At 39.9% G+C, this 107,031-nt stretch overlaps 1 protein-coding gene, 1 non-coding gene and 1 pseudogene across 2 annotated transcripts; 1 reads left to right on the top strand and 2 right to left on the bottom strand.

Moving 5' to 3' along the window:
* Positions 1-11,683: 11,683 nt before the first annotated feature.
* On the bottom strand, positions 11,684-77,161 carry NPEPPS (aminopeptidase puromycin sensitive). The gene is made up of 23 exons (XM_037149896.2): positions 76,741-77,161; positions 65,730-65,814; positions 54,221-54,298; positions 45,614-45,735; positions 43,352-43,459; positions 41,780-41,980; positions 41,224-41,320; positions 41,077-41,110; positions 40,124-40,238; positions 37,866-38,030; positions 36,691-36,795; positions 36,038-36,098; positions 33,865-33,974; positions 31,595-31,658; positions 29,107-29,246; positions 27,064-27,198; positions 25,563-25,782; positions 22,505-22,647; positions 22,023-22,079; positions 16,745-16,852; positions 15,843-15,998; positions 15,529-15,576; positions 11,684-13,245 (listed from the first exon to the last, which is right to left on the bottom strand). The coding sequence occupies exons 1-23, from the start codon at positions 76,993-76,995 to the stop codon at positions 13,093-13,095; spliced, it is 2,760 nt and encodes a 919-aa protein (XP_037005791.1). The 5' UTR covers positions 76,996-77,161; the 3' UTR covers positions 11,684-13,092.
* LOC119052671 (U6 spliceosomal RNA) lies at positions 24,432-24,538 on the top strand. The gene has a single exon (XR_005083172.1). It is a non-coding gene; the product is annotated as a U6 spliceosomal RNA (small nuclear RNA).
* A 10,078-nt stretch (positions 77,162-87,239) lies between the features above and the next one.
* On the bottom strand, positions 87,240-92,198 carry LOC119052603 (40S ribosomal protein S8-like; annotated as a pseudogene).
* Positions 92,199-107,031: the final 14,833 nt, after the last annotated feature.

Raw genomic sequence — 107,031 nt, 5'->3', positions numbered from 1 at the left:
TCCACCTTGCAGACCACATTCCAACCAGCAGGGACCCTGCTCCAGCTATTGGGGGTTTCTTTTGGTTAAACGGGTATTGAGTTAATTAAATCCAACTGGTAAATTAATACATTAAGAAATTAATTGTGAAATTAAAATCTCAGTAAGAAAAATGGGTCTGCCCTGGCTGGTGTGGCTCAGTGGATTGAGCTCCGGCCTATGAACTGAAAGGCTGCCAGTTTGATTCCCAGTCAGGGCACATGCCTGGGTTGCAGGCCAGGTCCCAGCTGCGGGCGTGCAAGACGCAGCTGATCATGTATCTCTCGCTCACTGATGTTCCTCTCTCTTCCCCCGTCTCTTCTCCTCTTTCTTAAGTAAATAAATAAAATCTTAGATTTTTATTTTTAAAAAGGGAAATGGGTCTAAGCAAAAGTCTGTGGATGAAAATACACACACACACTTTTCTTTTATATACTAAACACCTGTAAGATTGTCTGAAGCTTTAAACTTGGTAATTCACTTGAGAATTTTGATTTACCCAAACTACGTATCATAGTCTCTACCCAACCTTCATCCCCTTAGGGGGAAGTTGAGTTGTGTATATTCGTGTCCAGCATATGGTAGATTGACACTGGACACATTCTACTTTAAGCTTTATTTTTCTAGTTTTCTTTATATTTTTTTTTCACTTTGCTGTGATCAGTTCAAGGGCAGGTTCTTGTTCTTTCCTCTGTAAGTTCTGGCACCTAACACAGTCCTTGGCTTTTTTTTTTTTTAATTTAAGATTTATCGAGTCACCACAGAAACCACAGTTTGAGATGATGACCACACCTGTTATTTGCAGAGCATTAGGTTACTCACGCGACGCTGTCACGTGGGTCCGTCCCACACGGAGACTGGTGTTTGTGTTGTCTCTCCCGAGCTCCATTTCGCCAAAAAGGACCTGAGTTCCTACGAGCCCCTGTCCAAGGTCATGCAAGTCAGCGCTGGAGCCTCTAGTGGTATTCAGGTCTTCTTGCACCCAATAATGCATTTTTATTTTTAATCGAGGTTTTAAAAATGACCATTTCAACCATTTTTGAGTGTATAGTTCTACCGAACTTTGTTAGGTATATTCGCATTATTGGGCAGTAGATCTCCAAAACGTTTTTTACTTTTGTTTTTTAGAGAGAGGGGTAGGGAGGGAGAAAGAGAGAAAAACATCAATGTGCGGGAGATATGTCAATTGGTTGCCTCTCATATGCCCCCTACTGAGGAACCTGGGCTGCAACCCAGGCCTGACCGGGAATTGAACCAGTGACCCTTTCAGTTTGCAGGATGATGCCCAACCCACTGAGTCACACCGGTCAGGGCTAAGATAATTCTTTTTAATTACAGTTTACATACAATATTATATTAGTTTCAGGTGTACCATCCAGTAACTAGAAACCCATTTAACTTAAGAAATAATCACCCCAGCCCTGGCTGGTGTAGCTCAGTGGATTGAGCACGGGCCTGCAAACCAGACAATCACAGTTCGATTCCCAGTCAGGGCACATTCCTAGGTTGCAGGCCAGTTCTCTGCAGGCCAATTCCCAGCAGGGGACACATGAAAGGCAATCATACATTGATGTTTCTCTTGCTCTCTCCTTCCCTTCCCCTCTAAAGATAAATAATAAAAAAAAGATCACCCCGATAAATCCGGTACCCATCTGGTACTGTACGTAGTCATTACCATATTACTGACTATTCCAGAACTTTTTCATCCTGCAAAACTGAAAACTCCATTAATCAACAACTCCCAACTTTTCCCTCATCCCAGCCTCTGGCAACCATCATTCAACTCTCTTTATGAATTTTGAGTAGTCTAGGTACCTTATTTAAATGAAATTACAGTGTGTCTTTCTGTGATTGGCTTATTTCACTTGGCATAATGTTCTCAAAGTTCATTCATGTTGTAGCATGTGTCAGAATTTCCTTCCTTTATTTTTTTTTAATCCTCACCTGCGGACATTTTTTCATTGCTTTTTTAGAGAGAGAGGGAGGGAGAGGTAGAAACATCGACGTGAGACAGAAGCATTGGTTGCTTGCTCCCTGCATGCTCTCAGACCGGGGATGGAACCCCCAACTTCGGTGTGTGCCCTGACTGGGAGTCACGTCCACAACCTTTTGCTCCCAGGATGATGCACCAACCAACTGAGCCATCCTGTCCAGGGCCTTTCCTGTTGGAGGCCGAATAATAGTCCATTGTATGTATGCACTTCATTCTGTTTAGCCATTCACTTGCCTATGGACACTTGGGTTGCTTCCACCTTTGGGCTGTTGTGAATAATGCTACTGTGAGCAGGATCTTCAAGATCCTGCCTTCAGTTCTTTTGCATATATATCTACAAGTGGGATTTTAATTCTCCATCTAATTCTAAAAATGATGTGAGGCCGCTGTTCCAGCACCTTCATAAGTATTTTAAAAAATGTTCTGAATCTTGAATGGATGAGTGAGTGAATGAATGGACGAAGAGGCCAGGAGGGAACAGAGCAGACAGTGGACAGGAGTGACCTAACAGAAGTCTTTGATGGGATAAACCTTTTTACCTTTACCCTCGGGAGGTGATCACAAATAAACTCGAGATCCATTAGAGATGGAATGGAGTGACCAACTACACAACGGTGTCCAAGACATTTCCAAAGTTACATTCAGAGAGAGTGAGCCCTGTACGTGTGAAAAGGTCACAGAGGAGGGCTATAGTATTCGTAAGACTTGGTGTGCATGGGGCAGAGGTACAAATTCCCATATTCTGGGCTGGTCATGGGAACTCCGTAAGGGCGCAATCCAGGCAGAGTGGAGACTGTGGCATAATATGCTGGTCATAAGCCATTATTCACCATCAGACATTTTTATGCCAGATTCAATTTTCCAAGAAAAGTTGGAAATCTGGATTTCTATGTGAAATATCTTGATTTTTAAAAGCTGGATTTAAATTTTCAAAAAGATTTAAAAAGCATCATATAAGTCCAAGAAAAAAATGCAAGTTTACAACATTTGGTGTGCAGCAGTGTGGAGGAATTACATCTGGTTTGTCTGACCCGAGTTAAAAAGGATGCAATCAAATGCTTACACCTGCCAAAGCTGTGCCCTTCTGTACTTGGGTAACGTTTAATGTGTTGCAGGCGGAGAGGAAGTGGCCCGAAATGAACCATTAAGCTGTCCATGGTAGTACATCAGTGCCGGTCGGATTGGAGAAGTAAACCCCAGGGTTTTCATCCATTGGTGAGCTTTGGCTGGGCCTACTTTACAGAATCATTGTAAGATTCAATTGTTGCGGATTTGCAAAGCTGTTGAATTTTTCCTAAAATGTAACACAGATGCTAACCAGGATGATTATTTTGCCATGAACAGTTCAGAGGAGTGTCATGTTTTTGGAATGATGGCAGCTTCTGCAAAAGCTGACGTCAGAGAGATGCTGAGCCCAAGCTCTAGCTGGAAGAAAGCAAAAGGGGAAAGAAATGTTTTAGCGGTTCTGTTCTGGGGGGTTTGAGACGGAGGCAGAGTACTGAGCTTCCCCGGAAGTGGTGTTGGAGTCAGCCTGGGGACGATAGGCGGGGACGTAGATGGAGCGAAGCTGCTCCGCACCACTGGGCTCGCCCCTGGGCTTCATGATCCTCACGCTGGAAGTTTCGACTGAAATAAACTTCTGACCTTTCCATCGGCTCCCTTGAGTAAGCCAGGTTTTTATAGACTGTTTCACATCCCCACTTAGGAGATTTGAACTATATTACTCCTATTACTTAAGAAGGCAGCATAGCTTATAATTACAGTTAGTATTGCAATATGAGTAGAGTTCCTAGAATGCTTTATGACTTACAAAGCCTTTCACTTGCATTCTTCTCATTTTGTTTCCCGGAAACCCCGTGAGATAGCGGTTATCCTCGCTTCACAGGTGAGGGAAATGATGGCCTCCCATTACCCTTCACCTGATGGTTAGACTCTGACGCGGCCTGAGTCCCTCCCCAGTCTGGCCCTCGCCTCACCACTTCAGATCCCTTTTTTACCACTTTCCCAAGGCCTGTCTACGTTCCTGCTACTCTGGCTCTTGAGTCCTGAAATAGGCCAGGTTCTTTCCAGCCACAGGTCCATCGCACATATTGTTTCTTCTGCCTAGACCACTTTTCCATCTCCACGTTGGCCAGCAACTACTCATTTTTCAGGTCTCCATTTAACATCATTTCTTCATGGGAGCCTTTCCTGCACATTCAGACTACATTGGACTCCCTAACAATGTCTTCACATACCACCCTGCACGTCCCATTCCAAAGAGTCATCACGCTGAAAATGCCTTACTCAGTATTTCTTATTCCTGCTAGACTGTGAGCTGCGCAAGGCAGAGACCAGATCTGCCTGCTGGCACCACAGCTTCACTGCCTAATTCGGTAACCTGTTGCCCCGCAAGCTTTTGCAACCATTGTCTGCTGTCTGGCTGCCGTTGAACTAATATCCACGGAACGAATGCGTCAGAATCTGGCCCTCCTGTCCCGTGCTTAGGGGCTTTTCAGACAAGATTCCCCCAATAATTTAATAACCAAGTTCTTTGGTGAACAAAATGCACGCCTCCCACACCAAACAGCAGATTGTGGAGTCGGAGTGCAGTTTCACCGGTTTTTATATGGTAATGACGGAAAAAGGCCGGTGTTCTCACCTCTGCTGTTCTCTGTGGGGCTCGCCTCACCATCAGAGCCTTTGCCCAGCACCTATCTGGGGTGCTCACGGGTGGATCACAGACGACAGGAACATCTAAAGCTGTCCAGACTATTCCTATCTCAGATCTTTCCTTGGTTTGGTGCATGCTTGCGTCATGTACCAGTGGCTGGTACATTGATTTTTTTGGAAGCAGTGATAGTCAGTCACCAAACTAATGGTGCAGGCACAGGAGTGGGGGTAACACAGTTGCTCAGGCTTGCGCGGCAGGTAAGCAGGGCCCAAGGGAGGGACTGGTGGCCTCATTTCAACAAGCGCAGCAAGCCCAAGTCCCTGCAGCTTGCAATCTGTGAAAAGGGCACTTTTTTTTTTCCAAGCTAGCTACATCTCTCCTCACCAAAGCCTTTATGAAATCCATCACCATAGAACTTCCTAAATCCAGTTAACAAAATGTGTAGCTAAACACCCGAGCAGCACTGTATAGGGTTGTAAATGTCCCAAATATAGTGCAGTTCACATCTCCGCGAGGAAAGAACATTGAGCGAATGCATTACACGAACCACTTCAGCTGAGCCAGGAGCTTAAAGCTACATTCCTCACATGCGTGCACCCACAAATGGGCATTGAACATCAGGCGCTGACCAGTCAGGCTAGAAAACTTTCATGAACCAATTATTCTATATATTTTGTAAGATCTTTATTTGTTTATTTTTAGAGAGAGGGGAAAGGAGGGAGAAAGACAGGGAGAGAAACAGGATGTGTGAGAGAAACAGCTGGTTGCCTCTCCTGAGCTCCCAACAAGGGACCTGGCCCATAACCCAGGCATGTGCCCCTACCAGGAACTGAACCGGCAACCTCCCAGTCTGCAGTCTGGCTGGTGTTCAATCCACTGAGCCACGCCAGCCAGGGACTTTAGATTTTACTTATTTAGTTTTAGACAGGGGGAAAGGAGGAAGAAAGAGGGTAAGAGAAGCCAATGTGTGGTTGCCTCTTGCACGCCCCCCGCTGGGGACCCAGCCCTCAACACAGGCATGTGCCCTGACTGGGAATCAAACTAGCGACCCTTTGGTTCTCAGGCCAGCACTCAATCCACTGAGCCACACCAGCTGGGGTGAGGGCTATTTTTTTAATTTTTCATTTACTTATTTTTAGAGAGAGGGCAAGAGAGGGAAACATCAATGTGTGAGAGACATCAATCAGTGACCTTTCAGTGTGCAGGCCAGGGCTCGTGAACCAATGATTCTGAACGAGAAGTCCTTCTCGGGGTACACGCTTGCCAGCTCTTACTTTGTTCTCCAACCATCTGTGGGGATTAGCTTCATGACAGAGCATGACATCAGGGTCTCGGATCTGAGCCCGGCTCATTTAGCTTCCTGTGGCAAAGACTGAATGTGTGGGGCTGGTTACAAAGGGGAAGGAACAATGAGGGCGCAGCCCACCCCCATTACTAAAACCAATCGAGTTAGATTTTAACAACGTGGCTGGAAGAATATGCTCCAAACTTAACTGCCAATCATGACTGTCTTTGGGAGGGAGGTGGCTTGATAAGAAGAGACAGTTACTTCCTATTTTTTCCCTTCAGTATTTGGAAAATGAATGTGTATTACATTGGTGAACAGAAATAAAATTTGAAGTGGATTGGGATTAGGGATACAGTGTTTTTAGAGGAACAGAGAATTACAGTGAGGTTGGTAAAGAAATCCGGTAACTATATTCTACTACACACAACAAATACACTTGCATTTGCTGTGTGTGGAACGGGGCGGGCAGTCCAGCAGAGCTTGAGTGACGGACAGTCTGTGTCTGTGCTGCCCAGTGTAGGAGCCACTAGCCGTCTGTGGCTACTGAGTACTGAAATGTGGCTAGTCCAACTAAGGAACTTAATTTTTAAATTTAATTTAAACTTAAATAGCTGCCTATGGCTATTTTATCCATATCGTGTTTGGACACACAGGTCTAAAAGCTTTCATTTGCTGGGAATAAGAAGAGCGCCAGCAGGGACAGGGAGAGAAGACTCGATTTGGAAGCCAAGATATTTACGTAAGTCGTGTACTGTTGGTAGTACGTGACTTACCCAGCAGAGACTGATCCAGGAGAGATAGTCTACGTACTCTCTTACTGTTTTAAGAATGAAGGGCGAGGAGACACTTGTTTACACTTGTAAAGGCCATGGCATTAATTCCATCTTCAACACCCCTTCTACATTCTCCTCACTTTCAAGTGCTTCACTGATAGAAGAGGGAACTGACCTATTTGAAAAGCAATAATCTCATTCATCTAAAAACTTTAAATGTTTTGTACTTCTTGTAAACTGTTTCTCTCCCCTCCATATCTTGTATTCAATGTTCTTGTTTTGAGACTTCTCCTGTCAACCCATCAACCATTCCGTGTATGATTTTCTTCTCAACTTTTTAAGAATGTCTGTAAGATTCGTGTATATAATACAAGCCCACTAATACATTAGACCGGGTTGAAACTGCAGTGTAATGTAATGTAAGTGCACGATGTGCCACCTTGATGAGAGAGGCTGGAGTGAGTTGTGGGTCGGGGTGTGAGGAAAGGCAGAGTTCTCGAGAGAACCGCGCTGGTACGGTCAGCTGAACTCCAGCAGGCCTTTTTCTTCGTTCCAGTTGTCATCTTAACTGGTGTAGAACGTCTGCTGTCGGCTGCTGGCAACTTTCCCGAGAAAGCACAGATTATGATAGTAAGCTATGTTCCTTCTGTTGCTAATTTCACCCCAATGTTGGAAGCAGAAGTTCACTAGTAAAAGCTAAAGCTGCCAGACACCAGCAATAGAATCACAGAAGCAATCAGAGCCCTTGACAAATGGCAGTGACAACCCAACCAACTTTTCTCCCTCCAGCACTGCCATCCATCACGCTTGCCATCAAATGTATTGGCAGCACAGCTGGTCTCTGATTTGGTTTCCCAGGGAAAGCAGTTGTTTGCCCTTGCATTTGAATCCAAACACCCTGACCTGCTTGCAGGGTTGGTACAAGAAGGTGTAGTCCATCCTGGTTGGGTATTCTGCACTGCCACAAAGATAGTTTTATAAACAAAACAAAAACAGTTCCGAGATGCTAAAACTATATCAGATATGTTGTTACTCAGTCAAAAATGGTGCTGTAAGTATAGATTCAGCACTATAAACATATTGCCAAAAGTTTGTTTTTCTGACTTGCTGAGAAAAAACATCATTAACCCTGAAAATGTGGCTCCAAGTCTTTCTGATAACATTCTAGGACCTTTCTGCAGAATACAATAGAAAGGATTTATTTAAAGCTATAGAACTCATTTTACAACCCTCAAATTGCAGTGCAGACCCGTACCTAGAAATTGTCAGTTAAGAATTTACCCAACACTAGGACTTCCGGCCAAGATGGAGGTGTAGGTAGAAACACTGTACCTCCTCGCACAATCAAATTTAAGGACAACAAAGATTTAGAAACAAAAACACAAGAAAAAACAACAAAACTGAACTGTACAGAAGTCCAACAATGAACCATTCACCCAGACTGGTAAGAGGGGCAGAGTCAGCAGCTGGAGGGGAGGGGTCTGGGCAGGAAAAGGCGGTGGTTAGTGACCTGGGTGGGCGCAGGGATGAAATGAGCAAGCCCAGTGAGGCTCGCAAGGCGGCTGGCTGACCACAGACACACATTTGTGCACAGATAAACCAGGCAAAAAACAGGCAGTAAGAGACCACGCAACCCAGGGCCCCAGCAATGGGAAAGCCTAAAAGCACCAATGGGAAAAACTTTCAGGGGTTGAGGTGCTGGGAGAGGCTCCCAGACTCACAGGAGGGTTTTTTTGAGAGACCACAGGGGCCTAGAATGTACACAAGCCCATTCACCGGGGAACCAGCACTAGAAGGGCCCAATTTGCTTGTGGGAAGTGGCAGAGGGACAGAAATCCGAGAGTGAGCAGAACAAACTCCATTGCTCCCTCTCTGATCCCACCCCAGTCACAACCCAGTGACTGGGTTGACTCACCCTGGTGAACACCTAAGCCTCTGCCCCTCCTACATAACAGGCGCAACCTGACCAAAACATCATGGCTCAAGCAGAAAAATAGCTCAATGTCCCAGAGCCAATAAGCGACAAATAGATAGCTAACCTGTCAGATGCACAGTTCAAAACACTGGTGACCAGGATGCTCACAGAATTGGTTGATTTTAGTCACAAATTAGATGAAAAAATGAAGGCTACACTAAGTGAAATGAAGCAAAATACAGAGGAAACCAACAGTGATTGAAACAAAACTGAGACTAAAATCAATCAAGTGGACCAGAAAGAAGAAAGAAATGAACAAACAGAAAAGAATGAAGAAACAAGAATTCAGAAAATGAGGAGAGGCTTAGGAACCTCCAGGACATCTTTAAACATTCCAACATCCGAATTATAGGGGTACCAGAAGGAGAAGAGGAAGAAGAGCAATAAGTGGAAAACTTATTTGAAAAAATAATAAAGGAGAACTTCCCCAATCTGGCAAAGGCAATAGACTTCCAGGAAAGCCAGGAAGCTCAGAGAGTCCCAAAGAAGTTGGACCCAAGGAGGAACACACCAAGGCACATCATAATTACATTAACCAAGATTAAATGGAGAGAATTTTAGAAGCAGCAAGAATAAGGGGACAGTCCCCTACAAAGGAGTTCAGCTGATTCAGACTGTCAGCCGATTTCTCAAAAGAGACCTTACAGGTAAGAAGGGACTGGAAAGAAGTATTCCAAGTCATGAAATCCAAATACCTACATCCAAGATTGCTCTATCTAGAGCAAAGCTTTCATTTAGAATGGAAGGGCAGATAAAGTGCTTCTCAGATAAGGTCAAGTTCAAGGAGTTCATCATCACCAAGCCCTTATTCTATGAAATGTTAAAGGGACTTATCTAAGAAAAAGAAGATAAAAAATATGAACAGTGAAAGAACAGTAAACTCACAGTTATTAACAACCACACCTAAAACAAAAGCAAACTAAGAGAACAGCTAGATCAGGAGCAGAACCATAGAAATGGAGATCACATGGAGGGTTAGCAACAGGGAAGTGGGAGGAGGAAAAGAGGGCAGAAGGTACAGAGAATAAGCAGCATAGACAGTAGGTAGAAAACAGACAGGGGGGAGGGCAAGAATAGTACGGGAAATGTAGAAGATAAAGAACTTGAGACACATGGACATGAACTAAAGCAGGGGAATGGGGAGGAGGGGGTGTGCAGGGTGAAGGTGAATGAAGGGGGGGGGAATGGGACAACTGTAATGGCATAATCAATAAAATATATTTTAAAAAACAAATAAAAATAATTCACCCAACACTGCCCACTGTTCCCAAAGGGCTTTACTGCTTTATCAAAAAATATAAAATTCCCTACAGTAATTATCATATCAACACATTCATCTTTTTAACATTCTGATTTCCACTAAAACTTTAAACCAAGAAATATTAGGGAAAAGGCAAGTCATTAAGTATGTTTAAAGCTATTGCCTGGGTAGAGTCTGACTGTACAGTCTTCTAACTGTGGAGTCATGACACTTAGCTGGGAGAACAGATTTTGGACGCTGTCAAGCTTGGGTTAACCACTGGTTCTGAATGTTATTTGAAGTATTAACTGTTTTACCTGATTTTTCTGAGCCTGCTTTTTCATCTGTAAAAGAAGTATGTTAGCTATGATAGGGAGCTATCCAGGAGACAAACAATACATGAAAACATCTGACACAAAAAAGGTTGGATTAAGACCTTTAAACATCAGGACTATGGTGCCCAAATCAGGCAAGATATTAGCAGAAAACAGAGAACACACTCAAACTGGGTTACTTGAGGAAGGTTTAATAAAGGGACTATTTACAAAGACATGAGCAGAGTTCAGGGAAACCAACCAGGATTGATGGAATATTCAGAGCTAGTGAAGGAGTTATCCTTTCTGTCCCTAGATTTGAAGGGGCAAAGAGGAGGAGCTAGAAGCTAGGGAGGGCTGTGTAGTAGGAGTCATGGTCTTTGGTAGAGAGACACGGATAACCCACGTGACCTGGCAACGAGGAAGGCGGGGGAATAAATTCCCTGACCATCCTTTTCTATGCCTTTTGAGCTTGAGGATGTTACTATGGTAACTGGATCAACACAACCTGAAGTGACAGGGCAAAAGAGCTTGTTAATGCCATCCACCTGGGTCAGCAGAGGACGTAAGTAGTTCTGAAGGGAGAATGGAAGATATTCAGCACAACCTCTCCCCCAACATAATTCAAACCGCTGAATTGTTACACACAAAACTTGCATGTATGCTGAAGCTAAAATATTTTATTCTTAGAGAGGAATGGGGAGTGAGGGAGAGAAACACCAATGTATGGATGCCTCTCTTGCACCACCGCCCCCGCCCCACTGCCTGGAACCTGGCCCTAAGCCCAGGAATGTACCCTGACTGGGAATCAAACTGGCGACCCTTTGATTCACAGGCCAGCACTGTCTGGCACTCAATCCACTGAGCCACACCAGCCGGGGCTAAAGTTATTTTATTAAAGCAGAATTCTCCTCAGTCTTGTGCATCTGCTTTGCAGGTGCCTTAAACATATGCCTAGACAGCCTAGCAGGGGTGTCCAACCTTTTGACGTCTCTGGGCCACACTGGAAGAGTTGTCTTAGGCCACACATTAAATATGCTGAGGCACATAATCACAAAAAAAATCTCATAATGCTTTAAGTAAATTTACGATTTTGTGTTGGGCCGCATTCACAGCCGTCCTGAGCTGCATGCACAGGGACACCCCTGAACAGGAAAGCCCTGAGCTCAGCACTGAGCAGGAGGAAGCCTCGGTGGTCTCGACTCCTGAATGCCTGCTCTAAGCAGCTCTAAGACTTCTGAGAACGAATTTAGAAGGAACATTAGGGTTTTTCTACTTAGGTTCTATTCATTAGGAATTTTGGAACTGGATTTTCGTTGACCCAAATATTCTATGGTAGTAAAACTTATAATCCTACTGAATGATAGCAAAGTTTTCAGTTTCTTATCAAAGAGATAAAAGAATGAGGACATCGATTTCACATTGACATTTTTATTAAAGCCAACTGTTTTTTTTAATTATTATTTTTTAAAACAATAGCACAAAAATGTTTCAAGGAAGCAGTCTCACAATCTGATGACCTTCTGAAATAGTTAAGCCACACCAAATATGAATTCCTGTTAATAACACAAAAATATTTTTAAAAGAAAAATAAAAGGAAAAGGGAAAAAAGAAAAGAAAGGAAAAAGCACAGGGACAGAGAAAGGAATGAGATTTAGAGTTAGAACTCACTGGGTTAGGTAGGTGAGGCTTGTTAGTAGGATACACTGTTGAAGCAAAGAGTGGCACACCACTGGCTAGAGTCTTTGTCGCTGCCTTTCACCAGTCACCACTAATATATGTAGGCCCTGTAGCGGTGGCCACTGACTTCTTACATGCCCCAAATGAACCAGAAGAAGCCAGTGTAGATACTGTCATAAAGAGGTTTCACAGTTGGCCTAAGACAACTAAGACCATTTTCAGCAGAATAACCTCCTTCAGAAAGTTCTGGCTGAAAACCTTTTTATTTCTATTGTCTCACTTATATGCCTTTCAGGGTTTTTAAAAGTCATTTAAAAGGAAAGAAAAAACGTATATCAGTTTCTCTTATTTAATGTGGCTATAAAAGATGTTTCCTTATTATTTCTTATCTAAGAAGGACACCGGGGATGGGTGCTGGGGGTGGAACTAAGGGGAGGAAAAAACCTGGACCAGGATAGGTCATTTTTTTTTTCTTTTTGGTTTTCTTTTCTTTTCTTTTTTTTTTTTTTGGCCAAGGGGTCACACAGAAGGGAAGGCAAAGAGGAAAACTACAATCCTTGGTCTGGATTGAGTTATGCAGGAAAATGTCTTCCTGATCAGTCCCCATGCCAAAAAAAAAAAAAAAAAAAAAACCCACTTGGAATTATGCACAAATTCTGCCTATGTTATACCAGCTATCAGCCTTTCATGTTTAACCATTCCCTGCAAAGGACGCTACCCTGGGCTTGTAGGCTGCTTGCAGAACCCACTTCACAAAAATCCTCTTCACCCAGAAGCCTCTAGTTTCCTTTCCATAGGTTATAAAAACAGAACATCTGTCATTAACAGGAGAGTGTTAAATACTTTTAACCACTGACAAGGCTTCAGGAAGTTTCACAGTTTCATTATGCTCTATTTTTATTACTATCATATTTACATTTTTATTTTTTATTATTATGTTCTTTTTTTTTTTTTTTTTTTTTGCTGAATTGCTGACTTTCCTTTTTCAATAGATTTTAATTCTGGAGTGTGAGCAGGAACCAGTTAACTACATTCATTGTCCAACCCCCACTGGTTTGAAAGAAGACTCCAAATTCTTGGTATATGAATCAGCTGTTCGGTAGCTCCACCTTATCCCTGCAGTGAAGCAGCAGAACCGCAGCACGCCATGCTCAGGGCTCACGCTGTGGGTGGCGAGGCCTTTCGCTGAAGGAGGTACTGGTGGATGCTCTCAGCATCTCGCTTTAGCCAAGCAGCATTTAGCAGGACATTTTCACAACACTGCTGGATGGTACGCTCAGCTGAAGGAGCTGGGTGACTCTCGAAGAAAGCCTGGTATAAAACAATTCAGACTGTAGGATCATTACTAGCGACGACAGTAAGAGGTTAGTATCACAGGTCATGAAAAAACACCTCTGACAATTTAGTACTGCGACTCCCAGATGAAAAGAAAAGCCGCAGGTCCTTGACCTGCCTATAGGAATTCTCCCCTAAGTATTATATGCTTAAAACCTAATCGAAAGTTAACAGGAGAGACAAAACTTACAACCTTCTTTTAGTCTCATCGACCAGTGGTTAATCTAGGCTTTGGAATAAGGCTTGGGGCTTGAATCTAGGCTCGAACACATACTAGCCTATGACTTTAAATTAACTGTTTTCTCTGTCTGTTTTCTCACCTATGAGGAAATATTTAGTCCGGAAGATTGAAGAGTCAACCCATATAAACCATCAGTGTAATACTTGGCCCAGAGAACTTAGGACTCAACATGTTTTGGCTGCTTCAAATAAAGGTTTGTAAGGGATGAAGAAACCAAGGAGCTTACACTGCCACTACACCCTAGTAATTTCATACTCCACTGACTCACATTTTTCATGTAACTGCCTCTGATTTTATTATAATTTATTACTGATTCAAGATTGAATTCATTTTCTAATGACATCTACCTGGTTTCATAGAAAACAAAGCCAACTCTTAAATACCAGCCAGCAAAAGGATGGGGTCTTTCCTTTGAACTAGCAGTTACTAAAAGAGAGAATGACTAATTCATCACATTAAGTCTGGACCTTTTAAAAATCCATAACCTGCCCTGGCTGGTGTAGCTCAGTGGATTGAGCACGGGCCTGTGAAGCAAAGGGTCACTGGTTCGATTCCCAGTCAGGGCACATGCCTGGGTTGCAGGCCGGGTCCCCAGTAGGGGACACATGAGAGGCAACTGCACATTGACATTTCTCTTTCACTCTTTCTCCTTCCCTTCCCCTCTCTCTAAAAATAAGTAAATAAAATTAAAAAAAATAAAATGAAATAAAAATTCATAACCTTATTTACATAGGTGATAAAGGCTCCTGCTCTGAGGCTCCTTATCATGATTGGCTTTTTAGGGCCCAAGTTACTTCTGTAACACCACCGCCATTTACACAAGAGAAACCTGGGAATTATCCTTGACTTTCCCCCCAGCTGCCAGACACGTTTACAACACAGAGAAGCCACTCAGTAAATACTTGTTGAATTAAAGATTAACAAAATCAGGCCCCTAAATCTCGTTCATTATTTCACCTCTTCCAAGCTACTGTATCATTCTTGCTTGGAGGGTCAGCTTCCCCACACCTTTTCCCCCTTTCAAACTATTCTCCACACTGCAGCCTGGCCAAAATGTTTATAATACAAATCAGATCAAGTCACTCCTCTGTTTATAAGTCTTCAAGGCCTTTTCATTCTCTGGAAAAGTTTCATACGACCTACGAAGTCCTCCATGGTCTGGCTTCTATTTACCTGTCTTACCAGCCTCAGCTTGGCCACTGCCCTCTCCTCCAAACCCATCATATGCGTCTCCCCTTTGGAGCACTTGTCTTTACAAATAAGCTGTTCCATAACAGTGCACAACACTGAATAAGGCAAAGATCAAGTCTTTCACTGTTTTCTTAAGATCTGAAATCTTAAAATCTTATTCCGGCTCAGACAGTGAACCAGGTATGGAATTTCCAAATCCGCACCTGATAACCACCTTGTCTTAGGAAAGGTGAAGGTGAAAATGACACTTTATATAAATACTTCACAATTAAATGCAAGGGGAGGCTTAAAGTTAAGATTTTCCTAACTTTGATTGTAGATTTCTCCCCCACATGCTGAACTTTATCACTACACTGATTATTAACCTTTTAAAGGTTAAGAGGGAGAATTCCTACATAGTCACATAGGTTATTAGAAAGGGAAAAAGAACTAATACCAAGGACCTGCTCTGTTCCAGCCCCACTACACTACTTAATCTAAATAACAATCTTATCACCCCATTTTTCAGATAAGAGATAAACTCATAGGGGTTAAAACACTTTAAGAAAAATAGCCAATGCAGAGCACAGCTTTACACCCAGGTCAACTGATTCCAAGTTTCCACATTCTTTGAACCATATTTCAACTCTCTCAGAGATGATTTCAACTCTAAATTCTTCAGGCATTAAAGAATCAACCTAAGCTGTCTTTCTCTAAGCCAAGGGGAAAAAAAAAGAGAGAGAGAGGGACACACTAAAGTACATTACCCCAACATGCTATGATTATAGGTTGGTTAGTGGTTTTGTTTACTAGATTGAAAAGTGAAACGTTAACAGTACTTTCCTTACCTTAACCTCTCCAGCCATTTTATCAACTGCAAATCCCTCAACTGATAGCTGAAAAAACAATGGTTTAAACAGTAAGTGCAACTGAAAGAGGCTTGAAGCAAACTTCATTTACCCTAAAAACGAATTATTCTATTCTCTCCTAACTTCAGTTTGTTCTAGAGGGTGCAGGATGGGTGATGAAGAAGTACTTTAATTAGGCCACTAAGGAAACTCTGAAAGAGCAATGACCATAATCTATGGGTCTAGTGAAGCATGAATGTCTCTCAATAACATCCATGATAAGCAAGCTACTCAAAATAAAAATCTTCACATACCTTTATTAGTCTGGATATTAAGAAACCTCCCTGGTATCGATTATAAAGTTCTTCCCAGTTGTCCTTTATGAATTTCCAAGCAGCCTTCCTTCCATGCTTGCTGCCTCCAGCCACTCCACCAATTACTGATACAGTGTCCTGTGGACGTACCTCTTCCTAAAAATAGAAAGAGAACTAAAAGTCTCTGCATCCAAAACATCTTCTGGTGCCACAAAGGGCAAATGTTGTTGGGGTGCCCTGTTTTAGGAATAACTGGCACCAGAAGCTTCCCACAAAGGGGACATTTAAACCAAAGGTCGGCCAAAATGAGAATAAGGCATTGAGATAGCTACAGACAGGCTGTTCAACAGACACTTGCTTGGGCTTCTTCTACAGGGTAAGAAAGGGAAGAGGCAGAAAGCAGGCACAGGGATAAGTCAGCTTTCCAGCTTCTTTCCTCTTGCAGCTATTCTGACTCTCATCACTAGAGGAAGACAGAGGTCAGTAACGAAAGCTCGTTCCAGTTTTCCTAGACCACCAGTTTTCAACTGATGTGCTACAAGAATTTTTAAAACATGAAATATCTGACTATTTAGTCAGGCGTACTGGCTTCTTTTCCCTTAGACTTATTCTGTCAAATAAAAAAAATGACAACAGTCAACACAATAATTGCCATTCGTGTGAATGAATCAAAATTATACCTTTTTCTTCCCAGATTGGCAAAAAATTTATTTTTGGTGTCCCACAGTAGTTTAGTAACTAGTTTACGTGTGCCGCGAGATGAACGAGGCTGAAAATCACTGTCCTAGACCGAGGGGAAGCCTTACTCTATGGTTAAGGCAAATCAGGGAGATGCTCAAAGACACTGGCCATGGATCAGTGGGTAGCAATTCCCTCTGAAAGCAGTTTACACTGTAACTTACTGAAAGTGCAAACGTGAGGACTTTTTGAATCAATTCAGGTGAAGGAGTGGCCCCAAGGACTCTTTCAATTCTGTTTTTCTCTTCCTGCATATCTGCTTGTTTATGAAGCTATGGTGAAAAAACAAAGACAGAGGGTTAACTCTCCCCCGGAGGGTATGCACATGCTTATATGAGCTTCGTCCCCAATGCGATGAAACTTTCACTCCACATTCTCATTGACTAAGACTGCAGGGTATGAAACAAACATAAGAATACTTTTCAAGATGTTTGGACACTAAGTCCCTCATATGTCATTTTAGTAAGTCACTACATTTAAGTGCTTTCTATATGAATGGCTTGTCCTCAGTCTACATCAAGTACAGCTTGTATCGAGATCTTCATGGTCAAATTCTTTACATCACTGGTGTCTGACTAATGTTCTGTATTATATGAATAAACTTATTACTAATCCACTCATGGTCATCAGTATATTTTACAATAGTGAAAACACATAAAATGAATTATTGAAAATAACATTTTAAGAATGTTTGATGACATAAATGTGTTCTTGATACAGTAACTGGAAAAAGGAGAGAGACAAAGCAAAATGATTCTAAATTTTTAAAAATTTAATGTTAAGGGGAGAAATCTCTGAAAACACACCAAAATGTTAACATTAATTAATAATGGTTTCTGATCAGTGACATCATGCATCATTACAGTTTTTATTGTTTTAAATATTTTATTTATTTTTAGAGAGAGGGCAAGGGAGGGAGTAAGAAAAGGGGAGAAACACTGATTGGTTGCCTCCTGTACATGTGTCGACCAGGGACCAGACCTGCAACCCAGGCATGTGCCCTAACTGGGAATTGAACCAGAACCTTTCGCTTTGCAGGGTGATGCCCAAACAACTGAGCCACATGGGTGAGAGCTTTCATTACATGCTAAAACTGCAGTTAGCCGCCCTGGCTGGTGTAGCTCAGTGGACTGAGTGTGGGCCTGTGAACCAGACGCTCACTGTTCGATTCCCAGTCAGGGCACATGCCTGGGTTGCAGGCCAGTTCCCAGCAGGGGATGCATGAGAGGCAACCATACATTGATATTTTTCTCCCTCTCTCCTTCCCTTCCCCTCTAAAGATAAATAAATAAAATATAAAAAAAAAACTGCAGTTAGCAGCACATGCTGAATGAAGAAGAAAACAGAGAAGCAAAAAGAAAAAAACTCAAGTTGCTATTGTATGTATGTATCAAATCAAAAATAGATCACATTATAAGTGCTATTTTTGTGACCTGATATTTTAAAATTAGAGGTAAGTTTTATTTTCTTCCTTCTAGTTTCCTAGTCTTTAAGTCATTCATAGTTAATACACAATATCTTTTTTCATATCAGAAAGACATTACATATTTTTAAAAATTGGAACCATAAATGTGTACAAGATGCCTCTCCAAGACAATTTACAGCCTCCCCCAATCGTTTCCGCCCTCAGAAGGTTTAGCACTGACCAGGGTCTGGAGACCCCATCACAGCAACTAGCTGCCTCCTCCTTTCCTCTGGACTCTTCTGAGCAGCAGTGTGGTAAAGTCGGTAGGAGTCTGGACACCTGGGTTCTATCTAACTAGCTGTGTGATCTTGACTAAGTCCTTAACCTTTCCTGGTCTCAGTTTCCTCATCTGTAAAATGAGTGGGGTAGACAGATGATTTCTAGAGTCCTTTTGAGGTCTAGTATTCTAGGTATGAAAATGCTTTCAGGAAGCATTTTTTTTCCTCCAAAGAGAACCTGTTACACTAGTCCACTAGATGGCACCATAACACCCATTTCAAATGTACTTTGAATTAAAGTTATTTTTTTATCCTGCCTCATTTCTCCTAAATTATGAACAAAAACAATCCTCCTCATCTCTCATCAATTGTTTGTATGAACTCTGATTTTGTTTTCATGAGAGCTCTTTCCATAGTACAACTGAATTATTGTGAGCTCCCTTGTGTTACCCAGATGCAAATTCTCGTCAAATACACATACATACGAGTATAAATTCTTAAAAGAATGCCATGACATGAAAATGTCGAGGTATCTGTCATGAAAATTTCAGAACCTACTTTGTCTCATACTCTTTATGAAATAGTCAAAACCCACAAAATATCGCATTTAGTGTGGGAAGAAATACATGCTTTATAGTGAACATACAGGTTCACAGAATATTTAGAATGAGAAGGGACCTTACTGTCATTTACTTGAAAAGTAAACCTAAAGTGTACTCATACATTGTTAGGAAGGAAACCCTTCACAAAAGGGCTAAAGGAGTATATTTTGAGATAGTGTATTAAATAAAGTTTATATTTTTCAGAACTTTCTAATCTTTTAAATAGGATTTGCTTAAAACTAAAATATCAGAAATTAGATTTGCAATTCTGATCCACTTGGGATCCAAAAATTTATATTATATTATATTAATTATATATATATATATATTAATTATATAGTATTTATTATATTATATTATGAAGTATAAAAGCATATCCCACACATATCCTGTACCCCTGAGTGGGGAATCTTTCAATAATGGGCTTTATAGATCTGATCGATGATTTGAGTACTTAGGCACATTTTGCACATTTTATTCGATGGTAATAAGTAGACTCAGCTCCCTTCACTTCTTTTTTTTTTTAAATTTTATTTATTTATCTTTAGAGGGGAAGGGAAGGAGAGAGGGAGAGAAACATCAATGTATGGTTGCCTTTTGTGCGTCCCCTGCTGGGAACTGGCCTGCAGGGAACTGGCCTGCAACCCCGGTATGTGCCCTGACTGGGAATTGAACCACAATTGTCTGGTTCGCAGGCCCGTGCTCAATCCACTGAGCTACACCAGCCAGGGCCCCTTCACTTCTAATACAACCAATATAGTCACATTATTCCTTAGACTGATAACTACACAGACAGGGACTAAAGACATTGCTGTTCCACAGTATTAGGACTTTCAAACAGGTCAGTGCCATTATAAATACATGGAAAGTTTAGCCTATATATTTTTTAAGCCAGAGTTTAATTATATGCCAGCCACCCTGGGAAAACTACAGAGGCTATGCAATTAGGTGAATTAATTTCTTGTCCATTCATAAGAGGCACTGGCATAGTTCAAGCCCTTGAGATACCTGATCATCTATCCCTTTTCTAAGCACAGAAACAAACCTTTGTTTAAAATGGGCAGAACCCCAAGTAAGTTTACTCTGAAGAGGAAAATTTTAAGAACATGACTTGAGTAATCAAAATTAATGAACATTTCAGTGTTAAGACTGCAGATACAGCCCTGGCTGGTGTGGCTCAGTGGATTAAATGCCAACCTGCAAACTAAAGGTCATCTGTTCAATTCCCAGTCAGGGTACATGCCTGGATTGCCAGGCAGGTCCCCAGTTGGGGATGTTCAAGAGGCAACCAATCAATGTATCTCTCACACAATGCTTTTCTCCTTCACTTTCTCCCTCTCTTCCCCATTCTCTAGAAAAAAAAAAAAAGACTGAAGATATATAAACTTATAAGTAGAAATAAGAAGCAAAAAAATTGGATTATCTTTTATATTATACTGGAGGTATACATGAACAGGCATTATATGAGGTCTGTCCAGAAAGTATCCATCCACATCCTATGAAAAGTAGAGACAATGAAGAAGATACAAGAAACAAGAAACAGCCCTGGCTGGTGTAGCTCAGTGGACTGAGTGTGGGCCTGTGAACCAGAGAATCATGGTTTGGTTCCCAGTCAGGGCACATGCCTGGGTTGCAGGCCAGTTCCCAGCAGGCGACGCATGAGAGGCAACCATACATTGATATTTCTCTCCCTCTCTCCTTCCCTTCCCCTCTAAAGATAAATAAATTAAAAATCTTTTAAAAAAAGATACAAGAAACATTGTACATAGGACAATGATGCCTCAGTCCCCCTCCACACAGGCACCTTGGGAGCTTATAGTTCTCCCAGCATCTCTTCCACTGTTCAAAATACTCTGCAAAATCCCGTTGGAATCGCCATCAGCTGCCCATCGTATTTTCCTCAATCTCACTGATAGTCTGAGATGTTCTTCCCTTTCAAAGGTGATTTTAGTTTTTGGAAAAGCCATAAGTCACAGAATGCTAAATCTGGGCTGTAGCAGGGCTCAGTCAACTGGGTGATTTGATGTTTCATAAAAAAATGCTACATGAGATGTGATGCATGAGCAGGAGTGCCGTTGTGATGAAGCTGTCAATCACCAGGTGCTCACAGCTGTGGCCATTTTTACTGTATTGCCATCTCTTAACCCAGAATAACACTGAGGTAGTACTCCTTATTAATTGTTTGGCCCACAGGGACGTACTGGTGATGGACAACACCTTCTCAATCGAACAACGCATTACCATGGTCTTGATGTTGCTGTGACTTTGCTGTGCCTTCTTCGGGGGAGGAGAACCAGACAACTTCCACTGGGATGACTGGCTCTTTGTTTCCAGATCATAGTCGTGGACCCATGATTCACTTCCGGTTATCCCTCTTAAGGAATATAATTTATTGGTAGGGGTTTGAATCAAGTTATTAGCAACAGCAGCATGATGTTCATTTTGCTATGGTAGCAGAAGCTGCAGATCGAATTTTGCCATGACACATTTCATGTCAAGATCCTGTGTCAAAATCTTGGACACAGTAGGTTTTAGAATCTCCAGATCAGCTTCTAGTTCTCACACTGTCAGTCAATGACCTTTTTGATTGCAGCCCACACACATTCAACATTCTCAGGTGCTGTTTGTTGTAGGCCTTCCAGAACGTGGATTACTTTCAACAGATTCTTGACCATCTTTGAAGTGTCTGTGCCATTTTTATTTGCACTGTACTCATTGCATTGTCCCCAAAAGCTTTCTGAATCATTTGAATAGCTTCCGCAGACGAATGTTCAAGCTTAATGCAAAACATCCAAAATGTCTTGCTCAGTCCTTTTGAATGCGATGGCCACATAGTACACATACTCAACAACATCTACTGCCCCACTGATTAGTACAGTGAAGCCATCACTGTCCACACATGCGCATTCCAGTCCATTCTCCTTGGCTGCCAGGTTACATGGATGTCACGCAAACTATTCTCATTATACTAACAATGGACAGGCTTTTTCTGGACAGACCATGTATATTTCTCCCATAGTTTTTTAATATTTGGTGTCTGAAATATGCATACCTGCATATATTTCTTTTGCCAGGACTTTTTTAACCTCAGAAAGCTCATACTGTGTTAATCCAAGCTGAAAAGCAGAAAATGCAGGCCCTTTCCAACTTTACATACCTTCATCATAACGTCTAAGGTAGCACTGTCACCGTGCTTCAGGACCGTCAGATAGACCTGTAACAATACAGGAACAAGAAAGAAGGAACCTGATTAAATGTATCTGGTTTCAAATATTCTAGTGTTAAGAAAAGACAGAAAGCAAGTTTAAAAAATTGTAAATAGCTACATGGAGATGCTACATACAAACTGCGGCAAGGAGCTAAGAGCCCACATGAACCAGAAAGGCAGATGGCGTGTTTAAGTGACAGAGCATGCCAGCTTTCTCAAGGGAATGTGCACTGATAATTCCCTTTTAGCACCGTGATGTGGACAAGTGAGAAGCTGTCTACAAACCACCTACATGGAATACATTAAAACAGGGTCTAACACGATTTTTGGGTCAGTACGTAAGTCACTTTTAGTTACTGTTAAATACATTCTACACTATACAGAACAACGCAGTCACCTAAAAATCAAGGTAATTCATTATGAAAACCTACAGGACTCCTCAGATCAGCGGAGAGAATCTGTTTCCCTTCCACATGGTCCTTAAACCGACGGCGGGCTTCTTCTAACGTTGCCTTATGTCCTGCTTTTCCCAGTTTGCCCAGGACCAAGCCCCTCAGGAGTGCATCTAGATGACCTGATTGAGAAGTAAGAGAGATACACAGAACTACTTAAAAAGTCTATTTTTACAAATGATTAATAGACAAACAAAATGTGGCACTGTTTACCCATACAATGGGATATTATTTCAGCTATAAAAAATAATGAAGTGATATATGAAGCATGAATGAACCTTGAAAATATGCCATATTTTTACAAATTGCCACCTAGATATCTTAGAATTGTGTTATACCACGTCTGCAATCTAAAATAAACAGAATCAATTACCTTAGTACTTAAAAGAACACCTGATTTAAATTTATCAAATATTAAGAGTAAAATGAAGTGCTAAACAGACTAGACAAGGAAATAAATTGCTGACTTTGTCTATATCCATAAATTCTGACTATCTGAATTTAAAATTAAATGTTCACTCCATTTAGGTAATTACACCGTCTAGGTAATGAATCCATAATTAAGGATTATTTATGAAAGAACAGGCTTAGATCATGCAATTTTAATGCAAGATTCAGAGAAAGTCCACATACAGAATTAATAAATTATATAATAAACTGAAATCTTAGATCATTAAAATCAAAATCTGACAGATCTTTTACTCCAAAGATATGCAAATAGCCAATAAGCACATAAAAGATATTCAATATCACTGGTCAGCAGGGAAATACAAATCAAAACCACAATGAGGCATCACTTCACACCCAACAGGATGGCTAGCTAGCATAAGGAAAAGGACAGACAATAACAAGTGTTGACAAGGATGTGCAGAAATCAGAACCCTCACACACTGCTGGTGGGAATGTAAAATGGTGTGGCTACTGTGAAAAACAATCTGGCAAGTCCTAGAAGGGTTAAACACAGAGTTACCATAGGACCCAGCAATCCCACTCTTCAGTATATACCCAAGAGAAATGAAAGTATATGTCCACATAAAAACTTGTATACAAATGACCATAGCAACATTCATAATAGTCAAAAAGTAGAAATAATCCAACACCTATCAAATGATTAATAGACAAACAAAATGTGGCACTGTTTACCCATACAATGGGATATTATTTCAGCTATAAAAAATAACGAAGTGATATATGAAGCATGAATGAACCTTGAAAATATGCCAGATAAAAGAAGCCAGACACAAGTGGCCACAAAGGGTATGATTCCATTTATGTGGAATGCCTGGAATATGCAAACCCATGAGATAAGCCCTGACTGATGTGGCTCAGTGGGTTGGACATCATCCTGCAAAGCAAAAGGTTGCCAGTTCGATTCTAGGTCAGGGCACATGCCTGGGCAGAGGGCCAGGTGTGAGGGGCAACTTATCAATGTGCTTCTCTTGCACATCAATGGTTCTCTCCTTCTTTCTCCCTCCCTTCCCCTCTCTTTAAAGTAAATAAATAAAATCTTTAAAAAAAATACACAAGCTACAAAACACATTAGTGGGTTGCCTGGGACTGGGGTTACCAGAGAATGGGGAGTGACTGCCAAGTGGTATAAAGTTTCTTTTTTTTCTTTTAAATTATTTTATTGTTCAATTACAGCTGTCAGCATTTACCCCCCGCCACTCCACCCTCACCCTAGCCAAACCCATATATGGAGTTTCTTATGATGGTAAAGAAATTGTTCTGGAATCAGATGGTGGTAAAAGTTGTGCAACCTTCTGAACTTACTAAAAAACATTGAATGGAATTTTTAAAGGGTGCATTTTATGGTATATCTGTTATATCTCCAAAAACATTACACTAACACACAAATCCGATGGATATGCAATAGTGCAGTGGCCAAATAAGCTGTGGTATATCTGTGCTCACTTTGGCAGCACATACACTAAAACTGTAACAATTCAGAGATGATTCGCATGGGCCCTGCGTAAAGATAACATGCAAATTTGTGAAGCATTCCATATTTTTTAATGTTCTAAAATGTCAAGGCAGTTGCTTACATTTAACTGTGAAGAAATAAAAATTTTATCATTTTGCACTAAAAAAAAGTTGTGGTATATTCATACAATGAAATACTACAAGGCAATAAAAAGAAATGAACAACCTGGATCATACGGGGTGACAGAAGCCAGATATAAGAACAGAAAAAATATGCCCTGGCTGGTGTGGCTCAGTGGACTTAGTGCTGGCCTGCAAATCAAAGGGTTGCTGGTTTGATTTCTACTCAGGGCACATGCCGGGGTCATGGGCCAGGTCCCTGGTCGGGGTGTGTGTGCGAGAGGCAACCACACATTGATGTTTCTCTCTCTCTTTTTCCTTTCCCTTCCCCCTCTTTAAAAATAAATTTTTTTAAAGTATTTTTAAAAGAACAGAATAAATATGCTTCCATTTATATAAAATTCTAGAAGAGACAATATTAGTCTAGGGTAAAAGAAGTCCAAATAGTGTTTGCCTCCCAAGACTGGTCAAGAGGAAATACTACTTTTAGTTATTAGAAGATGGTAGAAAATAATTGTATTGATAGCCCTGAAGTCACCATTCTCAACCTTCTCTCACAGAGGAGAGAACACATGTAGGAGGCTAAATAACTTCCTAATTGAGAAAATTGGCCCCTGTGTCTCTCAACACCTTTATAAGTAGTATATGAAGTATTTATAGCAATAATAAATAAAATAATCCAAATTCCCTGTAGCTTCTCTTGACTATAAATGGGCCGTTGGAACTCATAAAGGACTTTTATGTCCACCATTTGTTTATGCACAAATTGTATTTGGCAATGAATACACACAACATAACCAGCACTGTTTTTATGTTGGTGACCCATGTAAATTCACAAGTAGGCATAAAAGACCTAAGTCTTAAATTCTAGCTAGCTGAATACATAGTAACATCTAGAAGATACAAAGATGATGCCACTGCTATTGTTAACCACAGGTGAGTAAAAAAGGACCAATTTCTGGTCAACGCTTTGCCCATTCAGTACATCCATTACCTTCTCCGGGTTTGGGGTCCCAGCCGAGTCTCTCCCCTATGGGTGAAAAGATATCTTTCACAAACTCCTGGATTTCCTCATAGAAGTCTGTGTGGGACAAGAGAGTTGAGAGAATCCCCAGGTTACAGCTCAGGTCGCTCCATACAGTATAATTGGGCTCATTCACAAAAGCCTCCATGACTTTTAGAACCTCTACAGTGCTAATGATTCCAGCTCGAGCCTGGGATAGGAAAAAATATAAATTAATCTAGTCTTCAAACAAAAACAAAATAAAAAGACACAAGCATGCATTCTTGTCATTATCTACTGCTACTTAGTCATCTCTTTGGTCTAAAGGAAATGAGTCTACGTAAGCTCAGAACATTAGACTTTTATAGAATAAAAACCCTGTATGACAGCATTTCTTATTTACTTTTTTTGCTATTTATAAAAGAGCCACTTAAAAATATGCTAAAATTCTACAAAGTTGGAAAGAATTTTAAAAATTAAAGATAATAGTTAACTTTCTATTTCTATTCAGTTTCAGGGGCCTTGGCTTTGTTTTTCTTTTGAAAATTTTCACACTTTTAGAAAAAGTTTCAAAATTATTTGGGGCTTTGGTTTTTGACAGAGGCTCTTTCAAAACTGGGTCTGCAAACTGTGTCAACTTGAGCCCGTCCTTCACTAACAGAACACGTACTGGGAAGGCACTACCAATTCAGAGTCTTTTCAGAATTAGCTAAGAGAGTTAGGAAAAAGAACTTCTGTTACAGCAGCCAACTGCACAAACACACCACTCTCCTGGGACAGGTTTCTTTCAGCAATGAGATCAGCAGATGTGAGGTTTTGTGCATCAATGCTAATCTGTGTTTATACAAAGGAGGAACCCAAGACCAGTTACTACAGAGGGGAGGGAAAACTTCAAGTCCAATTTAAAGGAACACTAGGAGGATCTGACAATTTTATCACAGTCAAAGACATCTAGAAATTATCTAACCTACGTTGGTGTCATAAAAATAATACTACCAACTGCTGCTTTAAATCTCCTCTGGAACAAAACCAAATATAAATAGAGTTCTAGAGCCAATGAGCTAGTATACTTGAGTAGTAATGGAATGTTAAAAAATTCTAGACTTTCTCAGCAGAATACAACCACTACTTTAGAAAAATATAAATCACTCTGAATCAATTAAGTATTTTTTAAAATCACATCAGTAGGGAAGTTGATTCAAGGCTCATACGGATTTCTATTGAAAAGAATTTCTGTGATACAAAGGGTAGTTTAAGTACAGTTGTAAAAAGCTGGCTTAGGAATAGTGAAATGGGGTATGTTTCTGGTAAATTATGTAGGTTCAATCTTGTCATTAATTAATAATTAGTCATTTGCTCTAATCCCAAAGGCATTCAGTCTTCAGAGGGAGAACTACAAGTATATTCTTCTAATTGTGTTTTGCTTGGACACTCCAAGAAAAACAAATCCCTTAATCAACAAAATCCATCATACTACTTGAGATAGGCTCACCAAGGAGAAGAGGTCATTCTGTAATCCAAGTCGATCCACAGGGGGCAGAGAAAGGTCACGAATGCCTGGTAATAAGCTCTCCAGCATGGCCGAGCTATACTGGGTCCGATAAAACCCAACCGTTCCCAGGTTTAACTGAAAAGATATCCGATATGCATTATTAAAACAACTGCATGTACTTTTTTAGTCAATCTTTTGAAGGTGTGAAAGGAGCTTTGGCTTTAGTCTATCTGGATGAAAACAAAGATCACATATACCAAGAGACAGGGGTTAAAATGAAACAACACATGAAGACAGAAATCAGTTATCACAAATGAATACAGAGGCAAAAGAAAACAGAAACTTGACATGGCAGGGGCCTGAGTGAGGGACGGTAGGAAGAACATTACGAGGACAGAAGAAGTAATATGGGCAAGTTTCTACTTCTAACCTCAGCAGACTGTTTTACAGAAAACATTTACTACATGTAAAAACACTCAGACAATCTCTGAGGAAGACTAAGCCTTTACAAACATTGATCTATTGAGCCCAGAGCCTCAAAAAGAATTACATGGACTTACGAGACAGTTCGTACGATTTTTGAAAGGAATCATTCTCTTTGACTGATTCATTCATTCTTACTGACTCATTCTCTTTGATTGCCAACAATCAAAAACTTGTATGCCAACAATCAAAAATTTGTGTGTAAATACATTTGTGACAGTATTTACATACAAAATATTGTAATGGTAAATAATAGTATAAAATACAAATATTTTACTATTTACATATAAATAGTAAACATCATCCCACAATTCTAAAATAACTTATTTTACTGATTACCTTTATTTTTTAAATAAAGATTTTATTTATTTATCTTTAGAGGGGAAGGGAAGGAGCAGGGGAGAGAAATATCAATGTATGGTTGCCTCTCATGTGTCCCCTGCTAGGAACTGGCCTACAACCCAGGCATGTGTCCTGACTGGGAATCGAACTGTGGTTGATGGTTTGCAGGCCCGTGCTCAAACCACTGAGCTACACCGGCCAGGGCCTGGTTACCTTTATTTTTTTACTGTAGGCATAATGCCTTTATTTACCTAAATACGATCATAGTATATATCACTTTTCCTCCGAAAATGTTCATATTGCTCTTTAATCTTTCAGATTATAATTTCAAGTGGAACTACAGTATTCCACTGAGTGTATTTAAAAAATTAAAACAAGCCCTGGCTGGTGTGGTTCAGTGGATGGAGTGCTGGCCCGTGAACCCAAGGATCATCGGTTCGATTTCCGGTTGGGGCACATGCCTGGGTGACGGACGGGTCCCAGCTGGTGTTTCTCTCGCATACTGGTGCTTCTTTCCCTCTCTTTCTCCTTCCCTCCCCGTTTCTGAAAATAAATAAAATCTTTAAGAAAAATTTAAAACAGAAGGAGAAATGGCTCTTTACAGAAAAGCACAGAAGTCCAGCCAATGTGTAATTCCTATTAAGAAGGTATTAACAGGGAAAAAAGTCTGTAGTAGATACTTTCATTATGAAAAGTACAGAGTACAGCATACTGAAAAATAATATTTACCAACTGCTGTTTTTGTAAAATTGTTTTACAACACCAGCTAAAGGAATTTCACATTTCAGTGACACAAACTGGTTATTATACGTCTGCTCTCACTTGATTACAGTCGTACACATACGATGATAACACATCATTTGAAGTTAACATGTCATTACAATGACAGGACGGTTTGAAACTGCGAGCCTACAAGTGTTCTGGTTGATGTGACTTTACACGTAGTCGACTGCTTCTCTTTAATCCTACCCCTTTGTACCTGCTCATCTACCACTCTCTTACCTGACAGAAAGGCAAATATGTAGGAATACTGTTGGACAATACTGTTGGAAAACTGGCCCCAAATTTCACACAAAAAAGTTCAGAAATGTTTTTCTTTGCCACATCCTAATCTAAACTGAAGCAGAATTTAGAACTAGCCATAAAATGCATAAAAGAAGTGAGAGAAATAAATCAATGTAGGTAAGATAAAAATGGCCATGCCATTTCCGGACTCACCTTCACCCACTGGTCTGGTTTGACATTCTTCAACACCACATTCATCTCTGGCTTGTCCATTAGAATTTTCAGTTTGGCATGGTTGGGATCTTCACTAGTGGAGATTGTGATAGGGACCATCCACTGGGGACAGTCTTCTCCTTAAACAAGAGAAGAATAAATAGAAAACTTGAAAAATAATTTCTCACTGTAAAAATTATAAAGTAAGGTTGAGACAGAACTGGTATTCTATGCATGTGCTTGAGTCTAACTATTAAGCCAACAGCTCATTTTGTTTTTAACAAAAAAACATTAAAATTTTTTTCTCATCCAAGCACATGCTGAGAGAAGGAGGGAAACAAAATAGGAGAGGGAGACAGAGAGGGACAGGGGAGAGAGAGACACCAATGTGAGGGACAACTATCAGTCAGCTGCCTCTCGTACGTGCCCCAACTGGGGATGGAAGCCAAAACCTAGGCAGGTGCCCTGATGGAAACTGAGCCCACAACCCTTCAGTTTATGAGACAATGCTCCAACCAACTGGACTACACTGGCCAGGGCAACTGCTCATTTTTAATGGTCTAAAACCTCTTTCAGTTGACCTGAATAATACTGGTGAAAAGGAAGAGAGAAGAACAAAATCACAACAGTCCAATAAAACCAACAGTTTACTTACTTACAGGATAACAAGCACAGTGGCTTTCATTTAATTGTCATTTTCCCTTTACAGAGCAGTACAGACAGTAGTGACTTTAATGTTTTAAACAAACTGTGAGTGGGTGAAAGCCCTCACATAGCACTTAAAACAAATACTAAGATGCAGTCTTAATAAGTGCAGACACTACTGCAACACTAGAGGTTGGTTTTCATTTTTCTGAGAGATGGATACACACTGTTGGGTCTCATCATGAACAAGTCACATCTAAAGGCAAAAGGTAAAGGACACTCTCTTAGGTATCAGACAACAAAACTGACTTTGCATTAAGATGCTAAATAAGAGAGTCACTACCTAGTAGTACATTAAAGGAAATATATATTTTTAAAGACTTTATTTATTTAGTTTTAGAGAGGGGAAAGGAGGCAAAAAGAGAGAGAGAGAAACATCAGTGTGGGGCTACCTCTCAAGTGCCCCCAACTGGGGACCTGGCCTGAAACCCAGGCACATGCCCTGACTGGTGACCCTTTGGTTTGCAGGCTGGTGCCTAATCCACTGAGCCACACCAGCCAGGGCTAAAGGAAGTATTTTAATAAGTTATATAGCTTAATGCTACCAAGCTAAGCCACAAATTAAAATTTCCTCTTCACACTTGAATATTTCAGGTTTTAACACTGCCTATATTGGCCACAGAGTATTAGAAAAACCTGCAAAACCTGTCAGTCCTACAATGCAGATTGGAGGTATAAGGCAGAAAATGGCAACTGTGATATTTAGGGATTTATTTGGATAACATACCTGTCACCTAACTTATCAGGCATATTTATTAAAAGAGTAATTCTCAATGCTAAGGAAGGTTTTAAGAGTAGAAGGCTGTACCTCTTATTAGTAGGGCACATCACATTTTGGTGGGTGAAACATGAAAATGCGTTGGTGATCCTAATATACAGGTCCCCCTGTTGAGACCTGCTGTTTTATTTATTTATTTAAAGATTTGTTTATTTTTACAAAGAGGGGAAGGGAGGGAGAAAGAGAGGGAGAGAAACACTGATTGGTTGCCTCTCGCAGTCCCCCAACTGTGGACCTGGCCTGCAACCCAAGCATGTGCCCTGACTGGGAATCGGATTGGTGACCCTTTAGTTCACAGGCCAGTGCTCAATCAACAGAGCCACACCAGCCAGAGCAACACTTTATTTTTTGGTTTTTCAATTAATCTTTAATTTTCTAGGTAAAAGAGTCTAATGATATGTAGAAATATTGAAAAAAGAAAAGCAGAGGAATCCTACTATTTTGTTCGAATTCCTATACTTCAGTTTGTTAGAGAATTAACTCAAGGTGACTTTGAGTAATGTAACTAATCTACCTATGCCTCAGCTCCCTCATTTGTAAAGTGGAAATAATCTTATCTACCTAATAGGGTTGCTGAGAATATAAAATAAGGGTCAATTATAGTGCTTAGCACATAATAATACACCTAAATAATCACTGGGCTTCATTTGTTTACTTACTCACTATGCCCAAGAATTTAAAAAAATAATTAGCCACCCACACAAATGTGTATCAAGTCTCCTTTTAGGGATTAAGGCTGTAGACATCACTTCTTGGGCGTTCCTATCCTTTAGACACAGGGACTCAGAATTTCAAAAATCTGAGAATACGACAACAACATTACAAATACTTCATGAATCTCCTTTCTTGATTTTTCTGGATACCATTTTTATTCTCATACCACTTCCTTGTTTTTATTTAGTTGTAAAAATGGATAATTATTTCCTATGAGTTGCAACACTACTGTGTGCCATCCAAACACATTGATTAGCTGCCACAGCGTATGGTCCGCTGCCATTTGCTTACCAGCGTATGGTCCGCTGGCACAGAACTTCCTCTGGGACAACTTGAGTAACCTGTCCTCTTCTTCCTAAGATGCAAAACAAAGGGTATTGTAGGATAAGTTTTTTTTTTCATTTTTGGAGAGAGCAACATTTCTGTGACAAAGGAGAAGGTAAAACCAGTGTAATCAAACATCTCATGAGTATATAAAATGCAATGGTGATAAAGATGATGATGCTAGAGAATAGTGAAAATTCACTGTTTCTTATTTAGGCTTCAAAATAACCACAGTCTAAATAAAAGAGAAAGTTCTATGTAATATGAGCCCTGAGAAAGTATATGTAGCCAGATAAGAGCTCTAAGGATTCAAGTTTTCAAGGGGATACATCACAAAATAATATGACAGCAAGTTATTTTAGATTAGCATGTGGACTCAATATTCAGAATTCAAATTTTTAGAATGATTTATAAACATGAAGGAAGCACACACCTTGTTTTCCAAGGAGGAGCTTTGCAGTGAAGCAAAAAAGTGGGAGGAAAAAACAGACTGCAAAAAAAGGAAAAGCCAGGAGCAACAAAGACAAGTACGTATTTCTTAAAGTACGTCAACAAAGTGCAGTCATTTATTTCATTTACACCCCAGAACATTTATCTCTTATTTTTAAAGGTTCTACTTATGTATATTTAGAGAGAGGGGAAGGTAGGGAGAAAGAGAGGAAGAGAAACATCCATGTGTGGTTGCCTCTCACGCACCCCACTATGGGGACCTGGCTGGCAACACAGGCACATGCCCTAACTGGGAATTGAACCAGCGACCCTTCGGTTGGCAGGCTGGCACTCAATCTACTGAGCTGCACCAGCCAGGGCTTACACCTGAGAACATTTTAAATAACACAGGATATAACTAATTTAATACCACCTAAATCAAAGTTAAATTGGGGCAATGACCTTTATGGCTAAACTGACTACTAAAGACAGAATTGAAAAACTAAAAAATTTGAATGAGAAAGCAACAGCCACTTGGATGCCATAGAGAAGCAACTAATGAAATTAAATAATACATCATTGATTGGGTGGCTCAGTGCACTGAGCACTGGCCAGCAAACCAAAGGGTTGCCAGTTCGATTCTTAGTCAGGGCACATGCCTGGGTTGCAGGCCAGGTCCCTGGTAGGGGACACATGAGAGACAACCACACATTGATGTTCCTCTCCCTCTCTTTCTCCCACCCTTCCCCTCTATCTGAAAATAAATAATTAAAATCTTAAAAAAAAATCAAAATAGCCCCGGCTGGTGTGGCTCTGGATTGAGCGCCGTCCTGTGAAGCAGTGTTGCAGGTTGGATTCCCAGTCAAGGCACATGCCTGGGTTGCAAACCAAGTTCCCAGTAGGGGATGCGCTAGAGGCAACCACGCATTGATGTTTCTGTCCCTCTCTTCCTCCCTTCCCCTCTCTCTAAAAGTAAATAAATAAAATCTTTAAAAAATAATCAAAATATTTTGTTACAGATCTCTCCTATGTTTAAATGAATTAAGAGTTATAGACAGGGTTTTTATTATAATGAAAAAGGAGAATAAATTTGGCTATGCTTGTAGTAAAAACAAAAAACAACAGAGTAAATAAAGCCTTGGACATAGTTTGATATAAAGTTAACTGAATCTCAAAAATATTGGGAGGAAGTACAATATTAAGAGGCCTCTGTTCTCTGTGTTCTGCTTGGGAAAAAAAAGGCCTAATAGCTTTTTTGTGTAATTATTAGATAGTTTAATAGTTTTGAGGTGTCCATAGTTTTTGAAGGAATAAAATCTCCAGAGGTGAAAGGAACAATCATCTTTGTATGTTATTATTAAAACAGTAAGATAAAATGAAAACTACTTGTCCATATAGAATGTCAGTGTCAAGTATGATCAGGTATCTCTTATGAAAGACTAGTCCAAAATGGAGAAAGAAGACTGGAAAGAAACAGAATGGTCATAGTGGTCAGTCACTAAACGTACTGATATTCTTCTTCCACCAAATGGGACTGACTGCACTCCCTGAACTGCCTTTTCGAATGTCTGCTGCAGTCGCTGAGAGGTCCTCCAATGTGTGTACTTCGATATAAAATACAACCGTGCTTAGGTGTAAGGCGTGGCTCTGGAAGGTTAACTTACACTGCAATGTCCCCTGTGAGTTTGGCTGCATTTTGATAGCACAGGGCTGGTTTAAATGTCACCCAGAATTGCGAATCTGATACCACTGACTGAATTTCATTTAATACAACATCAGACAAATCGAGGGACTTTTTATAAGTTTACCTGTTCTGCTTCCACATAAATGAGGGGAAATCCCATTTGTTTGGTCCAGGTACTCATCACTGCTGCTATAGGTTTACCACTAGCACTTTCTAAACTTTCCCAGAGATCCTCTAGGAGATAAACATAAACAATGAAAATATAAATATTTACATTTTTATTTTCCTAAAAAACAAACAAACAAATTTTATGTAACTCTTGACACTGTTGCTGACCAACTCTTTGGTTCTTTCACATTCAGGAAACAATCAGTGGGCAAATGTCCTCCTTGCCTCCCCAGTAAGTTAACTTTTTACAAAAACTGGTCTTATAGTCTAAGATGTGATTAATTGTTCCAATTTATTAAAAATTAAAAATTACGATAAACAAAAGACAAACAGGTGGGTTTGAACAAGAGCAAACAGAACCCAACAAATGGAAACATATTCAAGATCACTGCTAAACAATCATTCACAGACATGAAGTCATTATACCCATTAACATAGATACAAAAAGCTGAAGACAGAGGATACATGCATGGGAGTAATGGGCAATGAGCCTATGAAAGTAGGCAGGGCCGGCCTGTTAAAGACCTGTACGGCCTACAAAGAGGTACTGACTTTATCATGAAGGAAATGTGGCATCCCAAGTATTTTAATCAGTAGGGTGATGCATTCAGATATTCACTTAAGAAAACAAAATCCTTGCTGGCCTCAGAATGAGAGATGAAATTGAAGCGAGTGGGGGAGGCAAGTAGTGAGTTAAGAGGCAACTGCAGAGTTCAGTGAGGAGATCATGAAGGCATGAATTCAGGTAAACACAGTGAGAATAGAAAGAGAACATTGTATAAAAATGAAGGATGATAACTCAAGTGTATCTGAACTGCCAATTACCTTTCATAAACCAGAAAACAAACCAAAAATAGTTACACGGTAGGCCCTGCTTTCAAATGTGGCCTACGAACTAGCAGCAGTGGCTTCACCTGGGAGCTTCGGGGCTCATCCTAGACCCACTGAATTAGAAACATTTTAATAGATCCCATGTGGTATGTCCATAACAGTTTAACAAGCACGAGGCCATAATCAATAAAACATTTTCGAAAAGAAGCACAAGGTTATTTCCTCATATACTATATACAGACACACCTTGGAGATATTGCAGGTTCTGTTCCAGACCACCACAATAAAGCAAGTATCTCAGTAAAGTGGAGCCACAAATGTATTGTTTATTGTTTAAGCATATTAAATGTTTATGATACACTATAAAGTGTGAAATAGCATTATGTCTAAAAATGTACATATCTTAGTTAAAAAAATACTTTATTGCTAAAAACATTAGCCATCCCCTGAGCCTATTTGTAAAACGGCGCTGACAGACCTGCCCGGCGCAGTGCCGACGTAAACCTTAGTGTGTAAAAACACAGTGTCTGTGAGGTGCAGAAACGAGGTACACCTGCACAGGAATGCCAAGGACGCACAGAACGTGCAAGAGCACATTTTTCTGTAGCCCTTGTTTAAGGGACAGAATGTCTAGTTCATAAACTAAATTGGAAATTTATGGGGGGAGGGGTGTCAAGGTTATATCATGTCCTTAGGAGACACTGTATTTTTAAATCACAGGTCACAAACAGGAACAGCCTATGGCCAGGACTATGAACTTCTGTCATTCTACTAGAAACTAATGACATTACATAAATCTTGTTTTTTTTTAAACTATTTCTGTTCACTAAAAGAACTTAAAACAATGACTCTGGCTCTTTTTCATATCCAATCAACTCTTAAGCCTTTATTCATCCTTTTGAATAAACTATAGCACACCATATGCTAAAAATTTTAAGACTTGACTTTATTGAAACTGAAGTTCCACAGTTCACTTTTAAAAACAGTTAATTTGCAGCAATTTTAATGCTGTAATAATTAATTTAGGGCCATAAAACCAATGAATCACCGAAAAGAACCAGCTCTGGTGTGATAAACAGAACTGTCAGATCTTCAGGTGGAGAAACACGGAGCCATGGAAAGCAGACGACAGCAGGATGACAAAAAGGATAATGGGCCCCGATTTAACAAATGGCATCAAATAAGTCAACTTTGTTTCCCATCCATCACAAAGAAAATTAAACAGAAGAAAATGAAAACGCCCCCCTCTCCATACCGTGCCAGCCCTTCCATTTCTACCTCAAACCATTACAGATTACCTGTGGCGGCATTCTTCTGCTGGAACTTGGTTAAATACATGTTCATTCCTTTCTTAAAGTCCTGAGAAAACACAATTTTTTAAATCCAGGAAGGTCAGGCCTCAGAATTTATAGTATATTTACATATCAATACTCCAATGTTACTTTACTCAAATTTTTCAGTATCGGAGTTACTGAAATACGTGCCTACTGCCTTCAAGAATGCATACTGTGCCTTCTGCTCACTCCCAAACATGTCTGTACACCATTCATCTAAGAGATCACACAAGTCAATATTAAAAAAAGAATAAAGAGCTGGTGTAGCTCAGTGGACTGAGCATGGGCCTGTGAACCAAAGGATCCAGGTTTGATTCCCAGTCAGGGCACATGCCTGGGTTGCAGGCCAGTTCCCAGCAGGGGACACATGAGAGGCAACCATACATTGATATTTCTCTCCCTCTCTCCTTCCCTTCCCCTCTAAAGATAAATAAATAAAATCTTAAAAAAAAAAAAAAAAAGAATAAAGATAAGCCAGAGCACTGTAACATTTTTTTAGATTGTAGGAAAAAAATCACTCACTCAGGAACTTAATTTAAATAAAATCTGACAATCTTCCATGCAAAATGTTATGATTTTACCATAAAAGAATGGAAGACTTAAAACTGCCGTTTTACCTTATCCCCAATGTAGTCATGGAGCATTCGGATGACAGATGCACCTTTGCTGTATGATATGGCATCAAATATCTCATCAACTTCAGAAGGATGTCCCACACTGACCTGGAAGACAGTGTGATAAAAGGTTACAAGAGGGAGCAGACATTCTGTGATACTGAGTTACACAAAAAGCTTTCTATCCTGACTGCTGTGGCTTGGTGGGTGGGGAGTCATTCACAAACCTAAAGGTCACCAATTCGATCATGCTTGGGTTTCGGGCCAGGCTCCCGGCTGGGGGTGTGGAAGAGGCAACCAACCAATGTTTCTCTTGCACATCGATGTTTCTCTCCCTTTCTCCATCCCCTTCCTCTCTCTAAAAGTAAATAAATAAGCCCTGGCTGGTGTGGCTCAGTGGATTGAGTGCCTGCCTCTGAAACAAAGGGTCGCTGGTGCAATTCCCAGTTAAGGTATGTGCCTGAGTTGCAGAATAGTCCCCGCATTTGGGGGTGTGTAAGAGGCAACCAATCGATATAGCTCTCACATGTTGATGTTTCTCTTTCTCTTTCCTTTCTCCTCTCTCTAAAAAGTAAACTGCCCTGGCCCTGTGAACCAAAGCTCAGTCCCATCTTGGCTCTGTTTTGCTGGGAGGCAAGTCACTACAGATCTGGGTGGTGGTAGTGGTGGTGGTGGTGGTGAGTGGGGGTGGGGGTGGGGAAGGCAGGAATGGAAAACCTGTGCTTTCTTGTAGTACTTGTAATGGCTTACAATTATACAGGACCTTGGTTAAATATGTCAAGGTAGACTACAAATCTTAGTTTTTGGGAGGCAAAATTTATATATATAAAATAACAGAAATAACAATAAGCTAAGTAAAAGAATTAAAAAACAGACAATGGAATGATAATGTTCCCCTATGCATATTACCCAATAGGTATGGTTCTGTTCAATAAAAATGCATTTAGTGAATGCTATGGGTAGATAATACTTGCCTCTACAAAGATCAATTTTTTATACTGCCTACCTTAGGAAAAAAACATATAATCGGACCAGTTTTGCTAGATTTTCAAGACTGGAAATATAAACCATAAAAACAGCTGCAATCACCCATGCAACTTTCAGAGTCCTAAGTACAATATCTCCATGACAAATTATTTCATTAAAAATGAGAGCAAATGGTGGACATTGTGGCTCACTTCAATGGGATGGCTGTTATCTAAGGCGTCAAGCTCCTGGGCACGGGTATAATCAGCAGAAACAAACTGAGTCCAGATATCATACTCCGGGAAGCAGTGATCTACGCACAGATATTCAATCCAGGATGCAAAGCCTTCATTTAACCAAAGATGCGTCCACCATTCCTAAAAAAAAGAGAGAAATAAGTAAAAAAAAAAAAATGCTTGTCATTCCACTAATTTGAAAAATTCACATATCCCTTCCATTATTACTCTAAAACTACAACTTAATGAACTAAAATTCTAGACAATTAGTAAGTAATTCACATCTCTGAACAAAAGAGATACATAAAAGAGATTCCAAGCAAGGCCAGTGATATTAGCACTATGCCCCAGCAACATTTCAAAACATTAAGAAGTAACATCTTACTACCAAAGGGAGAAGAGGAGGAAGGAGGGGAGAGTGGTGGGGAAGCCCTCGGACGGAAAAGGGGAAGAGAGTGGGTGAATATAGGCTTTTTCCCCTATGTTATTTCCTATATTGTCATATAAAATTTAGTTTAATAAAGATTTCTCTTAAAAAAACAAACAAAAACCCAAGTTACAAAGCTTACAAGGACCAAACAAGGAAAACTGGAAGCTATTTCTACAATGTCAGAGAGAAATCACAGATACCTGGAAAAGCGGTACTGCTAATGTAAGGATCTGGTGAAATGAACAGAAGTGCCATGGCAGTAAGCAGTTCAGTAATGAATGGTATTTCAGAATTAATAGTGGACAAAAATTGCAATGGGTCACAGATAAAATCAACCAAAAAAACCCCCAGCTTTTTATAAAAAGATTTCAAACTAATTTTCATTGAAGCTGATTAAATCTCTTATAAAAAGAAAGCAATATATGAATCCCAAGGTAAATGCTAAAGGACTAATGCAGTGGCAAAAAACAAAAAGGCATTTTAAAATTCTGAACAGAGAAAGAATTTCCAACATTAAGTAATAAATGGCTATCTGACCAAGTGCTTCATGCACTAGTAACCGCCAGAAGACAGCTGGTTGGTTCAAAGCCAATCATTCTCCAACCTGTCTCTAAGCCCTTGAGTTTTACTTAATAAAATCATTGACATCTGCTAACTAAAATGTTCTTTAAAAGCAATATAATAGCACATACATTTCCCCTACTAACAGTTATTACTGCTAATTTCAAAAATAAAATCATAAAAAATAAAGTCCACTGAAAGCTAAGCAAAAAAAAAATTGTTTAATAGCAACGAACTTGAGGCATTAGTTAGAAGAGAACATTTCTGTACATATCTGAATACAGGTACTAGAATACTTAATTCCACATAAAATCATATACCAAAAAAATGTTTCCACCCCTAAGTAAAATGTTAAACATCCAATGCAAAAGGGAAGCATGTGCTTTCAAGGGCTGCTTTCCCTTACAAACTCTCTCAAACATGTCGCAGTTGCTACACACCTTACTTTCTTGCTTGTTTCTGTGACATATGGTCTCAACTACACCCAACTAAGCCACACTAGTCAGGGCTTAAAGGATTTCAATGGGACAATAGAAATTTTACTGAACTTTAAAGCACTTCTGCAGTTTGCTTTCATTTCTATCAAATTACAACATAACATTTCAGGCAATGAAAAAAAAACTGACCCCTAAAAACATTTCAACCTAATCAAATATCAGTGTATTATTTACCAGGCTACTTTTCAGCTAGTGAACTGCATAATAAATAAGGCTCAGGGAACTACAGTTGACCTGGAATCGCACTGCATGGAATCTCCACCTAAGAGGAATCTCCACCTAAGAGGAATCTCATTCTCTCACCCATATTAGTATAGTGACTTCCCCTACTAGCAGGTAAATTCTAGAACAGCTGAGGAAGTATTTTCTCTTGAAAAAAGACTGTCCAGTCCTGGCTGGTATAGCTCAGTGGATTGAGCGCAGGCTGTGAACCAAAGGGTTGCGGGCCAGATTCCCAGTGGGGGCCATGTGAGAGGCAACCACACACTGATGTTTCTCTCCCTCTCTTTCTCCTTCCCCTCTCTCTAAAAAATAAATAAAAAGGAAAAAAAGACTGTCTATATACTCTTGATCAACACAGAAATTATGATAAACACTTTTCAATGTGGACCTTTTGAAATAAAGTTTTTCTATAGTTTACTTTTCTTTGGCACAATGTTCTAGGCAACCCTGAAAAACTATGTAGCCAAAATAATGTGCAGCAGAATGGAGATAAATATATTTGAGCACTTAAAAATATTAAATACCATAGTAACAAGATTTCCAAACCATTGATGGGCGAGTTCATGTCCCACAACCAGAGCAACCCACTGGCGTGATGAAGAGCAGGAGTTTTTTGAATCAATAAGCAATGCGGTCTCCCTGTGTTAAAAAAAAAATTAAACAATAAAAGTATTGCAATAAAAGCATGTACAAGTGGGGGAGGGAGATTCAAACAGTAAATAAGATGCTCAGGTTAGGCTTTAGAGATGTCATTTCCTTAGAGTATGCAGGATCAAAAAAGTTCCAGAAGATTCAAGACTGCGTCAGGAGAATGCATACAGCAGAAGATAAAATTGTGACCCAAGTGTAATGATCAGTTTGTTGATAGGGCAGCTGCCTGAAATTTTAGAAGAACTCTGTCTGAGGGACTTGGGATTATTGTGCTAGATAGAGGAGACAGTTCTTCCATTAAAAGAACAGGAGTGCCACGTTGGGGGAAGATGCATTCCACAGTCCCAAAAAGAACACTGAGCAGGTTGTCTAAAACTTAGCTCATCGCAGAAGGCAACTGAAAGTAGAAGGCAAAAACTTGTTTACAGACCCTGCTTCAAAAATTATACAGCCCACATGTTTATATTGTGGTGACAGACATGTAAAAACTTGGCTAGAAAATATTAAATCAGGGAAGGTTTTTCACACTGGATAAGTAACTATGTAACTACTGGGAGGAAGAGAAGGCACCAAAATGAGAAACTGAGCCAAAAATATATCTAAAAATGTTACTAATGCCAGATGCTCACTTTAAAGTCTTACACTCTCAGACAGTATAGCACCAGAGGGTGTTCATCTGCATTCTTGAAATATGCACAGCAGTGAGGGAGGTAGGAAAATTTATGGTAGATCATAAAGCAGAAGATACTCAACTGTGATTAGGAGTGAAGCTCTTATGAAATCAGTGATTGAAAAGATAAGGCAGGGTAATGCATCATTAACATACCTATAAGTAACAAGGCCCCAGTTCTCCATGGCACCTTCATAAAATAAATATAAACATTTATTGATATATATACACACTTCTTCCTCAAAAATCACAAAATTCAAAAAAAGTTATTACAATTCAGCAATAAAATGAAATTTACTTTACCAGCTGCAAAGTCTGCAATAGCAATGAGATCAATTTTAGGTAGAGGATAAGGAACATTGAAGTAGTCCTTATAAAAAGGCAGGGTTTTAGCAGCAACCTATAAAAGTATAAACAAAAGAACCATCTGATAAGTATTTTATTGTAATTCATATAGAAATCCACAAAGGAATCCTGTTGCAAGCTAAAGTATCTCAAGTTACTAGAAACCAAACCCAGGGAGCCCTACATCCAAAGACTGCCTTAGTCCCAAACTTTGTATATGTTGGCCAAACTTTAATCTACTTATAGCTCAGTATGAAAAATACAATTACAGATTTTCCCATTCACTCTCTGGGTAAATAAATTCCACTCTAATATTTTCTTAACCATTATTTCATAAAATGTTAGTGCAACACCAAGGCTGGTAGTCCCAAAATTCTATTACAAATAAAACCAAAAGTAGCACAACAAATTTCAGATTAACTTTTAAGTAACTGTACTAAGAATTGATCAGAAATGTAAATTCCCCAACCTGGATTTATGGACTGTTGGAACAATCCTCTTCAAGTACATTTACCTCTAACGCAAATTTTCCTTGCTCTGCTTTGCCAACAGGGGTGTAAACACGGACACACACACCATCTTTCGACCTTGTTTCTACAAAGTCATATTCACCCACAACAAATGCCACCAGATACGTAGACATGACAGGTGTGCGGGCAAACTTCACTTCCACTACATTCTCATCATCAGGGTATGGTTTCCGATCAATTACATTCTTTAAAACAAAAAAAGGAAAAATTTAAACAGATTTACAATAAATACAGAGCAAACACTAGCCCCAAACTGGAGGCTTTGTTGCCTCTTCTTCCCCCTTTCCGGAACTTATCTATCTCAATTCATCTAGTGTTTTTATGTTGTCAAGATCTTTCCTATTAAGAAGAAAAGGGATTTGATCACCCATTCACACTAAGAAGTTCAGGACTAAGGCATTAAAACTACTAAAGATTTGTGAGTAAATAGAAGTAACTTTTCTGAAATACCTATTTATATGCCAGGCACTGGGATACTTTAAGATAGACCTTAATACTTTTAAGTGAAATAAAGATAGGAGACAATAATTACTAATAAAAAGAAAATGCAATTGTGGAATCTACATTTTAAATAGGGTACAGATTTCTAGATTTGGATGGAGCATTCTCTGTACCAAGACTGGCTCCAAACAAACTTGTGGAGAAGCCTCCACTTTCCCCTTTGGCATCCCTCATCTCCTTTGGTGTTCTCCCTCTTTTTCCTATTCAGTCTCTCAGTTGCCACAGGATCTTTCTAGTCTTTCTTCCAAGAAGAATTATTTAAGAACAGACCTGATCAAACTCATACTAAATTGTAAATGAGTATTTTAGTTATAGATATTAGCCTCCTCTCTAAGAATACTTGAGAAGAGAATGGCATTCTATCTATGGAATTCTTTCTCCCAATAAAGGAAGCAAAAGCCAGTTACTTTCAGGTGCAGCAGGCTTTTCCAAGTTCCCCAGATTCATGTTTTAAGCTCTGGGCTACACTGTGTCTTAAAGCAGTCCTAGACAATACACTTCAAATGGTGCATGCTTACTCTATTTATGAATGAGATCAATGACATCAGTGAAGGAAGCACATTTCAAAAATGCAATTGGCCCAAAACCTAGATATACTTCATTATGTGGTTGTATCTTTTAGTATTTAATAAGAATATCAGATTCTGGGGTGATGAACAAGATACAATATACAGATGATCAATTACAGAACTGTACACCTGAAACCAGTATAATTTTATAAACCAATGTCACCCCAATAGATAAAAAAAGGAAGTCAATTTTTTCTTTCAGGTAATATTTATTAAGTTCAACACTTATTTAGATTTCTAAATTAAAAGAAGGAGATAATCATGTTGATACAGCTTACAAGGAATTTCTTCCATGATGTGGGAAACTCTCCAAATAAGGCAATTAAGAAAAAGAAGGCTTACTGGAAATAAAGAAAACTAAGATTTGTGTTCCTATTACGTAACAAGCACTATATTAAGAGTTTTCATGCTAACCCATCTAACCAGTAAACTAAATATGCTAAAAGCTTATTAAAAATTTCAACATACTTACGAACACATACATACCATGTTTGATAAAGCTACTCTGTCTTTAGGAACAACCAATGAGATATCAAAAGTGGCTTTGATGGCAGGCTCGTCCCAGCAAGGAAAAGCCCTCCGAGCATCAGTAGCCTCAAAAATAAATAAATAAATCGCTGAATTAATTTAACAGACTATTTCACAAAGTAATTGTCATCTCTCTCTCTCCATCTTAATTTCTATCATTCATTCTCTCATTCGAATATTTACTTTCTACTCAGCGCCAGGCAACAAGCTAGGCACTGACTACAAAGAAACACAAGGCTTACTATCACTGCCACACAGTAAGGAACTAGGTTTGCTATAGATTTACAATGTACAGCAATGATTTCAACTGGTGTATCAGAAGAATTTTTAAAAGATGCAATAAGCCCTGGCTTATTGTGGCTCAGTGGATTGAGCACCAGCCTGCAGAATGAAAGGTTGCTGGTTCAATTCTTAGTGAGGGCACATGCCTGGGTTGCAGGCCAGGTCCGCGGTCCATATTTTTATTTTTTTAAATATTTTATTTATTTATTTTTAGTGAGAGAGGAATGGAAAAAGAAAGAGAGGGAGAGAAATATCAACATGTGTTTGCCTCTCATGAGCTGCCTCCCCCAAAAAACTCTCCACTGGGGACCTGGCCCACAACCCAAGCATGTGCCCTAACTGGGAATTGAACCAGTGACCCTTTGGTTTGCAGGCCTGCGCTCAATCCACTGAGGTACACATGCCAGGGTCACAGTTGATATTTTTATCACACATCGATGTTTCTCTCTCTATCTCCCTCCCTTCCCCCCTTCTCTAAAATAAATAAATAAATAAATAAACTCTTAAAACAAAACAAAACAAAAAAACATGCAATACTGACTATTTGGTCAGGGCCACTGATATCTTTTCCCTTACAATGTTAAATTAAAAAATGGCAACAGTCAACACAATAGTGGTACATTGTAAATGAATCAAAATCAGATTGGCAAAAAAGAACATTTTTGGTGTGCCACAGAATTTTAGTAATTAGTTTATGTGTGCCATGAGATGAAAAAGGTTGAAAATCACTGATTTATAGCACTAATTTTAAATTATATATATTTTACTATTTAGTTAAATATTTTTATTGGTATTCTAAAACATTGAAAATTTTAGTGCAAATAGCTTCATCGATAATGTTAACAACACAGCATAGGAAGGTCAATAGTACACTGTAAGAAGTCAGAACTGGGGAAATACGATAGGTTGCCTCTCTTGCTTTTATTTCAAAACTAAAAAGATTTTCAGAATCTTTGATGTGCTTTATTCTTTATCTGGAACAGTAACAACAGGAATAAAGGCAGGAGTAGATGCTCTGTCAATTCTAAGCATGTCATTGTTGAACGGTACTTCTACAAACTACACATAAAACTGTCACCACTTGACCTACTTAAAGAGACCTCATTCTTTCTTTAAAAATGAAAACAGAGAATAGTTGTTAAAGCAAAATAAAATTTAGTGGTTCAGTTGCAAAAGAAAGAAATTAAAGAAAACAGAACAAAATAGGAAAATAGAACTAATGACAATATTCTGTGTTATGAAAAGAAGAAACAAAATATCCAGAGGTAGAAGAAGCACACACTTATGAAAGAAGGGCTTCTCAGAGGAAAAATGTTAGATGGCTTACTGCACCTGCAAAAAATTAAATTATAAATTCTATCAATAAATAATACGTTTGAAAAGTGAGTAGAGTGTAAGAAAAGAATTAGGAGCAGTAGTAGTACAGAAATGAATTTATACTAGAGGAAATGAAATGAATGACACGAGAAACAAGATTTAAAGGTTTCTAAAATATTCAAAGTGCAAAGTGATAGAAGCAATCAAAGGCACATTGGAGGGATAGACACTAAAGCTACACCTATTGTTAAGTGCTGTTCCTGAAGATGAGCTCCGAATACACACACGCGCGCACACACACAAGTAATACATTTTCAATACTTGAATTGCTTTTATACTGTGTACTGTTGTTAATTAAAATTATCCTCTTAGCATTTGACACCTATGGCTTTTCCTACTAAATAAGTAGTAATGCTGCTATATATACACATATAAAATCGTTCCCTGACCCACACTCCTAATTCCCTCCCTCCCCTAATGAAGACAACTGGCTGAATATAAAATAAAATCATGAATATAATTATGGTTAAAGTCACCTAGCCTCAAACAGTGGCACAAGTAACAGGCCTTTGACAGCGAATCTAGTTTAAGATGGCAGCACTTCAGAAGAGAACACCGTACCTCGAACTGGGTGACAGCAGCGTAGCGCACTTCTCCGGAGGGGGTGGTATATTTACTTCTATAGAAACCTTTCATTTTGTCATTCAGCTCTCCAACAAAATCTATCTTTAAGGTTCCTGTACCTGTGATTGAAGATAAATAAAGACCACTTTTAGGGAAATGTTAAGTACAAGTTATCAAAAACATGTCCTTAAGACACTAATTTGGCTGGTATTTACAAGGTTTAAATCAATTCTTCCTTTCTCAAATACTCCTCTTGGCAATGGAGAGAATACAGTGTTTTATTATAGTACATCTCAGACTGATCTTAAAGTAAGCCCTGAAGTCATACTTAGGATGGGTAACTGCTTAGACAGTTCTTTAAATTTATTAACTTTGTCTCAAATTACCAATACAGAAAGATAAAAACAGGAATGAACATTTATTATTAAATGTATAACATGCTATTATGCTTTAAAAGCATTATAAACTTGGAAGTAGGTACTGTCTCCATTTTTATAGATGAGGAAACTGAGGCTGAAAAGTTAAATAACTTGTCCAAGGTCACACAGTTAAGTAGCAGGAATGAGGTAAAAATTTAGGCCTATTTAATCCAAAATTCATGCTCCCTGACAATTTTACCATGTAAATTTGTCCTTTTTGATAATTTCACGCCAATATCTCTATTACTAAGATGAGACCCTATCTGTTCAATCCAAATGGAACACCGATTCCATGCTTTTGTGCGGAACTACAGGGAATACCAATGATTTGATCATCAAAACGGCATTAAAAAATCTCTCAGTCACCTCAATCATTTGAAATGTGATGTTAAAAAATACATTTTAATCAATAATTACTAAGTATGTATAAAATGACTATTTAACCTGAATATATATCCCATTGTTGTACAAAAGCAAAATCAATTCAGACAAAATGGGACTTTTTGTGAGTATATATAGTACTTTCTTCCATAACAGAAAAAAAAAAGTACTATGTAGTAGTCATCTACTAGATTCAGATGCGCGACAAAACAATAATCCCATCCTACGTTTTATAAATCAAGTCACAAAGACCCCAGAAAGATGTGTCTTTGTAAATGATCCTTGGACAGTGCCTGCATGTAACAGGATCTGGAGTGTGGGTATGGAACGAGTCAGGGACACAGGCCTGCAGAGTAACTGCCAATTGAACCCGAGGTGCTGTATCTTCAAGTGCGAAACTGTTAGTTTTGGAATGCTGTGGAACAATGACACTGGCGTATGCTCCTGGATGTTCACAAAGTCAAATCTTCACATTATAAAACTGAATTTGCTTTTCGGAAAGGCCCAAAAGTCACAGGCTCCAAGTCTACAGAATAAGTGAATGACAAACTGCAAAACATTTCTAGGCAAAACACTAAGTGTGTCTATGAAGTGAAACTGATGGTTTTCTTACATGCCACAAATAGGTTCTGAAAGTAATTTCAAGAGAAAATTTCAGACTTTTGCACCAAAGTCATAACTAAAGAAGTGCTACATTCTTAAAATAATCATGCTGGAAAAACAAAACGCAATTGAAGCGCAACTGAACGGACATTATTTTCTAAAAATCAGACATTCTGTCTGAAGGGGACAATGAACACTTTTTTCTTTTAAAGAGAATGGCAGATTACTGGACAGTAAATATGAACAAAGTAAAAGAATCGGAAAGAATTCTAACACAGCTGATAGTAAAGCCTTCTCTGTAAAGAATACAACATTTCTCTTTAGGAATTCGCTGATTTTTTAAAGCAGATACATTCAGATTTACAAGAAATATCTAATAGATTATAAAAACCCACTCTTTCTTATGTTACAATTCCCTAAATAGAATTGGTAAATCTGTTTTCACTAAGTTAAGTGTCAAGGTGTCTTTCATATAACTCATATTCCACAGTAAATCTACTTTCGACTTTTCCTATTTGGAATAAAACTCATAACTAAATAAGAAAGGCTGCTTACACTTTTACTCGGTTTTAAATCTCCAAGGCCATCAAACCATAACAAGATATTGACAGTGACCACTTCCAAAAGTGGCATACTAAACAAAATACAAAGTATTGGGAAGGGTTATTACCTGAAATTCAAACAAAACACAAGTTAAAAAATTTTTTTAAATCATTAATAAATTTAGTGTCACATTGTACAATACTAATTACAAAGTATTTACTATTAATATAGTAGAATTTTAGGGCAAGAATAAAAGAAAAAAGGAATTCTTAATTTCACTTATCAAATTTATACCACACTGAAGAACTGATTGCCAGGTCATCTACTTTTGTACCTATTTACACATTTAATTTACAGTGCTTCCTCAAATTATATACAATATTTCAATATTCAGTATTTGCTTGGGATGATAACCTTCTAAAAACATACAATGAGCTTGTTTATAAATTAAACAACTGAAAACTTGGGACTTCCACCAAAAAATTTTGTTTGACATTTAGGAGAGTATAATTGTTGTAAAAGTCAAGGTAGATCTTGAAATATTAAAAAAAAATTTTAGCCCTGGCTGGTGTAACTCAGTGGATTGAGCGTGGGACTGCGAACCAAAGAATCACGGTTCAATTCCCAGTCAGGGCACATGCCTGGGATGCAGGTCAGTTCCCAGCAGGGGATGCATGAGAGGCAACCATACACTGATACTTCTCTCCTTCCCTTACCCTCTAAAGATAAACAAATAAAATCTTTAAAAAAAATTTAATGAGTTACTAAATTTATAAAATCAAAGACAAACTATTCAAACAGGGAGTAAAGGTCTTTGCCTTGTGTCACCGCTCCTTATGATCCTCTTTTTCACTCTTCAAAATGTTAATATCTTGCCCTGGCTGGTGTAGCTCAGTGGATTGAGCGCGGGCTGGGAACCAAAGGGTCGCAGGTTTTATTCCTAGCCAGGGCACACGCCTGGGCTGTGGGCCAGGTCCCCATTGGGGGCCACATGAGAGGCAACTACACAATGATGTTTCCCTCTCTCTCTTTCTCCCTCCTTTCCCCTCTCTAAAAATAAATAAATAAATAATCTTTTAAAAAATGTTAGTATCTTCTAGTGTTTCTCCGCAGAAATGCTACTCTACAGGGTCCTTAACCACTGATTCCGAGGTTGTTAGGTCTTACAAAGATTACAGCAACTTAACCACTATCCCACAATGGTGCCAATTTCAGAAAAGATGTTTTAATAGCAATATCACAGCTGACATGGCTATCAAGTTTATGAGGCTAAACATAAAGGTTACTAATGTCCTCCTAATACATATTCAATATTTACTCCATTACCAGAACCTGCAAAATTTTGAGAAAGTAAGGACTTCATTCTTAACAGAATGATTGGGTAACTGTGTCTGAGAGAATCTAGGGAAAATGTGAAAGCTAATGATTTTTAAACAGATATTTATAGATATTCAATAATTCACTATAGGAACATCTACAAATAAGATACTTTTAAAATTCTAACTTATATCAGTTACTTATTTATATTGTTGAATTAGCTAAAAATCTCCAAAACTCTGTCAAATGATAGTATACTAGAGACGACAACTTTTCCTGACTTGTTCCTGGAATATTATGTGTGACATGCTAACTTCTGTGTTTTTAAACAGTATGTACACAAATGCTCACACAAGCATGCTACAGTTTTGAAAAAATGTGGAGGAAACTGATTGCATCTAAGGAATGGAGCTGAGAGATGAAGACAGGGATATCATGGCAAACATATTTTCACTACATAGCATCTGAATTTCAAACCACGTCCATGTATTACATAGTGCTCAAGTTTATAAATCCAGGCTCTGCTGTTTACTAGCTGCAGACCTTGGGCAAGTTATTTAAGTTATTTAAACCATTTCTGTGCCTTAGTTTCTTTATCTATCAAGTGGGCTGAATAGATCACATCTCAAAAAGGATTTAAGTAAACTAGGATTTGTGATGCACATCTGCCAGTACCTAGCACAGATTAAGCACGAAATAGATACATGCATACATTGTACACATACACATATATACACATGCACATACCACACACACACATCATCAGGGAGTTTCTGTCTATTCCTACCTGGTAAATTCTAGTAAATACATTCTGGCTTCTTTTAATAAATACAGCACCTTTAGCTTCTTTGATTTAATAAATGGTGCTATCATATTTCCTGATGCTGAACTGAATCTATGGTATCTTTTTTTTTTAATACATCTTAGGTTTAGGTATCTTCTTGGACTATTTTAAAAACCAGTTTTTAAATATTTTAATGGATATATATATTTTTTAATATTTCTTATTTAATTATTGTTCAAGTACAGTTTTCTGTCTTTTACTCCCATCCTAGCCCACCCTCCAATTTTTAAATATTTTTGCTTCTCTCTCCATTTTTTATTTCATTAATTTCTGCTTTTAAATCTTCTACTTTCTTGAAGTTACCTGCTCTTTATGTCTAATTTTGATCTTGATGCTTAGCTAATTAATTTTTAGTCATTCTTAGCTAAGTATTTATCCACTCTGAGTAATGTTTTACCTCCATCCCACATGTTTTGGTATGTAATAATTTCATTACTCAGTTCTAAAAATTTTCTAATTTCCATAACAAGTTGTCTTTGACTCTAATTTCAGAGATTTAATTTTTCCAAATATGAGAAGCAATTTTGTTTCTTTTGCTACTGACTTTAATCTTTTCACAATGTAAACACAGAATGTAGTATATAATGATATAGATTTAAAATTTCTAAATATTTTATTTTATATCTATCAAAGTAACAGATCATAGCTTATAACTCATAGTACTACAGGCTTATATATATAACCTGCAGGCTCCTACCCAATGGTACCCTACTCCTCACAACACTGTCCAGAGTAGCAACTCTGATCTCTAAATATCTCGTTTATAAGCTGTTTCTTCATTGTTCTATTTTTTTTTAAAGACAGCTTAAAAAATAGATTTTATTTATTTATTTTTATAGTGAGGGGAAAGGAAGGACAGAAACATCAATGTGTCGTTGCCTCTTGCACACAACTTACCAGGGACCTGGCCTGCAACCCAGGATTGTGCCCTGACTGGGAATCAGCCCAATGACTCTTTGGTTCACAGGGTGGCACTCAATCCCCTGAGCCACACCAGCCTGGGCTTCATTGTTCAATTTTATACATTACTTCCTTCTTACTACTGAAAGTTTTTGGTTAAATTACATCTCCCACTCCTACATCTTTTTTTTTTAAAGGAAGTCTTTTTTTTTAAGGTTTTATTTGTCTATTTATTTATCTATCTATCTAACTATCTATCTATTTATTTATTTTAGAGAGAGGGGAGGGACATTGAGAGGGAGAGAAACATCAATGTGTGGTTGCCTCTCAGGTGGCCCCCACTGGGGACCTGGCCCACAAACCAGGCATGTGCCCTGACTGGGAATCTAACAGGCGACCCTTTGGTTTGCAACCCGCACTCAATGCACTGAGCTACACCAGCCAGGGCTCCTACATCTTTTAAAAAGATTTAAATATTTTCTGCCCTTACAAATCTGAAAATATATATATTGTACCCTCTTAAATTCAGTTTGGATAAGCATGGATTTCTAGGTTGAAAACCACATTCTCATAATTTGGGAGAATGGCTTCATTCGAGTTTAGTTTCCATTGTTCTTGATGGCAGTAAGTCTACTGCTATTTCGAACCCCAAACTTTGAAGGTAATCTGCTAGCCTTCCCTTATTCCTCCCAAGCCCTTCACACGGGGTAGAAACTGTTTGAGAGCCTCACTTTATTCCTGAAAGTTCTAAAATTTGCTTTGGTGTATGACTTTTTACTTTTATTGGGTTAGTCCATCTCAATGGTGTATCTTTTCAGACTGAAGTTTCCTGTCCTACCAGTTCAAACAAATTTCTTATTTTGTGTCTTTAATAATTTCCTCTTCCCATTTTCTCTGTCCTCTTTTTCAATTGTTGGATCTGCTAGACTGGTCCTTAAATCTCCCTACTTTTTAGAATATTACCCTATTTCATCTTCCAAAACTTCTACTGGATTTTTTATTTCTACTGTATTATAATTTCCAAAAGACGTCTTGCTCTTACTCTTTGTTTGAATGTATTGTGCCCTCTCCTTGTTTAATGAACATAACATTAACAATATCTAAGGATATTAATTCACTTGTTTTTTCTGAGAATTTCAATTGTTTTGCTTCTCCCAAGTTCCTATACTTCTATTACACTTATTATTTTGCTTTTTGTTCTATCTTTCATATTAAAAGTTTTATCAAATGTCTGGTAATTGTTGCCCCAGTGACTTTAGACGCAGACATGCTACTTGTTTTGATAAAGAAAATGTGAATGAGCCCCAACTGGTGTGGTTCAGTGGACTGAGTGCTGGCCTGGGAACCAAAGGGTCGCTGGTTTGATTCCCAGTCTAGGGCACATGCCTGGGTTTTGGTCCAGGTCCATGGTGGTGGGCACGCTAGGGACAACACACACTGATATTTCTCTCCCTCTTGTTCTCCCTCCCTTCTCCTCTCTAAAAGTAAATAAATAAAATCTTAAAAAAAAAAAAGAAAATGTGAATGGACATCATATACACCATCCATGCAGAAGCTTCAAATGTCTTTGTGATCCGGCTCTCTGCTCATCCCTGAAGTTCTCTGACCTCTGCCATGTGAGAGAACAGCACACTACCAGTCACAGCTGCTCACTACAGATCCGAGACCCAGAAGACTTGTGAGCTGCGTGGAGCTCAGGAAAGTTGGCGATATGGCTACAGAGGATCACTAGTCCTTACAGGACCATGTACACACAAAAAGTATTTGTTGTGGGCGGGAGGTGGGGGGCTGGGATGGGAGAAATAGACAAAAAACTGTACTTGAAAAATAACTAAATAAAATTTAAAAAAAAAGTATTTATCGTAAGCCACTGAGATTTGTGATCCTATTTTGGGGTTAAAATATACACATATACTTATATATATACACACATAGAATATTTCTAAAAGGATTCACAAAAAAATGGAAGTGAAAGGTCAGAGAGAGGAAATATCAATTTTTGTTTTATTTTTGGGTGTTAACACATGTTCATGGCAAAACATTTGCCTTTATAATAATATCCTAGCTAGAAAAAATCCTAGCTAGAAAAAGGCATAATGAAAGGTCATTAAGAGCCCTGAGTAAAAGACAACTTGGCCAATTAAAATTTTCTCTAAAAACACTTTTATATTGAGGTAATATATTCTCAGTTTAAGAATTATGGGAACCAGAGAAAGGTATAAATAAGAATAAAAAATATCCAATTATGTCAACAACCAGACACATAATTTTATTTGTACCATTTCAGAGACATGATTCATCACCCTGTATATGTAATTCTGTATTCTGCTTTTTAATTTTATATTAAAATAAGCACTTTACAGTTTAAGAATTCACAAACCTCACTTTTAATTGCTATATATATTCTACCACACAGACATGTCATAGCTTAATTATTTCCTTAGTGCCTTAGTGTTGGACAAACACATTAATTCCAGTTTTTTCTACATTAAGTAATGTCTCGGGAGTCATTCCCAGGCATAAAGCCTTTCCTATATTTATGATTTTTCTTTAGGATATATTCCTATTACCAGAATTGCTAGGTCAAAAGACTTGAACATGTTAAGTTCTTTTGATACATGCTGCCAGACTGCTTCTAAATACATTATATGGATTTACACTCCCGCCAATAACATCAAGGCAGCCACATCATCAAGAATCCTTAAAGGACAGGCAAAAACTAGTGTATCAGTAACTGATTTGAAATTTCTCGTTACTAGGATGCTGAATATCTCTTCACTAGGATGCTGTTTATCAGACATTTGTATTTTCTTTCATATAAATTATCTGTTACTTTACATTTGCTCATCAGTCAAAATCTTAGTGCTTTACAAACAGATTTGTATATAATTTTTCTTTCTATATTAAGCTTGGAAAGTGTTCGATTTTCTTTGTGGTTTTATACCTAATAATGACAACATACCAATAAATTTTTCCTTCCGTGCCGTCGCTAGCATAATATTTACCTAGTCTCTAGTTGTGTATCAAAACATCTGTGGATATTCATCTTAAAGATTTGGATTCAATTAGTAAAAGATGGAGCTAGGTAAATGTATTTTTTAAATTATATTTATTGGGATGACATTGATTAATAAAATTGATAAATGTATGATAAATTGATAAATGTATGATAAATTGATAAGTTGATAAAATTGAAATGAAAAGGAGAAAACGCATTACGTTCTAGGGTAGAATGAGAATGAGTTTTAGGTCTTTTCTTTCTCTCTCTTTTATTTCTTGGTGGTTCAAAAGTTGCATTGAACCTGACTTTAATCTGCCTAAAACGTGAGGGGAGGCCCTGGCCAGGTGGCTCAGTTGGTCAGAATGTCATCCTGATACATCGAGGTTATGGATTCGATCTGCAGTCAGGGCACGTACAAGAATTAACCAATGAATGCATAAATATAATACATGTTTCTCTCTTTCTCAAATCAATAAAAAAATTAAAAAACCCCCAAAAACCCATAAGGCGAAAACGTAGCATACAATATTTTTTTGGAGGAAGAAGGAAGATGCCATTATTCATCATGAAACTTTACAAAAGCTTCTTTCTCTTACCTGGTTGGAGAGTACTAGGAAAAGATAAGGTGACTTTTTCATCTTCATTCTGATAATTAAATCCTGTAGCATGTATTTCTGGAATGGAAAAAAAAATACAATAAATCTAACTGAACTAATAAGGTCAAATGTAGACTACAGAAATTAACACTTCAAGAGCAAAATCTCTACCAAAACCAAATATTCTTAATTAAATAAATTAAGTTCCTACTTATAAGAGTGTCATCTCTAACCTATTTAAGGATATAATGTGACTATGTTAAATATGCTCCTTAAAACAATCCCTGTACTTCCTATTATATTAACTCATAAAACTTTATGATACAAAGGAAATGCAGCTTATAAACGTGAAAAGGTTTCCTACCAGATTCTCAGGACTGCTTCATTCTTACCTCTGTGTGTCAATATTGCTATGTTTCTGCCTTAGTCATAAACATTTGAAGACAGAGAAAACTGCTGAGTTTTCAGTGTTAGAGATACATCAATGAATGTTCTATTCACCACCCAAAGACAGGTAACAAGTCTAAGACATAAATCATACTAACTTCCAGTAAAATTCTTTATACATCTTACAGAAATAGAAAGGTGAAGACAGTCATGTGGGTTAAATTAAGACCACCAGTTACTCTCTAGCAGGAGTGAGAAGAAACTGCTTATTTGCCTGCAACTTCAGAAAACTTAACTGACACCTCAGGCAAAGCTAAACAGATTAATTTCTAATCATCTTACATTCACATCCCAAATGAAAATCAGCAGTCAAAGAGGTAGCCTTAATAAACACAGGAGAAGATCATTAACTTTCAAGGAAATGCAAGTCAAAACCATAGTGAGATACCACCTCATAACCACTATTATGAAATACTAATAAATAATAGTAGTAATAAAAAGGTAATAGTAAGTATAAGGGAGGATGTAGACAAATTGGAGCCCTCACAAATAGCTTGATGGTAATGTGAAGTACACCTGCTTTGGAAAACAGTCTGGCAATTCCTCAAAAGATCAAATATAGAGTTATCAATCTGACTCAGCAATTCCACACTTAGGTATACATCCAAGAAAAAGGAATACCTATATTGATACAAATATTCATAGTAGCATTATTTGTAATAACCAAAGTGGAAACAACCCGAATGTCCACCAATTGATGGAACACAGCAAATGTGGTATACAACAAAATATTATTTGACAGCAGAAGAAATGAAGTGCTGATATATGCTACAATGTGGATACCCACTGAAAACATTATGCTACATAAAAAGAAAGAAACAAAAGGCCACCTATTTTTAAGAAATGTCCAGTAAAGGCAAATCCATAGAGATAAAAATATAGATGAGTGGCTGCCTAGGGCTGATACATTAGTGATTGAGGGGAAATGGGAAGTGACTGGTCACAGGTGCTTTTCTTTGGTTATGATGAAAATGTTCTAAAAGTGATTCTGGTGATAATTGTGCACCTCTGAACATAATAAAAACCACTGAACTGTACACCTTAAATGAATGTGTCGTTTGGGATGTGAATTAATCTAGATATAACTGTTACTAAAAGAGTGAGGTGGTCTCATCAGCCACAGGCTTGGTTTGATACAGGTAACAGTGATTCAGATTTAATAAGATTTTATGAGCCAGACAAGAAGCTCACGATTCATTCTTTTTTTATGAATTACCCAAAGATTGAATTTCCAACATTTCTAATATCATTATGGTTCAAATGTCTTTATAAAGCCAAATCTTTACAAAACCAGTAAGAAACTATAATTTCAGATTTTAAAAGAACTTTTATCAATTACCTCTCATTTCATGGATGAAGAAAATGAGGTATACAAAGTGACTTGCCTGAAGTCACACAGCAGGACCAAAAGTCAGTTCCCTTCCTACTCCCATTGCCAAAATTCTCTCTACTAGCACAAGCTAGCTCCTAAATTTGAACAGAAACTCAAGACCTGGTATATACGCAATACTGACAAACCATCTACTGCAACAATGACTTTTGCTGGCAAAAACAAGATCTTTGCTCTGATTCCATAAAATTATACTTAGCCTGTAAGAAAGTCAATGTTACCTCAATGCACAGGAATGTACCTTTCTCCAGTGTGGTAATGCAACCCATCCCTGAGAAGCTGGTCAGGGAGAATTCTCTTTTTGTGTGTGAAGGGCAGGGCACCCTGCAATGGGTTTGCCCACAAGAGGGGCCCATTTTTAAATACATACATTCATAAACAGAATGTACCTTTCTGACTAATATAAAACAGCATTATCACAACTCTGAATTACTGTGATCCAAGACCATTTCTATAAAGGTTTACTAAAGCTAACTTTTTACAACTGCACAAAAAAAGCTTCAAACTGGTAAAAAATGAGAACAGAAAAACAAAAGAATAGCAGTTTTTAAACGGAAACAATCAAGTATTGTACTGCTAGATTCCATTTTACAGCACATGTGATTCTTCTATTACTTGGATCAATCTATTTTGGGCAGATAAAAAATAAAAGATTCAAGAATTGCTTACAGTAAAGCCTTCACTTTGGGCATATGTATAAAAAAAGGTAGATTTAAAGACAAACAATGGTAATTACATTAATGTAGGTGGATTAAAGGCTGTATTTAGAAAACAAAGATTTTTCAGAATGGAACAATAAAGGAAAAAAGTACAATGAGCTAGTTACATGAGATATACCTAAAACATACAGATTTGGAATGCATGAAGGTAAAGATGAAAAAATATGACATGCAGCCCTGGCTCAGTGATTGAGTGCTGGCCTGCAAACCAAAGGGTCACCAGTTCGATTCCCAGTCAGGGCACACGCTTGCGTTGTGGGCCAGGTCCCTGGCAGGGGACACACAAGAGGCAACCACACATTGATGTTTCTCTTCCTCTATTTCTCCCTCCCTTACCTTCTCTCTAAAAAATAAATAAAATCTTTTTTAAAAAGGGAAAAATCAGTAAAAATAAAGATTTAAGCAAAATTAATAAACATGACTTAATAATACATATATAAAATATTATATTCAGTAACTACAGAATCATACTCTTTTTAAACATAAGCAAACATGTAAAAAATTTACCACACTGGAGCCCTAAAGCAAGTCTTAAAGTCTAAAGTATTAAAATCATGTACTGTCTCCACTGACCATAATAAAATTAAAACTAGAAAACCTCCAGGTACATCTAAACATTCCATAGATCAAAGATCAGAATATATTTTGAAAAAAAATTATAAAAAATACTCCATATCAAAAAATGTGGAAGCAGATCAGTGGTTGCCTGAGGAAAGGGGAGAAGAGTAGGAATGAATTACAAAGGGGCATGAGGAAACGTAGGTGTGATGAATGTGTATTATCCCATATTGTATTTATAGGTTCTATGTCAATATTGCATATACCTTCATGTGGCTATTAAAAAAAGAAAAGAGCCCTGACCAGAGTGGCTCAGTCGGTCGGAATTTCATCCTGTAAACCAAAGCTCATAGGTTCGCTTCGGCCAGATTTGGTACCCCCATCCTCCTATCAAGACACGAGTGAGAGACAACCTATCGATGTTTCTCTCCTGCAGAGATGTCTCTCCCCATCCTGTCCCCTCTCTCTAAAATCAACAGACATGTCGCTGGGTGAGAAGAAAAAAAGAAAAGAGAACAAACAGGAGGCAGAGGCACAGGAGGGGAAGCAGCAGCAGTAGTAAGAGCAGTAACAGTCACTACCAGCAAAATTTTTCCTCCCAAACAAACGAAAAAAAAAATGTCTGGGGTGCAGCTAAAGGCAATAAATTTTTAGGAGGAAAATTTACAGCTTTAAATAAATATACTAGAAGAGTAATTAATAAGCCAAGCATCTACCTCGAGAAATATTTTTTTAAAGATTTTATTAATTTATCTTTAGAGGGGAAGGGAAGGAGGTAGGGAGAGAAATATCAATGTATGGTTGCCTCTCGTGTGTCCCCCACTGGGAACTGGCCTGCAACCCAGGCATGTGCCCTGACTGGGAATCGATCCGTGGTTGTTTAGTTCCCAGGCCCATGCTCAATCCACTGACCTATACCAGCCAGGCCAAGAAGTATTTTTTTAAATTACAAAACAAATCCACAGAAAGTAGAAGGAAATAATAAACAGCAGAAGTTAGGGAAATGAAATAAGCATTCAATTGAGGACTTAAAAATCTAAAGTTGCATTCAAGGACAGATAAAAAGCTTCTTAGACAAGAAAAAGCTAAGGGAGTTAATCATCACCAAACCAGTATTACAAGAAATGTTGAAGGGACTTCTTCAAGGCTTCTGGCCAAGGTGGTGAAGGAGGTAAATGCATCATCCCACAACCACATCAAAGTTACAATTGGTCCTGGCTGGGTGGCTCAGTTGGTTGGAGTGTCATCCTGTACACCAAAAGGTTGTGGGGTCAGTCCCTGGTCAGGGCACACAACTACGTTGTGGTTCAATCCCTTGTCGGGGCAGGTACCAGAGGCAACCAATCGATGTTTCTATCATATCGATGTCTCTTTCTCTCTCTCTCAAACAAACAAACAAACAAGCAAGCAAATAAATAAAAGTATGATGAAAATCATAACTAAACTACAGAACAACCATCATTCAGAACCACCTGAAATCTGGCTAAATGGAAGTTCTACAACTGTGGAATTGAAGAAGCCACACTGAGACTGGTAGGAGGGGCAGAGAGACAAGAAACAGGCTGGTACCAAACTGAAGTGTGGCAGTTAAAATCAAGAGGAGTATCTTGGATACGGAGGTCCCCCTTAAGAAACTAGGGGTCCCAGTGCCAGAAAGAGAAGTCCCCATAACTTCTGGCTATGAAAAGCACTGGGGGTTATGTGTGAATGAGAGGGAGGGCTACTAAAGTCTCAAACATTCATCTTAAAAGGACCATGGCGACTTATTTACTGACCGACCATTGCTTCTGAGCTCCAGTGTTGTGGCACCAGCTCTAAAGGTGTCAGATACACACATACAAGGAAGAACTGAATTGTCTGGCATCAGGATGAGGGCTGGAAGGGCAGCTTTCTCCCAGACACAAGTGCTCACATAGGCCATTGCTCCTTTTGCTGAGCCCTCCCCCTGCAGAGCCAGCAGGTAGGTACCATATCTGGGTGTCCATCAACCAGGCTAACACTGTTTGCCCCACTCTAGTAATTCTCTGAGACCCCACCTCTCCCAACTTGCAGGCCCAACCAAGCCTTTTCCAGCAGCTTTTCCATACAAATAGTCTGTCTAGACTCATGCTATGGACTTTCCTATAATCTCTAACAAGCAGAATCGGCCTCAGTGTGCCACTCTTGCAAAGTGGTCTTGGTTCATAGCTTGCCTGCCTTGGAAACCTTCAAGTCCAGCTTAAGTAGCAACCATCTACAGACTGCTTTGTAGATCAGGCCAGGTGGCCCTGGATAAAACACAGGTGGTAGCTGGCCTTGGTCTGCACTTCCAAGGAGGCCCCAAAGCCAGTGAACAGCTTCAGACCACACTGAAGCACTACCCAACCACCTAAATGAGCAATACACCCAAGGGGCGGAGTCAGGGGGCACCAGAGCCTCATCCAAGTAAGTCCTGCTCCATGAGGTTGACTCCTGTACAGCAGATCCTCTGCTATGGTCACAGCCAGTCCTCACAGCCAATCTACTTGGGGGTAAATCCTTCCCAATGACATGCCAACAGCAATCAAGATTCAAGTACAATGGGAGGTGCACAGAGACCACACAGGGGTGGTGGTGTACCTGAGGAACCCAGCTTAGGTGACCTGGGAGACTGCACTGCACAGCACAAGACACCTATTACATAAGGCCCTCTACCAAGACCAGGAGACAGAGCAGCTCCACCTAATACACAGAAACAAACACAGGGAAGCAGACAAACTGAGGAGACAAAAAAACATGTCCTAAATAAAAGAATAGAACAAAACTCCAGACAAAGAACTAAACAGAATGTAGATAAACAATCTACCAATACAGAGTTCAAAACATTGGTTATAAGGATATTCAATGATCTCAGTGAGAATTTCAACAAAAAGATAGGAAACATAAAAATAGAGATAGAAAACATAAAAAAGAACCAGTCAAAAATGAAGAATAAAATAACTGAAATAAAAAATAATTACAGGGAATCAACAGTTGAATATATACACAGAAGATCAAGTCAGCAAATTGGAACATAAGAAAACACCCATCAGAAAAGAAAAAAAGAATAAAAAATAAAAAAGAAAGAAATGACAGTTTAAGGAGCCTCTGGGACGACTTCAAGCACACCAACATTCATTAGCCAGGAGAAGAGAGAGAGAGCATGGAACTGAAAATCTATCTGAAAAAAAATGATGATGGAAACTATCCTGCCAAGGTCAGTGTGACTCAGTTGGCTGCAGCATCGTCCCATAAACTGAGGGGTCATAGGTTAAATACCCAGTCAGGGCACATGCTTAGGTTGTGGGTTTGGTACCTTGTCAGGGTGCCGGGAGGGAGGCAGCCGGCCAATCAATGTTTCTCTCCCTCTAAAATCAATAAACATATCTTTGGGTGAGGATTCAAAAAAAAGGCCAAACTATCCTAACCTGGTGAAGAAAATAGACATACAAGTCCAGGAAGCACAGAGTCCAAAACCAAATAAACCCACAGAGGCCCATACCAAGACACATGATAATTAAAATACCGAAGATTAAAGACAGAGAGGATTTTAAAAGCAGCGAGATAAAGTTACCTATAAGGATGCTCCTATAAGACTGCCAGCTGATTTCCCAACAGAAATTTTGCAGGCTAGAAGGGATTGGCATGAAATATTCAAAGTGATGAAAAGCAAGGACCTACAACCTAGATTATTCTACCCAGCAAAGCTATATTTAGAACCAAAGGACAGATAAAGAGCTTCCTAGACAAGAAAAAGCTAAAGGAGTTTATCACCACCAAACCGGTATTACGGGAAATGTGAAATGATCTCCTTGCCGTGGTTTGGGGGGGAGCATTGATGTATCTCTCACACAGCGATGTTTCTCTCCCTCTCTTTCTCCCTCCGTTCCCCTCTCTCTAAAAGCAAACTAAAAAAAATCTTAAAAAAAATACAATAGCCCTGGCTGGTGTGGCTCAGTGGATTGAGCATGGGCTGCAAACCAAATGGTCACTGGTTCAACTCCTAGTCAGGGCACAGGCCTGGGTTGCAGGCCAGGTCCCCAGTAGGGGGGGGTGTGTGAGAGGCAACCACACACTGATGTATCTCTCCCTGTCTTTCTCCCTCCCTCTGTCTAAAAAAAAATAAATTACATTAAATACATAAATATAATAAATTTATAAAATTACTTATATAAAATATATAAACATAAATAGCATTATATTTTATTGTAAGAGATCTAATAGCTAAGATTCCTGGTAATTCCTGTAATTTGAAACTATTTACAGCAGAGCTTTTCCAGTGTTTTGTGGCAATTTGAAATATGAATTACAGGTTTGCCAAGATATTAATCTCCTTGACTCTGTGTCAGGCAGACAGGGCCTGAGCAATAAGAAACCTCTGCCACCTTCCTCACGTAAGCCTCTTCTTTCCAGTAAACCAAGAAAACACTATTGTTTTCTATTATTTCTGGGGGGTGGGGGGAGTTCAGAAGCATTGATTTGAACAACTAACTCTCCCACCTTAGCATTTAATAGCATTTAAGTTATACTTAGGTTCTTTTCATTTAAAATTTCCTTAGGAAGTTCTATGTCATATTTCAATATATTTGTATTAGAAATAGATATTTTCCCTTCTCTTTCAATCTCCCTGATTTGAGGGCTAGCACTTAATTAGTTGTGTATTTTGCAACACTATTACAAAAGAGATGGTGGTTTATTAATGTTATTATTAACCCACATGTAACTATAGGACAGAATATGTATTACTAATAGTTGGATGAAGACTTAGGATCAAGTGTCAGGAACCATTCCTTTTTCTCAAGTTAATAGTTTTGCTCTAAATTACTGTTTGGCAATATTTCATCAGACTAAGCTGTTTTATCCTTTCATTAAACACACACATGTACATATGCACACACTGAAAAACACAATCCTACTTCAAGAATAAACACGTTGAAGTTTACATGCCTTATATAGATAAACCAAAGTGATGTCGCTGGATCTGAAACTACATATTAGAATTTTGTGTGAAATACTATGTCACTCATGAAAAAAAAATTTGTTACACAGCCAATTCTACAAACATATATAACTAGCAGAGTATACTAAGGAAAAAGTCAGTACAAAACTTTCAAGTGATCATTTCTATGCCCAAGCCATCTATTAATGATAAATCTTGTCACCTGTCAGGACCTGAGTTCAGGCACTCAAAAGTTTGTATTTCTCTTGCGGAAGCCAATGACAATATTAATCCCTGCACTGTGTAGGGAGGTACTTTCCTTGTACATGCTTAAGTGCTAGTGATTTCACCAACCCTTGAAGTGCAGAACAGTGGGGAAAAAAAACAGTTTTCAACCCTGGCTGGGCTGGCTCAGTGGGTTGAGCACCAGCCTGTGAACCAAAAGGTCATACACAGGTTCAATTCCCAGTCAGGGCACATGCCTGGGTTGCAGGCCAGGTCCTTAGTCAGGAGCCTATGAGATGTAACTTCTCTCCCTCTCTTTCTCCTTCCCTTCCCCCCTCTCTAAAAGTAAATAAGTAAAACCTTAAAAAAACAATAAAATAAAGTTTTTAGCCATTTTTCTTACTGATTTCTCATTTTTTAAATATTACAAAGTAAGTATTCCAATAGGTTTTAGAATAAATTATTTCTGTTTAAAAGGCAGTGCCTTACTTTATTTTTTTTAATTTAAAAAAGATTTTATTTCTTTATTTTTAGAGAGAGGGAAAGGGAGGGAGAAAGAGAGGGTACAGGAGAGAAACATCAATGTGTGGTTGCCTCTTGCACTCCCTGCACCAGGAACCTGGCCCACAACCCAAGCATGTGCCCTGACTGGGAATCGAACCAGCGACCCTTTGGTTCTCAGGCCAGCACTCAATTCACTGACCCACACCAGCTAGGGTGGCAGTGCCTTACACATGCCAGCAGGTCTTTCTGGATTACTGCACATGTCACAAGATGGCCTTTTTCATCTTTACACAAAGAAGGCACAATTTTATGCCTTCAACTAATTTTCTGATTTTACCTTAAAACACCAAAGTTTGGTGGCTGCAGATATGCCAATCGGTCTTGCAGAAGGCAGTCAGCAGTATTAACAGGTACTACATGAGATTAGCTGGGTTACTCAGTGGGATCTCTGCCACTGACTCATTTGTTCCCTGCCATCAGCATGCAGCCTTGGAAGGAGTTGGCAGTCAAATCCACAACTACTTGTTTATAAAGAAACAACCTGTTGTGCTCTCTCATAAGATAAAAATTTAAAAATGCTACTATGTCCAAGGACAAAATTAAGCTATATATGTCTATGGAGAGACATACATAGCTATGCATCGAAGGCCAAATCTACCTTTGTTTCTGACTGAAACCCTAAACTGCCAAATTCATATACAACTTCCATTCTCTTACACTAAAATAAAATCAGCTCACTACACAGGACTCCAGGGGTTTCCTGTTGCAGTAGGAGAAATAGGTTGAAAAATGTACCTTAGCTAGTTCTAATGAAACTATTTTATGTATCTAAAATTTTTAGTGTTTTACCTGAATTCTCTCCAAATCCTCTACACTTCCTCTAAGTTTTCTTTTCTCTCCTGACCCTCTTAGTGAGAACACCAACACTGCTTCCTTGAGATGCAGATCATTCCAAGCAGGGCACCATTCAGTGACGCATATTCGAAACATCTAAGTTCTCAGGACTCTTACTTGACATTTTAGTAGAAGAAGACGGACAACAAACCTGAGCTGAAATCATGCCAGCTGCACAGTGCCCATCTCTTTTGCTACCTCCATCTGTCTACACTAGACACTATTTAAAAACCCTACACTGAACTTAAATGTTCTCCACCTACAATGAAGAAAGCTTGCCTCCATATGCTTGGCTAATGTGCTTCTGTGTTTCTTCAGTTAAAGAAATTAAATAATCTCTCTTTCATTTACCAAACAATTTGTTAAAAGTTGGCATGAATTCAAAATCCATTTGAAGGACCTGCTCCTCTAACTTAAAATCCAAGCAGTTTGATCTCATTTACAATCAACTGAGCATAAGTACTTCTTGGCAATAATACGCTCAACTGCTACTAATTTTTTTTTGTCTTTCGATAGATAATTTAAGAAAAAGTCATGAAATAAATATTGCCAGGGCTTAAAATGTTACTTGTATGTTTTTTTCAGTATAATGCAAAGGAGAAGGGAATCAGCAATACAAAATGTAAATAAAAAAGTCAAATTTCTAACTTATTTTATATCAAATGAGAAGACTTTCTTTTTTTAAAAAAGATTTTATTCATTTATTTTTAGAAAGAAGGGAAGGGGGAGAGAGAGAGGGAGAGAAACATCAATGTGTGGTTGCCTCTCACGCCCCACACTGGGGACCTGGCCTGCAACCCATGTATGTGCCTTGACTGGGAATCAAACCAGTGACCCTTTGGTTCCCAGGTGTAAGCCCAATCCACTGAGCTACACCAGCCAGGGTCAAATGAGAAGAATTTCTAAACTTGCTTCTCTGAAGCAAGTTTCAGAGTAGTAGAGACCAACAAATAAAACGTTCTGACAAGGAATGTCAAGATGAAGTCAAAAGTTAAAAGCAATTGAGCTCCAATATTAATACACCTGTGAGTTAACACCAAACTTGATAACTTTTAAAAATGCAGCTTATATAAAAATGAGTTCATGCCAGAACTGACTACTAAATTTAATCCTTGTTGTAATTACAAGGTCTAAAATAGTTCTCATTTTAAAGATATGCAATAAATTCCTACACATGCTATACCATGTTTCTTTCAAAACTTTTCTTCGCCTGTGACTAACTCCATCATCTAGCTTGTAACTTTCATATTTGATCTCATAAAGCATATACTTTTCTCTCAGTTATGAGTAAGACTTATCTCAACCTTACTCTATAGTTCAAGAGGAAAAAAAACCTTCAAGAAAACCACATATGAACTAAGCCTTCTTGTTAAACCTTTTGTGTTCAAATTACTTAATTTTTAAAATGTCTTAAGCTTTATATTTATATGTATAGTATTATATGCATTTTATATTTAAAGAAATGTGATCCATCTAGATCACAAAATAAGTTAATGTTTGAAATAGAATTAAAATTGTGACATTTCCTTTATCTCGTAGCACAGTCAAAATGTACTATTCAAACATTCCCCATGTACATCTAAAGAATTTTTCTATTTCTAAAGTAACAGTGATATCTTAGCAACCTAAAAATGTATATTTATCACAAAAGAACACACAAATACAAACTAGTGGGAATTACAATTGTTCATATAAATAATACAATAATTACTAAATAATACATGAATAAACTCTGTTCACAAAATCACAACTGTAAACACCTACTTTTGCCTGACCCTGAACATATCATACACACACAGAAAGGGACAACAACTTAAAATGAGAAACAGCTCTTACCTTCATCTCCTTCTGGTACATATGAAGCTGTAATAATGTCAATATCAGCACAATTCATCACAATCTGATTGGTTGCCTGCCTCACCTAAGAGGAAAGAAAAACCAGCGTGTCAGAAAGAGCCTCAGTAATAATATTAAGATTTTATTTATTTGTTTTTTAGAGAGAGGAGGAAGAAAGGAGGAAGAGAGGGAGAGAAACACCAGTGTGTGGTTGCCTCTCACACCCCCCACTGGAGACCTGGCCCACAACCCAGGTATGTGCCCTGACCAGGAATCAAACTGGCAACCCTTTAGTTCTTAGGCCCACGCTTAATCTATTGAGCTATACCAGCCAGGGCAGTAATAATATTTACATCTTCATCTCAGCCCAATGTGTGTCACTGGCAATTTTTTAAAAGATTTTATTTATTTTTTAGAGAGAGATGAAAGGAGGAAGAAAGTGAGGGAGAGAAACATCGATGGGCTGTCTCTCACACGCCCCCAGCCAGGGACCTGGCCCCAGTCCAGGCATGTGCTGGGTTGGGGAATCAAATCAGCAGCCCTTCAGTTCGCAGACTGGCACTCACCCACTGAGCAACACCAGCCAGGGTTGAATTTTTTAAACCCAGAAATCACTAAAATGTAAACTATTTATGTATCAATGGTAGAAATAAATGAGTAGTTTTATGTAATCCAAAGCAATTCACATTATATTAAAAGAAATAAAAGCATAAATATTTCACAGAATTTAAACATCTGACCAGTGAGCTAAAATAAAAGTAAGTTATTTCTACTGAAACCTTGATTATAACTACTTTTTAATTTCAAAAACATTTAATTAGAAAACATTTCTTATATGTTGCAATTAATTATGTATTACAACCCACGAAACCCATCGTGAGGCCTTTCACATGAACAGAGGAAGAAAGCTAGTATCTTAAACTATATCAAAACTTCATAAAACACTCTTTATATTTTTTCTTTTCCCAAAGAAATATTTTGGATGTAACAGACACTAATGACTCACCACCAAGACGAAATTAAGTTTTAGGGCTTTGTCTTACTTGCTTTAGATCCAAAAGGTAAATAAAATACAGAAATAATAAAAGCCCTTTCCTCTCTTCCTCAATGCCTGGAAATAACTACCATCCTAAGAATAATGTAGTTTCCTCATGTATGTTTAGTATATGTATAAAAATCAGCAAACAATGTTTTCAGTTTTACATAAATGGCATCAAATTGTGTATATATAACCTTTTGTAACCTGCTTTTTTCATTTAACATTGTTTCTGAGATGGGTAAATGCTGATAAACATGTATGTAATTCATTCATTTTAACTCCTACATAGTAGTATTCCATTCTATAAATAAAGATGTTATTCATCCATTTCCTTCATGAAGGAAGTTAGGTTACTTCCACTTTTTTTACTGTTATTTATAGTAGTGCTGTAATAAACATCTTGATTCATGTTTTCTTGTGCACATGTTTGCTTTACCAAGAATTGCCAAACTACCCTCCAGAGCCATCTCAACTGACACTTCCATGAGCAAAGAATGAACAAATCCCACTTTCAGCATTCTCCAAAAAAACTTTAAAGTTTTTGACAATATGATAGGTATCCCATTGTTGTTTTAATAAGAATTTCCATGATTACTATTAACATTGCTGACTAAGCTTTTCTTTTTGTGCCATTAAGTTTTGCCTATGCAAACTGCTTGTTTGTAACCTTTGTCCACTTTTTAATTTGGTTGTAATCTCATTTTTATATACTTGTTGCACTAACAAATCCAAAAATTAATCTCAAAAAAATCTCAAATTAATTTCCAGATATTTGAGTGGTCTAAATCTAAAAATTACAAAAATACAGATACCCTAAATCACAAACAAGGCCTGCAGAGGCCAGCCAAGCATGTGAGTGCAGTAGGTCAAGTGAAAGGCATGCACAGAGCTGTGCATAAAGGGGAGGGAAAGAAACACTTCTTGGAGCCAACCAATTACTGCTGACCTGAAGAGCAGGCTTGGCGTTGACAGGTCTTCCAATTTTAAAGAAGCCACAAATTCCGATTTCACTTGCAATCTCCTAATTTGTAATTGATAACAACTAACTCAAATTTTCAAAAAAATACTGTGTAGACCAAACGAAACCCATATGGAGGTCAACAGTGCACTGAGACTGCGGAACAGACCACACACCTAGGTAAGGATACAGCAGTAATATAATATCAATTGTATATGTAAGCTACACCTAAGAGTAATAATTTTATTAACAACCCACACATAAATATTATTTTTAACCTAAAATTATCTGACCTATATTATAGACAGAATGTTACTAAGCCTTTATATAACAGAATGTCAAAATCTCTAACACACAAAGTATGGTTCATTATATATTTTGGCTCATTAAAAAAAAAAATCAATCCTGGCCAACGTGGCTCAGTTGGCTGGAGCATCATCACGTATACCAAAAAGTTGGGGGTTTGACTCCCAGTCAGGACACACACCTAGATTGTAGGTTCGATCCCTAGTCGGGGCACATATGGGAGGCAACCAACTGACACTGCTCTCTCACATCTAGGTTTCTCTCCCTCCCTCTCTCCCCTTCCTCTCTCTCTAAAATCAATAAACATTTTTAAATCCTTCTCATAAATCAAATCTTCCTGTTCCTAAACAAATATGGCATTTAATAAACATGTTTTTTTTTAATTTACTTATTTATTTTTAGAGAGAGGGGAAGGAAGGAAGAAAGAGAAGGAGAGAAAATCAATTTGTGGTTGCCTCTCGAGCACACCCTACTGGGAACCTGGCCCATAACCCAGGCATGTGCCCTGACTGGGAATCAAACCAGCAACCCTTTGGTTCGCAGGCCGCCACTGGGTCCACTGAGCCACACCAGCCAGGGCGACATGTTTTAATAAGTGATAATAGTCTATTACAGCATTTATTGCACCAAAACTTTTACATCCTAACTGGCGACTACAGCACTACAGAACAACAACAAAAAAATCTTTGCGTTTACATAAAACGACTTTTTAAAAATTCAGAAACAGCCCTGGCTGGTGTAGCTCAGTGGATTGAACATGGGCCTGCAAACCAAAGGATCGCAGTTTGATTCCCAGTCAGGGCACATGCCTGGGTTGCAGGCCAGTTCCCAGCAGGGGAACCACAGGAGGCAGCCATACATTGATGTTTCTCTCCTTCTCTCCTTCCCCTCCCCTCTAAAGATAAATAAATAAAATCTTTTTTAAAAAAGTTTAAAAAAATCAGAAACAGAGAAATAAAGCATTCACTGGGTGTTCTCCAAAGGGTAAAATGAACCAAAACCTTTCATAGTTTGAAGCTATGCCAACAGAATAATAACTGGTTTAGTTATGCATCTTAATCTTTATCTAGGCAACCATATTTTTATCCATCAGCATCTAGAGTGAATTTAATGGTAGCCAAGCAATTAATCTACCAATGTCAAGATACCTACACAACACTGCATATGCCAATGACACTATATTTATCTCACTACTATTACAACATTATGAGGGAAAGAATACATTTTGGAAAGACACAGTGCACTCACACTGATGTTTCTCCCCCTCTCTTTCTCCCACCTTTCACCTCTCTCTAAAATAAATAAAATCTTAAGGAAAAAAAAAGCCCAGGCTGGTGTGGCTCAACAGACTGAACACTGGCCTATGAACCAAAGGTTCGATTGCCAGTCAGGGCACATTGCCTGGGTTGCGGGCCAGGTCCCCAGTGGGGGGCATGTGAGAGGCAACCAAACATCAGTTTCTCTCCCTGTCTTTCTCCCTTCCCCTCTGTCTAAAAATAAATAAATTAATTAATTAAATATTTTGTTAAAAAAACTTGCCCTGGCTAGTGTGGCTCAATGGATTGAGTGCCAGCCTGGGAACCTGAAGGTTGCCAGTTTGATTCCAAGTCAGGGCACATGCCTGGGTTGCAGGCCAAGTGCCCAGTTAGGAGTTCTCTCCCACATCAATGTTTTTCTCCCTCCCTTTCTCTCCCTCCCTTCCCCCTCTCTAAAAATAAATAAATAAAATCTTTTAAAAAATCTCCACTCAAATGTTAAAAATCAGACAATATAGTCATCTTAGAGATGCATCTTAAACAACTGGATGATCCATAGAAAGTGCCTGTTGCAGCACTCAGTGCCTGATACACAGTAATCACTTAACAGACACTATTAAGGCACATACACAAAGACCAAGATTAAATATGCTTTAATCATAAAGATGTTACTTTGAATATCACCTAACAGTGTTTGCCTAACAAGTATATAAGTGCCTGATCAGAATGATGTAAAATTTATGAACTATGCTATGTCCTATAATACATAGCACTTTGGATATCAGCAAATATACACTGCCCAAGGAAGGTAATTTAAAATATCCGTGTAGACTTAAGCATATGCTTGTTTGACTTCTACACTATAACAATGCTCTTTTTGATGTTTTTCCAACAATAGCACTGACCTGATGATTCTGTATGTGATTTCTCACATATTAACATCATCATGTTCGTGTATATTACCTGTTATGTTCCACTATCAAAAATATAGGTAGTAATGCAAAGGAACTTTAGCATTAAGATCTTAAATTTCCAAGCTCCAAAGAGAGCAAACTATAAAGCAGGCATACAAAATTGTGTTAATAACAAGCTCATTTTCAACTTTTCCATTTGATGCTATTAAAGAATGGAATATTAGCCCTGGTTGGTGTGGCTCAGTGGACTAAGCGCCAGCATGCAAATCAAAGGGTCGCTGGTTTGATTCCCAGTCTGGGGCACATGCCTGGGTTGCAGGCCAGGTCCCCAGTAGGGGGCGCATGAGAGGCAACCACACTTCAAAGTTTCTCTCTTTCTCCCTCCCTTTCCCTCTCTAAAAATAAAAAAGAAAAGAAATGAATGGCACATTAGTGTATTCTTTGTTTCAAATCCAGGGTTAAGTTGTTTTGTAGTTTCACCAGGCTGCACTTCAACAGAACCACAAAGCTAAGGAACAGCTCTGCTGAAGAGGCAGCTTGACCATTTGTAAAAACTTCTTTACAGAAGGTCCCTAAGAGCTAGGCAGGCAGAAATCTGAGACAACTGTTTTTCCTGAATGAGTCTTTACCACAACCACTCAGAAATACATCTTCCATGTACTACGGTAAGACTCAAGAGGTTTCTTTTTCTGATTGCCAAAGTCCTGATATTGTAGTAAAAGGAAATCTCCAGTGCGACAATTCCAAATACCAGTCGGCCTGAAGCTTGAGTCACTTGGCCTAACAAGTATTTCAATCGTTAAAATTTTGCAATAACTGTTGTCTTTGTAGAACAGGGCAATAATTTCTAAAGATAATAAGGAGCAAATAATTGGTAAACACAAGTTGAGCCAAGTTTTGTAACAAAAGAGACATTGAAAAGGGCAAGTTGCAGAAAGTCATAACTACCATTAATGTAAAAATGTTAAACATACAGAACATTGCTATTTACTGTCTGTGGTTATTTACATAAACAGCAAAACTTTTAAACTATGTATAGGAATAATACTTATCTACCTAAAGAGAGCAGTTACCATGGGCGTGTGAGTGGGAAGAGATGGAAGTGGGCTTTAGTGGCCTGTGACATTTCATTTCCCCCACAAAGTCATGCACAGTCTGACTCAAGTGGGCAAAATATTAGTATCTGCTAAATCCAGGTGGCAGGTTACTTTTCCAGATTTCTACAATATGTCCTAATTTAAAATAAAATTTTAAAGTGATCACAAGTGGCCAAATAAACTGAGAACTACATGCTTGTATGATATTCAAGGTGAAGTCTCCAAGGTCTAGAGAACTAATCTCAGTTAACAGCAAAACAGCTACTAGAAGACTCAGCCCTTTGCCACTGACTCACATATAAATTAGAATAAAACTTACTTAACAATAACAGCAGGCTCATTTATGTAGCAAAGTTCAGAAAAGTTTCATAGATAATTTACTACTTAAGACTACATTTATCCAGGTTGTATTGGGCAGTATCAATTATCCAGAAGCAGGAAGTTTAAAAAAAAAGCCTGCATGAAAAGCCAGAAGAGATGATACAAAGTCCATACAATTAAGCTCATACCCTTCATTCAGAAGAGAATCCACCAAACCTTCACTTAGGAATTTCGTTTTAAATTCAAGCAAACTTATTTTAGCTGGTTACTTAGACTCTTCAGGTCAAGTTCAGTAAAATAGGTGAGGGAAGAAAATTTCACAATAGGCAGCAACAAGGCACAATAAGCAGCAAAAAATAATAACCTGAGAGTAAGGAAAACAAACAAAAACTTTAAAGAAGAGATATGAAATTAATAAATCATAATACATAGTTTTGGGTAATCTACCGCTCTAAGTATCAATGACAGACATTAAGAATGATGTCCAGTATTTTTAAAAAGAAAAACAAACCTAGATTATGAAGAATTATAGAATGTTTTAAAATATATTTTAGGAATATTTCCATGCAAATCAGCAAATATTTTAAAAATTCTCAATGACTCAAAGAATAAGCTTTATTTATCTGGAAAATTCACTGCAGAATTCATTGCCAGATGTATTAGATAAGGCTTAAAATAGAAAAGTTTCTTAGGGCTCTGGTTGGTATAGCTCAATGGATTGAGCTCTAGCCAGAAACCATAGAGTGGTTCAATACTCTCTCAGGGCACATGCCTGAGTTATGGACCAGATCTCCAGTAGGGGGTGTGAGAGAGGCAACCAACTGATGTTTCACACACTGATGTTCTTCTCCCTTCCTCTCTCTCTGGGAATAGATAAGGAAAATCTTTAAAAAAAAAAAAGTTTTAGGTGTTTCCTCATAAATGTATTTTAAGAAACAGAATAGCAAATCTGAACAAATTCAAAATGTTATCATCGACTTTCCAATTTAATGTCTTAAGACCATTTAGTGATCTAGCACAATCCTGGACAAGTTATTTTACCATTTTATAAAGTACCAAAAAACTACCAAAATGCCTATAGAAAATATGCAAAATTTGGGCAGAAAATTCCATAACACGGGGTTGACAATAACATACATTCATATGCCAAATTTTAGTCTGCCAAGCAAACTACTCTATTTGTAACTCTCCTGTAAGTGCCAATTTAGTCATCAGGATCATGAATAGTGTTTTGGTAGAGGCCAGGGACTGTCTAGTGTATTTTGACTTCTGGCCTTAAGGGATGAAGTTACTTTCTCCGGCACAGGTGAAACATTTCCGTAAGGAAAAAAAAAACAATTACCGTATAAACCACTATACAATCGGCACAAAAAATTGTGGCTACTCACATGAACTGGTAAACTATTTAAAAATTATCCACAAAGCAAGAATGTCTGAATTTTAAATCGCTACAAAAACCCATTGCTCTCAAATATCCTAATGTAAAGGGAGGAAATAGGAAACATCCCATTTCTCTAGGCCAGTGATTTTCTACCTTTTTCATCTCATGGCACACATAAACTAATTACTAAAATTCTGTGGTACACCAGAAAATATTCTGCTGATCTGACAAAAAAATAGGTACAATTTTGATTCATTCACACTGGACGGCTATTGTAGTGACTGTTGTAATTTTTTAATTTGACAATCTCTAAGAAAAGAGGTCAGTGCCCCTGACTATATAGTCTAGTACTGCATGTTTTAAAAATTCATGCAACACACCAGTGTGTCTGCCACGGCACAGCCATTAAAAATCGCTGCTCTAGGCCCATGATAATACCTTCTCAAAACTTGTTGAATTAAACCACATTCACTTGTGTGAAAGACAACTACTTTTTAAATATTTATTTATTTATTTATTTATTTTAAAAGATTTTATTTCTTTTTAGAGAGAGAAGAAGGGAGAGAGAAAGACAGGGAAAGAAACATCTATGTGTCATCAACTTTTGCATACTCCCTACTGGGGACCTGGCCCGCAACCCAGGCATGTGCCCTGACCGAGAATCGAACAAGTGACCCTTTGCTTTGCAGTCTGGTGCTCAATCCACTGAGCCACACCAGCCAGGGCGGCAACTACTTTTTAAATTAGTGTACACTGACTAATTTCTTTACCTTCCCCAGGAGTCCACGCCCCTAAGGTCAGGTTAAAAATCCACTAAGTTTCTAATACGTAACCTGTACAAATACTCTGGGCTTATCATAAAATTCTGCAACTAAAGCAACCAGGCAACTTGCATACTTTGTGTAATGTGATTCCAACTGTTAGAAAACTGAGCCAGTACCAGTAATAAATCTGGGTTCCTAGCAGTGTAATTTTGTCCCCATTTTTAGATTTCCCCTATAAGATACTACCTAAAGCCACAACTTATTGCTCCAATGCATGGATATCAAAAACATTAACATTTGCTTTTTACTAGTGATGTTGACTTTTTACTAATGTTAATTCGTCTTTATACTTCCAAAGGTGGCAATTCAAATAATTAAAGAGTCCAACTGTCCTTTAATTACACCTGTTAGAATTCACTATAATGCCACCTTTCATTTGTGTTGCCATCTAGCCTGAAAAGGATTTCTGAAAAGAAATGCTTTGAAAATTCATCTTACTAAAAAAAGATTCATTTATTTCCTTGGATCAAATCAACAAGTCCCTGCTAATATAGAGCACATTACCACATGTCCCCTCAATGCCCCAAACCAGTCTTTAAGGATTTCTCATCTCTTTGGAAAAGCAAGTAGGAAAGGGATAAGGAGAAGGACTGGGTTGGCCAAAAGTCCATTTAGTTTTTTCCGTAAAATAAAAGATACATTTTCCATTTACACCAATAACCTTACTGATTTGGGTATTTTGAGTGTATCAGCTTTCTCCTGCTATTGACTTCTAGTGGGTAGAGGCCAAGGGTGCTGCTAAACATCTTCCAATGTGTAAGACAGCCCCACAGCAAAGAATCATTTGGTCAGAATGTCAACAGCACCAAGAAACTTCACAAACCATTTTTGACACGTTTGATTAGTCACAGCACCTTCTCCATACACTGTACAAATCTTTTTCTGTGTGGTTCAGTTGCATTTTTACCTTTCTTGAAACAATAAAGCATAGTATGCCAAAAATGTTGTGTATCTTCTTCCATCTTCAATATTAAATGGCTGCACAAAAATTCACCAATTTTGATTAAGTTTTTTTTCATGCACGCTGATTATGTACAGCTGTCACAATACATTCTAACAAAATTGCTTAGCATAAAGTTAAAGACAACTAAGCACTACTAGAGCTATCATATGAAAAAAACTAAACAACTTTTTGGTCAGCGCAATACATCACTGCTTGCTGTTCTATCCCAACGCTTAAGTAAAACTGTCACTTCCTCATAAAACAATCACTGAAAAATCTTTACTGACCATTTTTTCTGAAAAATTTCCTTAAATATATATCTCTCTCAGAATTCTGAACCTATTGTGCCAAAACATGAGGTAAAGAAACAAATGATTTTTTTAAATGTTAGTCTTTTCCCATAATGCGAACTCATTCATCACTAGGTCCTTCTTCCTTTGCCAAGTCACAAGACACACTACTGTTTACGATCCCTCCCATCTGCCCCCTGCCAATATATACCAAACACTCTAGTCACTTGGCTTAAACAAACACTGTCTCCCAAATAACCTTCTGAAATCCTAATTTAGACCTCAGACGCATTCATCCTGATTCATAAATTTTAATGGAAAAATTCTAAATCACCTGACTTTCACAGGGTTAAGTTTTGCCTTTTGATGAGGCCAGACCCTAGAGCCTTCATGCTTTCACACAAGTACCCCAAATCTGACAGCATATTTTTTAATTCTGCACTTTCAGACATATTTTTAATCTGAGTGCTCAGCTTTCAAAGACAACTGCCAACTTTCAATTCATTCAAACACCAGTCTACATTTCTTTCATTTCACTGCTACATACACACCCTGTTCTTTTAGGTTGAGGCCTACTGATTTTTCCTCCTGCCTGCAGTGGAAAGAAAAATGAAACAAAATGTTTTTAGCATCATTCTTTCCCCAGATAACTGCTAAACAGTTCCCACTTTTCATTACAGATCTCACATAACATATAATATGGTATCACAAATGTCTACTGTTCAGGACTTTTGTAGGGCATCAATATTAATGGTCTCCAAAATCAAGCAGTCCTTCAGATAACGGGGTGAGGGGAGGTGGGGAGAGCATGATTCACCAAAAACTGCAATGAAGAGTAATGGAATATTTTCACCAGTGGTATGCTAAAACTAATAGCTTCTTTCAGGGGAGGGTACTGCTAAGCAACCATCGCTATAGCAATAAACCCACCTGCTTCAAAGGCTGCAAAACTAGAAGATGGAAGGAAAAGGAGAGATGGGGTCCTCCCTCTGCTTCTCTAGGGGTTAGCAGAGAATCAAGTCACTGCTGCACTGTCACTTGAGGAGAAGGGGAGGGGGGAGGGGCGGATCATCCTGGAAACCCAGCCCCTGGGCTGGAGCAGGCGGGGAGAACTCAGCCAGGCTGCCCGGGATTAACATTCTCCTCACCCTCTCCCCCCTTCTAGAATCTGCCCTCCTCGCTAAGGCCCAGCGGCCGGAGGAGTCCCCGATGACCGCCCCTTCCAATGTGTCCTCCGTGGGGCGTAGGTAGAAGCATAGAACAGAACGGAGTCAGGAGGCTGAGACAGAGCGTGGACTCCGATGACCCCTCTGGCCTCTCCCAACACGCTCCAGCCTCTCCCAAAACACTACCAAGCCCGGAAGGGCCAGGGGTCAGTGGAAATGCCCCACACAGGTGTGCCTGCCCCGGAGGGGCGCCAGGTCCCGGCCTGCCGGCTTCCGCAGCGCTCCCCGCAGCGCGGCCCGCGTCCCAGCCCAGCAGAGCAGAGCACACCAGCCCGGGAGCCCCACGGCTGCCCCAGAGGGGCGCGCCCGTCCCGGAGCCAGCCTCCCCGGTCCCAGGCCCACAGCGCCCAGGCCCTCCCGCCAGCCCGCCCTGCCGACGGGCCCCCAGCCTAGCCAGCGGGCGCGGCCTAACTGCTTGCTCCGCAGCTCGCCCCCGGCGCCCGAGGGTCGCCGTACCTGGGCGGCGGCCTCCAGCTTGCCCTCGAAGGTGAAGTCCAGCAAGTCGGGTTTGAGGCAAAGACTGTAGTTGATGGGGGAGACATCAGTAGGCAGCCTCTCGAAGGGCCTCTTCTCTGGCATCGCGGCGAGGCCCAGGCTGTGGAGGCGGCGGCGGCAAGAGGAGCGGCTGAGGAGAAGGAGGAGGGGAGGAGGCGGAGGGCCGAGAAAGAGCAGGCGGCGAGCGAGAGAGGGGGCGGCGGCTGCCAGCCACATCCACTGAGCGCGGGCGACTGTCTGAGGAGAGCGACCAGGGAGTCTGGGGGGGCTGGGGAGAGACCCAGCCCGAACGCCAGGGGCCAGGAGGGAGTCAATGCGGGCGGGTTGACTGCCTACGGGGAAGGGGGCGGAGGGGAGGGCAGGGGAGGAGGGCCTGGAGGGAGGGAGCGAGGGAGGGAGGCGGTGGCAGCGGAGGCAGCAGCGTGCGCGGCCCCGCCAGCCGGGCGCGCCCCCGCTGGTGTGTGCACGCGCGTCGGGACAGGGGCGGAGCGCGAGGCCGCGGCTGGCGCGACGGAAGGGCTCAGGTTCGCAGGCGCGATCTGTGGGCTGGACGCGCTGGTCGACGCTGCACCTGTCGGCGTCGCTGGGTAGAAGGGAAAGCCTTTTAGAAGGAAGCTGTGGGGAAGGATTTGAGAGGGATTTGAGGAGCAGAGGGAAAGGTGTGAGGCCTCCGCCCCAGCTGCCTTTGGAAATTGAAGCCGAGCTAGTTGGTCAGCGCAGACAAGGTTGAATGTTAAAATATCAACTCAGAGCAAAACCGTAAAATAGATTTGTACCTCCAGAACAGTGGAAGGCCATAACCAGAGGCTCTTTAGCCATAATTATTCCTATTATAAGTAGCAAGGGGATGACATGAAAAAATTAGAAAACCTTTAGTAATCAACGTTACTTAAACCAGTGCTATTAGGACCTTTGAGGGAGTGATTTCAAAAGTTAGATTTTTGTTTCTATGTTTTAATGTTGAAAATGAGATATGTTTTATCTTTTTCCATTTTCATTTTTGTTTTGTTTTTTAAAAATACCAATTGTGACCTCTCAAAAGGTAGAGTAGCTGTGGCTCCCTTATTTCTGTAGCTATCTTGCACATTGAGATATATACATATTTTTAAATAAAGATATATGTTAATTATATACAAACCAGTATATATTTTAAAATACTTTAAAGTATTAAGGGTAAGGAGATTTATCTATAATCCTAATATGCCTTTGTAAAGCTTTCTCATGTAGAAACCGTTAATTTCCAAACTCAGTAACGAAGGCACTGAACCAGCACTGTACAATAGAAATATAACATGAGCCAACTAGCTTTAAATTTTATAGTAGCCACATCAAAAATCTAAAAAAGGAAAAAGGAAACAGATAACATTGATATATCTTGTTTAACCTGACGTATCCAAAATACTATCATTTCAACATGTAGTCAATGTAAAGATATTAACAATATTTTTTCTGTACTAAGGCTTTGAAACCCAATGTGTTTACATTTACAACACATCTCAATTCCAACTAGCCACATTTGGGATGTTCAATAGACCCATGTGTCTAGTGGCTATTGTATTAGCACAGTCTGGGACACAGGGCTTGCTTGCCCTCTTCATCCTCTGAATCCTACATCCCTTTTTCTTTAAAAGATTTTATTTATTTATTTTTAGAGAGGGGGAGGGAGAAAGAAAGGTTTTGAAACATCCATGTGAGAGAGAAACAGTGATTGGTTGCCTCTCTTGTACAGACCAAACCCACAACCCAGTTATGTGCCTTGACTGGGAATCGAATCAGTGACCTTTTGCTTTGTGGGATGATGCCCAACCAACTCAGCCATGCCAGCCAGGGCCCTACATAACTTTTAAGACAGACTGAAAACCTGTAGTCCTCGACTTCTAGCTAAGATGGAGGCCGTAGGTAGACACACTATGCCTCCTCACACAACCAAAATAAGGACAACAATTTAAAACCAAAAAACACACAGTACTGACAGAAAATTGAACTGCAGTGAAGTCCAACAAACAAGGAGTTAAAGTAGACACATTCATCCAGACCAGTAGGAGGGGCGGAGTAGGGGAACCAGGACAGAGAGGGCTCACGGCAGGGTAGCTGGCGGACCCCAAGCGTGCAAAGCAGCAGTTGGCGAACCCAGTGAGGCAGCAGGTTGTAGAGGGGCACGGCGATAAGGTCCCACATTCGCATGTAGATAAACCAGGGGAAAGCAGGAAGTGAGATAGACCACACAACCCAGGGGAAATAAAGCCCTCGTGGGGAAATAAAGCCTCAAAACTACGATTGAAAACACCTGTGGGGGTTGAGATGCCAGGAGAGACTTCCAGCCTCACAGGAGAGTTCATTGGAGAGACCCACAGGGTCTTAGAACAAACACAAGCCCACCCACCCAGGAACCAGCACCAGAAGGGCCCAGTTGGCTTGTGGGGAGCAGAGGAAGTGACTGAAACCCGACAGAGAGTAGAGCAAGCACCATTCATTGTTCCCTCTCAGACCCCTGCCCCACATACAGCATCACAACCCACCCAGGTGAACACCTAAGGCTCCGCCCCTCACTACCTAACAGCGGGTCAAGACAAAGAAAGAATGGCCCAAATGAAAGAATACATTAAAGCTCTAGAAAAAATACAACTAAGCAAAGAAGAGATAGCCAACCTACCAGACACACAGTTCAAAACACTGGTAATCAGGATGCTCACAGAATTGGTTGAATTTGGTTGCAAATTAGAGGGGAAAATGAAGGTTACACTAAGTGAAATAAAGAAAAATGCACAGGGAACCAATAGTTATGGGAAGGAAACTGGGACTAAAATCAATCGAGTGGACCAGAAGGAAGAAAGAAACAACAAACCAGAACAGAAGGAAGAAACAAGAATTCAAAAAAGTGAGGAGGCTCAGGGACCTCCAGGACATCTTTAAACATTCCAAGATCCAAATCATAGGGGTACCAGAAGGAGAAGAGGAAGAGCAACAGGTGAAAAAGTTATTTGAACAAATAATAAAGGAGAACATCCCCATTCTGGCAAAGGAAATAGACTTCCAGGAAGTCCAGGAAGCTCAGAGAATCCCAAAGAAGTTAGACCCAAGGAGGAACACACCAAGGCACATCATAATTACATTAGCCAAGATTAAAATAAAGGAGAGAATCTTAGAAGCAGCAAGAAAAAAAGGAGACAGTTACCTACAAAGGAGTTCCCATAAGACTGTCAGATAATCTCTCAAAAGAGACCTTACAGGCAAGAAGGGGCTGGAAAGAAGTATTCCAAGTCATGAAATCCAAAGACATACATCCAAGATTGATCTATCCAGCAAAACTTTCATTTAGAATGGAAGGGCAGATAAAGTGCTTCTCAGATAAGGTCAAATTCAAGGAGTTCATCATCACCAAGCCCTTATTCTATGAAATGTTAAAGGGACTTATCCAGGAAAAAGAAGATAAAAAACACGTACAGTAAAATGACAGCAAACTCACAATGATTAACAACCACACCTAAAACAAAAACAACAACAAACTAAGCAAACACCTGGAACAGGAACAGAACCACAGAAATGGAGATCACATGGAGGGTTAGCAACAGGAGAATGGGAGGGGGAGAGAGGGGGGAAAAGGTGCAGAGAATAAGTAGCATAGATGGTAGGTAGAAAATAGACAGGGGGAGGGCAAGAATATTATGGGAAATGTAGAAGCCAAGAACTTATAAATATGACACATGGACATGAACTAAAGGTGGGGAATGTGGGTAGGAGAGGGTGTGCAGGGTGGAGGGGAGTGAAGGGGGAAAATGGGACAACTGTAATAGCATAATCAATAAAATATATTTTTTAAAAAACCTGCAGTCCTTTCATACTAACATGTGAGATGGGGCCTTTTTTAAACGGTTGCATTTCTATGGCTGCTTCTTGGTCATAGAAATAATAATAGAGTAATAATGTAATTAAAATAATTGAATAATAATGTATTGAGTGTTTGCTAAACACTTTTCAAGTATTAACTCATTTAATCCTTTCAGCAACTCTAGTGAGTGGGTACCATTATCCCATTTTACAGATGACAAAACAGGCACACAGATTTAGTGATTTGCCCAAGGCCATAGCTAATAATTAGGATCCAGCCTTTCCCTCACCCCTCTCCTGGAAAAATTTGCAACAGTTTTTCTATTTTTATAAGTCTCCAGTTTTGTTTTATTCTTTTTTTAAAAGATTTTATTTACTTATTTTTAGAGAGAGGGGAAGGGAGGGAGAAAGAGAGAGAAACATCAATGTGTGGTTGCCTCTCATGTGTCCCCTACTGAGGCCCTGGCCCACAACCCAGGCACGTGCCCCAATTGGGAATCAAACTGGTGACCCTTTGGTTCGCAGGCTGATGCTCAATCCACCGAGCCACTCTAGCTTGGGCATGTTTTATTCTAATATATCTGTATCTCAGTCTTCTTTAAAAGTTTTCTTTTGAAAAAAGACTTTATTTATTTATTTTTAGAAAGAGGGGATGGGAGGGAGAGAGAGAGACAGAAACATCGCTGTGCAGAAAATACATCAATTGGTTGCCTCTCGCATGCCCCCAACTGGAGACCTGGCCTGCAACTGAGACATGTGCCCTGACCAGGAGTCAAACCCACAACCTTTCAGTTTGCAGGCCAGCACTCAATCCACTGAGCCACACCAGCCAGGGCAAAGAGTTACTTTCATTATGCAAGAACCCATAAGGCTCTCTTTTGTCTGGTAAAGAAAATTCAATTTATAACCACTTAAGGCTCTCCATGAACTATCCTCACCATTTTCTCAGATTTGTTTCTTCTTGTTCTGTAGTATAGATTCTCCAGCCTTAGCAAGCTAACGTGTTTACCATTGGGCCCTCATTGCTTGTCCATTCTCTCTTTTCTACCATTGCTTCATGCATTGCTGGAAAGACCTGATCCTGTCAGCAAATCATGCCCCTCCCTTCCTTTAAAACTCATGTTTCCCAGGTAGTTTTCACTGACTAACTCCACCCAACCCTTTCCCATCAGCTCCCAAGTACTGGCTTTTGCTGATTTGTTTGTACTTGTTTCTTTTGTTCTGTAGTTGTATTTTTAATTTGTTTTTATGTGGCTATCTTTTCAAGACGTACCGCTAGCAAGAGATTGATTTCTAATTATTTTACAACTGTCAGGACGGAACCCTGTACAAAGTACAACTCAGTCGTTATTGACCTAACTAACCAATTGACCAGGAAAGAATGTCTTACCAGTCTGTAGCCTTTCCTGCATTGCAGATGTATGCCCCACTATGCAAACCTAAGACTAGAATCAACCTTCTTTTATAAAATCACAGAAAGTGATTTTTAAGACCAAAGCCAAAAATACTTCAGAGCCATAGACTTCATGGCAGCAGTACTTGTGACCTGCTGAGGAAAAAGAGAAGCTAAATTGGCCCCATCCCTAGTCCCGTGACCCAAGAGGTTCCAACGCAGCAAGTTAAGAGTAAAGTCAGCCTACTGCCTACAACTTCATGTAGGGAATTTTAGTTCCCATACAGTCCCATAAGCAAAGACTAGCTAACAGTATCACATATGCTCAAGGCAGGCTTCCGTGGAATAACTGAAATGAAGAACACGAGTACTCCTGGAAATTCATTTCCCTCAGAGGGGAGGGACGGTTGGGAGATGGGGTGGAAAAAGGTGAAAGGATTGTGCTGGCCTGTGTGACTAAGTTGGTTGGAATGTTGTCCTGTAAACCAAAAGTGAACAGGTTGGATTTCTGGTCAAGGCCCATGCCTCGTTGCGGTTCAGACAGCTTTGATGTTTCTCTCCCTCTCTCCGTCCTTCCCCTCTCTCCAAAATCAAAAAGCTTGTCCTTGAGTGAGGATTAAAAAAAAAAAAGGTGAAAGGATTAAGAAGTATGAACTGATAGTTACAAAATAGCCATGGGTCTGTAAAGCACAGCATATGGAATATAGCCAATAATATTGTAATAACTATGTGTGGTGCCAGGTGAGTACTGAAAATATTAGGGGGAACGCTTTGTAAACTATATGATTGTCTAACTACTATGCTGAACAACTGACACGAATATGAAATAATACTGAATGTAAACTGTAATTGAACCACCCCCTCAAAATAGCAAGGTTTAACTATGACTGGTGTGGATCAGTGGACTGGGTGTCAAACCAAATGATCACCAGTTCCATTCCCAGTCAGGGCACATACCTGAGTTATCGGCCAGGTCCCCAGCTGGGGGCTTGCAAGAGGCAACCAATTGATGTTTCTCTGGCAAGTTGATGTTTCCTTCAACTCTCTTTCTCCCTTCCTTCCCCTCTCTTTAAAAATAAATAAAATCTTAAAAAAATAAATAAATAAAATTAAAAAAAAAGAACTAGGGTTGAACTTGTCCTGTACTTAGACTGTGGTGGTTGTCGCACAGCTCTGTGAATATGCCCCAAACCAAACATTACATGGGAGAATTTTCATGGTATGTGAATTTTGTTTCAATCAACATGTTTGAGAAATAAAATAAAATTCTGGTGGATACCCAATACTATAATATGATGATATTAGGTCCAATATACAGTCTTTGACTTAAAAAACCATTTCATCTCTCCCCATGGCACTTCAGAAGGAGTGGGGAAGTCAGTAGTGGGTCAAGGTCATTAGCTCTGCCTCTAACAGATGTCTAGGCTTCTCTATGCAAGCTGAAAAACCTATGCAGGTTGTACACTTCAATAAAAAGTTAAGAAAAAAATTAATCAGTCATTCTACTCTTAGGCACTTTTGTCTTTAGTTTTCAAGCGCTAGTCTGAGTCTGATCACACAGTCCCAATTTTATCACCTGGTCATGCATGACCTAGAGCAAGTCTTACGAGTTTCTCTGCTTCAGTCTCCCTATTTGTAGAGCAGGTACGGTGCATGATGCATGATTTTCTTTTTTAAAAAAAGTATTATTATACCTGTTGTTTGGGGATTTCTATTAAAAGGGGGGCTATCATGTCCTTAACGTCAGAATGGCCTTTATAGCAAGAGTGGTAGATAAAGAGTTGCTATAAAGGATATACAAAGCAAATTATTGAAAGAGAGGTTTCAAAGCAAAGAGAATGTAAAGGAGTTGGCTTAGGGAGCCACAACATTCAGGCAGAAGAGAAAGACACACTGGCGGTGAGACATTAAAAAGGGAAGGTAAAGATGTAGAAGAGTTTGGAAGTTATAAAACCCACCACATTAGATGAAATAAAGCATTACTGCTACTATTTAGCCTCCCTGACTCAGAAATTGTCTTCAGTGTCAGTTTCAAGAGTGGAAATTAGAACTCTAATTTCACTAATGTGAATCTTACATGCACAAGATGGTAAAGAGGTTCCAAAAGCCAGCAACACAGAAAGCTAGAGAGCAATCCATAGCAAGCTGATGCCCCAAGATCCCAACCTCCACTCTTCTGTGACTTCAAATGGCTGTTGGGATGACCATTAGACATGGTAGATGGAATGTTGCCTACCTGTGTTCTTTGTGAAAATGAGGTAGATTAATTCCATGTGATTTAAAATGTATTCTCTCCTGGAAAATTACTGTGATGTAGCTGGTGATATATGTGTGTGTGTATATATCTATGTGCACATATATGTATATAAATATATATATTTGAAGTTGGCAATATGACACTATATGCATCCAAATATGGCCAAAGAGAGGTCCTCAGAGTTCAAAGAGTTTTATTACTCTTAGTATCTTTCCATCAGGAAGCAGAAAAAGTCAGAAATTTCCACCTGTCTTACTTCCTTTCTAGCTTTTTTGCCCCTCCCTTTTTATTTCAGTACTTTTGCTTCCTTTTTCATAATTACTACCCCAAGATTATGTACAAATACCAAACGACTGGCAACAACATGACTAAACTCAGGTCCATTGCTGATAACCTTGAAATTGAGACAAACCTGTCTGGCTACCCTCTTATGAAGGTTTAGCCACCAGAGTCTTGCAGAACATGAGTTAGGGAGTAAAGCCAACACCCCCTGCTGCAAGCATGAATGTGTATGTCTGTATCTGATGCACGGGTCTCTGGAATACTGCTACATTCCTTCTGGAAACCCCAAGCTTTAAAGGTTTTCATTCTGAAATTGACTTAGCAATGATGTTGTCTTGACTTCAAATAAAAAAGAAAAAAAAGCGAGGGGCTGAACCAGCCCAGTAGAGTAGCCAAGAGGATTAGAAATCTCAGAAGCTTGGCAACAATGAGATGGCCTCAGTTTCTCCACTCTTGGCTCTATTTCTGTTTGCTTTTTAAATCCTCGACAAGAAGAATTTATATCAGAATTAGTTCTCACTCAATCAATACCTGACCCCAAGCCCAGTGAAGAGAATAATTTTCAACCTCCATCCAACCCTAGGTTAAGGGTCAGGTGAAGAAAGAGACCTAAGACATTAAGCCCTGCCAACTTGGTGAAGTCACATCTTCCAGGGTGTTATTTTATGAAAGCAATTTGCGTTGGAGTTCTAGCCACATATCTTAAATAACAGTGGATGAAAATCTTTCCACTGCCAACCTCCCTAATTTGCATAGGAGTTCAGATTAATAAACATTTGAAAAGCATAGGAGAAGCTAGAAATTGGCTTGCAGCCTGCTTCTGCACAGGGCTGAACTGAGAGTCATCTCCTCCCCAATAAACAAATAATGCTGGAGCTGAAGAGAGACTGTAAGGTAATCATCAGGGACCGTTCCATTTGCAGATAGTCCACGTTTTCTAGGGAACAGTCTCAGTATGGAGGCTGGCCCTTGGATCTGGTGCCCTGTTTTTAAATGAAACCTAGATGGTAACATCTCTGTTTTGTGAATTGACTCAAGAAGAAACCAAAGAGACAAAAGCAATTCAAACTGCTTAGATTCTTTAGTCCTGAGAAGCTGTACCCTCAGACTTCCAGACATGGTCTATTTTAGTTCAAAGTGGGATCACACTGTATAAAATATACATTCGCTGAGAATGAAGTGCATAGCACAGATATCCTAGGGAGCAGACATCAGGAATTAGGACATGAAAAAAAGGACAAAACTCTTTAGGCAAACAGGCCCAATTCAGACACTCAAGAGAGATACTTTTCCTGCCCCAAACCTACGTTAACTATGAAGTGGGAGCCACAGTTTTAGGAATTCTGCGTTACAGAACCCTGAACTCTTACTGGGCCCTATCCTAATGCGTCTTTGTGCCAAGAGATGCCAAAATATGACAGCTTTCTTAAAAAATATTTTATGTATTTATTTTTAGAGATAGAGGAAGGGAGGGAGAAAGAAAGGGAGAGAGACACTGAGGTGTGAGACAGGAATAGATCAGTTGTCTCCCGCACACCCCTGACCAGGGACCTGGCTTGCAACCCAGGCATGTGCCCTGACCAGGAGGCAAACTGGCAACCTTTTGGTTTGCATTCCAGCACTCAATCCATGGAGCCACACTAGCCAGGGCTAAGATATGACATCTTTCTTTAGCCCTCTGTGATTCATTACTGTCTCATCTCAGTGTAAGAGGATGTCAATATGTGGAAGGGAGGGTGACAGGATCAAAGGACTGGAGGAGGTGTAGGGGAGAAAAGTCACTATTTTACAGAAAGTGTCATTGTTAATGTCTGATGGGGTCAATCAGTTTCTTTAGTTCGTGAGCCCCTTTTATTTTTTCTAAGGATGAGAACACTATAGTTCTACTCTGGTTGGGTTCAGACTTGAATTTTACAAATTGCAGTCTCCAAAGCAGACACATTTCATCCTCCTAATCAAGGGATTAAAATAGTAATTTCTTTTAAGACCTATGTTTTTTCCATAACTGCCCCCCCCTTGGTAAAGGGACAGAGAAGCCCAATATGCCATGTTACAAACACTAGGATTCAAACTTAAATGTTGAAATTAGGCATCGTAAGCTTAAATGAGTCCCATTTGCTTTGTTCTTTTTAATTATTGTAACAAGGGGCTTCAAATAAAAGAGGATCAAAAACTGACACAGGGCAGAGAGAGAAGCAGTTATTTGCCCAAGGTTAACTGAAAACCAGTGTCTAGAGCCACGATGAGAAGGATTTCTAACTCCCAGTCCTGTCTCTTCTCCACATATCCTTGCAGTTGGAGGTAGCTGTCAGAGGACAGGTGTTGAAATATTAGGGGGACTACTGGTCCTAGGTCTCACCAGACAGTCCTGGTCTCACATTATTCCCCCAGTGTTGTCATAGCTATGTACCTGTCCTGGAAATGCCAATATCCCAACTTTTGAGTGTCAAGAAAATGAAAGAAGAATTGTGTGCCCGAGAGTCAAAGCAAAGAGGGCACATAAGAGCCAGTGCCAGGGCCCAGTAACAGGAAGGAGACAGAAAGATCCGATTGCTAGAACGACCAGTCAGCTCAGGTGAGGGTAATAGAATCCCATGCTGCAGAACATCAGCCGAAGCTGAAAAGAATGCCCTCTCCATGGCATTCTTTCTAAAAACAGACTCCGAGCGACACTGCTGCTTTCAACCCGCTTCTGGAGCACTAGTATCCCAGCTTCCGTTTGACGTAGGCTTCCTTCCACCTTGGAGATCTGACACAGCGTGACGGGTCCTATAAAACAGAACCGCGGGGATAACCCTTTAGTGAAAGGGGTGGGGAAGAACTTCATTAGAACAAAATACATTTTCATGTATTTTGAAGTCCTCAAATGGCTTTACAAAGTCAGGTCTGTTCATCCCTAAGAATAGCAAACCTAGCCAGAGAAACGAGTTCTCTAGGTCCACCAATCCATACGGTTAATCTGGGCTCTGAGCCCCCAGGTGAATAAACTTTAGAGATTGGATTGAAGTGTCCTCTTTATTTAGTACAAGCAATCCATTGTAACTCTAAAATGGAAATATGTTTAAATGTTTCCCAAGTATTTTCCAGTGTGAAAGGGAGAGTGGAAATCCATGGAGCAGAAGAAAGGTTCAGGTCTTCTCCTTGTACGATGACCATTGCTAACCTTGTAATTCCATGTGGTAACCCTATATAAATACACATTCTCATCAGCCAGGCGGGGCCTCTTGTTCTACAAGGTAGGCCAAGTAATTCTCCCCTAGGGTTGCCAGATAAAGTACAGAACACCTAGTTGTATTTGATTTTCAGGGAAACAGTAAATACTGTTTTAGCATAAATACGTCTCAAATATTTCATGGGACATGCTCATACTAAAAATATGCAATATTTGGAGAGGAATCCTAATAGTAAAAATTATTCATTGCTTATCTAAAATTCAAATTTTATCGAGCATCTGGTATTTTTTATTAGCTAAGTCTGCCCAGCCCACCAGTAGGCTGCTTTCCGGTTTTGAAGATGGCAGCCAGTGGATTTTGAACTGTTTGATTATAGAAAAAAGAATTTTAAATAGCTTTGTGTGTTTGCAAAACTCTTTTTCTTGAGTGCTGGTTGGCACTCTGTCCTGCTTAGTTTCTTAGGCTATGGAAACCCTTAAAATACCCCCTTTGTTTATAATTTTTGTATATCCCAGGGTGTTAACTTTAGTGGAAAACTGGATAGTTTAATATCAACTGGCTCCATAAAGTAATCAACTTGTCTCTTCAGAGAGTTCAAATGCTTTAAATACTTTTTCCGAGATTAAATACCCAGGTCCAAACCAGGGCGGAGATTGTGCCATGTTTTATAAGAGAAATTGCTTTGAGAGCGATGTTGGCAAGATTGTGTGCAGTAGCAGCCAAATGCTGATCTACCACACTGGGAAACCAACGGTGGGTTTTTATTTCTTTCTTTCACTGCTGTTACTATATTAATATAGTTTTAGCATTTCCACTCGCCGGCAACTGATGCAGTTAGGCATTGCAGACCTGATTCTGCCGCTCCTGTACACATCAACTCTTAACCATTTTAATGGGGGAGGAAAAGAAACTACTGTGAAGAATAACTATTCACAGGATTTTCATCAAGGAGTTTCTCGAGAGAATCTCACATTTTAACATAACTCAGGAGGGAATCATTTCCATAATTATCAATAATTTGGTCCTTTAGAAAAATCATCTCTTCTTCCTTGTTTCTTAAACACGTATTGAGTGCTACTAGTGTGCACTACTCACTGTGTGTATTTTTTATACAACATAATGTTTTTGATCTACACATGTTATGTATATCAGTAGTTCATTCTTTTATATTGCTGAGCAGTGTTTTTGGGATTATACGGCATTTTTTAAAAGAACAATAAACACCTTTATTGCATCTTCATTGCATGAGCTAAGGTTAGGAGGGAGGAGGATTATTTGCCTTCCTGGACCTTTTTTTTTTTTTTGTCTTTTTAGAGAGAGAGAGAGAGAAAGAAACATCGATTGATTGCCTCTCACACGCCCCCAGCTGGGTACATGGAGCACAACCCAGGCGTGTGCCCTGACTGGGAATCAAAATGGCGGCCACCTTTCGGTTTGCAGTACAACACTCAACCCACTGACCTACACCAGTCAGGGTGCCTTCCTGGGCCTTGATTTTTTTCGGGTAGAACCCCAGCTCCCTACCCTCTACGTAGCCTTCTGCTTGGCCACACTGGGCTGGTCTTGGAGCCATGCAGGCAAGAACCTTGTGATGCTGGATGTCCTCCTACAGAAGACTGCTGATTTTTGGTATTTTTTTCCCTTTATCACATATCCACTGATGTTTACAAAGATTTTATTTATTCACTTTTGCAGAGAGGGGAAGGAATGGAGAAAGAGAAGGAGAAAAACATCGATGCGTGAGAGTACATCAATTGGTGGCCTCTCAAATGCACCCAGCTAGGGACCTGCCCCACAACCCAGGCATGTACCCTGACCAGGAATCAAACTGGCAACCTTTTGATTTGTAGGACGGTGCTCAACCCACTGAGCCACACCAGCCAAGTCTATTTCTTCTGTCGGTTTTGTTTGCTTATTTGTTTATTTACTCATTTGTTTAAGACCTCGGTCTCCTCAGGAATCAGCTCGGTCCCCTCCCTGCAGCCCAGGGGCAGTGCGTAGTGGGACTCACACCACTTCCCAGCAGTACGATGTGCTGGCAATAAGCATGAGGCAGTTCTTTGCTAGAGTCTTGGTGAGGACCAGCTCATTGTTGGATATGTGTAGACATCAATAATCCTTGTTTTGTGTGTGTAACACTCGAAGCCCTGGGAGAAGTTGCCCACGTTCAGCCTCAAGGCACAGCTCTTCTCGCTGCCCCCCGGCATGAATGCTGCGTGTTTGCGGTGGGGGCCAGTCGTAGTGTTGGCAGCGGGGTCAACACTAAGCTCATATTTTCCCTTCTCGTGGCAGGGTTTTCTCCTGCCCCTGGTTTTGGGGCACTTGTGCCAGTTGTCCCAAGAGATGCCCACAGCTCAGCAGCGACTGGAAAGAGGACTATACTGCAATTTATTCATTTCCTTATTGATGATCATTTATGTTATTTCCAGTTTGGGAGTATAATAACTAAGGCTATCCATGAGCGTTCTTGTACAATTTTATAGATATAAAATTTCTCATTTTCTCAGGCCCAGGAAGAAATGAAAATGGCTTCATTTCTCTTTGGACATGCTTAAGAACAGAATTGCTGGATCATAGGCTAAATCGATACTTAACCTTGTTAAAACCTGCCAAACACTTCTCCAACGTGGTTCTACCACTTGACACTCCCACCAGCAACCTATGCGAGTTCCATTTTTTTTCCACCTTCATCAACACTTGGAATTGTTAGTCCTTTTTAGTCTTTCCAGTGGATGTGAAATAGCATCTCCTGGTGGTTTTACTTACCTATTTCTTATCCTCACCTGAGGATATTTTTCATTGTTTTTAGAGAGAGGGGATGGGAAAGAGGGAGAGAGAGGAACATTGACATGAGAAAGAAACATCGATTGGTTGCCTTCCACATGCACCCAGACCAGGGATGGAAACCGCAGCCTAGGTATTTGCCTTGACCGGAAATTCGACCAGCAACCTTTTAGTTATGGGACTAGCTACGGTTTCTTATGGTTTCAGTTTGCATTTCCCTGATGATTACAGATGTTGAGCATTGCCACAGGTTGGGTTCCTTTGGAAGCCAACTCTGAGAAGGAGATTTAGTTGGCAGGAGGTTTTCTAGGGAGTGAGCTTTGACTGTACACCTATAAAAGCAGAGATCGAACCACATCAGGCACAGGCGGGAGATAAATTGTGATACAGTCTCAAAGGCCTCAGCTGACCCTATAAAGAGCACTGAAACTGGGATGATCATTTAAAGAAAAATGAAGTCAGCCTCTGCTGGTGTGGCTCGGTGGGCTGAGCGCCAGCTTGCAAACTGAAAGGTGGTAGGTTCCATTCCCAGTCAAGGCACATGCCTGGATTGTGGGTCAGGTCCCCAGTTGGGGGTGTGTGAGAGGCAACTGACTAATGTTTCTTTCCCTTTTTTCTCCTTCCTTTTCCCTTGTTCTAAAAATAAATTAAAATTTTTTTAATAAATTTTTTTAAAAAGGAAGGAAATCTTCACTCTCTCAAGATAAAACCAAAGGATGATTATAATAATAAGACAGCAAATCTTCTCAAAACACTCTCTTCTCCTTCTTTCTCAATGGTCAATGCTTCACACACGGGACAATTATTTGAAGCTTCTCTCCCAACTGGCCCCTATTCTCCTGTCTCCTCCCTTCCTTCCTTTACCCATCATCTCTTTCTCCCTCATCCCCAAATATTCTGATACAATTCTTCTCATTTTTCCTATAAATATCTGTGTTTTTCTTTTTTTCATTTTTTTATTTAATTATTTTTCAAGTACAGTTTTCTGTCTTTTACTCCCTTCCCAGCTGACCCCACCCCGTGCTCCCCACCTCCCTCCCATTTCCACCCCCCTTAGCTGTTGTCCATGTGTCCTTTATACTAATTCCTCTAAATCCCTCCACTTTTCCTCCTGAAATTCCCTCCCCTTTCCCCTCTGGTCACTGTCTCCCCCCCCCCCGTTCTCTATTTCAGTGTCTTTGTTTTTATTTTGCTTGCTTGTTTGTTTTGTTGTTTAGCTTCCTGTTAAAGGTGAGATCATATGGTATTTGTCTTTCAACACCTGGCTAAATATCTGTCTTTTTCAATGTAAATTCAATTAAAGCTGTATTTCATTTTCTCCAGGATCCAGTGTCCTCATTTTATTGATCTAGCAGCAAAACATTCTTCTTGCCTTGTGGAAGAGAGAAAGGTTGTGAAAACTCAGACTTACTCTATTTCCTCCCATCATATCAAGAACTAACTTTAGACAGATAGATAGATCTTCCCCCCACCTGCATTCACCTGTTTCCCTAGGCTGAATATCTAGAAATAAAACTCTGGATCAAAGATGGACATTTTTAAAGGTTCTTAATACGCATTGAAAAACTGTCCTCCAGAATGTTCCAATTTACAATGTACACTCCTTTCAGAGGTATATGAAGATACCTGCTTTCCCACCCTCCAGTATTACTAGCTTCGTTTTCTTTTCTTCTTGATTCGGTAGGTCAAAGTGGTACTTCATTGCTATTTGTTTTCCATTTCTTTGATTTCTCATTAGGAAGAATTTTTTTTCACTGTGGCCATATTTATTGCTTTGGTGGGCTGGTGTACACTTTACACTAAGCATTCTTTCACTTATTCCCCAAATACTACACGGAATAGATATTATTTTAATTTTGGAAAACTGAGCAATGTGTGAGTTAAATGACCTGCCTGGGGTCTCAGTGCCAGAACCCAGGGCAGCCTGACTCAGAACAGGCCCTCTCTCCCTTCTCAACACTTGGTCTTCCCAGGGTCTCGTTCTGTGAACTCCAGAGCTGATGTGATGTAACTAGAATGGAACAAGACAAGGAGGAAGAGAGCTTGAGTTTCTGTTCAGCTCACCCCTAACAGGTGGTGCTAACATGGTCCACTAAAGAGCAGATGAGTTTCCATCACCTGTTTCATTTAACCATTAAGAACTATTAAAAGACATTTTCTCTTGATGATCCTCAGAATTTCCTGACTTTCCAATAGTGCCGCCCAAATCCTTTCCCTAGAAACTTTAGGTGTTGGAGTAAGGTATATAAATGTCAAATTACTATGATGTACACCTGAAGCTAAAGTAATACCGTATGTCTACTATGATAGAAAAATACATTTTTAAAAGGGAAAATTAGATGTATTAGATCATCTATTTTAAAATCATTTTTCAGTATGTTTAGTTTATTTATTTCTCCAGAGATGGAAAGGAAGGGAGAAAGAGAGGGAGAGAAACATCAATGTGCAGTTGCTTCTCGCATCCCCCCGGCCACCCCCCCCCCGCCCCGCCAACAGGGGACCTGGCCTGCAAACCAGGTATGTGCCCTGATGGGGAATTGAACTAGCAACACTTTGGTTTGCAGGCTAGTGCTCAATCCACTGAGCCACACCAGCCAAGGCTGTTTCCAGATTTTATGACCATAAAAATGAACTTGTAGCTCATCAGTGAATTTTTGTCCTTGCTTTTTCTTTCTCTTCATGTTATATGTATTTCTCTTTTTTGTTTCTTTTTTAAAATATATTTTATTGATTATGCTATTACAGTTGTCCCATTTTACCCCCCTTATTCCCCTCTACTCTGCACACCCCCTCCCACCTGCATCTTCCCCCTTTAGTTCATGTCCATGTGTCATACATATAAGTTCTTTGGCTTCTACATTTCCTATGCTATTCTTAATCTCCCCCTGTCTATTTTCTACTACCATTTATGCTACTTATTCTCTGCACCTTTTCCTCCTCCCTACTTCTCCCACTCCCCTGCTGATAACCCTCCCTGTGATCTCCATTTCTGTGATTCTGTTCCTGTTCTAGCTGTTTGCTTACTTTATTTTTGTTTTTGTTTTAGGTTTGGTTGTTAATAACTGTAAGTTTGATGTCACTTTACTGTTCATATTTTTATCTTCTTTTTCCTAGATAAGTCCTTTTAACATTTCATATAATAAGGGCTTGGTGATGATGAACTCCTTGAATTTGACCTTATCTGGGAAGCACTTTATCTGCCCTTCCATTCTTTTTTTTTTTTTTTTAATATTTTCTTTATTTATTTTTCGAGAGAGGGGGGAGGAGGGGGTCTTCAATGAAAGCTTTTCTGGATAGAGTAATCTTGGATGTAGGTCCTTGCCTTTCAGACTTTGAATACTTCTTTCCAGTGCCTTCTTGCCTTAAAAGTTTCTTTTGAGAAATCAGCTGACAGTCTAATGGGAACTCCTTTATAGGTAATTCTCTCATTTTCTTTTGCTGCTTTTAAGATTCTCTCCTTATCTTTAATCTTGGCCAATGTAATTATAATGTGCCTTGGTGTGTTCCTCCTTGAGTCCAACTTCTTTAGGATTCTCAGAGCTTACTGGACTTCCTGGAAGTCTATTTCCTTTGCTAGATTAAGGGAGTTCTCCTTCATTATGTTTTCAAATAAGTTTTCAATTTCTTCCTCTTCCTCTCCCCCTTCTGGCACCCCTATGATTTGGATGTTGGAATGTTTAAAGATAGATGTGCTGCAGGTTCCTAAGCCTCTCCTCATTTTTTGAATTCTTGTTTCTTCATTCTGTTCTGGTTGAGTGTTTTCTTTCTTCTTTCTGGTCCAACCCGTTGATTTGAGTCTCGATTTCCTTCCTGTCACTGTTGGTTCCCTGTGCATTTTCCTTTTATTTCACTTAGCACAGCCTTCATTTTTTCCTCTAATTTGCGACCATATTCAACCAATTCTGTGAGCATCCTGATTACCAGTGTTTTGAATTGTGCATCTGATAAGTTGGCCATCTCTTCATTACTTATTTGTATTTTTTCTGGAGTTTTGATCTGTTCTTTCATTTGGGCCATTATTTTTTATCTTGACATGCCTGTTACATAGTGAGGGGCGGAGCCTTAGGTGTATGTTGGGGAGGGGTGTAAGAGTGAACAATGGCGCTTGCTCCGCTCTCTGCTAGATTTCAGTCACTTCCCCCACTACCCACAATCAAAATGGGCCCTTCTGGTGCTGGTTCCCAGGTGGGTGGGCTTGTGTACATTCTAGGACCCTGTGAGTCTCTCCAACAAACTCTCCTGTGAGGCTGGGAGTCTCTCCCGCTGCCACTGCAACCCCACAGCTGTTTTCAGTCAGAGGTTTTGAGGTTTTATTTCTCTGCACTGGAGCCCTGGGTTGTGTGATCTGTCTCACTCCCCAGTTGTTCCTCCTAGTTTATCTGCACGCATATATGGGACCTCCTGGTCCACAATCCGCTGTCTTGCCTGTCCCACTCCTCCAGCCATGGCCTTGCCCCAAGTCCTCACTGCCTGACTGGGTGAATGTTTCTTTCTTAACTCCTTGGTTGTCGGACTTCCATACAATTCAATTTTCTGCCAATTCTGGTTGTTTTTTATTTTTAAATTTGTTGTTATCCTTCTTTTAGTTGTGCGAGGGGGTAGTGTTTCTACCTATGCCTCCATCTTGGCCGAAAGTGTGTATTTCTTATTAAGCATGCTCTTCATTAGAACTGGCCCATATTTTAATGATTTAGCTTTTTAAAATTATATCTGTCCCAATTTTTCCCCCTTTACTACCCTCCACCCAGCACCCCCCACTCCCTCAGACAATCCCCACAGCACTGTTCATGTCCCCGGGTCATGTGTATAATTTCTTTGGCTACTCCATTTCCTATACTGTACTTTAAGTCCCCATTGCTATTTTGTAACTACCCATTTGTACTTCTTAATCCCCTCACCTCTTCACCCATCCTCTACAAAATAAAACCAAATGTTTAAGTGGAATCTGTTGAGGACCAAAAATTGTAGAACAGTTAGGTTCTATTTTGGCCCTTCTATGTTTATCAATGTCCAGAATTTCTGTCCCCACTAAGAGGACGACGTTAGTGAAGAGAGGCCCTGGCCCTGACTGCATAGCTCAGTTGGATAGAGCATCGCCCCACTACACCAGATTTGCAGGTTCAATCCCTGGTCAGGGCACATATAAGGATCAACCAATGACTGCATAAATAAGTGGAACAGCAAATTGATGTTTCTCTCTTTTCTCCTTCTTTTTCTTTCTCCTTCTCCTCTTCCTCCTCCCCCTTCTTCTCTCTCTCTCTCGCGTTCTAAAAAAAGTAAAATAAAATAAAAGAGAGAGGCCCCTTAGCAACTCTCAGCATCCAGTCTAAAAAACATATCAGCCATGGCCTTTTTATTTTTCTGGAACAGTCTGAGAAATGATTAAAGACAATAAAATATATCTCTACAAAGCACTATTTCCTGAGCCACTAAATGTATATTTCTTATGTCTTTTTCACAATATAGAGAGACAAGAATTTATGATTCCCACAGCACAAATGAAGAAGTGGATGTACAGATAGGTTGTGAATTTCCAAAGCTCACAGTAAGTCGGACCAGATCTGAAGCCAGAAACTGGGTCTCTCTGCTGGCCGAGTCTGTTGTCCATGGCTTTTTATCCTGCAAGAAGCTGTCTGGTTAATGTAGAGGATGTGGCTTGCTTACTCATTGCTCTTGGAAAATGAACCTCTATCTTCCTCTCTTCCTTCCTCCCTACCTCCTACCTCCAACACACACACACACACACACACACACACACACACACACACACACACACATAACCTCACTTTATTAAATGAGCAAGACAAAAAAAAAAAACCGTAACAGCCTGCCATCTGGAATGGCTCAGGTGATAGCCAGCCACCTAGAAGCAGGGAAATGGCTGTGGTCACTGGTGATTTCAGTGATTTCTTTCCCACCACCAGCTGTCATCACAATTTCCAGAAAAGCTGCCAAGAAAAAAGCAGTAATTAGCATTTCACAGAACCCTCGCCCCACACACTGTTATGAATCTTGGAACTTTTTCTGACTGCTTTTTGCCCACATACCTTCCTTCCTCCACCATTTTAGATAAAGAGGCAAGGTATTTGACCTCACCTGCAGCTAAAGAACTCAGTACTCTTGAAGGTACATCCCTTCTGCCAGAAACCCTTACTAAGACTGAGTTATTACTCCTTTTCCCTAATCCCGGTTGTTTCCTTCAAATCGTAACCCCTGGGAATAAACACCTTATTCCTACTTTCCTTTCCCCCTTTTTCTTCCTCAGCACTCTCACTCTGAACACTACACTCAGACCTCCTGAGGCACCGATCCCACTGTAGGTAACTGGCAATTGAAGTGCTTATCTTCACTTCTCAGGAATGTGACTTCTGTGTGTTGTATTCTAACCCAGCAGGATGCCTGGCCACTGTGGATCCTCAGTCAACCTTTGTTGAATAGAACTTGCCTAAATTCGCCTCAAGCACCTTCTCAATTTCAGTGTGCTGAATTCCAAAGAAAGTAAGATTGAATAAGCCAACTGCTCCCTTCTTGTCTGAGGAGACCCACCCAAAGACCAGAACAGGAAGGCCACAGCTCTACAGATGCCCCCCTCTGTGTAGGATCCTACCCCATATTCTCCTCTGCCACAGACTAAGGAAGGCAGTCCTCAAACTTATTCCTTCCTACACTTTTGTAGAGGCACAGCTGCTAATAGAACAGGCTGTGGACTAGGCAGGGATTAAGGCGGAGGCCAGAGCCTGAACTATAGTATAGCGATCACTTAGAAAGTTAGGTTAGAATTTGATAGGGACCGAGCTATTGTACAAGACTATTCTCCCAAGGGAGGTCTCTGTCTGTAGGAGGGGATTAAAAGTGCTGTCTCCAGAGACCTGCCCTCTAGGTTCGAATAGTATTTGTACAATTTTTAAACTGTGTAACCTTGAATAAGCTACTTCATCTATACCTCGATTTCCTCACCCATGAAGTAAGGATAATAATGGGACCTGTGTCATAAGGTTGTTGAAGGGTTAACTAGATTATTACACATCAGATCTCAGTGTTGTTATTACTAAGGAGAATGGCTCTGGATGGCAGCAAGTTTACTATGTTGAAGATTTTGTGTTTAAATGCAAGACCGAGGCAGAATTAAGGAGTAGGGTCTGGAGGTAGCAGAATTTCTTTGTACAAACAAGTGCAAAGAATTTGGAGTTTATAATGGGGGAACAATCAGAGAAGAGAGGAAAGAAGAGAAATAGGGACAAGGGAGAACATTAAAAATAATTTCAAATTTACAATAGTACAATAGCAAGATATCTTCTAAGAGCAGGTATATTTCATTTGAAATTATGCATGTTGCTGAGATCTAAACCACCACTAGGCAAACTACGTTGGAGAGCAATTCGGCACCGTCAAAATCAAAAGGCACATATTTTTGACCCTTCAATTCGATTTCCAGGAATTCATCCCACCTCAGGACTTGCAAACTGACTCATGGTCTCTTTGTAAAACCAAAAGTTTGGGAACCACCTACATGTCCATCAGCATAGTATGTCTATGCAGTGGAATACTATGTGATCATTAAAAATTTTGAGGCAAGGTTCTACATATCATAGCCAAGCTAAAAGAGAGAGCTGTGTTTTATGCCAAGGGGGAACACCAAGAGCCAATAGGAGAAGTTATGCCAATGTCCAAGCCAGAGTCTAAACACCTGGAAGAATTTAGAGACGTCGTGTTTGGAGTGGCTGGTGGGGGTAAGGAGGGATGGAAATCACGAAGCCTCCCACAGGGGTGCCCGGCGGGAAAATCAGCACCATAGCAGGTGAGGAATTATTGAGAGAGAAAGTTTTTTGACAATTCCTTTAAAAACAGCTGGTGTTTGTAGGTCCTATACAGAAATCTGCAGTTGCATGGTTCCAGGGTGGGTCTGGTTTGCTTACTGGCCCAGGGGCAGATTGGAGAAAGGTAATAGTAACGGAGCAGGAATATGGGGCCAGGAAAATGAGGCTGCGGGCTGTGGGAGGATAATCACAGTTATGTAGATTTTTAACTAGCTTTTCAACTGAGCTCAAAGAATATTGATTATCAGATTGATATCAACAAAGAGAGGGGCCTCGCTGTTTCACTAAATTTTTTTAAATCAATAGCTTAGATCAGTGATTTTTAACCTCTTTTATCACATGGCACACATAAACTAATTACTAAAATTATGTGGCACACTAAAAAATATATTTTTTTGCCAAGCTGACAAAATAGTACATATAATTTTGATTCATTCACACCAGACAGCTATTGTTGTGTTGGCTCTTGTCATTTTTTTTATTTGACAAAACGATGGGAAGGGAAGTCAGTGCCCATGACTAAACAGGCAGGTATTACATGTTTTAAAAATTCTACGGCACACCAGTTGAAAATTTTGGCTTAGATGGTGATCTAGCTGGGAAAGATAATTAATAGAATGGATGATAGAAACAAGATTTAAAATCATCTTGACAGCCCTGGTGGGTGTAGCTCAGTAGATTGAGCACAGACTGCGAACCAAAGTGTCACGGTTCGATTCCCAGTCAAGGCATAAGTTCGGTTGTCTGCCCAGCCCCTAGTGGGGGCCATGTGAGAGGCAACCACACATTGATGTTTCTCTCCTTCTCTTTCTCCTTCCCTTCTCCTCTCTCTAAAAATTTTTTTTAAAAAAGAAATACAATATTTTAAAAAATTATCTTGACAGATTAGAACAAAGTGCCAAAATCAACAAGAAATTTGACAAGGATAAGGTACAGACCTACATTTAGGTTTTAAAAAAATTAGTTGTACAGGAAAGAGTGGGACTGGCTTGACAGCATTTGACGTGGAAAAGGTTTTGGTCTCACCAAATCCAGTGCAGCGCAGTTTTTTGAAAAGACACGGTGTCAGCTCAGGAAAGATAACAGCCTCACCACGTTGTGAACCGACCAGTTCTGGCTGCCCCGTATTGCAAAAGGTACTGAGGAACTAGTGCACACCCAGCCAGAGATCAGGTTGGGAAAACAGCCAGGTGAGGAAGAGTGGGTCAGGTTTAGAGAAGTTAAATATGGGGATGAGAAGACTACAATGGATACATAATAGCTGTCCTCAAATAGCTCATTTTGACAAGTATAAGGCTAACACCATGAAATTGCTGATATTCAACCATTTCGATCTCTAAAATGGCCATTTCATTTGGTTTATCCTAGTAGAAGGGGATGTGGACTCTGTAATGCTGTAGGAGACATCTGGTGACGAAGGGAGGCAAAGACTCCATCAACACTGGAAAAAGTTTGTCAGACGCTCCGGAGCACACTGAACTGCCTTACAGAGTCCTGGGTTCCTGGCCACTGAGAGGCCGGGGCAGAGCTGGGTGACAGTCCGAGAAGATATTTAGACTTTTCTGCATTCAGTGGGAGACTCTTCATGATGCAGCCTGAGTCTCCAGCCTCTCCAGCTGAACCCCACAACACAGAGATGACACATTGGACTGCTGGGAATGCGCTGGCCATCCTGTGTTGCCTAACTCGGCTGTGTGTTTGTGCACGCGAGTCCTAGAATTTCACATCTCCTTACTATGCACCCTGCTACCTCCTAGTCATCTCTCCAGACTCAACTCAACTCAAGGGTGGGCCCATCTGAATCCCCCAAATGGCCTGTCAAACTTCCCTTTGCATCTTGTACCTGTGCTTACCTCTGTAGCAGCACTTAATATTCTTTTGTGATTTTTTTGTGGACTCATCTCTTTCCTACTAAATGTGAGCTGCTTGTGGGTCCTAAATATGTCTTTTCCATCTTTAAAATGTATTACATATGCACTTAAATCAAATACCAATTAATTAATCAAAACTAATGACCTTACTATGTGTGATAGACATTGATATTTTCTTTTTTTAAAGATTTTATTTATTTATCTTTAGAGGGGAAGGGAAGGAGAGAGGGAGGGAAATAATCAATGTATGGTTGCCTCCCATGTGTCCCCTGCTGGGAACTGGCCTGCAACCCAGGCATGTGCTCTGACTGGAAGTCGAACCACAATTGTGTGGTTCGCAGGCCCAGGCTCAATCCACTGAGCTACACCAGCCAGGGCTGATATTTTCTATTCTATTTTTTTCACTTTAAAAAATGAAAGTCATGCCCCGGCTGGATAGCTCAGTTGCTTGGAGCATCATCCTGATACACCAAGGTTGCTAGTTTGATCCCTGATCAGGGCACATACAAGAATCAACAGGTGCATGCATAAATTGGTGAAACAATGGACCTATGTTTCTCTCTCTCTGTAAGTCTCCCTCTCTCTCTCAGATCAATAAATTAAAACTATGTAATAGAAGTTATGATCTGGGTTTCAAAATTAATCTAGGTTTCCAGCCTGATTCTGGCGGGTGGGGGGAACCCCAACACTGAGCTGCATGGCGAAGAGCAGGGATTTGAACGGAACGTATAAGACCCTGACGGAAGCTCTGGGACTTCTTGCCAGAAATAGGCATGTGTGCGCTAAATTGACATTGAATTTCAGAGGCTCCCTGTACCCACTAAAGTCCTTCTGTATATCATGGTTATGAGAAAGTTCCTTCTGACTCCTGTTTTTCCGAGAAGCATTTTGAAGTAGTCTAGGAAAGTCTAAGAGCCACGCATAGAGAGAGCACAAAATTGGAAGGGAAGTGCATAAAGAACATAGAGGGAAAATTCTGAGGCGTGGCAGGAAAGACAGTGAAGTACTTGCGAAAGACAAAGGAATGGGGAGCAAAGTAAATCCTGGCTAAGGGTTAGAAGGAAGGAAAGGTGTAGGGCTCCTGGGCCAGGATGTTAGGATGCTTTTCTGATATTCTTTTCAAATTGCGGAGCTTGGTGTTTCAGTCCTGTAGCTTTCATCTCCCCTCCCTATGGCTCACTTTCCCTTCCTCCCCTTTAGGCAGCTTTTATGGAAACTCTGAAACTCTTTTTCTCTTTTCTTCCAGATGGGGAGCTCTGGCAGAAAAAAAAAATGTTCTGGCCTATGTGTAATGACGCCGTTCTCTCTGCCAAGGGATAAAGTTAGAATCTGCTTTCCTGGAAACCAGCTAATGTCTTTAGGAAGCATGACCCTAATTAGGGAGAGATTGGGGCCTTCAAATAGAGGAGGGAGAGGAAAATGATTGTTAGCATCCTCTGGTATAGCAACTCACAAAGATAGAATATGAACACCAACAAATGGTTTAAAAACGCAATCTCCTGTTTCTGAAATCTAACCTCAGGATCACAGACTACTATACAGGTCTTCCTTGAATCTTAGCTAACTCTAAAGTCTTGTCAAAAACATGTGAAGTAGGCAACAAACATACACCTTACCTTTCCACAGGACATAGAGTGAAAGGGACATAAGCATAACACAATTGGTTTCCTATTGACCCTCAGGAGTTTGGGGGTTTTAAGAACTTGTGTAAAGTCCAGAAAGCCCAGAACACTATTATAGCCCATAATTAACACGGCCGAATGAAGGAGAATGGAATTTGGGGTGGGGTTGGAAACCTGAGTTATGTGCCTGGATAGGCCCTGACTCACTCGGTGATCATGGCCGGTCACTTCCTGGCTCAGTGTGCCAGCCCCAGTGCCCCTCTCCCCAGCCCCTTCCTCTGCCCGAGTAAAATAATGTATTTTTTTTCTGTCTTGACAAAGTTAACCCTGATCGTTTCTATAAATCACTCTGGAAAATAGCCAGTCTCTGAGTGTAGCAATGTGAGATGATTTTGTTCATTTTATAACCAATGTCCTGGGTGGTACGTAAAACCATGAGGACTATATAAACTTATTTGTGATTGGAATCCTCAGACGGGGAGGAAATACATAGGTGGTCCATTTTTCTCTTCTGCCTCTTCTTTCTGGGATGACACTGTTGGGTTACTACCAAAGGTAACACCCATCCAGGTCAGGGAATGAGTCAGGGCTCAAGGACTCGATACCAACCTCTCCCACTCCTGCCAAGAAACCTCTTGGGGTGAGAGGAGATGAGAACTAGCGAGCGGAGGGGCGGGCCTCACAGCTGCGCGCCCAGGGGCCTCTGGCTTGCAGTTTCACCCCCGTTTGCCCTGCAGCTGTACTGCGTCTGCTGACAAGCAAGCCCTGACGCGCTCTCCCTCCCCCCTGCTGAACTTCTGCTCGGTCCCAGAAACAGATGGCACATTCCACCCCAGAGTGACTGCGGGAAAGACGAGAGGAAAGGGGAAGAACTGAACCAGGTGGAGAAGTGTCGCTTCAGAAAACAAAGGGCAGAATGCAGAGATGTTTTGTCTAGGAGGCGAGTAGGACGTTGAAACTAAATTCCCCTCGAGTAATCAGGGTAAGTAAAGACCAGAAGAGCATCATGGCCAGGCTGACACAGATGACAGAACAGGGTTGAGGGCTCAGGGCGCAGGGCGCCAAAGCACTCGCCCGGAAACCTGCAAGGCAGAAGAGCAAAATGGCAAAAGTCGCCTTTCCCGTTTGGAGGTCCTCAGCTCTCCCAAATCTATCTCTCTCTCGTCAACACCATTCCCAGTTTCTGGCAATTCTTAGAACTCCCTTTCAGGGGAAGACAGACAGACAAACAGCTTTGGGCCCCTGAAGTCTTCCAGAAAGCCTACCAGAAACATGTTTCCATAGATGATTTCAATAGGTGTTCACAACAGCCCTGTGAGGTAAGTTTTATTATCCCCATTTCACAGAGGGGTTCACTGACACTTAGAGGATGTAAGTGATTTGTTCATAGTGTTTGGAAGTAGTGGGGTCTGTATTAATTTCCAGAGTTCCCATAGGTATAGTAAAACCCATAGGTTTTACTATATCAAGCTGCCTTGGACCGGAAGTCAAATAAAATAAAAATGATGTCAAAATAATAGAGATTTCTTAAGCCATCCAAGGAGCAGTGAGGAGCAGACCAAGCAGCGAGCAATCTCTGAATCTCTCAAGGCAGGTATTTAAAAATGCTGGAATTGTCGGCTTTGCATAGGCCTCCCTGCAGCTGGAGATCCCAGTGCAGCCTTGGTACCCTCTAGTGGAAGTTTTCTGCATTCACACAGCTTCCCTTCCACCCCGAAAAGCTCCAGGGCGTCCCAAAAGAATGGTCATCTGGCAGGTACGTGTTTCTGTGTCAGGGTCCACAGCGGGTAGACCAAAGGACACAGACTAGAGTGAAGGTGCGCCCAATGCTTGATTCACAGGGGCCCCAAAGGGCGTCCTTTTCAGTGTATTATAAATGAGCTCAGGCCTTTGTGCAGTATTGATAAGAGCTCAATACACACTGCGTGGGACTGTGGGCTTTTAGGGCTCTAAAGAGTGACTCTCCTTTTCAAAAGGAAAACTAGTGATCAGAGATGTGAAGTGACTTGTTGTAAGGCAGGGTAAGCCAATGTCAGCAATGGTTGAACTAGAACCCCTGTCTCTTGCCTTCAAACCCAGAGCCCTTCCCACTGTATCTTAGTTTTCTATTGGTTGGTAGATTGAATTCAGACAAAATGCACAGTGGTGTGCATACAAGGACATGAGGTTGTAGTGTATAATCAGGAAATTGTTTTTGCCTTCATCTGCCCAGAATGTATACACTTTTCAGTCTTTCATCCATTTATAGCGTGCCTCATTCCCAAACATTACTCTAAAAATTGGTTTTACAGGGTACCCTAGCATACGAGAACAGGCGCCTGAACTACAGCCCTCCTGGCATTCCTGGAGCTTCTTCCCCATTCCCCAGTGCTAAAGTGTCAGATTTCTTTGTCTCCCTCCCCCTCCAGAAGTAATCCCCTGGAACGGAAGTGGGTTAGAAACAGATTACTCTGATCTAGGGGCTTTGCTCTCTCCCTTGTAAATGTGGTGCTTGTGGGAGGGGGTGGGATGGAGGGCTGACCGGGAGTCACAAATAGCCTGAAATTCCCTTTTAGGATTATTGCTTGATTTAGCCAGCTGGGGTGAAAGTGGAGCAAGAAGAGGCGAGGGATTAATTCTAGACTTAGTTTGAACAGCGGGTGGCAGGAACTTCTTTTCTGGCTGAGCTGGAATGAGCAGTATCTCTTCCTAAACATACCTTTAGAGATAAGGAGTCTAAGGGAGGCAGAAAATGGTAAAGGATGAGGTCTTTGTCCTCAGCAGCAGGAAGGAGTGGGAGGACAGATGAGAAAGAAGGAGGAGAAAGCCATGACCCACAGAAATAAGAAATCACTTCTGGGCTTGAAAACAAACCTGCCTTTAGGTGGTGTTAGTTTTCACGGAGGTGAGAACTTCTCCTGATGGGGAAAACAGCTAACATACAGGGCTTCCTGCAGATTTCCAGTTCATATCTGGGTTAGGAGCTCTCTTGCTTTAGGGGCACTGCACTGGGGTGGACTCTGGGGGCAGGAATGTTCTCTCTGTCCAGCACAAAGGGCAGTTACCCTAACCAGGACTCTGCTAGGCTCTGTATATCCTCTCCAGGGTCATGGACGTGAAAGCAGTGGCCATAGCTGACCAGAGAGGGAACACATATCAACTCATTTAATGAGTTAATAACAATTCTTTGCGTTAGATACTTATTTACCCTCTTCCTATAGGCGAGGAAAAGAGGTGGAGTTAAGATATAAACTTAGGCACTATTACATTCTTAACCATTATGTGAGAGTCACAGCCAACTCTTGGAGTGATGGAAAGGCTCTGCTAACCTAACATCGTTAGCTAAAAAGCTCTTGGGAACATTTCTTGGAAGCCAGAATTATTGGTTTCTTCTATGTCACCTCATCTGGGAGAATTCACTTCTGCTCTTCGTGTTCTCAAGGGAAGGAAGTACAATATAAACACACAGCAAACCTATGACTTGCATTGTAATCAGACTTTTTCAATCCCCCAGAAGGATTTTCCTTCTTCAAATCAACTGTGCTCCTCCTGGAATGTAGGTTACCAGGCAGAACTTCAGGAATTTCTCTCTCAAATTCTGTCACCTGCCACTGGGAGGAAAAATAAATGCAAGTGCTCCCACTGTGCATGGGACTTCCCATTCTCTTCAGCTCCGTTTAGAAATTTCAACAGGGCAGCAGGGGTTTCTAGGAATTCCCTGTGTTTGGAGAAATAAGAAGTCACCTTTGCCCTCTGCTTCATCATATCTTATCTGGGATTCTATTCATTTATTTTTTTGAAATTTAAAAAGGATTTCATTCTTATTTATTTTTAGAGAGGAGAAGGGAGGGAGAAAGAGAAACATCAATGGGATGTCCCCAATTGGGGACCTGGCTTGCAACCCAGCCATGTGCCCTGAATGGGGACCTGGCCCACAACCCAGACATGTACACTCATGGGGAATCAAACCAGTGACCTTTTGATTCACAGGCTGGTGCTTAGTCCACTGAGCCACATCAGCTGGAACTGGGGTTCTATTCATTTATTGAATAAATAGATACTTGATTGTCTACTATGTGCAAGACTGTCCTTTGTGAGGCTGAGGGCCTAATCACTTTATTCCTACCTCTAATTGCACAATGAGTTCCCTTCTTTTGCTCTTATCTTGCTTTTTCTGAAGTGTAAATTACTAGGGTTGTAGAATTAAGAAACATCCTGTGGTGTCACTTCCCCAGTAGACAGCTCCCAATTTTCCATGGAGTTAATGAGGTAGGGAGATAATATGAATTTTCCAAAAGAGCACCTAATAAAAAAAGAGCCCATTTATAACTCATCTCAGAATGAATTAAATGAGGCACTGCCTGGGTAGCTCAGTTAGCGCATCATTCTAAGGTTACGTACGGGTTTGATCCCCAGTCAGGGTACATACAAGAATCAACAATGAATGCATAAATAAGTAGAACAACAAACTGATGTTTCTCTCCCTTTTTCCTCCCCCCATCTAAAATAAATAAAGTCTATTTTTTAAAATAATGAATTAAATGATATTGACCCCCTTTATTATTTCATCTAGGCTAATATGAAGCAAAATTTCATTCCCTGAGAAACTCATCAGAGGGCAGGCAAAGGATGATCTAGAACGTGTTGGCTACATGTATGGCCAACATAAAACTCAACAGTGGACAATCCCAGATAGACTATATCAATGTTCTGTATTAATCAATGACCAGTCAGTGGAGTGGGATTTTTCCACTTCAGTGGGGAGACTAGTTAAAAAAAAAAAAAAGCATGGTTTATTTTCTGGGGACAGGAGTCTGTAAAAAAGTAACTAGATAACTCATTTAAATGCTTAGTAATACATATTCTTTAATTAACACATACAGTGGCACCTAATTTCATGTCACTGTTCATGTGCAATGAATGCTATAGGTTTAATGCCTAAGACTGGTTGGGGAATTCTTACCCTTGAAGAATTTGCAGTAGAGTTGAGACGCCAAGAATTAAGACAATGCATCTGATCCCCGGACCCAAAAGTAATCTTTCCTTTGATAGTCCCTAGCATTTTACCTTTGTAGCAATTCTATTCCAACGTGTAAGCTCTTGTACATGCATACTATAGCTCCTAACTCATTGCAGAATACTGTAGGGTAAGTGCTCAATAAATGCTAATCGTTGGAATAAGATAAGAACCTATGGGTAAGTGTGGAAAGTGTTTGCCATTCAGGAATGATTTACAGCACAATCCT

Source organism: Artibeus jamaicensis, unplaced genomic scaffold, assembly GCF_021234435.1.
Source record: "Artibeus jamaicensis isolate MK-2021 breed Jamaican fruit bat unplaced genomic scaffold, CSHL_Jam_final contig_1998, whole genome shotgun sequence".
NCBI lineage: Eukaryota > Metazoa > Chordata > Mammalia > Chiroptera > Phyllostomidae > Artibeus > Artibeus jamaicensis.
This window is presented reverse-complemented; position numbering and strand designations above follow the sequence as displayed.

Coding starts and splice junctions, on each gene's coding strand:
- NPEPPS (XM_037149896.2), bottom strand. CDS start 76,995: ATGTGGCTGGCAGCCGCCGCCCCCTCTCTCGCTCGCCGCCTGCTCTTT. Junction 31,659..33,864: donor TTTATGTGGAAGCAGAACAG/GTAAACTTATAA, acceptor TTTGCATCTTAG/GAAGAAGAGGACAGGTTACT. Junction 27,199..29,106: donor AACCAGACCAGTGGGTGAAG/GTGAGTCCGGAA, acceptor ATATCTTTTCAG/TTAAACCTGGGAACGGTTGG.